Below are 121,896 nucleotides of genomic sequence, written 5' to 3'. Positions count from 1 at the left end.
ACCAGAAAGCATTTTGCAAGAGGCAACTAGAAAAAAAACACAACTTACAATACATTTTGCTGATTATATTTGAACCAGAAGAGACCACACAGCACTGGGTCTTCCTAATTTTACACGAAACTGGTTTCACTGAATTAGTTGGATGAAAAATGCTAATCAGTTCTTTAATGATATTGATTATATCAGCAAGTCAATACACAGAAAATCAATACAAAAATCTTTATTCTCAATATTTGAAGTTTTTTTTTCAAGTTGGGCTGCATTACAAATGTGCACAACTGAAAAAGAGAGAGTGACCTTCCCTGTCACAGAGGAACGTTGAGTTCTCGCAGCAGAGGGCTGGGTCTTGGTCACCGTAGCCTTGGATAATGTGTGACAGCCTATGGAAAAGCCTACTGCTACAGACAGCTCTCTCCCCCACAAATCCTGGCAGCATCGCCACATGTTGACCTTGTGTTTCAATATGAAGAGGGAGGGAGGGAGGGAGGGAGGGAGGGAGGGAGGGAGGGAGAGTGAGAGAGAGAGAGTGAATGTCATGTTAGGGATGTGGTGTGTGTCTGTGTGTTTTTGTTTGAGCAGGGATGTTGTCGGATAGTATACCAAAAAAATGATGCTCCTGCAATACTCAGATTCCCACATTAGTAATAGATGGGAAATCTGGCTACGAGCCTGAGTGTTTCCAGCTGTTGTTAGCACACTGTCGTGTCTCTTTCCAAGATACATTTCTTAGTTATGTTCATTTTGATTGACTGACTGTGAACCACTTGTATCAGTCGGAGCTGCAGTAAAATCCAACATTAATCCAAATCAATCACCTTGAACTATATATGAGTGCAAACTGATTAATGTCTAAAAACTGATTTACATGACAAGCCTAAAACTTAGCTTCTCACATTCGTTTTTGCTCATAAAAGCAGTAACTGGAAGGTACTGGAAAAGAGCATGAAAAATAAAGATTATCACATCATATATAAGGGTAAATATTTGGTAATTTTTGACAAATACTATACACATTTCTCCTCATCTCAGTAAACCACAAGTTGTCGCACCCATATAAGTTATGACATGTACAAACAGAGGCTTTCCAGAAATGCTTAGTGTTGCAGTTGGCACGGCTTGAATGCAAAATGCAAGTAAAATAATAAAAGCATTGTTTGGTATGTGTTTATGTTAGAAAGAAAACCAAAAACGTGACAACTAATTCATGTCGTATACCTTTGCAAAAAAATCTACATCTACCTACAGCAAAGGCCAAAACAATAAAAATTCAACCTGAGAAAACATTAACATTCCATCCAATAATTGCGCTTTAATCTAGGCACAGCACAAACTGTACTGCGAGAAGTCATTTCTGGCCGCAGGTACTGTTCCACTGAGGCTGGCATCTGTGCAGGGGGGGGGTATACAGCGGTACACTCTGTGAGAACACACTGTTCCATAACAGTACTGAGTGAGGAGGGTTTCTCAGCTGGATCCTTTCCAGGTTTCAATGAAGACAATGAGGATATATTATTACAAAGAGCTGTCCAAAGAGCCGCACGCACACTTTGCTCTTCGCATGCTTACATTGATGAGATTGAGCCCACAAAAATCCAAGATTCTCATCGGAGAAAAAAAAAGGAAGAACCCAATAGACATGACATAAGCACTTCATGCAACAACCCTGATGTATTGGGATGCTAGATGTGACGACTCAGGTGTAGGCTTTATTATCCTCACGTGTTTATTATGGCTAAAAGGAGTTCAACACAAGGAACAAAAGACTGAAATTCTACGGCAACTTGACATGCCGTCACAAATGTACACTAGCTTTATAGCAAACCTTTGACTTTGACGCGCTTACCAACAGAAAACTCTAGGGCACATTCAGACAAGTTTCATTCATATCAGTTTGAGACATATTTCAATTTTAAGAGTACAGTCAAATCTAATAAAAGCATGAAATATTTTGCATACAATATTCAAAGTAGAGAGCTGTGCTGATTTAAAAGAGGTAGTGTTGAGAGGAAGTTTGCAACATGTGCATAATTTGCAAATGGGAAACAAATCTGCTGGAGTAGTTCCTCTGATGTTTAAGAGCTCTTGTGAAAGTGCACGGTGTGCTAAGTGTTAACACTGAATTAGCGCACAAAATAAGACAAAACAGAGAGCGACAAAGCACAGAGGCAGCCATCCGCGGCGCCATCTTAGTTAGTCTCTAAGTTGAGTCAAAAAGAGACCCATAGAGGTATACACTCTGAGCTCACAACCGTATTTAACTCTGTATTTACTGTATATGGCTTTAAAAAAATACCTTGGAACAGTGCCGCAAAACAGTTGTTTAAACGGGATTAAGCATTGTTAAATATTAAATAGAATGAGGGCTTGCGGGTAAATAAACACTGGCCTGGATTCATTGAGTCTTTCAGTTAGTCAGGAGTGACAAATAAGAAGCTGCCATGCATGTCAGAATCAGAGATAACTAACAGAAAAACAGGAAGTAACATCTACTGGGGTCATGTTCCACTCATGCATACATATAAACACACACACACACACACACACACACACACACACACACACACACACACACACACACACACACACACACACACACACACACACACACACACACACACACACACACACACACACCACACACACACACACACACACACACAATCATCCACAGCCTCCTCTGTAACAAAGAGCAGGATGTTCAGGCCAGTCTTTTTGGCTCTACTCCTACGCATTGCATGTCCTACCTTCCTGGCCCTAAGACCCTCTCATCCATCACTAGATGCCACATTCAAAGGCTAGTAGAAAGAAAGGCATTTTTTTTAAAGCTAAGGCAGATTTTCATCCTAACTATTTTTCCCTTTCCGCTTCACTCCTGAGAAGGCTACAAACACACAGGCGTGAAGTTGACACGCAACACACAGCACAAATTCATGGTCAGACATTTAGAGATGTTTGTTTTAGAATTAAGCTACATTTAATTAGTCCTCAGATCAGTTACAGTAATGTGTGTCAACCAAGCTAACAAGTTAATTAGTGTGGATTTTATACTTTCAGTTAAATATTGAGTATAGCAAGTTATATCCCATGATGAGAGTGTGTTTGACTGTTGCTATTTTTATTGAAATGTATAGTTAAGTGTATTGTAATTTTGTATTCAATTCCTTATCCACAAAGCTGTTTCCCAGTTCAATATACCAATTAGTATGCACTGTGACCTTTGTTGTTCCAGCTGTGAGTAGCTGTTCAATTGACTTTGTGCACTGGGTTGTGGAACAAAAGGCCTGCAAACATTTATTTTATTAGTTGCTTAAATTAATAATTGAGTCTATAAAATATCAGAAATAGTTAAAAGAAAATGTCGTAATTTTCCAAGAGCCCAAGATGACTTGCAAACAAAGCAAAATTCATTAACCTTACAAATATAAACTTTACTATCACAAAAGACTGAAAAAAAACCCATATATATTCACATTTGAGAAGCTAGAACCTGTGTTTTTTTAAATAAGAAATACGTAAATGATTGAATTGCTGATTGATTTTCTTGATCAATAATTGTACACACTTAAAAAATCAAGTGAATTCATTCTCTTGTCACTTTCCAGTGTTAAGACACTTAACATAAATAATTGAATATACATCGATGGTAAAAATAATAATAATAATAATAATAATAATGCAGAAAAAGAAATGAATTAAGGATAATTGTTAAAAAAATACAATAAAATAAACGCTTCCTGCAGGTGAAACTAAGATATAACAGCTGATGGTTGAGGGCTTTGAGGAGGGAGCCCCACCCCCACCAGAGGGATCAATGCACATAAATGGAAGAGGTCACAGACCTTTGACATCTCCTTTCAGGCAGGGGGAGGGGCCTTTGTGAGATCGGCTTTAATGATCCAATTGTTGACTGTGTCATGCACCTTCTTAAAGTACATACTTTGTGTGACATTGTAATCCTCCCAGTGCACACTCCACCCTCACTGTGTGTCCATTACTAAAACTGTTAAGCCAAAAGTGTACATTTTATATAAAAAAATGCTGCTCTGTGTCTGACTTGCTGTCTGCATCCAGCTGCCTTGCTTCGCTCTTCATCACCCCCACATCTGTTTCAACCTCTTCTCCCATCTCTATTCCTCCTCAGAACTCCCTTTGCTCCTCTGCAGACCTTATCTGCCTTATCCCCCCCCCCCCTTTCCTCTTTCATGCTGCTTTAAAAAGAAAAAGGTTTGATCACTATGCAGAAGAAGACGCCCACATTCTAAGAACCGTTTATGTATTTTGCTCCATGGAAACCATTTAACAAAATAGCAAAAAGCTAAATAAATATATAAATGTGGTATTCTGATTTTGGCTGAGTGAGTGGTTGAAGAGACACATGCAATTTCAGCAAACTATTCGTATAAATGCTTTTAAATCATAGAGTTTTAACCACAAAACATAAAACCATGACACCACCATTGTGAACATTTCTATCTGTTTAACTTTAACTGAAACATTACCAGTGAAAACAGTGTTCCTTGTATACCTGACCCTCAATAAAAAGCACAGCTCTAGTAGCGAGCATCCATGCCGAACACATTTGGCTATGCACATCAGCGCGGAGATGCTCTTTTGATTCTCATTGAAAATGGCCGTAAAACAGTTAATCTGATATCTGATTTACAATCTCAGTTACGTGACCTCACTGTGGTCATTAGCTAATTCCATCTATCCTATTCAGCTTCTGGGTAGCAGCAGGACTTCACTTAATGATATTGACTTACATGACACCCTTGTAATAAAGCAATATAGATACGTAATTAACTGTGCAATATATACTTTCACCTTTAATACTTTCAACTGGCTGCTATATTATTATTATTGTCTTGAACGTCAATTTCCCCTCTGTGGGTTAGTATAAAATATCTTGCTAGTAGTGGAAAACATTTATATGATTATTTTAGAGTGGATTTAACGTAGTACTTACAGAAAACTGAATTTTAAGGTACCTAAGATACTTTACTTGAGTATGTACCGTATGTGATGCTTTGTTAAACTTGAATTCATTTAAATAGGTTATTTGTTACTCCTCTACATTTAGAGCAACATATACTAGTTACTTTACAGTTTAATATTTTACACACCTAATATAGAATGTGTAAAATATGATGCATTAATACAGATTATACACCAAACTGTATTAAGCAGGTAGAATTAGCTTCACCTCCAGCAGCTACAACACTAAGCTGCAGCTTAGACCCTGATGAAACAATGACATCTAAGATAAAATGACATTCAATAATGTTACACTCACATAAACCTGTTTTACATAATAAACACTTTGATAATTGAAGTACATTTCAAAGTTTGACAGCACTTTTTATTTGCTTTATATTATCTACTTTCAGATCACAGATTGTTTTAATTACACAATTGTCTCTCCAAAGGAAATTTACATTTGTTCCTGGCCACTGCGTCAGTAGTTCCGATGAATGGCGGCCATTTAGTGGAACACCTGTTGTCTAAGTCTTGTTGCATCGTGCACAAAAAGTGTAAAACAATAGCCCTGATCTCTTTAGTTGATTCAATCCCTTGTACCATCTGTACTGAGGATCAGAGAAGCCCATCTCAGAAAGGATCAAGCGAAGCATCTGTCTGCACTGCTGACCAGTCCCACTGGTCTTTTCGTGATCTTAATTGATATTGCGAATGATCTTTGAGGGTGTTTCATTTGAAAGATGTTTCATCATTGATCAACATTCAACATTATACAGTGGGGCAAAAAAGTATTTAGTCAGCCACCAATTGTGCAAGTTCTCCCATTTAAAAAGATGAGAGAGGCCTGTAATTTTCATCATAGGTACACTTCAACTATGAGAGACAGAATGAGAAAAAAAAATCCAGGAAATCACATTGTAGGATTTTTAATGAATTCATTGGTAAATTCCTCTGTAAAATAAGTATTTGGTCACCTACAAACAAGCAAGATTTCTGGCTCTCACAGACCTGTAACTTCTTCTTAAAGAGGCTCCTCTGTCCTCCACTCGTTACCTGTATTAATGGCACCTTTTTGAACTCGTTATCAGTATAAAAGACACCTGTCCACAACCTCAAACAGTCATATTCCAAACTCCACTATGGCCAAGCTGTCAAAGGAGACCAGAGACAAAATTGTAGACCTGCACCAGGCTGGGAAAACTGAATCTGCAATAGGTAAGCAGCTTGGTGTGAAGAAATCAACTGTGGGAGCAATTATTAGAAAATGGAAGACATACAAGACCACTGCTAATCTCCCTCGATCTGGGGCTCCACGCAAGATCTCACCCCGTGGGGTCAAAATGATCACAAGAACGGTGAGCAAAAATCCCAGAACCACACGGGGGGACCTAGTGAATGACCTGCAGAGAGCTGGGACCAAAGTAACAGAGGCTACCATCAGTAACACACTACGCCGCCAGGGACTTAAATCCTGCAGTTCCAGACGTGTGTCCCTGCTTAAGCCAGTACATGTCCAGGCCCGTCTGAAGTTTGCTAGAGGGCATTTGGATGATCCAGAAGAGGATTGGGAGAATGTCATATGGTCAGATGAAACCAAAATAGAACTTTTGGGTAAAAACTCAACTCGTCGTGTTTGGAGGAGAAAGAATGCAGAGTTGCATCCAAAGAACACCATACCTACTGTGAAGCATGGGGGTGGAAACATCATGCTTTGGGGCTGTTTTCCTGTAAAGGGACCAGGACGACTGATCCGTGTAAAGGAAAGAATGAATGGGGCCATGTATCGTGAGATTTTGAGTGAAAACCTCCTTCCATCAGCAAGGACACTGAAGATGAAGCGTGGCTGGGTCTTTCAGCATGACAATGATCCCAAACACACTGCCAGGGCAACGAAGGAGTGGCTTCGTAAGAAGCATTTCAAGGTCCTGGAGTGGCCTAGCCAGTCTCCAGATCTCAACCCCATAGAAAATCTTTGGAGGGAGTTGAAAGTCCGTGTTTCCCAGCGACAGCCCCAAAACATCAGTGCTTTAGAGGAGATCTGCATGGAGGAATGGCAGCAAAAATACCAGCAACAGTGTGTGAAAACCTTGTGAAGACTACAGAAAACGTTTGACCTCTGTCATTGCCAACAAAGGGTATATAACAAAGTATTGAGATGAACTTTTGTTATTGACCAAATACTTATTTTCCACAATCATTTGAAAAAAATTCTTTAAAAATCCTACAATGTGATTTCCTGGATTTTTTTTTCTCATTCTGTCTCTCATAGTTGAAGTGTACCTATGATAAAAATTACAGGCCTCTCTCATCTTTTTAAATGGGAGAACTTGCACAATTGGTGGCTGACTAAATACTTTTTTGCCCCACTGTACGTCTCTCGAGCTGACCAAAGCCTCAACAGGAACTGAAACCTATTTGTTACTGACTGGATTGGTAATCAATAGTTATGTACACCTTTTTGTTATGCCAGCAAACACAAATCCGAGTGATCTATGAGACACTTATTTGTCACAACAGAAAGTGATAATAAGAGAACACATTCATTACAATATGTGTCTTTCCAATGAACATGCATCTTCTATTTTTACCACAGAAAAAAAAGAAAAAACTGAGGGCCATCTGAGGAAACACAAAACATGAAAGCAAAAGAGGAGAGCTGATGTTCTCAAAAGTGTATCGAGGGAATAAAGAAGCCAAATAAATAATTGGTTGCCCAGGTGACAATTGCCTTAGATACTAAAAAGATATGAAAGAGTTGTCTATCCAAATGTCGAGATTTAACATTTCAGTTGAGATGTAGTATTTTTAGAAAACCTATTTGCCTGAACAGCATGCTTAAAAGATGAAATAAGGTTTTAAAGAGGGCGTCTTTTGAAGTTGAATAAGGGAATACATCATTTTTAGTTAAGTATATCTCATTTTGGTTGATTAAAATTCCTGAAAGTGCTTTTTTTTTCAAACCAGGGCAGAACCTACATGCGTTCACTCATCAAAGACATATTGTTGAAGTTTGTAATTTCAAAAATAGGACTTTTACAACAAACCTCATGAGAAGGGATATAATGAGGGTCAGACCAATTTGAGTAAAACATTTCTGATAAAAACGTATATACACACTCAGATGCCTTACTCCCAGAGTCAATTTAACACTCATGTTTGAAAATGATCTGCCAAAAATCACACAAAGAAGCTGTCCACCACAAAACCTCAACAGCCCAAGGCCTTCACAAAGCAACTTGGGTAGAGATGTCTCCTTCAAGGCTAAAGAGAGAAACCTGTCCAACGCAGGAGTGGTGTCACAGGGCCTTACTTATCTCCTCCCAGATTAACTCCCAATTGTTCCTGGGGAACAAAGGCAGCCGGGGAGGAAACCAGCCCCCTAAGGGCCAGATGGTCAGCGTTCAGAGCCCCCTGACCCCTGCAGCCCTCGTCCTCTCTGACAGGGCTGCGCGTGCTCTGGGCGAGACGGCCACCCAGTGTATTCTCCACCCTTGTACCTCAGATAAGACTGTACTCCCTGACTGACCTAAATCATGTTTCTTCTAATTAGATTTTTAGAGGATGCATGTTGCAGGAGAGTCTGAAACAACAAATAAAAACAACAGATAATGGCAACAATCAGGCTTTAGGATTGATTTCTGATCACAGATTAAAATGTTTTAAATCTAAAAAAAAAAAAGGAACTTCTGCATCTAGAATGAAATTGTTGAATTCAAAAAAGTTGCTTTTCGGTTGTTTATTCAACATTAAAGTTTCTCCACAATCTAATTACATTAACCCTGCTGTAGTTTTCAGGATCCTGTGTTGTGCATGTAATTGTCATTTGCAAAGTAAAGAAGGGGGGTAGTGGAGACAGGAGGAATGCAACCTTTGGGACATGAATCATGAGGAATGGCAGATTAGATTTGGTAAAGACAGACTGGTTTTTCTGTAATTACAATCACAAACCACCAAAAACATCTCTGGGCCCTGGTTATCTGATATGACTTTATCTCAGCTGCTGAAACCCGTTACAACACTGAGCCTCGGGCAACTGTAACAGTATTTAACAGACAAACATGCAAATGTGTGACCTGGTTCCAGATATACTTGACATGACTGTTAAATATTAATCAGCAGTCACGTTTTCCAAGATGAAAAAGGAATTCTTCTAAATGTTTTCCCGTTGCCAATAAGAAAACATTTCCCAGTTTGGGATGAATAAAGTATTTCTGATTCTGATCTGAACAGATTTAGAATGAACAAAGATTGGCACCGTTACAGAGAAAATGTACTGTACGCTTTATGGCCTATTCCAATGCTGGTATTGGTTTCAAACTGAGTCCCTAGGGAATCATGAGGAAGAATAGAGGTCAGGACAGCTTGTTTATTTCATTTGGATTTTCTTGTTATGTCAAAACTGGGCATCTCATGTAACTTATCGTACTAAATTACGTATACCAGGTGGATGGGGAAAGCAGTATATAGTGTGTGATATTTGTATAATGGGAGCTTTTGGTATTGTTGCCGTGTCGTAATATATTTGACATTGCAATAAAACTGAACCTGTCTCGTCTCATCCTTTCTCGCCACTACAGTAGTAAATTCAGCATTTTAAGGCAGAATAGACTGATTAACACAACTTTACATACAGATAAGACAATGTGTTGAGTTTGAATTGAAAATAAGGTTTCAATTAATTTATTTGCAGCTACAGGTTTAACAAAAGTTAACTGACACTCATATCACACTGCGAGATACACCTAATAGCTCATACACTTTTGGGGGCTTGCCACAGGGTCAAGCACTACTGACAGCCAAAACATTAGGGAATACTCGTTCACTTGAGAAAATAAGGTAGAGCAAATAATCGACAGGTTCAACAGATTAAAAATACATTCATGAAGTATGCCGGGCATGCAAACAGGCTTTACTGACCGACTTTGCTTAAGATGTGATGATATCTTATTTCCTTTAGTTATTCTTCATTTAGGCGACCACTTAAAAAAAAACCATCCTGTAGCTTTAACAAATACAATGTTAATAAAATACTAACTTTAAGCAGCTGTTACAGCCATGTTGACCGACCTGATAACAGGCGACCACCCTCCGGAGGGTCTGGTCGCTTTTATGATCACTAGCATGCTCTCCTGTGACATATGCGTTTTAAGCAAGTTTGGAGTTACGGAAAAGCAACAGCGTGCACGCCTACCTTTATCCACAAGGAGAGTCGGTGCTACACGGTCATGTCCACGTAGATTCGAGTGTTTGGGTTAACTGTTCGTCCGTGGCTTGTTGAACACCGCCGCCACACTGCTATGCTGCTCCGGTCGCTCTGCTGCCACAGCTGATCTGCGCACTGAGAGGGAGCCGCTGAGTGACGTCACGGAGTTACTGTACGTACCGTTTGGTTCAAGAGGAGAAGTTCACATCAGCTTGTGGCTCAAAAGGGAGGAAAAAACAACAAAGGATTACAGTCAGACAAATAACTAATAAGTTACACATTTACTTGCACATTGGTCAATTGTCTTGCACTAGTTTGTTTGTTTTTGCACACATTTTTTAGTGTTTATATGCTGTGTATATTTATGTTGCGTTGTTGAATGTGGGACTAAATATTTGCATTGCCATAACTACACTGTAGCAAATGTGCATGTGCCAATGAAACCTTTGAATCTAATTAAAGGTAAGTATGAATGTTGAGTCAGTAGTAAACAGAAGCAGACGTTATACCAGGCCTAATAATAGTATTTCCCCTCTAATACACGTTTATTGTATTGCAATGCACTGATGTGCACATGCAGCAAATATAAATCAAATAGGAAAGGAAATAGGAAATGAAGAAAGTAAACAGATAAATAGACAAAACAAATCAAACATCCCAAACAATAATTGAACAATTAATTCAGTGATGGATAGCTACTTACAAGCATACATACATACATACATACATACATACATACATACATACATACATACATACATACATACATACATACATACATACATACATACATACATACATACATACATACATACATACATACATACATGCATACATGCATACATGCTGTGTAAGGCAGTTCATAAATGTCTAAATGGACATAATTCATTAAGAAACCTTTGTACCGTATTTCTCGGACCATGGTAGGTATATTTAAGGTGCAAACATCTCCCTCAGGTGGCAGACATACAGAACTTACACATTGAGTTCATGCTATGTTGCAAGGGGCTTCGTACTGTGTAGGTTTAACATAAATCATCTTTACAAAAAATGTAAATGAACCGGTATGAATAAAAATTATACATTTTTTAAGCACCTTTCTTGACGTGTTTTGTTTTAAAACAATGTTAAAATCATTGGCCTTAAGTTTCTTAACACAAGTGAGTTGTGACATTAAAGTTGTACAGCACCGCCCTCTGCTGGCTCACATGCAAAATTAACACACGTGGAGGCTTGTTGCAACGTAGAAGAAGAAAGGGGATGTGTTTTAAAAATAGCTTTATATTGCTATAATTATTGATTCATACTATCATTACATAATTAAAGTACACAGTTAGTATCTAGCAACAATTTCTAATAAAAAGGGAAGCTTTTGCTTCAAACAAATAGACGGATAGTTCATGTGACAAATAAACAGAGATTACATAGACGTTGTTTTGAGATGTTTTGGATGATATTAGGCTATTGCTTTTGAATCTAATCTTATCTACAGCCATGTTTAGAAAATATAACAATAATATACAAGAAATGATAGATGATTAATTCTTCAATCACTACAGTATAACATGTAAATGGTTTACTCATGTTTTGTTTTCTATTTTATTTTACTCTAGTTTTCTATTATTTTATGTGCCCTAGTTTTTTGTTTGTTTGTTTTCTTTCTGTCCTCACAAAATGGAAAGCGGCCTTGGGTACCTAGAAAGGCTCTATATAAATTCAACTTATTATTATTATCATTATTATTATTATTATTATTATTATTATTATTATTATTATTATTATTATTATTATTATTATTATTTATTCAGCACTCAGTACTCGAGTAAAAGTAGAACTAATAGAACAATTACAAGAAGTCCAGTATTAAAACATGTTACTCAAGTAAAAGTAGACAAGTATTAGCATCAAAAAAGTACTCATTATGCAAATTGATCCATCACCCTGGCACAAATGTCCATTCAGCTTTATGTACCTTACTTGAAAGAATATAATTGAAAAGGGCACAACATTTAAAACAGTAAATTGTAAAAACAGCCTTAAAAAAAAAACATTTTAAAAGGGGAAAGGCAAACATTTGAACACTGAAATAAATAGACTACAATAAATTGTTTTTCTCTGCTGGGTTTCAATCATAGACTGTATGGTTTCAGTGAGTTAGCCAACATTGTAACATTTGTGAACAGCAACATCTTACCACCAGTCTGTGAACGCGCCGTCAGGGCGCATGCGCACTGCTTGACATTTTGAAGTTGCTTCTCCGGGGTGTTTGAACAGGAAGGCGGACATGTTGGTCAGGCTGTGGGAGAAAATCGGGCATCGTCTGCTGTTTTTTTCCGAAAACTAACACATATTTAAAGCCGATTTGTATGCCTTGACCTGAGAGATGTATCTGTGTGGACGGGAAACAGTCGATGACAGTGCACGGGATGCCGCGGAATGACTGCCGTTAAACGTTGTAACGACTCCGTGTTCAAACTGATCGAAATTTGGAAGAAGCAGAAGTTTTTTTCCCACCACTTCTACTTTTGAGCTGTCAGAATCTATTGTCGTTTTCTGCAAGGGCCTGGCAAAATATGGGAACGAGTCTGGACTAACATATCCGTAAACTGTGCTTTTCAAAAAGACATTACATCTAACTTTTAATTGCCTTTTGTTTGGATGCACCAACATTTTAAGCCCTTATCCTCAGTGGCATCCTGCGGAGGCTGACTAATCTGTCGCCGACTTTATCTTTTGCCACTGAAGTTGTTTGCAAGGAAAACATCTTTCGACTCTGAAAATGTGGCTTTTGTACATTCAACGCAATCTTAAACGTTTCATCGTCTGTGAAAGCTGCAGGAGAACGATGTATTTTCTTTGAAGTGCCGTGTAAAGTTCACACGAAGAAAGGAACATTTGGCTAGCTAGCTACTGCTGGCTGCTGCTAAAGCTAGCTAGCCAGCCTTCTGCCTCGCCAGTGAGCTGTTTTTGTTCACAACCCAACATCGGAGCTGACTTTAACAGCAAACATGTCTGCTGGGGAAAGCATGGCGGCTCGATTTGAAAAAATCGATGCCATGTTGAAGGACCCAAAGTCAGAAGTAAACACGGATTGTCTTCTGGTAAGTTTGTAGCTTGCTAGCTGCTGGCTAGGCGGCTAGCGAGTCAACCATTCGGGGTCAGTCTACTCCTTGGAGCAGAAATTCTTTCCGAGACCAACAAGTCTTCTCAATTGTCACTGAAGGAATGTGCTGATAATGCCACTGACTGGCCAGTTGTACTCACACACTCAATCCCTACCAAACACCTGTGCCTTTGTGTGATCGTGTATATATTAGAGATTTGGAATTAGAGAATAATCCGCAGTTTGAAACTGTAGTATCCTAAAGTCATAAACTTGCAGCAAAAAGCAATAAAGTTGTAATTACTTGCAGTAGGATTGATGTTAAAAGGCGATGTACTGTCAGTTCTTGGCACACTATCTCTGAAAAAAAAATCAGAAATCAACGGTGACTGAGCAAGACTGACATACCGGAACAGTGCTTTTGTTCTCAACAATACAGAACACTGGCAAGGCCAGGTAAATTATGTCATGTTATTAGATCTAATCAATTGTATTGGTCTCGTTGTCCCCCACTACATTCTGATTAGGCTCTGTAATGGCATTATTTAGCTTTTTTAGATCTCGAGGAAGTAGGTGGTCAGGTGCTGTTAGACTAGAAATACTTATCTAAGCTTCAGTTGGAGTGATTGGGCTGCCTGCATCCTGTTGTAACGTGCAGACCACCAGCTGCATCAGTTCACCTGCTGGAGGTCACTGACTTCTTCCTGCCTACACTTGACAACTCATGAATTGACTCTTCTGTCTGAAGAAAGAAGGCGGCTGCTGCCACGTGCTAAACCCCAAAGCAACACCTTCATTGGTTTGTCTTACAAGAGGCAATCCCAGCAACTGACTCACCATGGAGTGGATGCCAAGGGGGGTGTTGTTGAGTCAAGTGTTTGTTGATATCAGGATCCTTTCAGCTTGGGTGACAGTAGGGTGTTTTCACAAGAAATGTTGCTGTCATGGGAGTTGCACTGATACGTTTAGTGTGATGAAACAGTCATTCATATTGGGAATTAGATTGCTCACTTTGGTTTGAATTTCACCAGATTTGCTTTGGTATATTTTCTGTTTACAAGTTTGACAGTTTTTCCCTAGGGTTCACTGAATAAACAAGGAATGAATGGTACTACTTAATCTGCGTGTACAGTAGTTTTACTGTAACTCAGTCAGGTAGTAGTTTCGTTGGAACTCGAGTGTTGTTCATGTGAGCTCATACTATTTGATTAATGATTGTTGTATCTTCATTGGATGTATTATCCTATGGTCTGACTCAAGCAGTCTGTTTTAGAAAGGGGGCTTGTCCTAAAACGCCACCCACACATCCAACTGGAAGTGTTTGTGTACAGGCTGCTCTGGATAGCTGTATTTTGAAAAGAAAACTTGCTTAGTCTCTGTGACCTCCCATCCTGTTGCAGAAAGAGGCAATTAAACTCACCTAAAAAAGTGCACACGTTCTGCATTTTTAATGGCAAAAAGCTGTGGGGACTGTTCCTGCTGGCAGCCACACACACAAGGGTGTTGTTCCTCTTTTTTCCCTTTTCTGCAATCTTGCCTGATCAATGAATGGAGGCCCTTTGCTGAGGCTCTCTCTGCCATCATGCAACTCCACCCACAGCTTAATAAAATGCCATGCTAATCAAATAACCTCTTGTCTTTGACTGGCCTGGAGTTCCCTGTGTGTCCCAAAGCCATTCTGCACGTCTGGAGAGAGTTGAGCCCAGGCAGGCAGCTCTGAGGTAGCAGGGTGTGGGCTCTTCGCTCTACCCATAAACCAAAATTATGTGGACTGAAGACTCATGTTTCTAAAGACCGTGAATCAGGACATTTAACTCATAAAGCAGCTGACATGCTTTGCTATGAGTAATAGGTTCCATCAGAATACACAATGCAACCTTTTTACTGGCCATGTTTTTGTACCTGGGCCTTGAGCTGGCATTGCTTTCTGTCTGAAGTATAGCACTGTTGGATATAACCGTTTTTTCCAATGGAAGCCTGGTCTGTGTTGTGTGATGCTGACATTTGGCCTGCACCTTACCACTCAGCTCTTGGCCGGCCCATTGAGCACAGTATTCCAACCCTGCAGCCCTTATCTTCACCCCCTAAATAAAGCTTGCTTGGAGAGAATAGCGCCTTATCTGAATGGGCTGCCCCCTCGCCGATAATCGTGCTCTAGGCAGGACTTTTAAGAGCCAATCTAAACGGACAGAATTCCAGACATTGTGATGTGAACGCTCACTGACATTACAGGTCTGATCATTGTCTATATTTATGGTTTCTGTTAAAGACAATCACTATGTTCTATCAATTTTATCAAATGATATGTCTGGATTGAACAACTTAACCTTAGTTCATTGTTAGTTGCTTTTTTGTCATTATTGTGTAAATTAGAACGGTTGCTATGTGTTGATTTTTAGAAACTTATTTTGCGTAGGCTCTGCTTTTTGTTTGAAAAAGATAAAGGCATTTGTTATTGTTCTAACTATTACTTGGGGTGCTATGGCTTCTCTGTGTTTTGATTCCTCTTTTAGCTTGACTCTAAATCTGTAATAAGAGTAGTCTAATTACAGGAAACTGAGGCTAGTAAACCAGAATTGTAGACAATGATTGACTGTGTGAATGCTGCATACATGCTTGTGTGGATGCTCTCATTTGTATTAAGGCTGTCACTTTTTGAAAAAATCACAATCGATTTTTTTAGGCTTCAATTTTCATTGAATCGATTGTAGAATCGATTATCCACGTCTACGTTTCAATTTTCAAAATAAAGGCCAACACAATGCCATTAGGACGGACGTAAAGAGGGCGCAAGAGACGTACAGGTCAGCATTTCTGATTATTTATTGCGTGAAGTTCATGTATAACAAACAGGAGCATTCTCGAAAAACAATAAGCAGTATGGACTGCCATAACATCAATGACGAAAAACATTACTGCAGGCTTCTGGCTGTGTTTTATGCCCCCTCATAGTTGTAGTGCTGCTGTGATATGGGAACTCACGATCGCACAGTTTGCATACCACTTTCTCCTTCTCCATAGTTTTGCCTTCTGCCCAAAATCCGAAGTGCTTCCATATCGAACTCCTCATGTGATTAAGGGTTATCACTCGTCTCTCATGTCACGCAGGTTGATCGTGGTTGCCCTCCATTTTTTGGCAAAACACTAAGCCGCGGCAGCCGATTGACACTATCAGGCTGTTTCCGGTGCGTAAAATTGGTGGGAATTTACTTTTTAGCCCTCGCAATGCCTACTGCACTTTGGGAATTATTTTCTTTTCTGCTTGTTTGTGTTATGTTAATAATAACCATAATGAAATAAAATATTTTTTGTTTGTTTAATTCGTTAAAAAATAAGTTATTTGGTAAAAATCGATTCCCTCTTTTCGTCTTCGATTGTACAATCGGTTCTCGAACGTAAAGTGACAGCCCTAATTTGTATGTGATTTACAATATAGCAGTTGAATGGGCTGAGATATTTATATCAATAACACCACACAGTTGTACGTGTGGTGTGTCGCTAATACCAAAGGGCTAAATAAGCTTTGTACTATCTAAATTAAGAGGAAGAGATTCTGTGTCAAAATCAAGCCTAGACCTATATCAGTTCAAATATATTTTTGCAGGTTAATGTTTGTCATTATTTCCAACTCAAAGTCCAACAAGAATATATATGTTATTACTTGTGTCATTATAACTAGTAAATGGTGCTGTTTGTCAAAAATGAAGTAGAACTTGTCGGTGTAAAACATTACTCTGTTTAATAAGATTTATTTCACCACCAATCTAGCCCAGTCCGAAAGTGGCATGTTTTCCATTTGTAAAAAAATTCACTCCCAATTATTCAAGTTTAAGGATTCAAAAAGGAGCTATCATATAGCAAACACAGGCTCTACAGATTGTTGCCATGAAGGACCTTTGTACAGATGGGGTCATTTTTCAGTCACAACTGCCAACTTTTGAGCCATGAGAATGATTTGTAGAACCATTTTACTAGCGCGCTCCCTAATTGCCTTGCATAGTCAATCTGCTATGGCCCAACTTGAGTAGCAGAGTGAGTACAGTCACTCCTTGTCTTCTTGCCTGTGTGTGTAGAGGGCCTGCCCTTGTTCTACTGACCTTTGCCTTTAATGTACAAACCTTACCTGAAAGGTGTTGTCAGCACTGATAAAGCAGCTATAGTTGCTTCTGAACTTGGTGACAGATCTGCACAGTTTTGAGCAAGATGATTGTCTGTATTAACGCAACATGGCATTACACAACATGACATTTACAGGGTCAACCTTTTACTTGACATACAACTCAAAGATTTTGTGCCATCAAATTGCTCAACTCATTTTCTGAAACATTTCCATCTGGTGTGATGCATGACTGGTTTGTCATACTATTCGCTTATACCTACCATTAGTTGAAACCATTTTAACAAAGAATCCTTTTAGTTGTTGATTTACCATCCAGACAGCTATTGTTTTCCGGTTATGCCAGTACGGTTCAGGTATCCGTTTCTGCTTTTGTTGTGCTTTTGTTTTTATTTATTAAAAAAATGATGCCCCTTAATGGTTAAGCAGTGAATGAGCATACACATAATGTATGCCAACATATGATCATTTTAGGCAGATAATAATAATATTGTTAAATATATAATAATATATTGTGATTAGGGATGCAAATTATCGATTAATTCATTAATCATTAGTTGATTGACCTTATCGATCGATTAACGATTAACTGATATAAACGGCTTTTTTCCTGAGAATGTAAATTTCTCAGTGTATCAATAGTGTCTTTAACATTAAAAGCTAAATATTGCTTATTTACTGAATAAAAATGCATGCTATATTGCACAATTGATGTTTTATTGTACCAGTTAGGATAATGTGCAGATAATGGCATTTATGTAGTTTAACAAAATACATTAAGCACAGAAAATTAAAATACATAACAAAATAATTGTGCACTGGCTCACCTGTCGCATGTGAAACATTAAGCAAAATAAAATTAATTTTAAATAGAAATCTAAACAATATGGGTAGGCCTAGCCTACACAATATTAAGCCTACACATTATAATCTGGTTAACTACATATGTAAAACTTGAAACATTAGCAGCATTTATAATCCCCTTTGGTCTGAGAAAGGTAACAGTAAGATAACTAGCCCTGGAAACTTCAAATATATTCTGAACACAACTTAAATCATCCCTGAGGAAGGTGACAGTAACATTAGAGGGCGACCCTTAGAACAGTCAAATGAAGATATAGGCTACCTCTCCTGAAACAAAAACATTCCTGTCTCAATGTGTTTTGAATAGGCTCCTGACCTAGACCCCTCTATTTTTGTTCAAGAAAATAAGCATATTAACGTGGTCAGGAGTAAGTCGTGTGCGCAGCCTGTTTACAGTCAGGCCAGCTGCTGAGAATACACGTTCTGATGGGACAGACGTGCCCGGTATGCACAGATATCGTCGTGCCACATTTGCCAGCCTCGGAAATCTTCCTTCATTGACTTTCCACCATTCTGTGGGACTGGAATCAAGGAGTGGTGAGGCATCCTTCAGAAACATGTCCACTTCCTCTTTAATGTCATCGTTGCTGCTGGTGGTATAGTTTTCACCCAGTAGAAGAGTCATAGCAGAAGTGTGTCTCTGAAGTGTAGCTCCCTGGACTGGCACATCATCTCCAGTGGTGGCTTCATTTGTTGATGTGGAGTCCACATGTTCTTCCATAGCCAGTTCAAGCAGTTTGGTATTAGCTGAGATCCTGCTTGCTGGGCTTAGAAATCCCAGGTGCTTATGCCGTGGGTCCAGCATCGTTGCTATCATTGGTGTTGTTGATGTGAGGTCTTCAGACTCAACCTGTTAAAATTAAATAAAGGAGAAAGCTAGCATTAGAGTTTTATTTAATAAGGTTTGACATGACAAGGGTACAACTGCATAAAAACGCAGTTTACACTGTGACAATGTGTTGGTGATAAGTGATTCACCCCATAATCTGTTATATAGCTCAAATGTGATCGAAGAGTTTAATTAATTAATGGCCATAGCTTACCTTCATCCGTTCCCCCAACGAAGTGCGCACTTTAGATTTGAATTCCGCCACTCTGTTGCTGTCTCCATTTGCCATCTTGAGATGCGTGTTAATCAGACTAAATGTGATGGGGTACGTGTTGGATATGGATACCTCCGCCTCTGCTGACATTACAGTAGTAGCACATTGGAGAGCCTCTAGTGCTGGCGCTATGTCCTCCATAAGCTGCCAGAAGTCGTCTCTCAACTCCAGCGTCCTCGCATCTGAAAGCTTGGTCTCTGAGCGGTCTGATAGCACAGCACACACGGCCCATCGCTGTTCTACGAGTCTGCCAAACATCGCATGTACAGAGTTCCACCTGGTCTTACAGGACTGAATGAGCCGATGAGCTGGTAGCTGCATTTGTCTTTGTTTTGCTTCTAGCGCTTTCGTTGCTGGTGTGCTGTGATTGAAGTGCTTGACCAGCCTGCCAGCAGCTCCAATTACTCGGTTGACACCAGCAGCAGCGAATCCGTCATTGACGGCCAGATTTAAAGTATGAGCAAAGCAACACACTGACTTCCAACTGACTCGTGCGGGGTTGTTTGCTGAAACAATGTTCCGAGCGTTGTCGTGCACACAGGCTACTACACGGCCGGTGAGTCCCCATGACTCCACAGCCTGGTTCAGTTTGGCAGCTAAATTATCAGCTGTATGTCTCTCGGATAAGCTCTCCGTAAGAAGGACTGCCGACTTTACCTGCCAGTCGTTTTCAATATAGTGGCAAGTAATCGTGATGTAGCTTTCTGTAGTCAGTGCTGTCCAACAATCCGTCGTCAGAGCCACATTAGCCGCGGACAAACATGTTTTTAGCTTAGCCTTCTTAATTTCGTAGCGTGCCTCCAAGTTGGAAGTCACAGTCGCTCGCGAAGGGATGTTATATCCTGGCTCCATGAATTGTATCAGCTCCCGAAATCCCTCGGCCTCGGTGGTGCTAATTGGCATTATATCTCTTTCAATCATCCCGCAAATTCTCTGAGTAATGCCGTCTGCTTTTCTTTGGTCGCATACTCGCCTTCCCAGCACAGCAGCAATTGTAGGTTGTGAAGGCGACGGAATGGCTAACGTTACATGCAAGTTGTTCAGGTGGTATCTTAACGAACTTGTAGAGCTGTTGTATTTAAATGTAGCACCGCAAAGTTTGCATTGTGCGTCTTTTTCATCGTTAATTAATCTAAAATGCTCCCACACTCCACTCCGTTTTGACCGCCTCATCATTGTTTGTTTTAGTTTTTTTGCCGCCTCAAGTTTGTGTCTAGCTCTAGCGGCTCGCGAGAATCTCGGGTCACGTTCAAGAACGTCCTGTGGGAAACGGTCATAGATTACAATGTTCAATTAGTCACAATTAATTTAATTTAATCGAGTAAATTCTTTTCGACAATTAATCGATAGTCGATTAACCGTTAACATCCCTAATTGTGATCTTGATGCCCAGCCTTGTTATTGCCTTGGTGTTGTAGCTTCCAGGAGACACTGATTTGGAAACGAGTACTGGATTAATGGAGTTGACAGCATTCTCGAATGCGCCACAATTTATTTGTTGTTTTTAGTTCCCTGCTCTTAGCTAAATAATACAAAAATGTGTTCACTTTACTCTTTCCATCATGCTATAATTTTCATAGCATTCTGTTTGGTGGCAGCCCAAGCACTTTAATACGTTTTAATTATAAATGACAAATCCTTGAGTTGAAAAGCATGTATTTGTGCGGTTTGATTCATCCCCATTGTCAGAAAGGGTTCATGGCTGTCAGTTGTAAACTGCTCTCCTCAGCTCTTCAGCTATGGGAACAACAATTGGCTGAGCTATTTGTAGCTCTGCATTCCCTCAACTGACTCATTATGTGCAGGAATGCAAACTAAAATGATCCAGTCTTTTCATAATGGAATGCTCTATCCTTTGATTCACCCATTGAACTTTACAGCCTACTACTCTACTTTCATCTTGTATCTTAAGGGCCCCTGGTAGTTTGTCCCACTTACAAAGGACTGTGCGCCCATGTCCTGTGAAGATGTTAAAAAATGAGCTGAGTTGATGTTTAATTAAACAATTATTTATTGGGGCGAGGTCAGAAATTCTGGGCAGAGCCGGCAGGACAGCAGAGTTTTTGCTTGAGAATCCAAAGCCCAGCCATTGGAAACGCGCGAGTGCTCTCCACTGTTGGAATAACTCAATTATATTTTGACATGAAAGCGTTCGTGACAGTGATTCTCGCTCACTGGGACCTCATAAGGAAATGGAATGCCCCGGTTTGCCACCCCTGGGTTCACTGTCACTGCCATTTATCCAGTAGAGTTGTTAGATATGCAGTCTTTCTAGGTAAGTGAGATTTTCTGTCAGTAGAAATTATGTAAAGCAAGATTGTGCAAAAGGAGTTTGGACCAGGAACCTAGTTGAAATATACTAAAGTGAATCTCAATGATGCCAAATCCCAAAGCAGATAGATATGAAATTCCCTTATGTTTCTTTCTGTATCTGATAGTAAACAGTGACGAGGCAACGTAGTGTTTGATGTTTTGAATGGCTTCATTGGTTCGTATGATCATATTTGTGTTTTAGGCTCAGTCTGCAATGGAACTGCCTTTATTTGCTTGGCAAACTGAAGGGCTGTCTGCACAATTGCTCACATGTGGAAAGCATATTGTCTTAAAGAGGTGGCAGAAAAGGAAGTGAGAAGTAGGTCTGGACTTAGACCAGTCCACATGCCTTGTGCTGGCATGCAGAAAGGGATGATGTGGCTGAGTCTCCCATGGAAATTTTAACTCAGACTTTAATGTCTGGAAAAGAGCTTGTGTGTTGTGTGTGTGGATTTCTCTCCCCTAAAGCTTAGATAAATATTTGCCATGTGTAATGTCAACCACTGGCGTGTGCATTTTTAAAAAGCTATACCTATTTTTTATTACCACATTTCATAAAAAGGGTGATGGGATGGTGTTTCATGTTATTATTTAGTAATCCCAAGGATGTGTCACCCTCTGGCTGAAGCAGCAGCATCAGCAGAAACAGGATAACAGAGTCCTGCAAGTTTGGTTTGGTTTCTCAGCAAGTTCTCCAAAGAGTACCGCATAATACAGCATATCCTTTGGACTTCTACCACCAAATGCCTTTTGCAGTTGAGTAACTTTAATGCACACTTTTTTCCTCGATTTATAAAAGGATCGCTTATTGTGTATCCTCTATCCTTACAATACAAATTCTCTCTCTTCTTAAAATTGTTAAAAGCTGTTGCCTGGTGAATTCAGGGCTACGCATGTTCAGTGATAGTGTATTTTTGAGGCTAAACTGTCTGGCTAGACCGTCACATATTTAATAGTTGGTCCCCTTCTCTGTTAATTTGTATCTGCCCTACGACAGCATTTTCTTTTCCATTTTGTCTTGCACATTTGATCATTAATGGGCCTTTTTCCTTCTGTTTGCATGGAACGCTGACAGAACCTCCTAAGCCCTTGGACATTTCAGCTGCTTTAAGTGCTTATCTAGGAACTGTTACCTCTGGAAATGACTCTTGAATTATTAGCTAAGAAAGAGCTGTCAGTGATCCTGGACCGTGAACCTGGTATTTTTCACTATATCCTGGAATCCGATTTTGAGCTGAGCCGTATCTGTGTTGCTCGCTGCTCCATCTAACCCAGCGGCAGAGAGGTCTGAAGGCTAAAGACAGACAGTGACAGATGAGGTTTGGTCTCTGACCCTCAACCTGGATGTTCACAAGTCAGTTAGCAGGGTCTAGATTTGTTTCGTAATTACATATTGGATAGTGTTTTTAAATAAAATGCTGATGATTTTGTAGTTACACATTGGATTCACACTTACAGTTTTGCATCATTGCTTTTGTAACTCTGGGTGGCCATTGTGGGCAGTCTTGCAGTACTACATTATAGACAAAATAGATTTTTCCATAGGTTTCAGGTGTTTAGATATGCTAGAATATCTTAATTCATAACTGGTTTACAGCTTTGATTTACCACTATATCACTGCACCATGAACACAAATGCATACATCTAATATTAGGATTTAATCTTTATGGCCCACTCCAAACACCTCTGTATCTCTCCTTCCATGAAGATAGCTGAAACCACAGCAGAGAAGCACATGCTGAGATTCAATTCTGGATTTCTTGCTGCTCACACACCCAGTGCTACACAGTCTTACTGCTTCAGAAAGCTCATTTGTTGTTTATTCCTTAGATCCAATTACTTCTATTAAGCGATTCAATTATTGGTTATTTTTTATCCTAGTGTCTCACTGACTAAACCCGGGTCTTACGTCACACTGTTGATTGTAGACTCGTAGCACGCCTGTCTTCAGAATTTTCTTTGTTTTTCCCTTCATTTGTTCTATTATTGGGCTAGCCAGGCCCACATGCACCAGCCCTCCCCTTCCTCTTCCTTTCCGTCATAGTGTTAAAACTAGTGCTGATTTGAAAATAAGGCTCTCTGTGTGACTCTGTACTTGGGATGGATTTTTTTCCCTCCCTCCCTTCCTTCACTTTTTGTTGAGAACTTGTTTGGCCACATACCTAAAATAGCTCTCTGACGTGTACAGTCCTGTTAAGGAATGTTACTGTGGCTGTCCAGAGTTCTCTGCGGCAGGAAGTTATGCAAACGTGCATTGCTGAGCACAGAGCCTTGTGATTAGGGTTCTGAAGGACTCGGTTCTTCAGCTTTCTCTCCCCCCCAGTGCAGGCTGGCTGGATGCAGTATGTCCAACAAGGCCCCCTTTTTCTCCCAGCCTTCGGTGTAAATTTGCCTTCCTGAAAGTGGACTGTATGTTTTTTTTCTGCGCAGATGATGGCTCTCCGCTCAGCCATGTGTGTTGATCACAACCTACCCTCTCATTAATTTCCCACATTCTGTCTACGTTGCCTTTGTTCTTCCCACCAGCCATTCCTCACCTCCCATTTGCCTTCTCCCCTGCTCCCACCCATCCCGCAGGGCGCTTGCTTGTTTTATGTCTCAAAGAGTGGAGGGGGGGTATGGCCCTGACCTCCAGTCAGGTTACTTAAGAGGATTCCTCGCCTTGTCTGAGCTGCTGATTCACCATGTGTCATCATTGTTTTGCTCAGAGATGCAAAAAGATATCCTTTGAATATTTAATCGACATCATTCACTTGACAGGAATCACAAGATTCTTTCTATGATGGTGAGTCAGGGAATAATGTAGGTTATGTCATCAAGTAAACAAAGGTGTTTATTTTATGAACTATGGTCAGAACAGCTGTAATGTTTACCTCATACCATTTTGAGGAAGAAAAAAACACCGCAAGCTTGTTGACCCATGGCAAACAGTTGGAAGATGCTCAGTTTCCACATCTGGCTCACACCCGCCAGAGGGAATACATAACAGTATGTCATGCTCAAGTGCTCGAGTGCCAGTCTTCTTTCAGCCATTCTGGATTATGGAAGATTAGATTAATGCCCGCCAGCAGCCTTTATTCTCCTGCCTAGCAAGAGAGAATCTCCTCTGTCTTGTATGTTCTGAGCTCTTAGGGAATAATTCCAATATCTTAGCTGTCATATCATATTTAAAATGGGTATAAATGCACTGTCCTTTTCAATTTTATTTATAGACACAGTCATTGTTAACTCCGATTTTACAACTAACAGGAACCGTGCAGCTCATGAAACGGTTTTTAATGAGGGTGTGTGGGTGTTGCAGTACTCTATTGTGCATTCACACGGTTTGCCTCATCTGTACAGTTAGGACCACGCTGTTGCCATAGTCATCAAAAAGTACCTAGTTGAATTTCTTCAGTAGCTTTTATTCGACACTATGTCACCAGGGTGGGACATGTTGCCTCTGGTCATCCAGCCCAAATCTAATAAGCCACTTCTTATGCAAATACAATGAGTATTTCTACATTGCCGTGAGTGTCTCAGTATGGAGGCCTAGTTTTCCACATGTTTCTGATATGAGTTAAGCATGGAGCTCATAGAAAGCTGGTTATTAATATGTAGTAGTGATGGATTGTAGATTTTTCTGGTTACCTATTGCTATATGTGAAACATACTGGTTCATGGAGTCCATGTTAGCGCTTGGGCTTCAAGGTTTTTTTGCAGTATGGCTCATAAACACATTTCTGTTCAGCAGCTGGCATAAGCCCCAAGTCATCATAACCTTTCAGAATGCATATGCTCTCATGTAGACTTTCAGTAACTTATCCCTGACGCTTATTAAACCAGAGAGTGCTTGAGATACCAGTTCCATTAATTGTTTGAAGTAGCATTTAAGGCACGCCATTCATTTTAAACACTCTTTGCCAGCGTTATATTAATAATTTTGTGCGTTTAAATTGACTTTAGTACTGTGAATTGCAGGCGACATGTAATAAACCAATGCCCCTTCAGTATATCTGTTTCTGTTTCTAACCAAATATTTGCAGCAGCGCTAAAATCCAGCTATTTATAATACATTTAAGTTATCCACACTGAAAGCTCACTGATTTGCATTATGCAGAAGTCTTTTTAAAAACGTTCTTTAGAGACCAACTGCCTGACGTGACTCTGTGTTTGCTTTTTGCATGTTGTGCGTGTGTGATGTCGCTGATGTGCTAGACACAGCAGCATTGTTTGCCTGCTTGTTAACCCTTTCTCCTCTTCCCACAGGATGGCTTGGACGCACTGGTGTATGACCTTGACTTTCCTGCCCTGAGGAAAAACAAGAGCATTGACAACTTTTTGAGTAGATGTAAGTAGCTCACATCATGTCGTCCTCTCTATATGTCTTTCACTTGAGCCATTTTAGTTTGAAGACTGCGTTACATATGGCCAGCCTCAGAAAAGAAGGCTGATTTTGGGTCACCGCCTCTATGTGGGATTGGACACAATAGGTGTCTGCTGCTTAGTGTCCCCAACAAAGGGGCTTTCATAAATGGCTGGTGACCCGCATGATGCCTATCGTGATGGCTTCTCTTTTTCACAGTGCCCTCAGACTGGGGAACCCCATAACTAAAATGCCAATCCAAATACCGATGGTAAATCAACATTTTACCACAGATCTATTATAACTGCATTTAGGTTTATCAGCATTCATTTTTAATCTGTCTTGATTTCTTTTGAATTTTTCACCAGCAAATGCACTTGCAGTGACATCCATTGGAATTCATGTTCAAGTGCAGCATTGATCAAATGTCATGTTGCTCTGTTTACACTATTGTTGTTGTTGCATGTGACCTTCCCTCAATAGCTCTGCAACAGCAATACATTGAATACGTGTTACAATAATTATGTATAACATGTTTTTACATTGTTATGACTTTAGTTAAGTTGGGCAATACACAAGCTGGGACAGCCTGCCTCTATATGACACGAGAAGTTTATTTTTGTCTGTCTGGACTTCTCTTTCACTCTTTAAGTCATCAGTTTGAGAAAATCTAAACGTCAGTGTTTCATATTTGATGATAGAACCAACCTACTGGAAACCCCTGGGCTAAAACTGCCATTAGGCATCTCCTCAATTACTCTTGGTACAGTGCTTCTGTGTATAGCAGCCAAGTATTGGAGTTGCATTGATGGATGTGGACTAATGGACTAGCTGTCTTGTGAGAAACTGGTTCTCAGTAGCATGCAGTGCCTAAAGGGCTTTTTACTCTTGGGTTCTTCCCTCCACGCATTGTGCTTTGCGCCCTGATCACATCAGCTGATTGCTCGACTGTATGTATAAAGGGACCAACTGGAAATAATCCTCCTCCGCCCCAACACGCGTGCAAATAGACACAGTATCTCTGTAACGGCAACTTAAAATCCTATTTGTACCATTTCTAAACATGCTTTAAATGTCATTAAGGTCCTCTGGGACTTTCCTGATCCCAGGAACATAAGCTCACAGTGGAAATGACTCACTGTTAAGTGTTCTTATGTTAATAACTCTTATTTTTAGTTCAATTGAACTTACTTGCCCCCACATCTCCCTTTTCCAGGAGCTCCAGGGCCAGTTCTGATCCATGTGAATTGAAAATGATCCCCTCTTGTTTTAACTATGACCAAATTTGGCTGAACACAGAATATTATCTTCCCTAGGGGAGCTTGCAATTGTTGCATTGGGGAGAGGCCAACTCTCAGTAAGCAACAAATTGTCCCTGAACAGCAGTTCTCTGCTGTGCCGAGGCGCTGTCAGCTGCTTCTGTTTGCCGTCAGGCTGGATGTTTCTATGATAGTCAATGTCTGCTATGTGTTGACAAAACGTGACAGCCAAATGATGTTGGGTATAGTAAAAGTGTCCCTGATCTCCCGTACAAAATGCAACTGATTTGAATATCAAACATGCTCTTAAAGCTATCTCCGGCAACTTTTACTATTCTGACTTGAAGTATAAGACTCCTTTTTAAAGGTCAACAAATGAAAAGCACTGAGCAGGATTTTCCTATTCTTAAACACAACATTCAAAGTTGCCCCTTACTTCCCGAACTAAGCAAGGGATTGGATCCACACTACATTGAAAGACAACCCCATAACAAGAGCTAAGATCCACTTTGTATGCTTGGTGTTCCCTTTGCTCTATTCATGTTTTTTTGGGTGCTGCAATTCCAACCTTCCTCTTGGATGTGTGCCATCCATTCCTTTTTATTGTGGTTGACACACGAAAACATCCTGAACTTGCAAAATGAAAATTGTACTCTATGTGCTTTTAGTCTAAGTTGATACATCTTTTATTCTCTATTTAACCTCGTGTCTTTTCGTTTCTTTTTAGATAAGGAAACCATTAGTAAAATCCGTGATCTACGCATGAAAGCGGTGGACTATGAGGTGGTTAAAGTTATTGGGAGAGGAGCATTTGGAGAGGTGCAACTGGTAAGAATATCATATCTTTGGATTGAAAACATGTTTGGTTATGAGAAATAATTCAACCAAACTAAAAAGGGTTTGCAACTCTTTGTCTTTTCCAGGTGAGACACAAAGCAACACGCAAAGTATACGCCATGAAGCTGCTGAGCAAGTTTGAAATGATCAAGAGGTCGGACTCTGCTTTCTTCTGGGAGGAGAGAGACATCATGGCTTTTGCCAACAGCTCATGGGTGGTGCAGGTGAGATGTGATAGAAACAAGGCATCACAATCCTACTGAACCTGGTGTAGTTTTATTAAATACATTAACAAATTAAAGTCATTTGTTCACTTTTCTCATCATTTTTTCTGTTCTTCAGCTATTTTTTGCATTCCAAGATGACCGCTACCTCTACATGGTGATGGAATACATGCCGGGCGGCGACTTGGTTAACTTGATGAGCAACTATGACGTCCCGGAGAAGTGGGCCCGCTTCTACACAGCTGAGGTTGTCCAGGCTTTGGACGGAATCCACTCCATGGGCTTCATTCACAGGTAACATCAGACCTCCCCCCCCCCTTTCTGTTTGTGAGTTGGGTTTCCGTCTGGCTGCTGTCAAACACATTGCTGTGATTCATTTCTGATGGAAAATGTTTTTTTTTTACACATCTGTAAGGCAGTCCTGAATGTTTCGTAGTCAGTTTGGAATTTTCTCTGAAACCACGTCCAAAGTAAATGTGTAAAATCATTTTATGGTTCTCAACCACTCTGATCAGGAAGCTAAGGCTCAAAGATACTGGTTTCAGCATAAATACTAGTGTTTTAGCTATAGGTGTCATGCTGCTTGCCTTACTGCTTGTTCCCAACATGTCATATTTGTGTTTTTTCAGTATATGTGCAGCTTTTCTATCTGTATCTCAGCTCAATGTGTTGTCTCATTTATGTTGTGACTATGCCTCTGTTCAGCTCATTCCCATGATGCTGGCTCTAGGTTTGTGATATATTTTTGAGCAGTAGGGTGATAAATCTCTGTGCCGGAAAGCAGCACATTTTTATGATTCAATTTCAATACATGACAAAAAAAATATCTTTTCCGTTTATAAAAATGAGTCTTGATGCCGTTCCACACACTAAGCTCTGTGCACAGCTGCGATGGTGGAAAATTCACACCAGGACATTTTTTGATTCAATAGCTGTCTAGTATTTTCACATTAGCTTGCTGGAAGTTAAAGTGTAGGAAAGTTGTGGAAAAAACCTCCATAATTTCTGCTTTCTCGGGTCCCAGCTTCCTTCATACCGCATTACATCTGACCTATCCCTGCTGAGCTCTGCTGCACCTTCAGACACTTCTGAGGAGAGCTTTAACCTTAACTCTTTTCTTAAATGTGTTTCTGGTTATATGCTCGAGTTAGCTGTATTGTTTGTGTGTTGCATGGGTTTGATATCGCTGTATTTCTTCTTCTCAGGGACGTAAAGCCTGATAACATGTTGCTAGACAAAGCAGGCCACCTAAAACTGGCAGACTTCGGGACCTGCATGAAAATGAACAAGGTATCACATTTCATTTTCATCACCCAAATCAATGTTATTACACCACAGGCATGACAAGCCTTTTAAAGTTGTTTGTCAGGTAGTGTATGAAAAATGTAGGGCTCAGACAGAACAGGGATTTATTCATATAAGGATCAAATTGTGATATTTTCTAAAATATTTGTCCTCTTTTAGGATGGTATGGTACGATGTGACACAGCAGTGGGAACTCCAGACTACATTTCGCCGGAGGTACTGAAATCTCAAGGGGGAGATGGCTATTATGGCAGGGAGTGTGACTGGTGGTCAGTGGGAGTGTTCCTGTACGAAATGCTTGTCGGTGAGTTTTTGATAAAGTATTTCCTGTAATAGTTATCTTGACTGTTATTATACCTGTCATAAATCTGAAGTTTGTGTTCAAAAAACGCCAAAATATTTTTCTCTCTTATAAAACAACACAATCAAGCTTTCCGGTGCAATTTTCCTGTGTGTGTTTTATGCAGTTGTTCTTACAGTGGGCACATGTGTAATCCATTGCTCATTTGTTGTTTCTTGTGCACAGGCGACACTCCTTTCTATGCAGACTCCCTGGTGGGGACCTACAGCAAAATTATGAACCACAAGAATGCCCTGACCTTCCCCGACGACAGCGACATCTCCAATGACGCCAAGAATCTCATCTGTGCTTTCCTAACTGACAGGTTAGATAGTGGCATACTAAGCACTTAGTAGTGCCACTTGAAGCGGGCTCTTATCATTATAACCCTTTCCTTGTTTAGGCATTGATTGTTTCCTGGCTTACAGAACACTCTGTGGAAAGAATCTTCTCTGACCTTAACATCATAACATAGAAAATGTGCTTCTTTGCACAGAGATATTAAAGAAAGGACATTGGTGTTATGAAAGAAACGTCTGTTATAATCAAGACTTGAATTAAGTATGTTCCACCTTACCCCCACAGGGAAGTTCGACTTGGCCGTAATGGTGTCGACGAAATCAAGAGGCATCCTTTCTTCAAGAATGACCAGTGGACATGGGAGAACATCAGAGACAGTAGGAGCATTTTTACTGTTAACAATACAGATGACACCTCCCATATTATTTGGCAGTCTGCTCACTGTTACTGCAATCATGAAGACAGCCATCATGTTTTCCATTTGACCTACTACGGACAGTTGCAGGAAATTCTTGTAGACGAGCCATTCATTCATTATCCTCTCCAAGACTAAACGTGATTCCTGCTCGGAGGAATAATTGGCAGCACAGTGTTTTTTGAGGCCAACGGGGGGGAAGCAGTCCAATGTAAATGCAACAGGATTGACGCTGCAGCATGAAGGGATTAGAAATGTAGGGCTAAATCCAGGAGCTATGGTCAGTTCTTTATTGGCTTTATTTTTAATACTTCACTAGGCTGAAGTCAGCACTTTGCTGTGGGCCACCGCTGTCGTTCCACTGGCTGAGCAGCTCTGCTAGCCTGTTGGCTTTCTTTGTTTTAAAGAGATCTGTGATTCAGAAAGACAGGGAAAAAGTGAAACACTTGCTTCCCTTTCTCTTATCTGGAAGGGAAGTTAGTTTAAGATACAGTTATGACATTATAAAAAGGAAATACTGTTAAAAGTAATACAGCGAAATGTAAAAAAATCTAATTCTTATGTGATTTGGGTTAACCTAATACGTTGATGGTTTGATGAGCATAGAAAAAACATGAAGGATCTTATTTTACTGCCATGATATAAACCAAACTGCCTTTTTCTCTGTATTATTACTCTCTGTTTTAAAAGACTTCCTGAAAAGTGTTATTTTTTGTACCATTGACTGTGCCTTTAACACACACTGAATAATTAGCCATGATGAATTGTGGCGGCCCCGTTTATATTCTGTATCATAATTAATATTCCGTCATCTCGTGCCCTGTGTAGCGGCTGCACCAGTAGTGCCTGAGCTGAGCAGCGACGTTGACACCAGTAACTTCGATGACATCGAGGAGGACCGGGGGGAGGAGGAGACTTTCCCCACACCCAAAGCCTTCGTGGGCAACCAGCTGCCCTTCGTAGGCTTCACTTACTACAGCAGTCAGCAGTAAGTGTGCCACATGTTAGCAGAGCTGTTAGGATTCTAGCTTCACATTATTGTCCCAACATGATGCTGTATGTGGATGTAGGATTTTTTTAAAGCTCTGTGTAGTGATTAAGCATTTTTCAGTCAGCACTCCACGTGTTAACATGACTCGTGACTTCAGGAGCAACCCATACGGTGCACTCCCTGCTTTCATGGTGGAAATCAATTCGTCAGAGTCGACATTGTTTGAATACCTTTTGGAGAGAATGTCACAGATGTATTAACTCCTTGCCTCTAAATTCTCCTGTTATTAACAACAATGTTATAGACTCCTATTTCTTCCGTAGGTGTAGCTTTTAGGAGGGATTTAAGTACAATTGTTGTAAATATCTCTTCAATTATAAAATGTGTGTTGTTTCCAGCTTGATGCGCAGCTCTCCTGCCAACGCAAAGACCGCTGACAAACGTAACAGCCTCACAAAAGAAGACAAGAGTCATGTAAGTAGTAGACCACAACTTTTATTGAATATCTACCTATTTCTAAAACTTTTCTTTACTCCAGGTATCTGCAATGTCTGTATGAATTCCATTTTTAAGGTTGTTTATTGTGTGTTGTAGCTGGAGAACCTGCAGAAGAGGATCTTCCAGCTGGAGGAGCAGCTCCACAGTGAGATGCAGCTGAAGGATGAGTTGGAGCAGAAATGCAGGTACAGAACAGGACTTTAATTCATAAAGATAACAATAGCTGCTTAAATAGTCATAGCAAAGACAGGATGTAAATTCTTTGGGCCTATAGATGCGTCGGAAAACAGACCACAGCATTACAGAGGTTATGGGAAAACGCATTCATATTCAGGCAATTTATTGTTTCTAGTTAAATTGGGATGTTAGCGAATGCAAAAAGGGCGATAAGTGACATGAAATATGTGTTCTCAGGCTCTTGGGGGCCTGTGTGTGCATGAAACCATTTTATTAAGTTTTCAATTCTGTTCTCCACAGGACATCAAACACCAAGATCGAGAAGATAATAAAAGAACTGGATGAAGAGGTTAAATTCTGACTTTTCTTTTCTTACACATACATATTATCCATAATTAATTCCATAAAAAGAAGCATGTACAGCTTTTGTCTTGGAACTGCAGAATGTTTGACGAAAGACCTCGACAAAGAAATGAAATACTGTTAAAAATCGGGGGCTAGATTAAGGATGGGTTCTCTTGCACCATCACAGCTGCTCTGTTCCTTGCCACAGGCGAACCAGAGGAAGAGTGCAGAGGCCGGCGTGTCTCAGCTGGAGAAGGACAAGATCATGCTGCAGCACAGATTCACGGAGTACCAAAGAAAAGCTGACCAGGATGCAGAGAAGAGACGCAATCTGGAGAATGAGGGTAAATATAATGAGGTGCTGCTGATGCGTGATTCAGACACCGTGCAATTAAAGTGTAATTGGAGAGTGGAGCGCGGAAGCAGTTGCTATTTGAACATAGTTTTGATGAACGTAAATGCTGTATCTCACTATCACTTGATCTGGTCGAGACATATTCCCCCTAAATAATAATAATAATGGAATCGCTGGTGTCTTGTTCGACTTTCCTATTGCTCATTGCCAACTCAACATATATTTAAATCATTCACATGTCTGTCGGACTTTGTTACTGATAAAAACAGCAATAAGTACATTGTAAGGGACAGGACATTATTTGGGGTTGAAGTAGGAGCTTAAATAAGGCCCTGTCTAATTAATTTCTCATCTGATTTGTTTTTAGTTTCAACTTTGAAGGAGCAGCTTGAGGACATGAGGAAAATCAGCCAGAACTCTCAAGCCTCAAATGACAAGATCATACAGCTGCAGAATCAGGTATTCCACGCACACATGCACGCACAAACAACGTCAGACTAGTGGAGGGCAATGCTTCAAACCTCATTTCCTTCCCCGTCCTCTCTTGACAGATGGAAGAGGCCAATGACCTCCTGCGTGCAGAGTCAGACACCGCTGCGAGGCTGAGGAAGAGCCACACGGAGATGGCCAAGTCCATGAGCCAGCTGGAGAGCTTGAACCGCGAGCTGCAGGAGAGGAGCCATGCAGTGGAAGGGGAGAAGGCCCAGCTGGAGAAGGAGCTCCTGTTGCTTCAAAGCAACCTGGACTCCGAGAGGAGGAACTACAACCTGGGCTCTGAGGAAATGATGGAGCTGCAAGGTGACCTACTGACACACAAAGGATGATGAATGCAGATCCAGCAGAAAAATCTAGAACAGTCCATGAATCCGGTTTGATGTTTATCACAGAGTTAAAAGACAAAGACAGTATGTATCTACGAGCTAGACACAAGAAAAGAAAAGGGCAATTTCAATATATTAAACCATTAAAGTGTGGTTTAAAATAACTTAAGTCTTGTATTCTCTTAGCTGCAGCATTTCAACGTAATAGAAGCTACCCTTCAGTCCCACTGATGAGTTAGACGTGCCCAAGCACTGACAGCGCCCAAAGAAGCCAAAACAAAGGCTATCTTTTAATAGCAACAAGCTTCTGTAAGTCATAGAATCCAATAGATAGGCTCTAAAGTAACTTTGTGAAAGTCAAGACAGCAAAGACCAGCAAGAAAGTGTATTTTGTGGTAAAAGTTCTAGACACTTGAAGGTATTACATATCTGAATAGCTGTTTATAAAAAAAAGTTGTCCACTGTTTTATATTCCACTGCCAGCTTCATATTATAAATACTATGAAAGTGACATCTTGTCTTTATTGTGTGTTCTCAGCGAGGATGGCAGGGCTGCAAGAGGACAACAAAAACTTGAAGCACAGCCTCTCTAAAGTGGAGTCGGATCGCAAACAGGCCCAGGAGAGGAGCAATAACCTGGAGAAGGTAACTACAAGAGGTCCTATTGTGCAAATACATATGTCCTTTCACCCTGTAGAATTTGCTATTATTTTGTGCATTACTAACCAGATACAAAGCTAGTCGTGCGTTTAGCTTGCCTTCATGTTGTTCCACTTCTTCACAGGAAAAGAACAACCTGGAGATCGACCTGAACTACAAACTGAAGACCTTGCAGCAGCGTCTGGAGCAGGAGCAGACTGAGCACAGGGTGACGCGGGCGCAGCTCACTGACAAATATGAGTCTATCGAAGAGGCTAAATCAGCTGCCACGAACGGTATGCCAGCCCTGTGTCGGAGCACGCCCCACTCCACTATTTCCCTCTCTCTTCTTTCTATTTGCCTGTTTTTCTTGAATACTACTTGAACTCCTCCGTCTCTTTAATGGTTATTGCCTCTCCACGTATATTTTAATTAACGTGGTCCCGACCTCCTCTTCCTCTTCCTGTTTCACCACTCTTGTCTGACTCACCTGCAGGGGATGTTTGGGTGGGAGGAATTCAAGGAGTGTTAGCCTTTCAGCATGTCAGGACAGTTCCTTTTTTACAAATTAAAGAAGGACTCCAAGGTTTGAGCAATAAAATGAGTATCTGTCAGTAAAACAGCCCGTTACTTGCACATGCTGGAAAAGGCAAAGGTCTTCTGTGAATTATCTTGCTTATAATTAAGGATCATTTGTCAGTGTTTCAGATTTTCATGAAGGAGAATTTAACAAGTTTTAAAGACATTTGTTAATCTACAAGAGTTTACAGCTCCTAAAACAAGCTGAATTCACTGAAAACAATTCATTTGGAACAGGTACAGATGATATTTTGCCCTTTTCAGTAAACAAAATTAAATCAAAATGGTAATAAAATGATCAAAATCTACCTCAAATCTGATTTTGTGTTAATTCAGTTATGTTTCCTTAGATCTGCTGTTGCTCAGACATGGATAATGGATCACAACACATTATGATATTGCTCTTCCTGCACCTGTTTTCCTCAAAAAGTGTTAGAATTTAGACATACCAGAAAGATGGACTCTCAGTTTGACTTTGATATTATGTCAGAAAAAGAAATGACCCTTTTTTTCTGTCCCCTTGCTCCTCCAGCTGTCCAGCAGAAGATGTCGGAGGAGACTGGATCGAGGATGCGAGCGGAGAGCAGGATAGTGGAGGTTGAGAAACAGTGCTCAATGTTGGAGTTTGACCTCAAGCAGTCTGTGCAGAAGATGGAGCAGCTGATGAAGCAAAAAGAAAGGCTGGAAGATGAGGTAAGGAGTCCCTTTTACTCTGATATTCCCTTTTTTAACAGTGATTTGTATCCGAGATATCTTAACTTCTCTTATGTCGTCCTTCCCCAGGTGAAGAACCTGCGAATACATGGAGAACAGGAGTCGAGCAAGCGTGTGCAGTCTCAGAACGACCTGAAGACTCGCACGCAGGAGGTGGACCGGGTGCGGTGTTCAGAGAAGCAGGTCAAACAGGAGCTCAACACGGCGCTGGAGAGCAAACGCTCGCTGGAGTTCCAACTGGCACAGCTGACCAAGTGAGTTCCTCCTGCATCACAATCTAAAACTCCATTGTTAAAATTGATTAATGATGTTCACTTGGAAGATTTGAGTTAGCTTCCTCGATTGCGCTGGTTCATATTACTCTGAAATAAACTGGCAGTAGTTCCAGCCAGCAGTTCTAATTCTCTATTGCTACAACGGCCTGTAATGCTCTTTGGAAGTCAAGTCGAGAATTGACCTGCAATTGCCTCTATTTGCAAATTAGCGCTATTATTCCAGCTTAGAGTGTGACTACGCCAAATCTGTGCTGCGACAGTGTTTACAATAAAGGATTAGGCCTTTCAGCGCCACGTTCCGTTGCTAATCTTCTGGCTACTGCTGCAGCCAGTGCCTCTGGCTGTGAGGCCGGCTCTGTTTACCTGGGTAAATTGTGCTTGATTGAAGAAAAGTACTGACTGTATTTGGTTGATGTTTTTACAGACAATACAGAGGCAATGAGGGACAGATGAGGGAACTTCAGGACCAGCTTGAGGCCGAACAGTATTTTTCTGTAAGTATAAACGTCTCTGCTCCCAGATGTCTGTGTCCTCTTTATGAAATGCAAAACTAAACTGTCTGTCCTCCATCAGACGCTTTACAAAACTCAGGTAAAGGAACTCAAAGAGGACATTGAGGAAAAGAACCGGCAGGTACAGGACACTCATAAAAAGGTGCAGGATCTGTGCAGTGAAAGGTAAGAGACGCAGTTCTATTCACAGAATGCCTCAAGGCCATTACCTCCCAAATACAAGTTTGACACATTAAGAGTTGTTATCATGGTGTTAGGAGAACCAACAGCTGAAGATAAATGTTTTTATTGTTTTATTTATCAAACTTGTTTCTTTTCCATACAAAGGGACTCCCTGTCTGCCCAGCTGGATCTGACAGTGACCAAGGCCGAGTCAGAGCAGCTCGCCCGGGCTCTTCAGGAGGAGCAGTACTTTGAGCTCAGCCAGGAGAACAAGAAGTCGACAAGTAGACATAAGCAGGAGATAGGGGAGAAGGAGTCTACTATTACACGGGTAAGCAAATCCAACATTTAAGAATTTCCCTGCACAATGCACATTTGTTGCATCTTAATATTTTGTCTCAATCCTTACCTGAACAAGGGATAATATTGACTTTTCTCTGCAGCTTGAGGAATCCAATAAAACTCTGACCAAAGATGTGGAGATCCTCAGCAAAGAGAAGTCGGACTTAAGTGAGAAGCTGAACACTCAGAATGAAGGTACTGTCCCTAACTTTGTTGATCTTCAAACTCTCGTGTTGCATTTTAATAACGTTGAACGAACTGAATCTCTTTTTCTGTACAGAGTATGAAGCTCAGAAGGACGAGATTGCAAATACAATCAGGGCCAACTATGAGAAGGTCCTCAACACAGAGCGCACACTGAAGACTCAGGTAAACATGCAGCCTTTTCAGTCAGTTGTAAACCCCAGTAAAGCAAGTGGGGAATGGTGTCTGATGCTCTCCAATTATCCACCCACTTGAATATAAAGGCGGTGAACAAGCTGGCCGAGATCATGAACCGCAAGGACATGAAGCTGGACCACAAGAAGAAGGGCAGCACTGCCGACCTGCGGAAGAAGGAGAAGGAGAACCGCAAGCTTCAGCTGGATCTGAACCAGGAGAAGGAGAAGTTTAACCACATGGCCATCAAGTACCAGAAGGAGTTGAGCGAGATGCAGGCTGTAAGTCAAGGATTGTCAGAATACAATCAGAACCAGAAATCCTTTTAGTCCCACAGCGGGGAAATTTACATTTGTAAGTAAAGTGGCATAGATGCAAAAGTTGCATAGCAGATAAAAAACAAATATATAATAATACAGAATAAGCTAATACATGAGTTATACTAGAATAAAGTAGGGAAGTTACAGAAGTACTTAGTCCAGTAAAATAAAAAGACACTCTATTATAACCTGAATCTCACGGCTTTGATACCCACAGCAACTGGCAGAGGAGTGCACGTATCGCAACGAGCTGCAAATGCAGCTGGACAGCAAGGAGAGCGACATCGAGCAGCTTCGGGAGAAACTGAACGACCTGCAGCAGCGCATGGATAACTCAAGCGTCACCAGCTTGCTGACTGATGAGACAGACAGCAACCTCGCAGGTAGGGTCACCACAGGGCCTAACTGGAGAATGCTGCTCCCAATTTGACTATTTTTTACGTTAGTCCTAGATGCAGGAATCCTCAGCCGCTATTAAGTCTAATTAAAGTATTTTGTTCCTATTTTTCTAGGCATTGGTATAGTCTGGGAATCGAGTCTTATTGAAAACATCAAAATGATGAAATTAGATTGGAGCTTAAAATGTTGGTGTTTGTTTTACTGTTCTATGTGTAAGTTAGGCTGTTTTGGATTGCAAAAAGTCACCCACCGACTTTGAGTCATTAGAAAGAAAGCAACTTGTTTTTAAACATCTATTTTTGATGAACATCATCCAAGATGTATCGGGTTGATAATTTGCATCCACCATTTCCTTGTGGTGACATGTTTTGCAATTTTTCAGTATTTCAGATATGATAAGATTTCTACAAATCCTGACTTGCCTGGTTTTGGTAACAACAGGTGCTACAAGGTGCCTAAAATAGTGTCATATGAAATCCTGCAAACTGCCTCACAGGAAATTGAAAGAAGCAAAGGGACTAGTCTTTAACTCAAACTTAACGTGGGTATGAATTTGACTGGTTAGGTTAGTATTGAGTCAGATCAGCAGACTGTGGTTTTTGGTTCAGACAGCTGAGGAGGTTTTTCACGTTTTGTTTTTGAAGTTGTGCAACAATACTCACTGCTGTACGAAGATTAACCATCGTTCACAAGTCACTCCTCTAACACATATTTTATTTACAAATATGCGTTGTTATAGGTCTGTTTTCATATACAGTATGTTGGTGCCTGTGGTTAAATCATTCTCTCTTTATTTCCCTCATGTCCAGTCGGTTCTCTACTTATCTTTGTAACGTCTATTCCTTTTTCCTCTGTGAGTAACTGAGTGGACAAGCCTCTGTTGCCTGGCCTGTGCTGCAGCTGTTGTGTCTTTTTGCACCTGATATTTTTTAATTTAAGTATTCTTTTATCAGAGGTGATATTAAGGGGAACTCGCAAGACTTTTGAAAGAATAGAGAGAAAAATATCTTTCCAAATTGTGAAAACAGTCTGACCAACATCTATAAGGTCTATTTCAAGGGGATGTAAAGCATAGATCCTGGCAGTGAGGTTGCTAAATGTCACAATGTCAGCGCAAACGGTAAAGTAACCACATCAGAGGTTACCCTCTTACTAAACTACGCCCCTTGTGAGGTTTACTGCCTTACTCCCAGCATCTTTCAAAACGCGTCTTAAAACGGAAAGGACCTTTTAGCTCATGTGCTTTGAACACTTAACACTTTTTTTTGTGTCAGCATGTTCACCTAGAAGTACTGCTCGTGTGGACACAAAGACCTCCCTCACACAGTGTCACATATATAAGAGAAGCCCCTCTTAGATCACTCTTCCCATTTAACTTGTGTTGTTTCAGCAGCATGCATTTGAAATTATCATTTTAAATGTTTATAAAACCTGCACTGCACATGGTTGTTTCTGTTAAAGGAGTGAGTGATTACGGTGTTAATGAATGCTACTTCCTGCTGCAGACCCCCAAAAGCGTTTAACATAATTTCAATAAGGAAACCTACCATGCTCTGCTAACATGCTGTAGAAAGGGCCTTTTTCTTCCTCCTGCACGGGGAGTGTGTGTTAGCAGCATGGGATATCTAAACTCTAATCATCTACTCCAGTGCAATCACGTTGACACCTGCTGTTCTGAAACAATAATGAAGTTTGTCAGTTAACTTTTCGTTTTTTCTCCAGTTGAGTTTGGATTTAACCACTGCATGGCCTTTTTTTCCAAAGTGCATTTAATCAACTGCATAGATTTTAAAAAGTGTTGTTGCATCTTTTTTTCAGAATCCAGATTGGAGGGTTGGCTGTCTATTCCTAACCGTGCTAATATCAAGCGCTACGGGTGGAAGAAGCAGGTATGTTGTGTTTTATTTGGCGTTTCCACTGCGCACCTGCATTGTGTTGAACTATGTCATGGTGTGTTAAGAATGCTGCAAACCCCTCGAGGGCAATATCCCTCTTCCTCTCATTGTCCTCTTAAATATTTGCAGTATGTGGTGGTGAGCAGCAAGAAGATTCTGTTCTACAACGATGAGCAGGATAAGGAGCAGTCCAATCCCTCAATGGTACTAGATATCGAGTAAGTATTTCTTTTTTTGTCTTTCTTTTTTTGGTGAAACATTTCTGCTGCAAGAAAAGGAATTATCCACAAGAGGTCGTGTTTCAGGTTATAGTTTTTTCTGGTATGTAATTGCTAATTCTGTTACTCTTTGTGCAGCAAACTGTTCCACGTGAGACCAGTCACACAGGGAGACGTGTACCGAGCCGAGACAGAAGAAATTCCAAGAATATTCCAGGTTGGATGCTTCTTCCTGTGCTTGAAATTTCTCTAGAAGCTCACATTTGCAGCCAAACTCTGCCTTAAAATGTTTGTTTTAGTGCAGGTTTTTTGACAGAGGCCCTCCCTATGCCTCAGAAATGTCTTTCTTGTCAGACTCTTTTGACATTCTCTGTTTCTATTCAGATTCTGTATGCCAACGAGGGAGAGTGCAGGAAGGAGGCGGACATGGAGACAGTGCCTCAGGGTGACAAGACCAACTGTCTCCCACACAAAGGCCACGAGTTCATCCCCACACTATATCACTTCCCTTCCAACTGTGAGGCCTGCTCCAAGCCTCTGTGGCACGTTTTCAAGCCGCCTCCGGCCCTGGAGTGCCGCCGCTGCCACGTCAAGTGCCACAAGGACCACCTCGACAAAAAGGAGGATGTTATTGCTCCTTGCAAAAGTAAAATCCTTGGCGCTGTTATGATGAACCAACATATTGTATATTTATTCTTCAAGGAGACAAGCTAACATAAACTGAATGTACTGCACCCCGATAATAGATGAAGTAGTGTGAAACCAAAAGTAGGAGTGTGTATTGTGTCACACTCTTAAATATTAATCCCATCGCACAAGATTAATCAGAATCAGAATACCTTTATTCGTCCCACAGAGGCGAAATTAGTTACAGCAAAAAGAGCCAAAGACAGCTTAATATTACACCCAAGACACAAAAATGACACAATTTCACAAAACAGGACGCATTAACTAAGCTCTTTTGTGCTCCTAGACTCCAAAACCTGCACAAAAAACGTTTAACATTACATAAAATTACCAAATTAAGTTGAAAAAGTGATCTGATAAATAAATGTTATGTATTTGACTTGCTAGTTCGTGTTCTTAATTGTACGTAGCATTTATATGGTTTTAAATAGCAGCGTCTTAACAGTTCTTACAGTAAATACAGAACAATGAAATACCACGAAGAAGAGCTTAAACAAGTAGCCAATCAGTACACTGAATATCTATGGGTTTTTGTACTGGAGTTTAGGGAAAACAAGTCATTTTTGTATGGTTTAAAGACCCTTTTTGAAATGCTTGCTAGTTTTGAAGTCATATTTGTGGGATTGATTCTGCAACACCCTTTGCTCTCCCCTACAGTAAACTATGATGTGACCTCTGCCCGGGACATGCTCCTGCTGGCCCTGACCCAGGATGAGCAGAAGAAATGGATTGGCCACCTTGGAAAGAAGATTCCCAAGACCCCACCATCCACATTTTCAAGAGCCTCACCTCGTTCCATGTCCACTCGCTCTGGACCAAACCAGTCCTTCCGCAAGAACCCTAAAAGCAATACAGGAAAGCTGAGGTAACTTGAATAATTTGTGACCAATGTTTTGGCTTTTGAGATACAATAAGGCACTGTATTGTTGTTGTTGTTGTAGGCAGTAAGTGAGGGTGTGCTGCCGTCAGAATTCTTATTCTATCCCCACCCGTGGGTGGAGATGTGGTCAAGTCAGTCGCGTGACCTGCTGTTTGTCTCCTGTGTTGTAGCAGAGCGCAGTCCAGCCTCCAAGCAGCAGACACAACATCCAGCACTTGTTGACAGGAACTTCTTCACAAAGTGTTGATTTTTAGATTTTTCTCTACAGCTTTAAAACCCGTCTATTTATTAATTGTGTAACTGGGTGTTTCTAACACCAGACACTTCCTGGTTGGTTGCTTGGTTGCTTGGTTGACTCCTGGGCTCTTTCCAGTTGACACTTGGGATATTTCTAATTGGCACTAATGTGTTGTCGGGTTCAGGAACTAACTCATGGACTTACTATAAAACTCTTCCTGAGAATGATCCACATTAAGGATGGTTACATTACCTCTTGAACATGATGCAAAGGTGTTAACGGTGTTGCAGTGTAAGTTGACTTAGATTGGGATACTAACCAAGGCAAAGATAATGTCGCTCTTTTACTGGACACCTGTCTCTGTTTCTTTTGTTTCAGCTAACCATCTGAACCCTTTGGATTTTTTTCTGGACTCTAAACTTTCCCTCATTCCTCATTCTCAAAAAAACAACAACTGGGAAACCTGAATTACATAGAAAATTAATTAAAAAGAAAAAATATATCAATAAATATCCAGCGCTGGAAGATTACAACACAAGCAAGGCATCATGGACAATAAGAGGCCTGATACCCACCTCCATCACCTTTCCACATACAGAAGATAACAGTCATTCAACTCAACCATCTTGCAGCTCTCCATTTCTACCAGAAGATGGCGCACTCGTCTTTGCCTAAAGATGGACGGTGGAGCGATAGAGGGACTCATGTCATGGAGACATACTGTGTTTCATGTTATATGACAGTTGTAATTGAAATGGGAAGGATAATGGGGGTTTTGCTGGGACTCCTGCAAGTATGTGTTCAGTTTAAGGTACCGTCATACAGGGATTGCGGATCTGCAGTGAGTGCTTGTGTCTTAAGGGTGGAAAATGAATATCTATTTTGTAATTTTTTCCCCCCTCACATGACATATTCTCAAGCTAATGCAAGCATACTTCTGTTTTCAGGAACAAACAAAAAAGACAGATGCCTTTATGTCATATCTCTGGCCTTTTTGCCTTTATTCTTATCACTCTGCAAGTCACTTATCAGGTTTTGGACATTGGGACATAAAGTATTAGATGTTTTGAGTATTGAGTGAGGAGCATGCAAGATCATCATTTAAATCTATGCATTATTTTTATTATTATAATTATTTTTATTGCTCCAAGCCATAAGGAATATTCCATTGTAATGGCATATAGGAGTCTTAAAACTTAATTGATTTTTTTCTGTTTATTTGGTACATTGTCATTTTTTTCTTGTATTGTTTTTTTTTTTGTAATGTATTGCCTTACATTGATTCATAGATACATGGTTCAAAAGGAAAACATTAAGTTAACAAATGTAAAACTGCACTGTTTGAATTGTAAATTATTTGTAGACTAAACAGGTGTAGCATTTGGCCCACCTAGTGCCTTAACGTTTGGATATTGATTTTACTGCCATATCTGTTTTTCTTTTCTCCAAAACAAGACAAATCTCAACTCTTCCATCATTTAGTTTTTTAAGAAATTGCCACACACGTGGTTTTATTGGAGCCTATTTTCTCTGGTTTGAGTATATAAAATATATATATTAGATTACCTCTTTAAGAACACTTTGCAATAGAGATTGCGTGTCAAAACAGAGTCCCTAGCATTGGTTCATATCATAAGACAAATTTCGGGATGGTGTACCTAAAGCGAGCCCACGTGTCATTGATTGTCCTTGTTAACAATCACAAGTTGTTTCTCTTAACATGGTAATGTCCCGTTAATGCAAACCCCCTACAGTGTATATAATGAGAGAGACATAAGGATTATGGCATACTTCCGCAATCTTTTTATTTGTAACTTTGTGTTCAGTTAAAAAAAAAAAAAAGCACTGGAACTATGATCTATTCTTGTCTTGGATAATTTGCATGGTTAATTGCATTGAAGTCCGCACTGATGGATATGTCAATAAACATATCTTTATCATTCATTGTATACTAGTTTTCACTACAGATCCCCGCCGCTACACATGAAATGTTAGGAATCAATATGTGCCGACCCATTAAGATTCATCCATCCATGAGGTGAGTTCTTATATGATAAGGACTCAGCAAACCTCAGTAACAACAACCCGCCCATAAAGACTGTTATTAATATGTCTGAGTGATCTGGGTGTGTGTAGTCTGGGAGCGTTGCAAACGGCAGGACTGCTAGTAGATTACAGCACGCGTCGATAAATTCCCAGCGTGTTGTTGCAGCGTCATTCTGTTTGAATGAAGTTCAGACCGAGAACTAGCCAACTCTTCATTCGCGCCCCGGTGGATTGAAACAGGAAAAAACAAAGGGTTGAGGAAGTAAAAGGTTGCCAAATATGCCGGTGTTTTCAGGTAGGATAATGGATTGATATAACATATTCGTTGCCACTCGAAAATACTGGATAAACATGCACTCTTACACGTGTTTTAGTGCAGAAATTACATTTAGCATGCTAACTTTGCTACCGCTAGCATGATATGCAGTTAGCATGCTAACGTTAGCAGGCAGTCTGTCAGTGTTTTTAGGCCACTACTAGAGTTTTTATTATTATTAATAAAGTATTTAAACACAGGAGGACATACAAAGGTGTAACGCTGCTAATGCCCTTTGTTAGTGGAGTTTACAGTATGTGTTTGGTTTAGCCGGGTCTGCTATCTGACATCTAACAAACCAAAAAGCAGCTACTGTTGCTAAGTGCCAGCTAATGCTAGCTATCTTAGCCAGGTGACAGTAAAGTAAGGTAGTTTAAGAACTTATTTAATTGCATTGTATCTCGTCACAGCCCACACCCTAAAGTTTTAAGCTCGTATGTTTACGCAATGTAACTCCCCCTTTTTATTTCACATCACGGGTTATACAATGGAAAGAAACACCCCTTTTATTAGCAAAGGTAGCCCTGCTAACCAAGCTAGCCGAATCATGATTGTACACTTTAGAAAACCTTTACTGCAGTTGTGGCTTCTTGAAGACAAACAAAGCCTGCAGAACAGAGTAGAGTTTGCCATTTTAACATGATATTAATCTTATTTGGATTTCTAAAATGGCTGATCATCTGTTTTGTTTAAGTAGACTGTCAGCCAAGCGGCTTTATATTTATGCTTTCACTTTGTGCTTTAGCTCAGTTGGGCTGTAGCTATCTGGTTTCATGTAGCAGTTTAACCGTTACTGTTGCTAACTAGATGCTGTGTCATACATGACAGCAGTTTGGCAAAGTAATGGTATTAACCTAACAATCACACTGGAATTCTAACGTATGTGTACGTAATGTCCCTCTGTCTTTGTTTAGTAAATGTGAAATGGGGCAAAGAGAAGTTTGATGCAGTAGAGCTGAACACAGAGGAGCCTCCCATGGTCTTCAAGGCGCAGCTCTTTGCCCTGACAGGAGTTCAGCCCGACAGACAGAAGGTCATGGTGAAGGGAGGCACTCTGAAGGTACTGACAACAACAACAACAGTCATCTGGTTCTGAGGTGCATGTGAACAACATGTTGGCTCCAGGCTAACTTTAGTTAATGGATTACAAATGATACCAACTTTGTCCTTGTGTGGAAATGTCACAAAGAATCTACAATTTATCTTTCTTTCAAGTATTTCCTATACAGCCCAAGTGCATTGTAGACTTGCATTGCTTTCCAAAACTATGAATGCACACAAATGATCCTCACCACTGTATGTTGAGAAATGTTCTCAAGACCACCACATTTGTGATAATGGATAGCTGAAAATAGTACCCAACAAATGGCCTCTTTACACCTTTAGGATTATTTACTAAAATGCTCAGCAACATTGTTTTCCCAATAAGGCTGTGTGCCATCAACTGAGTAGCTAAGTTGGAAATTATTGTGAACTGATACGTTATTGTTTTTGTTCTTCCATTGATTTTTTAATTATTTGTTTCACATCAGGGACATTCATAAAACGTTATCCTTTTATTAATGAGCTAACCAGTGTTTTGTTTTTATTCTAGGATGATGATTGGGGAAACATTAAACTTAAAAATGTGAGTATTTGTGCAATTCTAAGTTCACGGAGCTATACTGCTAAATGCATTTTTAACAAATAGGTCATTAATTTCTGTGTACTTCTATTCTTTTTGTAGGGAATGACTCTGCTGATGATGGGCTCAGCAGAAGCCCTGCCTGAGGAGCCTGCCGTCCGGCCCATGTTTGTAGAAGACATGACTGAGGAGCAGCTGGCCTCAGCGGTGAGTCAGCCTGAAAATTACCAGTACGCCTCAAACAAATATGGTGATTGGTGTTTTGCGCACAGACTCTGCCAGTGTCATGCTTACCCATGTGATGTTTACCAAGTAGACCATGTTATAAAATAAATAAACAGTAATATGCACCTATTGGGAGATCAGCTTATTGAAATCTAGAGATGTGTCATGTAAACGTTTTTGTTGATCTGTGAGATGTTAAGCCCCCAACACATTAAGCCTGCTGTCACATCTATGTTTAGACATGGTCAGTTCCATAAGTCCTGTTTGTTAACAGAAGAAGAGTAGCTGATTTGTATTTTTTGTGACAGCTTTCCTTTCTAAACTGTAAAAACAACAGTACTTTTGAATTCAAACTTTTTACACCTAGATGCGTTTGGGGAGTAACAACCTTTTTATAACATGAACACATTTAACACGACTATATTTAACGTTTGAAGGTAAAATCAGCTCATAAGGGTACCATGACGATATTGATGCGATATATTTGAAGTTAGATTAAGCTAATTATAAACAAAGTGAATTGATTGTGATCGTCGTATCCTAGAATCATTAAGTTTGGTGAAAAACTAAATAGAAGACAGATCATTTGTGTATGTTTTGTAAATTGTGTTTTGAACTTATCCCTCTTTGTTATTTTCAGATGGAGTTGCCTTGTGGGCTGACCAACTTGGGCAACACCTGTTACATGAATGCCACAGTGCAGTGCCTGCGCTCCGTGCCAGAGCTCAAAACTGCACTTAGAAGGTGGGCTGAGCCTCTTTTTAGATATAATGAATGTCGGTGATGTGTGTGTGTTTCCTATCCCTCATGGGTGCTGTTGTTTTGTGGCTCTTGCTGAAACCCTCTCTCTCCCTGTAGGTATGCAGGTGCTCTGCGATCTTCAGGAGCAAGTGCACCATCACAATACATCACAGCAGGTATGAGGCGTGGGGAATGTCTAACCCTGTGTAATCATGGCCTCTGATGATTTTACTGTTAACATCTCTTTACTGTTTCATCCTCAGCCCTTCGTGACTTGTATGAGACCATGGAAAAGACCTCCTCCAGCCTGCCACCCATCATTTTGCTGCAGTTCCTCCACATGGCCTTTCCACAGTTTGCTGAGAAGGGGGACCAGGGACAATACCTCCAGCAGGTGAGAAACGTCGCCACAGTAATTGTCACTGACATTCCTTCAGTCCTGTGCCTGCACTGTTTTAATCAACGTCCTTCTGTTTGCGTCCTCTCAGGATGCCAACGAGTGCTGGCTGCAGATGATGAGAGTGCTTCAGCAAAAGTTGGAGCCACTAGAGCCCGAGACTCCCATGGAGGTAGAGTATTTTCCTTTTTTTCTTAACCCTGAGTGACTAAGGCGTCATTTGAATAACAGGTTCCACTTTTGTCTTGTAACATTTAGACCGAGGCTGAGAGCGGAGCTGCCTCTGCCTCCACAAAGAAGAACCTCATTGACCAGTACTTTGGCGTAGAATTCGAAACCTCGTATCCTTGCAGCCGCCTCCGTCGATCACATCTTTTTTACGTTGTTCTTCTTCAGTATAGTTTGACTGAATGTTTTGGTCCTTAAGAGTAATGTCACACTACTCCGCAAGGCTTTTTCTTAACTCCCCTGTTCAGTATGAAGTGCACAGAGGCTGAGGAGGAGGAGCCAATCAAAGGCAAGGAAAACCAGCTCCAGCTCAGCTGCTTCATCAACCAGGAAGTCAAATACCTTGCAACAGGACTAAGACTGGTACGTTTTGGACTCTGAAACAGGCAGCTAAAAACGTCTAAAATGCATGGAAACATGAGCACGGGGTTTTGTTTGAGTTGGCAAGTCATGCACCCATGGGTATCGAAAATGTAACTATTCAGAGTAAAATAAAATGTATGAGTGTTATTATTTTGATTCTAGAGGATTAATTCTGTTTCTGTTCTTTTCTTTTCAGAGACTGCAGGAAGAAATCACAAAAATGTCTCCATCCTTGGAAAGAAATGCCCTGTATATAAAATCTGTAAGTGTTTCTTCTTCCTTTTAAGTTTTCTTGGCCATTAAAATGTCTCCTCTATATCTACAAACTCGACTTTAGTGTATTTTTACATTCTGAAATGTTTCCTACCTCTCCTTCTAGTCAAAACTCAGCCGTCTCCCTGCCTACTTGACTGTTCAAATGGTCCGGTTTTTCTACAAGGAGAAGGAATCCGTGAACGCCAAAGTGCTGAAGGTCTGTGTGGAGCCGTCTCTGTCTCTTATGTAAAGCTATAACTGGATGCAAAGTATACAAAAAGAACCATGTTGTCTTTTTTGAAGGATGTCAAGTTCCCGCTCATGTTGGATGTCTACGAGCTGTGCACCGCCGAGGTCCAGGAGAAAATGCTGCCCATCAGGTCAAAGTTCAAGGAGGTCGAGGACAAGAAGCTAGAGAATCAGCAGAAAAAGGTAGGGGATGTCTATAGCAGCTTTTTTTTGGTTAATTGTCTTTAACTTTCACACTCGGCTTGGTAGCATAAAAGCTCCCACCTGATCATATAATGTAACGACAGTTCACAATTGTATGTATTTCACACTTTGATGTTGTTTTTTGGATTAGATGGTGGTGAAGCCGGATGCACCTGCAGAAAAAGTGAAATACGAGCCTTTCTCCTTCCCTGATGGTATGTCTCTACACTTTAAAGGGGAAATTCCAACCATGAATCTGATCATAATGTTAGGTATTCATTATAACAGTTAAATGAAGATATATGGACAATATAGGCATAAAGGGGAAAGGTACTAGGGTAGCATATCATTAAAACAAAAACACCTGGTTCTACGTAATGGCATGGATGCTAAAGAATAAGAATCCCTTAATCAATATAGGCTTAGGCACTCGTCTGAAAAATCAGGTATCAGGTATTGATGCCAAGAATCAGCAGAAAATATTTTTCTCTTTGATTCTTAATTTACTGAAAGATATTGAACTGGACCAAATGAAATGTCCTCATCTCTAAAAGTGTTCAGGTCCCATCACATAGCCCTGTAAGGTAATCTGAGGGTAGGTCATTCCAGGTCTGCTGTTGGTGTCAATTATTAGCCACGGTTGGGTGAGTTGTAACATGCTGCTGTTTCTCCCGCAGACCTCGGCTCCAACAACAGCGGCTACTACGACCTGCAGGCGGTGCTCACACACCAGGGCCGCTCCAGCTCCTCAGGCCACTACGTGGGCTGGGTCAAGAGGAAAGAAGGTGAGCACAGTTGCACCACATTGTGTATATATGCGCCGCCACTTAGATCAGTCACATCATAAAAGCCTAGAGGAAACTAATCCCGAGGGAACACACATGATGAGCTTAATGTTTCCTGCTCTCTGCCTCAGATGAGTGGGTGAAGTTTGACGACGACAAGGTGAGCCTGGTGACCCCTGAGGACATCCTGCGGCTGTCCGGTGGCGGGGACTGGCATATAGCGTACGTTCTCCTGTACGGCCCCCGGAGGCTGGAAATACTTCAAGAGGATCAGTAGCTGTGGAAGATTTCCCCGAAGACAAAGACAACACGAGTACAACATGCCATTTCCAAGCACTGTCTGCATAGATGTGCAATAAAACTGGTGTCTTTAAAGATTTGATGACCTTAATTTTTTTTTGTTTGTTTTTGTAACCAACACAGATGCTTGTAAAACAAATTCTGTCAAAAGGTGTTAAATATTCAACTATAGTGGGCTTTAAAAATGGAGATATGACGAGAGGCAATCTCTGGACCGGATCCTTGAAAGAGGCTGTCGGGTCTAGCTCTGCAGTTTCATTAAATGTTTTATACACATTGTATATTTTTAAAGCCTTTGATAAGGTGCTCATATCATAACAGCAAATTATTTCTCCTCAGTCATTTAATCAACTTGAAAGAAAATGCCTAGCCGAGCCGCTGTCCTCACAGCCTGGCTTGTTTCTTCTCAGATGTATTATGGAGGTTTTGACATCACTGTAAAGACTCGTTCACCTGTTGACCCGCTGGGAAACTTGGGTTCAATCTCAGGTCTTTTCTTAAGGTCTTGGCTCACATCATCTCCTGGAATTGTTCTAAAATGTATTGACAGATGAGCTTCTTTCTGCCAAATGTTCACTAATGCTTTTTGGGGGGGAAGTGTGTGGGGAACCTGTTTAGAACAGGTTGTCCTTGTGATGAACTGTGTGTTTGAATAAAGACTTGAGATTCAACCGTGATGGTTTACTCCACCAGCCTTGAACACTGATTTCAGACTTCTGATCGACACCCTCTAAAGGCTATGCTTCACTCCTCCTCTCTTCCAGGTCTTCTAAACAGCCTGCCACATGTTTCAGCCCTAACCATACACTCTGTAATAAGTTATTGACTGATTGCTTTTCATAGGTGGTGAAAATAAACTGTTATACCAAAATGTGAGGGTCTTTAATGAGTGCTCTTACAATGATTCATTAGAAAAAGAACATTTATTGGATTCACAGTGAAAAAACAGTACGCTTTAACCTATACTACATACAAAAATGCAAGTCTCCAACTGTTTTTGTTGTAAAAAAGATGCAGTAATATAATGGAGGTACTGATCATTGAAGTAGCATAAACGCTTAAGCCTCATTGAGGCAGTCTGCGATCTGGGAGAACCCTGCAGCGTTCAGAGCTGCGACCAAGCTCTCCACATTAGCTTGTGTTCCCTCTCTGTCTTGCCAGGCGACCAGCAGCAGTTTGGCCTGCATGTCAACATCTTCGCTATCGGTCTCGATCTCTCGCATTTCCGCCGCCTTCATCTCCAGATGAGACGCCAGAGTCTTCCACTGCGCGCCCAGCTTGGCTGCGATGTCATCCATCTGCTGGTTGGACACCATCTTGCTCTGAATGCTCGGACCTGGAACAAAAACACAATAGGGAGGATAAAAATAGACTGTTGATTGTAAATAGAGTGGAAATTAGCTTATAAAGAGGAGGTGATTTAATAACACACACAATAGGACCTCAATAATACAGAGGTCAAGCTAGGGATGGAGAAACAAGTAGATTAAAAGTCAAATAAATCTGAACCTTGTTTTAGAAACTGATATGAACAAACAATGTATGATGAAGGATGGGACCTTAAAGAAGACTCATCACGCTGAATAGTTTTCCAACTCACTGTCATTGCTGTCTTTGAGGAGGTTGTCTCCATTATCGTCGTCATCCTCCTCTCCTGTCTTGATCTCCTCAGAGGGAATATCTTTCTGCAGGCATCAAATAAACAAACAGCAATCAACCTTTGTGGACAGTTTTTGAGAGCAGCACAATGTCTTCTTTAAAGTTAAACTGAAGTCCTCACCGGCAGTTCTTTGGCCAGTTTGCTGACCATGCTGTCGAGGTAGTCTGCCAGGCTCTTGAACTTCTGGTTGGTTGGTTGAAAGAAGTGAGGACTTCTCCTGGACAGCAGCCTCAGAGCCCGCCAGCCGTAGTTTGGGTTTCTCACAACCCTGCAATTACAATAACAAGCAGAGGCGTCACACACACACACACACACACACACACACACACAGAGGAAAACTGGGAATGGAGCCAGTAATGCTCTTTTAAATAGTGGGGATCATTATCGTCTGATAAAACCCGTGAAACGTACTTATACTCGTCCTCCACCATGTTAGCAGGGTCGGCCTGTTCGATAGCCTCTGTAAAGAATTCGTCCAGCGATGGCATGAACTCCCTGAATGAAAGAAATCAGATTCAGAAACCCACGTATTTTCAATATCTACAGAAATTTGGAATGTAAATAAGAACATTAGTGTGGTTTTCTGAACCACTGACCTGCTGTCCGACTTGCAGGCCTCCATGTTGTCATGGTTCAGGTTCCACAGCCGAGTCAACTCATCACTGACAAACACAGAAGAGTGTGAGCTATGACACTATTATACTGTCCTGCTGTAAATTATAACAGTGTTTAAACCTGAGGCATAATATCAAAAAAACTCCACCCCTCCTGGATTAGATCACGTACTTTCCCATGAATATTTTGGAGTCCGGGCCTTTTCCGAGGAAGTCTTCGGGGGCTTGTCTTTTCCTCGTGGGTCTTTTGGGTTTGTCATCGACTGTCCTGTTAAAGAGAAAAACACGTGGAACCAACTGTCATTATGCCAGGCTACATAACACAATATTCTGTTGTAATAATGGACTAATTATTACATTCCTCAGTCAAATAAAAATAAATACCGTTCTTTCACAAAGCTTGGGCAGCCCTCATTCTTCCAGCCGTTCCAGTTCTCTTCTGTGTTGAGGATATGCTGTCAGGGAGAACATTTTTACTGTCAATTACTGAATCCTAACGACACACTTGACAGCATGTGTACAACTCAGACTTATTTAATGTGTAATCATAGTTTTCCAAAAGCGAGGCTTACCTGAACCATGGCAGCGAACTTGTTTCCATCCGGAGGGATCTCTTTCAACAGCTGCAAGAGAACAGCCACAGATCACTATAGGGTGACTTTTCTCTGGACGCCAAAAAACTACATGTAGCCCTCCCAACCACTTAGCTCAGGACAGGTTAAGTAAACCAGGACAGTACTACGAGCATGGGAGGAGCTGTGGTGGGATCTACTATAAGCTCTCCTATCTAGGTTTTCTCACTTTGGTCACTAAAAGCCCTCAGGTAGCACGGCGATAGACCGTAGCTATACTGCGAAATAATAAAGCTCCCATACAACTCCAAATATCAGCTCTAGAGCCCCCACTCTGATTACCATCAGAGAAATATTCCATTAACAGAAATACCCAAACTGTACCTGAAATGATTGTCAATCTGTATACACTTTACTTTAATAACATGTCAACTTAATAACAACAACACTTATTCAACGACTCGGTTCAAAACAAAAGAAATAAAAGTACCCGGGATTTTAGTCAGTGTCGTGTGTAACGTAACTACTTTTTTCGGGTAAAAAGTAGTGTTACCAGGGACAGCCGGGACCGTGACACTGCCTCCTCAGTACTCAGCTGCGCGCTTGCGCATTAGTCACGACTCGCGCGTGCGTGCTCCACATTGTACCGTACGTGACAGAGGCTGGCCGCTGGTGTGGTGGCAAGACTTAAGAGCAACAATGGCAAGCGATAAGCAACCAACGACGCTAACATTTGAGGGATGACAATATTCCCACTACTTCAAACTTGTTGAAACTAAGGGGAAACATGTCAGTGTAAGGTGTACACTGTGCCCTGGCCAGAAACTTTTGTCCACTGCCGTTAACTCAACTGCTAACCTCACCAAGCATTTGAAAGGAAAACATGCTAGCATGAAGCTTGTAGCTCAACACCCCCGGGGAAATGATGCTATGTCGGGTGCGGGTCTAAGCCCAAATAAGCAGCTAAAACTTCAGTTTCTCCAGGTATCTAAACAAGAGTTGGACAAACTTGTAGCTTCGTACATTGTGGAAGAAATGTTGCCCATCAATACTGTCGAATCGCCCACTTTCAGAAATATACTTAGCAAGATACCGATAACAGGAGACCGGCGCCCATGGTCAGATCGTAGAACTTTCACTGGCTATCTGGATGAATGTTACCTAAAAATGGAGAGTGAATTAAAGAAAACTTTCGAGAGTTTTCCATATGTGTCAACCACTGCGGATATATGGAAAAGTCATAACAGAAGCTTTTGGGGAATCACTGGATCAATTCATGCAACTTAAAACGTGAGAAAGCTGCCATCGCACGCAAAAGACTAAATGGCAGGCATACATTTGATGTTATAGGTTTCGAAATGGAACAGATTCACTCAGCGTTTAGCCTTTCACATAGGATCACCACCACCGTTACAGACAACGGGTCTAATTTTGTGAAAGCTTTTAAGATGTTTGCACCATTGACTGTAAAAATAAGTTTGCACCCACTGAGCCTAACGACGAGGAGGCTGAAGAGCGAGATATAGTTTTCACAGATATGGAAGAGTTGCTTGGGACCACAGAAAGACAGTTCTCTCTATGACCCCGCATTTCAGGTGTGCTTCGCATACTCAATTTGATCTCGTGCAATGACATTGACAAATGGCTGTCCTCCAATCTGTGTACAGGAGTGCAACGGCGAAATGCGCTGCTCTTTGGATATAGGCAAGTGGCCTCTGAGATTGTCGATGAAATCTGTGGGAAAAAAATGATAGTGCCTACATCAACAAGGTTGAACTCCTTCCACGATGCCATGTCCCGTATCAGTGACAACCCGGCCCAAGATCTGAATACGCTTTGTGCTAGACTGGATCATCAGAGCCCCATCAGAGCCCCGACAGAGCGCGAACATCTATTCCTAAAGGAATACTGCAGTGTTGTTTTGAAACCTCTGACAGTAGCACTGGATATATTGCAAGGGGAAGATAACTGCTACTATGGTGTTCTTCTACCAACCCTGGAGACCCTGATGTCCAGGACGCTGGCACTCCAAAATGGACTGTCGAGGATGACAGCAACCCTACCGGGTGTAATTGTACAGGAAAGCCAATTCTGGAATAGCCTATCTGTTAGTAGCCTAGGCATATACATAGACATCGTGTGTCTGAAAACTAGGCTATATCATTTCATCCTAGGCTATCAACACGCGATTCGCACCGGTGTTGGAGAGCAGGGAAGCTTTATTTTATTTTTTATGGATAGGGGGAGCGGAGTGGAGAGAAGCGGCGCGTGCGCTGCTCATTGCGGAGTGTCGCACTCTACCCCATGATCAAGAGCCAGTTGAGAATAAAAAAAGAGAAGTTGCCGTACACAGCAGCGTCAATGAGGATGACTTTTTTTATTTTGATGAGGAGGAGGAAGACGCAACGTCCTTTAGCGCAGACTCGGGAGGTACTTGAGTACATGAGATCAGGCTCAGAGTTAGAAGTCCTCAACCATTTCCCCCGAGGGAAAGCTGTGTTCATGAAATACAACACTGCCACACCATCCAGTGCACCGGTGGAAAGGCTGTTCAGCCTGGGAGGTATTGTGCTTACCCCGAGAAGAAACAGACACTCAGATAAACGTTTTGAAAGACTGCTCCTTATGAGGTATAATCACACATTTTGCGCTGATGTGGAATAGGTTGCCTGCCTACCATGCTATAGCTCAAGCCTGCCTGTGCCTAGTATCCTCTTTTCTATCTGACAAACTGTGAAGGGCCAGCATATTCAGTGAACATAACCATTTAATTCTGAGGCCAGTCCTGCTTTAATCATGTTCCTAAAATTTGCACTAGTGTAGTGAATGTAATATACAGAATTCACCTCCTTCTTAAGTGTGGTTCTACACACTGTTGTTTCATGCCTGTAAGTATGACCGTTGGTTTATGCTTGAAAGTACAACTGTAAAAAGGGATCGTGGTCCCTTTAATTAATCTGTGTTTATGATGACGTGGAGCCCCATGCTTGTTGGTTTACAGGACAGCGCCATCTTGTTTTGTTAACTTTGAGTGTGTGATTAAACGAGACACGCATTCGTGTACTGAACTGTAATGAACGTCTCCTGCGTTTCAATACGATCTCCACACTAGCTTGTTTGCACCAATTTTAGGGGTGTGCTGTCTGATATTGTAGTTTAGTGGTGGTGTTTAAGCCTACAACCCAATGTGTACTTGTAAAGTACTCTGTGGCATTTTTTATAATAAAGAGCACAAAGGAAATATCTGTGATGTCCTCCATAGTAGAACTTCCACAAGCCTACACAATTAGGAACAGCGATGGGGTTCCGCCGAGTCGAGCACCATAAAAGTAACGAGTAACGTAAAAAGTTACTTTCCATAGCGGGTAACTAAGTAAAGTAACGGATTACTTTTTTAAGAAGTAACGAGCAAACAATACTTTCCCGCGGTAGTCCTCCTGTTGGCCCGATGTCCTTCTTCTGTCAACCGGCAGCAGGCAGGCACACGAGTCTCTTAAGATGTCGTCTAAACTGTTCAACCCGGGCTCCGACAACGCAGCTAAACACGAGGCTTAGCCGTTGCTACAGTTAGCCTACAGTCTCGCAGTTTTGCAGTCTTGTGAATTTGTCACCAAGTGGGTTCCACGCTCTTCCCCCAGGCACTCGAACACACAACAGTACTTCTAGCTTATTTTTAACATTAGTAACCCCAAATAAATAAAATCTCAAACCCGGTAGGTTAGATCACTGAACTCTTATTTGTTCGCTATACAACTGACACCTCTTCCAACCAATACAAATGTGAAGTTCAAGGACTTCTAAAACATAGGAAATATGACAACTTTACGAATAACTGAGGGAACAAAATGATAGTGCCTACATCAACAAGGTTGAACTCCTTCCACGATGCCATGTCCCGTATCAGTGACAACCCGGCCCAAGATCTGAATACGCTTTGTGCTAGACTGGACCATCAGAGCCCCATCAGAGCCCCGACAGAGCGCGAACATCTATTCCTAAAGGAATACTGCAGTGTTGTTTTGAAACCTCTGACAGTAGCACTGGATATATTGCAAGGGGAAGATAACTGCTACTATGGTGTTCTTCTACCAACCCTGGAGACCCTGATGTCCAGGACGCTGGCACTCCAAAATGGACTGTCGAGGATGACAGCAACCCTACCGGGTGTAATTGTACAGGAAAGCCAATTCTGGAATAGCCTATCTGTTAGTAGCCTAGGCATATACATAGACATCGTGTGTCTGAAAACTAGGCTATATCATTTCATCCTAGGCTATCAACACGCGATTCGCACCGGTGTTGGAGAGCAGGGAAGCTTTATTGGCTGTCTTCAAGTTCGATGGATAGGGGGAGCGGAGTGGAGAGAAGCGGCGCGTGCGCTGCTCATTGCGGAGTGTCGCACTCTACCCCATGATCAAGAGCCAGTTGAGAATAAAAAAAAGAAGTTGCCGTACACAGCAGCGTCAATGAGGATGACTTTTTTTATTTTGATGAGGAGGAGGGAGACGCAACGTCCTTTAGCGCAGATTCAGGAGGTACATGAGTACATGAGATCAGGCTCAGAGTTAGAAGTCCTCAACCATTTCCCCCGAGGGAAAGCTGTGTTCATGAAATACAACACTGCCACACCATCCAGTGCACCGGTGGAAAGGCTGTTCAGCCTGGGAGGTATTGTGCTTACCCCGAGAAGAAACAGACACTCAGATAAACGTTTTGAAAGACTGCTCCTTATGAGGTATAATCACACATTTTGCACTGATGTGGAATAGGTTGCCTGCCTACCATGCTATAGCTCAAGCCTGCCTGTGCCTAGTATCCTCTTTTCTATCTGACAAACTGTGAAGGGCCAGCATATTCAGTGAACATAACCATTTAATTCTGAGGCCAGTCCTGCTTTAATCATGTTCCTAAAATTTGCACTAGTGTAGTGAATGTAATATACAGAATTCACCTCCTTCTTAAGTGTGGTTCTACACACTGTTGTTTCATGCCTGTAAGTATGACCGTTGGTTTATGCTTGAAAGTACAACTGTAAAAAGGGATCGTGGTCCCTTTAATTAATCTGTGTTTATGATGACGTGGAGCCCCATGCTTGTTGGTTTACAGGACAGCGCCATCTTGTTTTGTTAACTTTGAGTGTGTGATTAAACGAGAAACGCATTCGTGTGCTGAACTGTAATGAACGTCTCCTGCGTTTCAATACGATCTCCACACTAGCTTGTTTGCACCAATTTTAGGGGTGTGCTGTCTGATATTGTAGTTTAGTGGTGGTGTTTAAGCCTACAACCCAATGTGTACTTGTAAAGTACTCTGTGGCATTTTTTATAATAAAGAGCACAAAAGAAATATCTGTGATGTCCTCCATAGTAGAACTTCCACAAGCCTACACAATTAGGAACAGCGATGGGGTTCCGCCGAGTCGAGCACCATAAAAGTAACGAGTAACGTAAAAAGTTACTTTCCATAGCGGGTAACTAAGTAAAGTAACGGATTACTTTTTTAAGAAGTAACGAGCAAACAATACTTTCCCGCGGTAGTCCTCCTGTTGGCCCGATGTCCTTCTTCTGTCAACCGGCAGCAGGCAGGCACACGAGTCTCTTAAGATGTCGTCTAAACTGTTCAACCCGGGCTCCGACAACGCAGCTAAACACGAGGCTTAGCCGTTGCTACAGTTAGCCTACAGTCTCGCAGTTTTGCAGTCTTGTGAATTTGTCACCAAGTGGGTTCCACGCTCTTCCCCCAGGCACTCGAACACACAACAGTACTTCTAGCTTATTTTTAACATTAGTAACCCCAAGTAAATAAAATCTCAAACCCGGTAGGTTAGATCACTGAACTCTTATTTGTTCGCTATACAACTGACACCTCTTCCAACCAATACAAATGTGAAGTTCAAGGACTTCTAAAACATAGGAAATATGACAACTTTACGAATAACTGAGGGAAAAAAATGATAGTGCCTACATCAACAAGGTTGAACTCCTTCCACGATGCCATGTCCCGTATCAGTGACAACCCGGCCCAAGATCTGAATACGCTTTGTGCTAGACTGGACCATCAGAGCCCCATCAGAGCCCCGACAGAGCGCGAACATCTATTCCTAAAGGAATACTGCAGTGTTGTTTTGAAACCTCTGACAGTAGCACTGGATATATTGCAAGGGGAAGATAACTGCTACTATGGTGTTCTTCTACCAACCCTGGAGACCCTGATGTCCAGGACGCTGGCACTCCAAAATGGACTGTCGAGGATGACAGCAACCCTACCGGGTGTAATTGTACAGGAAAGCCAATTCTGGAATAGCCTATCTGTTAGTAGCCTAGGCATATACATAGACATCGTGTGTCTGAAAACTAGGCTATATCATTTCATCCTAGGCTATCAACACGCGATTCGCACCGGTGTTGGAGAGCAGGGAAGCTTTATTGGCTGTCTTGAAGTTCGATGGATAGGGGGAGCGGAGTGGAGAGAAGCGGCGCGTGCGCTGCTCATTGCGGAGTGTCGCACTCTACCCCATGATCAAGAGCCAGTTGAGAATAAAAAAAGAGAAGTTGCCGTACACAGCAGCGTCAATGAGGATGACTTTTTTTATTTTGATGAGGAGGAGGAAGACGCAACGTCCTTTAGCGCAGACTCAGGAGGTACTTGAGTACATGAGATCAGGCTCAGAGTTAGAAGTCCTCAACCATTTCCCCCGAGGGAAAGCTGTGTTCATGAAATACAACACTGCCACACCATCCAGTGCACCGGTGGAAAGGCTGTTCAGCCTGGGAGGTATTGTGCTTACCCCGAGAAGAAACAGACACTCAGATAAACGTTTTGAAAGACTGCTCCTTATGAGGTATAATCACGCATTTTGCGCTAATGTGGAATAGGTTGCCTGCCTACCATGCTATAGCTCAAGCCTGCCTGTGCCTAGTATCCTCTTTTCTATCTGACAAACTGTGAAGGGCCAGCATATTCAGTGAACATAACCATTTAATTCTGAGGCCAGTCCTGCTTTAATCATGTTCCTAAAATTTGCACTAGTGTAGTGAATGTAATATACAGAATTCACCTCCTTCTTAAGTGTGGTTCTACACACTGTTGTTTCATGCCTGTAAGTATGACCGTTGGTTTATGCTTGAAAGTACAACTGTAAAAAGAGATCGTGGTCCCTTTAATTAATCTGTGTTTATGATGACGTGGAGCCCCATGCTTGTTGGTTTACAGGACAGCGCCATCTTGTTTTGTTAACTTTGAGTGTGTGATTAAACGAGACACGCATTCGTGTGCTGAACTGTAATGAACGTCTCCTGCGTTTCAATACGATCTCCACACTAGCTTGTTTGCACCAATTTTAGGGGTGTGCTGTCTGATATTGTAGTTTAGTGGTGGTGTTTAAGCCTACAACCCAATGTGTACTTGTAAAGTACTCTGTGGCATTTTTTATAATAAAGAGCACAAAAGAAATATCTGTGATGTCCTCCATAGTAGAACTTCCACAAGCCTACACAATTAGGAACAGCGATGGGGTTCCGCCGAGTCGAGCACCATAAAAGTAACGAGTAACGTAAAAAGTTACTTTCCATAGCGGGTAACTAAGTAAAGTAACTGATTACTTTTTTAAGAAGTAACGAGCAAACAATACTTTCCCGCGGTAGTCCTCCTGTTGGCCCGATGTCCTTCTTCTGTCAACCGGCAGCAGGCAGGCACACGAGTCTCTTAAGATGTCGTCTAAACTGTTCAACCCGGGCTCCGACAACGCAGCTAAACACGAGGCTTAGCCGTTGCTACAGTTAGCATACAGTCTCGCAGTTTAGCAGTCTTGTGAATTTGTCACGCTCTTCCGCCAGGCACTCGAACACACAACAGTACTTCTAGCTTATTTTTAACATTAGTAACCCCAAATAAATAAAATCTCAAACCCGGTAGGTTAGATCACTGAACTCTTATTTGTTCGCTAAACAACTGACACCTCTTCCAACCAATACAAATGTGAAGTTCAAGGACTTCTAAAACATAGGAAATATGACAACTTTACGAATAACTGACACTGAATTCACCCTTCTTGTAACTTAGTAGCAGGGTGCGATTTGACAAAAAAACAGAGGGGGGGATGTTTTTTATTTTTTATTCATAGACAAGAACATTGGACTTTTAACTTGCATAGGGAGAGAAAAACGCAAAAGGTAGGCTATATATATACACCTGTTCACTAAATAATTCACTAAAATAGCAAAACGTGCTGTCAACAATTCAGGGACAGGTCTGGAAAACTAGACTAGGTAAACAGTCGGCTCTGGTGACGAATTTGTGGTGGCTTTTTCGGTTTTCCTGTCGGGGCATTGTCTGCAGCATTTCGGCCCTCTTTTATCCACAATTCTGCAAATGTGTGCGCAGGAAAGGATGCCACCTCTGGACCATTGACACCAATGAACAGTAGGCCATTCAAAGTGGAGACGTGCATTCTGTTTCGTTCTTCCGTGAGGATGTGGTTCATCGCACAAAAGCCACGCTCGCACTCAGCCGTTGACACAGGGAGCGTGGAGACAGCGATGAGCACTTTTTTCAAAGTCTCCCCAGTGACACCATTGCATTTCAGTTCATGAAATTCTTTGAGGAGTGTGGGCATATTTGTGTCTGCTATAGCAAGGCTTTTATGAATGGTCAGAAGTTTGTCATCCCCATAAAGCAACCGTTCATCTTCATCGGAGGGCCAATTTGAGGGGTTCAGCGCAGCCGCCGCAGAAAAAATGCCGTTGTCATCGAGCCTGCTCTGGATGTTATCGGCCAAGGAGATGAAAAAACGCTCACGAAAGGTCTCTGCCTTCCGCTGTTCTCCGTCACTCGGCTGAGACACATTAACCCCCTTAAATGTTTGCTTACTGCCCAATTCCTCCTTCAGACATCGTATGTTCACTCCATCGGCATTCCTCATAGCCCTCAGTGTCCGCACGGCAACGCCCACCTCAGCAGTAGCGGTGATTGCTGTGGCATCTCGTCTCTGAAGAAAGAGGGACAGGGCCTGCATCGTTTCGAGCGCGTCTTTTACGAATGCCATCTCCACCACGAAAAGCCACTGAGTCATCTTAGCATGCATGCCCTTACATTTGGCCCTGTCTTTGGTTGATCGTGATGTGTCTTCGGCCAGTGACGCGAAGAGTTTGACCAGGGCTGGATAGCTTTGCCAAAGAGCCGTCACAGATGTCCAAGACGAGGATAGCCAGCGCACGTCAAACACCCTTCCTATCCTGCGAGCTTGCATCTCCAAATTGGAAGCGACAAGCTCTAGCTCTCGCATGTTCTTTGGACTATGAGAGAAGAAGGCGTACAGGGAGTCAGTGAACATCTGGAAATGACTTGCATCTGTAATTTGTTTGATAGTGTCATGGACGGCAAGTTCTAGTTTGTGATTCATGCAGTGAATGACAATCAGGTTGGGGTTAATCTCCTCACGTAGGAGTGTGGCGACCCCCTTGTATCGGCCCAACATAGCGGCGGCCCCATCCGTCGCGAACCCAATTAGTCGGGAGCGCAACATGTCTTTTGAGATACCCTGCTTCTCAAGGCACTGAAGCACAGTGTCACGGATCGCCGATCCAGTGCACGACTGCAACTCAGCAAGTTGGAAGAAGAAATTGCAACACTCCCCTTCAAATGGAATTCTAATGTAAATGATCAGACATGTTTTATTTGAAACTGTTGTGCTCTCATCAATGAGAATGCTGAACTTGTCGGGTGAGCTTTTAAGGAAGTCCACCAGACGCACTGTCATTTTCTCTGCAATAAACATCAGCATATTCCGACATGCCTTGTCAGAATGCAGCATGTTACCGAGGTTAACATCGTTGAGTTGTTGCAGTTCAACCAGGTGAGGCTGCATTTTGAATGACAGGTCAGTGTAGCAGATCATGTAAGCTGTGCGAATGCAGTACTCTGTGGTTTTTAAACTATGCTCATGATGCTTTCGCCACAGAGCTGCACTGTTCTCATTTGCCTTTTCAATTGCGGCGTCTTGTCTTTTTTGTACAATTTCAATACATTTGATATGGCTTTGACATTTTCCGTGCTTGCTGATTTTGTCATTTAATTTTTTTGCCGTTTTGGCTTTTATGCCTTTAATGAAGGTAGAGTCTATATGAAGCCTTTCCTGTGTGTGTGGGCCTAAATCCCTGACGTCGGAACAAGCTTGGCACTTGACTGACCCGTCTGTGCTGACAGCTAGCCACTCACGACCCTCTCTCCATGTAGCAAAGCGCCCCGGCTCAATGCACCCTCCTACCACATGCGTTTCAGAGTCGCTAGCAACATCGGCGTTTCTTTCATCAAGTGGCTGGGAATCGTCCTGCAGGCCTACACGAACGCCAACCTCCAGCGAATTTCTTGCGCTATCACTCTCAGGTGTTAATTTCGTTGTTTTATTATTTGGTCCCGTAAAGTAGGACGATATGCTGCTCTGAACGCGTTTCATGTTTGCATCAGCGCTGTTTTTCCTGCAAAGTTCCCGCACTAAAATGTTACAATGTTTTTGTTTTCGATGACGTTCCGAAATATGCGCAGTCTGCCAGAAGGCTGCTGAATAGCCTACTCTGACACTGAAGATCGTTAGATTTCAAGAGTTTAAGTAGTCTAGCAGTTAAGTTGCATTCATCGCTATCAAGGGGGGGAAATCCTTGTCCCCACCGGAGATAAAAATAATTTAGCAGAGGTAGGGATAGGAAAACCAGAGGGGGGGAAATCCTCACCATCCCCCCCTACAAATCGCACCCTGCTTAGTAGTGACAAAACAAAACGACATGTCAATACATATATATGTATAACCCTTTTCATTTCTTTATAAATGAAAATGTAAACAGAAATTAGTAAGGCACTACATACAAATCAAAACTGTCTAAATGGCAGATATCTCAGAAGCTTATTAAGTGGAAACATAGATATCGCTGGATAGAATAATGTTTGTCAGCTAGATTTAGGACTGACCTGATAAACCAGTTTACTCGTCTCCTCAATCCACACGCTCTGGTCATCATGCAGAACACAGCTGGAGCTGAATAACACAAAGAAACAACACAATATGAAACCCTATGAAGATTTTTGTTCGGTTAACTTAAGGTCAGAGCAGAGACTTGCTTTACCTTTTGAACTTGACCTGACCCTTCAGGTACTGGAAGAGGATGAGGTACTGCAGGAGGATATGCCGCCTGAAGTTACTGTCGCTGAGCTGCAAGTCCATCAGCTGGAGAGGAAGAGCGAAAACAAGTGAGGTTAGGTCCAACACTGAGTGCATTACCACAAATGAGCATATTCAATACAAAGGCAACCAGTAAAAAATAACATTTCCTCGTTTAACATGGTATGGAAACACTGTGAAGTCACCTTCCTAAATAAGCAAAGTATTAACAATATAGAAAAAATTAAGAGTACTGTGTGAGCCCGTTGTTTACGAAGTGGGACCTGTTAGAGCAGGGGTGTCCAAAGTTTTTCCACCGAGGGCCACACATAAAAAAAACATACAAAGTGCTGGGCCACTCAGTAGAGGTGAGGGGTATTGTTCGTAAGTTAATTGATAAGTAATCAAAATCAATCAAATGCAGGTATCAGAAATCAAAGGTTTACATAGGGTTTCATTGATTTTGTGACAAGTGTTGGCAGCTCATTCCTTAAAACACAAGCCTCAGATTGAAGGGGAAATATGAAAGGTACATTTCACATGTGTTTTACAAATAAGTTATTGGGCTTTTTTTAATCAACCAAGATTTGTTAGAAAAACGTTTTCAAATTTAATTGACTGATTTTATTTGAAAAGTTGGCTTATTGGCTTATAATTCATCACTTATTACTCATGAATACTACTGTGTAATATATGTTTAAATATGTATTTAATAAGTACAATATAAGGAAAGCACAAGTTTCATGTGTGGGCCATATTCCATTATACTTTTTAAATTAGCTGAGGGCCGATTCAAAATGGACAATGGGCCGCATTTGGCGCCCGGGCCGTAGTTTGGACACCCCTGTGTTAGAGCCAGTATTTAGGTTTTATTAAAAAAAAGCCACCTAATTGTTACGTCTGTAGTCAACACCGCATAAAAGAACTACAATTCCCACGGCGCCGTTCGCTTAAGTTCATGAAGGTTATACAAGCCTGTGCTTTAAAGTGAGTAAAACAGATATAAAGGAAGGAAAACGTGTTAGAAATGCCTGTTTAGGCATCTAAGTGGCTTGATGGAAAACAAGGATAGGAAGCCACGACATTGTTAAAACGATCAGAGTATTGATGATTTGGAGAATGTGAAGAAGATGGTGAAAGTCTGAATCTGCAATCCCAGGTTGTGATTGCATCATCCTCTTGACAGCGTAATCCCCTGTGAAGAACGGATCATAGTTCACTGGAACATAAAGTCTGTAGTAGCGTAATGGAAATTGGAAGAGAATTCCCTGCTGTGAATCTGTTAAAATAAACTTTATGTCCAGTGTTCACTGCCTTTAGGAAGTACAGTCTGAGAAAGGCCTCACTTTGGGATACCTTGCAGATAGGTTTGGATGAACCTGAGCATGGTACAGGGATCATAACACAATTACTTCGGGGCCTAAAAGGTTTTCCTCACCTTCTCATTGGTTAGAAACTTTGCAAAGTAGACGTCTTCTCCAGATGCCCTCAGCTCCTCCAGCTTTCTCTTAGAGGCCTGCATGTCATCCAATTTAAAGCTCTTGAACACTGCCAGCGTCTCTTCGGAGAACTGTGCAGGACAAAAAGCAATTTACATGGAAAGTGAGTCATCGCTTTTAAGCTTCTACTTTGGTGATTGGTAAAAACAGTGAGCGAGGGAGCAAAATGTTCTGTGCTTTTGTGGTAAATCGAATTACCTTAAGGAATGTCATCCAGGAGAATTTATCGTAACACTGCACAGGGTTTCTGAAGTAGTCCTGCAGGGTCCAGAACTTTCTGTACAAGTTGTAGTCAATAGGAATGGAGCTACAAATGAATAACAGGGTTAGGGTCACTTTCTCTTAACTTAAAAACCATATCATTTACATATATATATTTAGAAATGTTGCTGCGTATGTGTTAGCATTCTTCGCTTACCATGGAGCAGGAGCATCATCCTCTCCCATTTCTCCTTCTTCCACCTCCATGCCATCTTCCTTTTCTTCTGTGTGCTATGAACAAGGAACCACAAGATCAGTTTAACTACTTACAGATACAATTTAACATTCTATCAGGCTTTAACGCCTTACCTTCTGGCCCAGAGTGCTTTCTTGTTCATTTTTGTTGAACACTGTAATGTTTTCCAGATTAAACTGGCTCTGCAGATTGAGACCTGGGAGACACAAACAGCAGAACATTATACAATCTATTATAATTAACATCCATGAGTAGTAAAGCTGTTTTATTTATTTAAAGATAGCATACACAAAGGCTGTGTTTACCTGATTTTTCAGACAGAGGGAAGAGACGGGCCAGGAAAAGCTGGATTCGCCCACAGAACACAGTATTCTGGGATTTGGACAGCCGTCTTAAAAGATCTACAGAGATTGGGAGGTGTGTTATAGACAGCTATAACATTAAAACATCTTCAACAAGAACGAAAAAAACTATCCTTACCGTTACACATCCTCAACAAGTAGTTCTTCCCAGCAGTGTAAAAGGAGTTCTAGGATAAAAGAATATAGGCTTGTCATTAAATGATCTATGCTGAAGAAATGCTTCACTACGTTGAATGAGAGGCTGTAGCTTTTTACCGACTTCCAGGTGGAAACATTCTTCTCAACAAAAGAGAAGATTTTATCACATTGGTCAAGAGGGAGACAGTCCAGCACATCTCCCAGCAGAAGGAAAGGAGTTGTAGCAGAACAGATGCCTACACGAAGAGAGGGGGGAAGCAAGATCTTGATCAAACATCTTAAGCTTTGAGGGAAGTGACAAAGCTTGCTTCAGAAGACACTTTGGAACAGTTTGTGTGTAGTAAAAAAAAAACACTGTAGCAATATTAAGTCAAGAGTAAAATGGCAGAAGTACAATCCAAACATGCACAGCTATAAAACCGGAGCAGCAGGGCTAGGTAAGGGACATTCACACTGTGGTTTTGGACTTTAAAAAAGTTGACGTTTTTTCCATCTCTCTGTTGTTTTTGAAGGTACATAGTATTTGATGTCTGTTTGAAGGAAAGATGCTGAAAGTCTAGCCAAAACAGTCGGCATTACTTCTTTCTTATGTAACCCCATGCAGTGTTCCTTAATTCATACCTTCTGTAACTGCATCAATACTCAGGTAGATGAGAGACAGGTATTCATCACAGTTTGCCTTCTGCTTAACCTGAAGACAACAACAACAAGTCAGGCATATACACATCCTGGTTTATTGAGGTCTATTAAAACAAAATAGGGTCACATGATGACCTATTTTACTTACAATCTGATCACCAAGAACCCCCCTCAGCGCCTGGTCGAATGTGGTCTTCTTCTCTGCCTCACTATGAAACACAAGGAACATTTAACAGTTATATTAAAAGACGTTTCATTGATGTAGTCACAACATCCACAGAGGTTTAGAGATAAACGTGACTTACTTTCCAGGGAACTGGTTGAAAGCATTTATCAAAGGTTTGCTAGTTTTCCCATCTAGTGCATGTCTGGCAGACGCCTGTTGGTGAAGAGAACGTAGTGTGAAAACATGTATGTTAGATATCGTTTTGTTAGCTTAGCTTAGCATTTGCTATAAACTGTGAGAACATTAGTTAGCAAACAGAACAAGAAGTAACACGCCTGCTACGTAGTTATGGTGTAAATGACGGTATATGTCATAAAAGAAAAGTGTATTTATGAAAGAAACGTGATTCTTCTCACCGTAAATTTGTCTTTAGCGTCCACAAAATTAAATAAGGACGGCGACATCTTCACACCGTTGCAACCGGAAGTGCTGCTCAACATCCGGTAATCTCGGCGGTCTGAATTTTCTCTTTTTTTTGACAGAAATAAAAGTAAAATAGTATTGGAAGAGATTAAGTTTTCTCATTATCTGCTATGAGACATTAGAAATGTAATATAATCTCTGGTAAAATAATAATTGAAAAAACAACTAAAATCCCATAAAAAGCATGTCTTATTATGAACAAGTAAACTGAACTAGATTTTGTAATTTTAAATATTTTCTATTAAATATTTTCTATTAAATATTGTTTGTAACATTAAATACTGCTAATATTGAGTGGGAATACGCATTTTTGATCAAATTATAGCACACTTGAGAAAAAGACATGACAGGACCTGAGGGGTTAGGAAAGTCATAAAATAAAAATATATGATATAGAGGACTCATTAGTCTCTAATGTCTAACATTACAGTTTTTGTCCATTGCTAACACACTAAAATTACACATAAAGCATAATTATTTAAAGTGACACTCAAAGAGCAAAACCTCTGCTCAAGTCTCCAAAACACTAATCACATTCTCAGCTTTGCACTCAATTCTCAATTAATCTTGGCACTTTTTGCAAAACACTGCACAGAGTTTTCACAGAGACATAGAAATCTGTCAGATTCCCTTGTTTGCCATTTTAAAAACACTGCCATTAAAAATGCTACACAAATGAACCAGTTAACAAACACATGCGCCAAATGACCATAAACCGGGAACTGCTTCATTCTTGATACAATAATCAGGATGTAAGCACGAGAAAAAGACTACATGTAATAACTTTTTGTAAACAAGATTTTCAGAACAAAGGTATCTTTTGGCCAGATGGCCTTTATTGGAGATGTTAGAGTAAGAGGGGGTCATTGCCACAATTGACCAGTCGGCTCAGGATTCGAACCAGCCTACCGGGCAAAAGTTTTCTGATTTCAGGTCACCAGCTGTACCAGATGTAGGGACTTTAGATTGAGGTGAAAACTGTGTAGTTGGTTAGACAAAGATCTAGCTTCTTCCCTCCATGTCTGCAGGGAAGATGTTCCTGTTGATGATGAGGCCAGACCCAGCCAGGTGGTCAAATTCAGCCAAAATATTTCTATGTTTATGTTTTTAGCTTCTTTCCTCAAAGTTTTCTTTTCCATTTCTTTCTTTGATATTGAGCACATTTTTGTTCACATAACTGTAACTGTATGTGCTGTGCATGTATGTTGCGCTTATTAGTTGTGTAGAAAAATAAATAAGGTTTGTTTCATCAGAATATTTGTGTTTCTGCACATATTTCTTTGGTGCAGAATTCTCCCCATACAGAAAAAGGCCAAAAAGATGAGTGTGCTTTAGAGTGATCACATCCGTGTAGAGTTGGTTGGACACAGTGCATTGTGATGTGAATGTGTCATTTGGTAAGTGTTTATGTAGTTTTGGGTGCATCGCTTCATTTTGCAAGATATATGAGTTGTTTTGTACTTTGAGTGTGTGGTTTTGTGAATTGTGTTTAGTGTTTTGAGAAAATGAGCCCTTGCTTTGCAACTGAAAAAAAACTGTAATCATCATGCAGACCTTAATACATTTGAGACCAGAGGGTGTCAGTATTGCACACTATTTTTGTCCGTTATGTTAAAGCCTTCAGACATGGGCTGTGTGTGTGTGTGTGTGTGTGTGTGTGTGTGTGTGTGTGTGTGTGTGTGTGTGTGTGTGTGTGTGTGTGTGTGTGTGTGTGTGTGTGTGTGTGTGTGTGTGTGTTTGTGTGTGTGTACGCTTATTGACTATGGCAGGATAAATCAGAAATCCACCCTTTACCTGATGATCCCTGTAGAATTTTACATAACAAGGTGCATTTCTATTTAATGTTGCTCACTCTTTAAAATTATTGTAAAAACTTTGAATGAAATGTTCACTTAATAATTGTTGCTCCCATTATGTTATGTTTTATGTCTTCTCAGTGTTTAGGGACATTGCATGCCTAGTCTTTATGAGCATGGTTCACAGATGTCACAGCTAACATATTAATGTGTTTTTGCTTCTGTGTTCGTGTGTGCACACTGATGTGTTATAGGTGTACAATTAAACTGAGTTTAATAAACTACAGAGCTGCAGGGCCTGCTTTTTTTTTTGTAAAGCTTTACAGTTCAACAATGTCACAAAGCACATATGACCAGCAGAGCATTACACTCGAACGGCAATCATTAAAGGTCCAATCCATCCATCCAGGTGTATAATTCACATACAGAATTGTCTCTTTTTTTTAATAATTTGGAAGGTCAAGTTGGACATGTGTGGGGTTTTTTTGAGAATCAAAGTAAAATTACTATTGAGTCAAGCAAATTGGAGTTACTATCGGTAAAACACATTTCAATGAATTATAGAGCAATAACAGATTTCATTCTCTTTTTTTTTGGTGGTCACGTTAGCCTTTTTACATGGATTCCCAAACTATGCTTTTAACTTTGACAGAACCAATGGGAACACTGTGGCCAGTTTTGATCTGTGTTTGTTTACCCAGCAGTTTCGGGTCAGGGCCTCTGTAGTAGATTGCAGAAGTGGGACCATTCACCTTCTGCACCAACTGACAAGCGTTTATAGTCCTGCCGACACAAACGCTTTTAACTTCACCTCAAAGTTTTGAGCCCACATTAAAAAAAACACCAACGTTCTGAAAACGTACTGTATGTCACTGGAGTCATCTAGAAAGAGCTGAGGGATTATTATCATCACGTCTGTGTGGTCGCAGTGTTCATGAAAAGAAGAAGAGAACTGTTTCCCTGCGGCTTTGTTTGGCACCTTGTTTTTTTAAACGCAGAGTGCTGCACGTAGTTCTACAGATATCTACTAACTGTGCCCCCCCCCCCCGGCCCTCTTTCTGACACATAGCTTTTTGAACTTTTGCCAAAAAAATGATGGAAAGCAGAGAGGGAGTGAGTGTGGCAAGTAGCTTTCAGATAAGGGCCCATCATCAGTAACTATGTTGAGACGGGGGGTTGAGGTTACACATTTTAAGAGATGGTATTTTGTGTTCTGCTTAGCAAGTCAAAGTATGCACCAAAGTATGGTGTCACTCCACAGTTCTTTTTTCTTTTTTTTTTAAGTTCTTTAGAACAGGACACACATTTGTTTTTAAAAAGGCTTGGTGATTCTCAAGCTAAAATAAATAGTATTTGTGCAGGACTATTTTCAATCCTGGTAAATACAAATTTGAACAGCTAGTTATTTTTCACTGCACTAGATAGTGTCTGTGCAATTTGACTGGAAATACACTACGATGACAATGTTCATTGTACTAAAGGAACATGGTGTTTTGGATTGTTTAAATTCTATTGCACAGATTAAGTTATTTCATACTTTGGATGTAGGTTTAATGAATTGATTGGTTGGATCTTTGTTTGTATCAAAGAAGCCTTTGAGAATGTACAGGAAATGTGTTAACAGACCATATTATTGTGTTGAATATAATTCTGTCACTCTGAAATCAGGCTAAGCCTTCAGTCCCAATTGTTTATTCTGTTTAGATAAATATAATGAGAGCACCAGTTCTTCCATGCCAATTTTTGGAATAATCAAGCACAACATGAGTTGTGCCAAAATAATTTGATGAAGGACAGTCTGAGACAAAATGACCGAGGGGCAACAAAAAGAGCATTGTCCATGTTGTTGAGGAGAAACTTCAAAACAAGAGGCTAAACACAATGCCCTGACCTCTGAGGTTATGCAAACAAAGAGAGATTTCTGATTGGCTGCCGTCACATGAGCAGTCGCTGAAATCCCACCATAAAAATCCATGTGGAGTAATGTTGAGTCGTATAAGTAAGATAAACCCATGAGTGCGGTTCTCCTTCATTGATGCATTTAATAGCATTATGCACGTTAGTAGGTTTATGAGGAAGTAAACTGACACAGTTATAATTACCTTCACTGGAGCAGAGAAATATTCCACCTTGAAGGGAGGAAAGCCATGAAACAATGATGTATTTATTGAGGGTAGATCTTCATTCAGATTGTTACACTGCGTACTGAAGTTTTGTGTTCCTTGGTACAGAAAGAAGACATAGATAAGAGCTGCCGCTATGCCTCCAAACATTGGCCCCAGCAGGTACACCTAGATTGAAAGCAGCAATCAGCTACATTTGTCTTTGACAAAATGTAATGGGATTTTAGAGAAAAAAAAGCTTCAAATTGTTTTCCTGATACTAGCCACGGGTCATTCATTTCACTCCTTATCAGAGCTGGTCCAAAGGAGCAGGCAGGATTCATACCGCATCCAGTGAATCTGCATCTGTACATTTTATTCATGTAATAATTCTTACTGGTAATATGTAGCATGCTTATACATGTAAACAATATATTATGCAGCAGATTCCTGCAATCAAAATGTAATATGCAGTACAATCAAATACAGGTTTTTGACAAGCATAATTTTTGAGTTTTAGAACTTTTTCCCCCCTTAGCGTTATATAACACCAAGTATTTGTTTTGTTTTCAGAGTTGTTCATGGTCTTATCATGACCTCTGTTCTTCTTTGTAACAGACCTTTCCTGTGTTAAGGATTTTCACATCCACATTAAATGTATATGTTAGTTTTGGCACCAGAAATATAGCCGGTGACCCCTTTGTACCGCTGCAAGCCTTACGCTGCCAGGAAAATACCTGTACAAAAATGTATACACAACTCAACTAGCCTCTTGTGTAGCTAATGCTGCAACTGATTTGGTGCTCGTTTCCAGAACTGCTGGCACACACACACTGCTAAATTATGTTACATGGCATTGAGGACACATCTTGAATCTTGACAATTCATGCCAAACACAGGAAAAGTATATCAGCAAATTGAAGTGGTCTCAAATAGACCTTCACAAACACTGACTGAGCAGGATATGGACTTCACAACACTGCAAGGCTTCAAATTGTATCAAGCAGTCTTAACAGAAATCCTCAGCAAATTGATACTTGTATTTGCGTAGTGGCTTCAACTTGTCCTTCAATGAAACCAGTTTTCTCTGCCACATACATTTGAATTTCAAGGCAGTCAAAAGGGCAAAGTATTTTATTTCATATAAACAAGCATTAGTAATTGCCATGCCGACATGCTCTCCTAAACATTATGTAATCTCCTCAAGGGTTCGCAGATGTACATTTCTTGTGAGCGACCACAGCAGAAGAGGAGTCGTGTTTTTTTCTCTGAAAGGCTCATCTCTGGGTGCCAGTAGATAATCATAGAGAAGAGCTGCCACCAAACCACCACTCATCGGTCCTGCCCAGTACACCTGAAACACAAAATAACAGGACAGACACAGCTAAATAGATAGGACTCACAAATTCAGCACTGGAATAATATGATTCACAGCTTAATACATACCCCTTGGTCATCAAACGATTCCTGAATAATTGCACGCCCCAAGGATCGAGCTGGGTTAATACCACATCCTGTGAAGCTGATCTGTAAAGCATTTCCGAGGAAAGCACCACATGTCTCTTGGCTGTCATCAGAGCCTCATTCAGAGACAGTTCACCCCATTTCCTTTTTGTCTCATATTATACTTTTGAAGGAACCTGGGACTTAAGAGTTTCATTTCCAGCAACTGTGCTTTAGCTATTGTGCCCATGGCAATAAAGTCTTTGGATCTTGAATCTTTTGAATCCTGTGCCAATCCATTGTATCAGGCCACAGCAAGATATAGAAACCATCTAGCAATTTAATTAAGTGTGGAAATGTTTTGCTATACTCACCCAAGCCAAATGTCCCAGCACTACAGACAAGCCGACCACGAGAGGTGCAAGTCCACCAACGTCACGTCTTTTGTCTGTGACTACTAACGCGCACAGGCACAACTGCAGGGTGAGCAGGAGCTCCACACCAAAACCTTGTAATGGGCTGATTCCATTGAGCTGCAATGAGGAAAAAAAGCCATTTAGCCATCTACCTCTTTTGTTAATAATGATTAAATGGAATAAAAAGCATGCCGCTAAATAGTTGGACCATGCATAATTGGCAAACGGAGTCAGTCCTTAAAATTACTAGAGAGGAGAGCACAGCTTTAATCATAAAGACATCCCTGCATGCATGAGAGGTGCAACCCAGGATTCTGTACAATTTAAATTAAACAATTCAACACCAGCAGATAGATGTTGTGGAGTCTTCATGAGAACAAAAGACAAAAAGTGAATTACTTTTGCAAGTTAAACGGGAACAATCGGTCTGAAGGAAGTTCACCAATTGCCACTCAATCTGCGCAGCACCTGTTCTACATTAAGGGGACTGTTACTCAGGAAAATTGATAACACATGGATGCAACTTACTTTGTTAACACCAAGTGATTCTGTGGCTTCTGGCCTGATACCATACACAATGGCACTACCAGCCACTGCTCCCAAAATATGTACCGTCATGTAGAAAAAGGCCCCGAGCATACTCATCTGGCAGTTGGCTAGGAGGGCTAGGGTGATGGCAGGATTCAGGTGGGCACCGCTAATGTGACCGATACACTGTGCCAATGTCGCAACGGCCAAACCAAAGGCTAAAGCAACCTTTATCTCCTGGTCAGGGTAAGAATTATTTCTGTCCCCTATTCCAGCGGAAAGGCCGATGAAGATAAAGATGATCATTCCAAGAGACTCAGCCAGAACTGCCCTCTAAAATGCCCCCGTTTTAATTTCTGCCATGGCTACTCAGAACACAGTCCACTTCATGCTAACAGACATATTTTGGGCTGTGTTTAAACAGTACACCTTTGCTGTGGCTGATATGTGCTTCAAACAGCCACCCGATTGAAACACCATGAGTGACATTCACCAGTTGTGACAAGTGTGTGGCTTTGGAAAAAATCAGGCCTGATTATAAGCAGCTGAGAGAGGTTAATTTCAACCAATGAGAATGAACTTCTCTTCAGTACTTCAGCAGTGCTGCTTTTACTGTTAATCACTACTCATTAAATCGACTTCTTACTGTTACTTTATGTGAGAAAAAGTGTTAACTGAGTGATTTAGAAATGTTATAAGATGTAAATGACGTTATCTGATCAAAAATAGCAAGTTTATTAGCATTAAAGTGCACATTTTCACATTTAGCAATCAGCAATTTGCAAGCAGAATTAAATACTTATGATTGCTGTAACATTAAATTAAAAAAGGGTTTTGAGATCTTTTAAAAAGGTAAGGTTATTTGGCATAGTCCCAGGCAAATGTAAAATCCAAAGTGTGAACAGCATCCAGATGTGTGAAGGACACTCCCTGCCCATTACTTGTTGCAGCTCTTTGTCAAACAATTGCCTATCTTTCCATCTACTTCTATTCTGAGCATGTGCCATGCAGGGCTGGCTGCATTGAAGTCAACATCACTCATATGCTGCTGTGAAGGAAATGGGATCCTTTGAATTCACAGCAAGGAAACCAGTTTCCCATTCTAATTCTCTGTGCGTCTGTGTGAACAGACCGATGGGTTAAAGGGTCACACTGCTTCTTGTCTTCTTGTCAGCAGAAATAAAGGCAGACCTGTCAAAGCATCACCTTTGACTGTGGTTGCAATGGTCCACCCAAAAGGAAAATCGTTCTTCTGTATAAAATAAACTTTACTAGCACTTCATTGCAAAATCTGTCTTGCTTTTTCAAATTCTGTTATTTCTTTAACTTCTGAAAAATGAATAGTTATTTCTATCTGTCTGAGATTAGTTTCAGACCTTCAGATGCGATATGTTGCAATATGACTATCATGTGCAGTCAAGACAACTGAGATGGGACATGATAACCTGATTGAGAGAGTGAAGGATGTAATACTTCTGAAGGGCAAGCTGGAAGATCTGTGGAGCAATTTAGTGCACATCATAAAGTAAATATGATAGGAGAGTGGAGAGATAATCGTAAAGAACTGACAGGAAGGACAAAGTTTATGCTTTTATAACCTTATGAGTAGGAGTAGCTCTATGGGCCTGACAACTCTTGTCAAACAATATTTAATTTGATAAAACATATTTTTCATACCGTATACTGTGCTGCAGCCTTTCTTAAGCCCCCACATCCATCTCCAGACGCCAAACATCTGCACATATCCTACATTCATATGAGGTATAGTCAATATGAGTCGACTGACTGAAACAGAGCTTTATTATGATTATCAATACATAGCAGTATTTGGTCATTCCTCAGCAGGTTTGATAACAGCTTTAAAAACACATTCATTTTGTTATGCAATGAGGGGGATAAGACAAAAATGTGTTGAATGAAAACGTACATAAATCACGATTCAAATATAAAAAATATCTTTAAATGCTGCAGTTTTGAGAAATTTTACCAAATGATTAAACAAAATGACCTAATATATGAAAGCTGTTTACATAAACGAATATTTCTGTGTGTTAAGGGCTAAGATGTAATACATCATAATTGCATGCAGATAATATATTCATGTTGATCCTAATTTTACAATGCTTATTTAGTTTATTATTGAAAGGTTGTTTGAAAAATCAGTTTAAAAAGTGCCTTGAATAAAATATAAACATTTGCTGAAACAGATGTGATTTGAAATTATCAAGCAAATACAATTCATTTCCTCCCAGTTGATTTGTCAGAGAGAAAGATGTAAAACTCTGTCTTGATGTGGACAGCATTACAGCCTTCTCCTGTGTCAGTGGGAACACCTCATCACTTGTGCGCTTCATTCACCCATGGTTTTCACATCCCTGGCTTTCAGATGTAAATAAGACTAAAATATGACCCATCCCCCCAAAATATAGTCTTTCAGATGAATATATCACATCAACATGCAGGTTTTCTGAAGAACCCCTTAGAGGATCTATCTATGTGGTCTGTCATGAGAGTTGAACCTCGCCTAAGATTATAGGAGACACACAGAAAATGTAATCATGCGGAAGTAGAAGCAAGTCAAGTATATAATCAATATATATGCTGGTCTGTTAAGCAGGGGAAATGTAACTTACAACTTCAATAATACCCCTCCAAGTTGTTAGAAATAAGTGAAAACATGAAATCATAAATGATAAACAGCAAAAGTTGAAAGAAAAACCCATTTATTTGAGATTGTTTGAAAGATGATAACATTTTTCTTATGTTCAGTAGGTCCAGTTTGGATTTGTCTGTTAATCTCCAGCAGTTTATCCAGAGTCCAAGACCAAAGCTTTAAATCTTGGGGTCAGTTTTCCTCCCGGTAGGTTGTGAGACAAATCTTATAAGCCTTTGGGGATATCCTTAAACCACATTTTATTCCCCCAGCACCAAAGATAATGTATGACCTTGTGTTGCAGTCCAGCAAAACATTTAGCTAGGTTCAACATTTCTTTGCAGAGAGGTTTGCTCAATGAAATCCCCAGCATGCGCTGTCAGGCAGACAGTTGCACCAACCTTGCAACCTGTTATTGGTACTGTTGAACACACGAGTAGCTACTATCAATCAGCAACAACAGCTGGATGGTAAGAAAACACTTTGATATTGGAAGGAAAGCTCAGTATCTGTTGCCAAAATGTAAGCCAATATTTCCCACAAAGGATTCATATTGTTTTGATGGCTTAGAGATCATATTTTCTGTCTCAACTTAAAATCACCACGAGGAGAATCTCAATTAAATGGATGCTGATTAGTCCATGATCCTATTAATCAAAGTTGTTTACACATACAATTGACACACACACACACACACACACACACACACACACACACACACACACACACACACACACACACACACACACACACACCACCAATGAATTAAATTAACCTTTGATAGCGCTAATCTCCCAGATTATGCTCTTTTTCTTATCTTTTACATGTATTTAAAAACCAATCAATCTTTTAAAGTGGTTTCATCTTTTGTTTGGTTCTTCTGCTTTACTCATCTGTCTGACTTGCCTTTGAGAAAGTCTGCGCTTTCACTTCTTTTCTGATTAGCATGCGTCTTTAATAGTATTCATCAAATGGATTGTTAAATTGTGATGGCAGTCAATGAGAAATACAGAAGCTGAAACATGTTTGATAAGGAATAATAAATGACATAATTTGGCTTTAGTTCTTCAGGAATGCAGACACTCATTTCTTATCAGTTAAATCCAAGTCTGGATTACCAACGGACCATCATCAGGGGCCTCACACTTCTAGGGGTCCTAAACCCTAAGAGGTCCACAGGAAGAGGCCCAACAGCAAGTGTGTACCCCCGGGCCCCTAAAAGGTTAATCTGACCATGGATGAATCTGTTTTCATCCGGAAAAAAATATGGAAAACACACTCAGTAGTATCTCAATCCCAATATACTGCACTCTAATCTGATTTGGCTGATATAACTTTATGATATAATGGAATATTTTCCCTTTAAAATAAGAGAATAGTTATCTAATATAGTGTTTTTTTTCATGTTTCATAATTGTAAAAGAAGAAAAAATGTCATCTATAAAATCAGATGCCACTTTTTCTTTAGTAACCAGAAAGCACACAACATATTTTTTTAACAACAAGTGTTTTATTTACTTAAAAAAGTGAAACATTTCAAGAGTGCACAGATAATACATCATCCATTAGAAAAAAAAACTACAGGCACATAGAGTATACAAAAAGTGTCTCTTCATAGAATACTGATATGGGAGAATATTTCAGCACACTTCCTCCTTGACTTGTATGCTTGAGCATCTTATGTGTGAGAGGCAAACAAACTAGTGAATTTGAAAGTGACACTACTGACCCGTAACCACAATCCTCATTGGTATTTCACATTAGCACAAAAAATAACCTACATTATATATTTTTTACAGGAGCATATACAAATTGAAATGAAATGATTGTGACTTTAAGGGGCTATTTCGTCGTCATCTCCACAGTAGCGTCGTTGCTTCCGTTAACATCATAATCACCAGCTGGGCCACTGACCAGGACCTTCATGCGATCAGGAAAGTCATCACTTTTCGGGGACAGCAGGAAGTCGTAGATGAGAGCGGCTGCTACACCGCCACACATTGGCCCCACCCAGTACACCTGCAATGAAACATTCTGATCAGTCCCTACATTGGCATTGGTTAACACCTGTCATGCCCAAAACTGCCATTATCTATGGAAGATAGTCAAGTTCAAAAGGTTTACTTTTATCAATATCTGGCAGGGCTAATTGTGAAACAATAGGAATACCATAACTGATTAACTAGTGAAAACCGGTTCACAGGTAAGGGAGTCATCAGTCTGTTTGGCATTCATTAAGTTATTTCAGCTTGACATGTAATATGCATGCAGAAAAATGTGAGGCACGCGTAAAGAGTTTTTGTGCTTCCATCTATGACTTACCCAGTGGTCCGTGAAATCATTCAGGATCAAAGCAGGACCAAAGGAGCGGGCGGGATTGATGCCACAGCCTGTGTAGCTGATCTGTACTCAACAACAAAGAGACAGCATGAGAGGATATCTTCAGCTTCATGGTCTGGTGGTATTATAGAGTAGGGAGTGAGGGGTATTAGCTTTAACAATAGCAATGGAGGATATTTCATTTACTCATGTCTGTTACTTGTTTACATACTGTGACTAATTCTAGATAAACTGCTTCGGATGTGGTTGTGAGGTGCTACTTACAGCTGCCAAGTGTCCCAGGCATACTGAGAGGCCAATGGCCAGGGGTGCTGAGCCGGTGACATCACGCCGCCTTTTATCAGTGACTGCAATGACACACAGCACAAGCTGGAAGGTTGCCAGGAGCTCAATGCCCACGCCTTGACTGGGAGTGATATCGTTGAGCTATAGAGGATCCAAAACAAAAACAGTTTGTCAGTCTATGTCAGTTAGATAGATTGTTTCCCATCAGAATAACTTTCCATTTAGTAGCTGCTGGCATTGCCCTGCAAGTCTGACTGCAATTTGGCACAGGCTCTCTAGTGCTACATGGAAAACCTGATCAGTGTTATTCAGCTGTGGCACACCGTGTATGGGGCAGAACAGTTTCTCCTAAGTGAGCAGATATCATGCCTTTGCACTCACAAGCTTTTTGGCAAGGAGACAGCTGATGTTACACATTACAGATATCAGGGAGAGGAGTGTAGCGGCCATCCCCAAAACCCCACATTTTCAAAAACAGCTGAGAAGAAGCTTTTGCAGTCAGGCATGCTTAAATTATGTGTCAGCACTATTAAATGTTAAGCAATGACAGAATGCAAAAAAAAAACAGGGTCAAATTAAGTGCCTACATTATCAGTTTTCCCTGGGTGGTTCACATCAGAAATTTGAAGGCACTTCAAACATATCCTGTTGCATCACATCGCAGTGCATCACATTCTTTGGAAGTTTTGGAGGTTTGACTTCCCAAATTTGACATATTATCACATGTTCTGTCAACAGCATTTACATGATATGTACTTACAGAGTTGAGCCCCAGTGCTACAGTTGTATTTGGACGTGCTCCATACACAATGCCACTGGCAAGAGCAGAACCCAGCATCTGAGCCACAATGTACATGACGGCCTTCAACACGCTGATCTGGCAGCTGGCGAGCATCCCGAGGGTGACTGCAGGATTCAGGTGGGCCCCACTGATGTGGCCCAAACTCTGAGCCAGCGTGGCAATTGCCAGTCCGAAGGCCAGCGACACCTTCACCTCCTGGTCTGGGTTGGAGTTGTTCTTGTTCCCAATAGCTGTTGAGATGCTGAGGAAAATGAAAAGGGTCATGCCAACCAGTTCAGCCAGCACGGCCCTCCAGAAATCCTTGCTCTTCAGTTCTCTCATGGTGGTGCAGTGTGGGTGTCTGGCTGTGGGTTCGAACTCTGAAAAGTGTACTCACAAACAACAGCGGCAGGCTGCATATATAAGGCCTGGGCTGATTATGGTCAGTGGGAGGGCTTTAAAAAAAAAACTGAAAGAGAGGGTCACACTGAATTAATGAGAAATCCAAAAGACTGGTCTCTCACTTCCCTCCCTCTGCTCACTCACCCTCCCTCCTCCTCTCCCTGTCCTCCAACCCCTCTCCCAGTTCCTCCCTGCACCACTCTCTGGTCTTTGGACTTTTGTAAGTAATAGAATTTGGTCCTGAAATAGCTGAATCCAAAGGTAGAGTTTACTACAGAAACTGTGATTGTGAGATTTCAGTTTGTATTTTTTTTGTGCTTTTAATCATAATTAATTTAAATCATTTTAAGAATAATTTGTCCAATTTGTGGTTCTGTTCAAAAAAGTTGTATCAACGTTGTTTAACCGTATCTTGTACTCCAGAAGTCTTAATAACACCACGGGTCAGTGACAGTACATAAGGGAGAGCCAGAGAAAAGCCAGGCAACTCCCAAAAAGTTACTTCAGGTCTCACCCTTCCTTTCACTGACAAACTTTTACAAAACCACCCCAAAAACATTTTACATGCCAGCTCTGAGACACGCTTTGAGACAAAGATAAAGAATGAAAATAAAATTCAGAGAATAAATAGTAATACACAAAATAACAGAAACAAGCCTCTGCTATTTTATTTTTTTCAATATATTGTATGTATAGCTTAAGAGAGGAGACACATTTCCCCAAATAAACAAAAATAAATGATAACAGAGCACATTTCTAGTGTATGGAGCAACTACAACTGTAAGAAAAAAAGAGAGAATAAGTTCAAGCAGGGTAAAATATCAACTTTGAGAAATAAGCCGTCTGTTGCACCTGGCACCCAACTATAGGGGGCGTGACGACAAAAAGCAGCTAGGCCACTGTTCGCTCCGTCATGAAATTTACCTGCTACTATCCTGTGGGTGTCTCTGTAAGAGTAATGTTGTTATCAGACATTTGACATGTCTGATAACAACATTATTGATTAAACTGAGAACATTGTTCTGTGAAAAAATGACATAATGTACATTTAAGGGTTGACATTTCTGATTGAATTAAAACAAATATATTTAACTGTGTCACAAGAACCACATACATTATGATGCTTATGAGTGATTTACCTTAAATATGACATATCATACTTGAGGAGTGATACATTCCAGGACTGGTGAACAAAATTAAGAAATAGTGTCATCATAAAAACACTGAATAAATTAAGTGTATGCAGGGGAGGTGAACGTTTGTTCATGTGGGATTTGCAACCATGCAGTTTATGTCTCATTTTGTCATGGAAACCTGTCAGTCCCTTTAACAGCATGTGCTCCAGCTGACGTGACAAAGAAGGTTGAAAAGCAATGACTAACCAACATTTAAAAGAGAAAACTTGATGGCTGATAAAAGAGCTAATAAATGATTTATTATTCAGCATTTGTCACATTTGAGTGGTCATGTTTGGTGAATATTTCATATGCATGTCTAACCCTACTTCCGTTGCTTTTTTAAATATTAATTTAGGTATGAAATTCATGGTGAGCTATCCAAAAGCAATCAGGGACTTGTTGGACATCCAAATTCATGTCAAAAACGTCAGATAATAAGGTATCTCAGTATTTCAGACGGAAAATGCAAAAAACCCATGGAAGATGGATTAGTATAATATAGTATGCAATGTTTAACTGTGAGACGTAACCTACAGTTCTGTATTTGTGCACATTGTAATATTTCTGGTTTTACATCTGCGAAAGAGCTAATGTAGGAGTCTGCAGTTTTGTCATTAACTTGGTTATGGAGACTCAGTTAACATTTTAAGCTTCTCAAAACTGAGGTAACCAAGATGATCTTCCCTGATAAGAAATGTGCATGATCATCAAGATAACCTCCATCGAGCCAAAAAAAAAAATCCTGTTACCTTTGATTAATTGAGGCACCTGAATGTTCTGTCCTCAAAGAACAAGTACATGTTTGTTCATTTACAAAAGAAGCATGAGTCAGCTTAATCTTACGCAATTAAAATGCCTAAGGAAATGTGTTACAGCCCTGTACACAGAGAAGTATTCTAAAACCCCACTTGTTATTGATAATTAACATACAGTAAAGTCATCTGTTCCCGACAAAACAAACAGTGCCGTAAGGATGTTGGATTAAGGGAGGTGCAGAACTTTAACTTTGCACAACATGTATCGGAAGTGATTGCGCAAATATTTCACATTTTACCGTACAATAGATATCTCATCTTCTTATCAGACCCTCAGAGCACTCCGGACAGTTCTCTGCTTACTTGTTCTCTTATACAAACCTATGCTGGAGATGCGGAGGGATGTCACTTGTGAGGTGTTCAGTCCAGGATAGAGGAATGTAGAGAATGCTGGAAAAAACCCGATGTATAAATATAGCGAGAAGCCCCGTTTGAGTAATTTATGTAAGAGGTGTCAATGTTCTGAAAAGCTTTAAAATGTCGAGCTAATGGAACCAGATGGCCATAACAGTAAAAATGTCAAGGGGAGGTCAAGGTCATGGTGGGCTTGATTATCACATGAGTTTGTTTAGTATTTAGGTTCAAAGGTGATACATACCATACACAGAGTTTGCTGCTGTTGTGCCATAATAATCCAAGCATGCATGCAAATTGTGTATACAGCCATAAATAATGGTCAAACTACAAACAAACCTGGAGATTGATTTAATGTAGTAGTAAAATACTGCAAAGTGCAACCCTCTTTGGCTTGTCAGAATATAATAAATGTTTGGTTTTAGAAACGTGTCGTAGATTAAAGTGGAACTGTTTCTTATTCATAAGGAAAATGTTTGATGGACATGGTTTTCTAGAACATTGCTGTTTGCTTTAACATTATCACATTTTAATCTTTAGTAAGCTAGTAGGTGCAATTATTTAGTGTTGGAAGAGTGCACCAGTTATTTTACAACTGCTAAAATGTCTGTATTGTTACAGTATCATTATCGATGCTGTAAAAGAAAAGCAGAAAGACAAAAAAAATTAAACAGTGCAAAATAAAATGTGCTAAATGTGCAAAAGAGGGGTGAAAAGTTATAAGTTGTGATTGAGAGGAGAACAGGATTGATGAATTGTAATTTGGTAAATTACATTCAAAATATTGGATCTGCTTCAAGCCATTTTTCATAGTTGTAATTGTCTGACCACAATGAATAACAAAACAAATTCAGTGAGCGCTTGACAGCAAAGAGTCATCATGGTTTGGCCCACTTTGTCACTTTCTGATTTTAATCATCCTTTCTTTCATACCATTTCCTCCAGAGCAATTCAAAGTTTTACAATGAGCTTCAGACAGGAAAAAATTGAGTGAAAGCTTGCACATTTTTTGAGTGTTGTTCTGGAAAGCTGTGGGTTTGGTGGTTGAACAAACAGACCGAGGGGTTAAAGGTTAGGGGGCAAGACAAAACAGAAAATCCAGTGACCCGCAAAACTTCCTGTGACAGTTAGAAACTAATTTTACTAATTGTTCAAACTCATCTAATTACAGTTTGGTCACAAGGTATTTGTTGTCCAAAGGAGAAAAAAAAACACAGCAAAACCAAAATAACACATTGTTGCTTCCAATATTATTTCTTCCTTTTGTTGAGGATTAAAAGAGAAATCATTTAACGATAAGGAAGAATATTTTGATAAATAAAGGTAATTCTTCACAGTGTCACCCACTGACAAGAAGAGGAATAAAGCTACAAGCGTGTGAAAAGACAAAAGAGATAAACACAATTCCTGCCAGGGCTCTGATTTCTAACCAAGTGTTTGACTTTCATGATGCATTGCTCAGATGTAAACCCACTACACACTCTCGCACCCCTGCACACTCTCAAATCATCACCGGTGAACTGCTTCTAAGCAAATCACAGTCATGAGACTGCTGCTGCTTAGGGAGTTCGGGTCAGTGCGCCGGTGAGCTGCGCCAAACTTGACTGTCAGTTATACAACCAACATGACCCATCTCAAAATAAAGATGCATCGCCAAAATTAGCCTAGTATTCTCCCGTTGTTGTTCAAACGTCAGATCCATCAGGTAAAAGATACATAGATTCCTTCAGATTCCAGGAATGTTGCATTCATGGGTATTTGTAAGCGCTTGCGTTTGTTTGCTTCCTGTCTGCTCTCAACATTGACGCAGGATAATATTTCTTCCAGATATTTTCAGGGGAATTATGTCATGCCAGGAATGTACTGCATCGTTTCTGTTTCAGCTCAGCCAACTTCTCCATCACTTTTATTTGTTTATAAAATGTCTAAGGTCTAATGTTTGGTGTGGTTGCTCAGGACAGGAAGCATTAGCATGTCTAATGTCCCTTTAATAGTTTATGGCTTATCTGACTTCCACAGTGGGAACATAATTAGGGAGTTATAAGGTGAAAGTGTTTATTTTTGCAACAACCATCATAGGATATCCTCTTATTCTGCATGTGTCTATGACAGGAGAAAACTAGCACCTTTGTATAACCCTCAACACCATTGATCAGCGATTTTGACAGGACCTCAGCATGTGAATTCCTTCAGGAAAAACGTGCAGATCTGTGGGAAAGATAAATATAAATTCTCTCCTAACAGCGATTGAGTATTCAGCTACTTTATCTCTGTAAAGGAAAGGTGTCAACAGCTCTTCAGTGCAACAAATGGTAGTGATGGCACCCTCATATTGTTTTACAATAGTTGCAACAGAATCTTATCGGTGGTGGGTTCATATAACTTTAAACATTAACCAGTTAGTCTTTGAAGGAATTTTGAACTGGGTTAGATGAAATGCAACTTAATCGGGTCTTTAAATGTGGCAACTGTGATAAATAGCCAAGTTTTCTTTCAGCTGTAAACCAACAATTTGGTTTGGTACACGTTTCTATTCTTTCACAAGATTAAGTGCGTCCAACCAGCCTCTGCAATTTGGTCCTGGACTCACGCTTGCCTGTGTCTATCTCCAGAGAGATTTATATTTCCACTCTATCTGTTCTCTTGAGACCGGCAGCCTCACAAACACATAGGGGGGCCTTTTATTAGGGGGATCTGTTCAGCTCAATTGTTGCGTGTGGCTCCTGGCTCTTTGCCTATTTATTACCATTGTAAAGACTCTTGCCTGTGTCTCCCCCAACTCTACAGCTCTTACACAAAAACATTTTTGAAAGGCTTAGTCTAGGGTCTGGGATGCCATGACAACAGCTCCAACATTATAGACTTCTTCCCGCTTCGGAGACCGTATCATGTTTTACGCATCTCTGTGGTGAGATCACCCAGGAGACCTTTATGAGTAACTGCTTTGGATTTAGGCACAGCTCTGTGGCTCATTGCTCAAGATTACTGTGAATGGCTAATATTATGCCATTAAACCGATGACTGGATTCGTAAAATGAAAGCTGGCACATTTAAAATTCAATCTATTGATGAATTGATGCGACAAATTTTGCAATATTTGCTTTTTTTATGGCTTCAGGAATAACAATGGCTAGCTGTCTGTCAATAAAATACTTTTTTTCTCACAGACAACACCAGACTTTATTGCAAGCGGCCATCCTGGTTGGATATACTTGACTTATCTGGCAGGAAAAGAAGTTTATAAAATAATAAAATGTAGGTGTGCCAACAGATAATGATTGGTTTCGTATACTGTGGGCGAGCTCATGTCTGGTTTTAATCCAACAGGGTTAACGAGACAGAATTAACACTTGACTCCTCCATGATGCTGGTTTGACTTTATGTGTGTTATTTACATTCTCTCTCAGATAACATCTGGAACACAAAGTGCTCAGGGGGAGAAGGATTTGTTTTCATGGATTCATAAGCATCCGTCCAAATATCTCTGCAGTCCAAAGACCACACTCAAGTACACACTACATGTGCACAGGAATCTTTTGCTTGGTAATAATAACGTTTTTTGAAATGTTTGCTGTTTTGCTGATATTTTTTCACTTTTTAATTTGTAATGGTGAACACCTCAGCAAACCTTGGGTTCAGCAGGCCTGCATGTGAACAGCAGTAGTGTTAAAGCAGCTGGAAGCAACAGCTTGCGGGAGATTTAGGGGGCGAACAGAGTGGTAACATATCTTCTTTTGTTTTTACAGCGGTTAACCAAACGTACTGCCCTTTACCCCTGACTGTCTTTCTTTGAGTAATTATGAAAACGCTGATTGGTGCAGCTTTAAAGAAACCATTTTCAGAATTATTTAATCATGTTATATTTGACTTGTGTGGACAAAATTAACTCTCCTAAAGCAAACAATGTGTCATCACATGCTAAGCTGTTTTGGTAACAGATGAACCCTGTCACGTGTTGAGGTTTTCTTGCTAAGAAAGAGGTGCCAGGGTTATCTTTTCCACTGTAAACAGAGCAGAACCTCATGTTATTTATGACAACCAGCATATGTGTATACAGTTGGTTATCTACATGTATAAATTGTGGAAAAGCCTCCCTCTAGTCAAAAAGGGATTCTCCATATACCATGATAGGTAAATCTTAGTAGTGATATATATCAACATTGATTCATTAAATGAATCTCGGCAAGTCTAAAGTGCTTGAGATAAGATGCAGAGGTAAACAGTGGTACCACTTTCTCTGAGCTGTTCAGGCAGAACTAATCAACTTATCAGATTTTACACATCAGCCTGGTTTTTACAAGCATACCCACCTGAGATAAAAGTGTAACAAGATACTAGCACTGATGTGTTCTTCAGCAGAGTCTGCAGGAATATGAAATTTGATTATAGCAACAGAACCTGATGCATCTAGATCAATATGGTTTCACTGAATGCCTGTGCAAGATGTAAATTAATTAAACACTTATGCTAAACAAAGAAGCCAGTGATGTTGTTACAAGATAATCCTCAGATACCAGAGACATCATTAGTATTCTGTTGATATACTGGTGGTATACAAGATGTTTACTGAAGGACCTAACGCACACTGGCCTTTGCTTAAAAAAAACCAAACATTTATCTTTATTTCATTCCAGGCAACAGTTCTTTATAATATGCACTCATCAGATGCTGCCCTTGGGAGGTTGTTATATTGTTATATCAGACATAGCATGAACTATAAATGTTAGTGCTAATTGCAGTTGGATTTGGACTGCTCAGTTCTTTTAATAAAGCATAGTAGGAAATGACAAGGTCTACAAACAGAAGGGAGGTAGGTAACAATACTGACCTGACTGTTTAGAGTCAGTTGGAGTTTCTGGAAAGGAGTATGAGTCGGCAGCTGAGTTTCAGAGCAGTGGAACTTCTTCCAGGAGAATGAAAAGACATTACCAGGCAGCGTCATCACTCTGAGATTTACTGTCACTGAGGAAATGCAAAAACTAAGTGGCTTGTTAATTGTTATATTGTTGGTATTTGCAGTTGGTAGTTGGTAAATTTAGTTTGGTACATAGTGGTACATCAAGTTATAAGTAATTTAGATTTGTGCTTTTATGAAAACCACATGAATGGCGTAATTGTTCCACTTTCTTTGCCCCTGCCCACATAGCAGTCAAAGACTTGTGTCTGCAACACAGCAACGTGTTATGTAAGTGTTGGCGACTCCATGTGACTGAGGATACTTGCCGTCATGTTTGACTCACTGGGCTTTGCGGCAGAGATTCCTGTTCATACTTCTCAGAGATATTTCTTAATAAGTCCAACATTATACTGTATGAGCAATTCATCTGTTTAGCGTGTGTACACGAGCAAGAGAGTGAGTGTAGTTGTGTGTATGCGTGTGTAAGGCCATCTGTTTTCATACTGAGAAGGGAAACAATGAAACTAAATTAGACTATGTCCTAGGAGACAATCAATTGGAGGCCAGAGATGATGACAACAAACCTGACTTCCTTATCATATAGTGAGTTTTATTATATTACGCATACACACATTGTGCTTACATACACCTCTGTGTTTACATAACCAACAAGGAACACATATGACGGTCCCTGTTTACATGTACTGGTCATGTACAGCTCAAGGTTACATAGGAGAGATGTCGGAAAACAATGGTTGTAATGTGTCCAGCAACCATAACTCCAACATTTCTAATTTCACAGCGACAAATGTTTATTTTGGATCCCACCAACACAAATGGGACATAAATGTTCCCTCCTTCTGCCTCCCAAGTTGAAGACAAAATGTCCCCACGCAGCAGTAAGTGTGTGATGAAACTGAAATTGATGAAAAAGCAACAAAATACCACCAAACTGTTGCTGCTCCTCTGTCTTTCTCGCTTCAAATTGGCGGATAGAGTGTAATAAAAACCCCTGTTAATTTTTCTGTTGCTTAAGATTCGATAGGGATCCTTCCATTTTTAATATGCTCATTATATGTCATTTTATTAATATGTGGCTTTTTAAGGCCCTTTATGGGTTCAAATATTCTTCAAAGTATGACTCCACACTTATAATTTGACATTTAGATTCAACATGACATTTGCACCCTAACTGAGGTTAACTCACATCTAAGACTGGAGTTCATCTTTGGTAAACACTGATAGTAAGAAAACATCACAAGTATCCCACTGGGTATAACACTGGTCTAGCTTTTAACCATCATAAAAGAAAAACTTTAGCTGCCATTTCCCCCAGTTTATTTAAATCTGAAGTGTTCAGTGAAAAGCTGGTAAAGACCAAGTCTGTGTCTTAGGATTGTACAATAACTTCAAATGATTGACTTTGACTGAGTGTGTTTGCCTGTTGTTGATTTCACACATATGTATTAAACAGTAGGGAAAAGACTCCCTGCATTTGACTCGATGATAGCATTAACCTGATGTTTGAGTTAGCCCTCACGTCTGCCTCAGTGTCTGGATTTCTTATCACCAATTTTCCCGAAAACTACATTTCCACGTCTACCGGGGGTGATGTCTCTAACATGACTGGCTCTGTATAGGTGGTATTGATTTACAGATCTGCTGGTGTCTGTGAGAAAGTGCAGTCAAGTAATTATCATACATGTAAGCTCATTGAAGTGGGTCAACAAGGTTAATCGGCTGGACTCACTTTCTCTTTTCTTTTGGATAATGACTTCAGGACCTAATCAAAAGGGGTCAGATACAGAGAAAGTCACTCTGAACTCAAAATGGTTACAGTGCATGTTGTCATGTCCTGGGTTTGACTCTGGTCTTTGATCCCCCCTCCTTTGTTGTTGCCCCCCGCCCCAATTCTACACTATGTCGTCTGTCAAATAAATTATGTATTCTCTATTTATATCTTTAAACACATACACGTAGAGGTGAGGCCAAAGTAGGCAATGTGCTTACACTGGAAACATGTTTTTCTCACAACATTGAACCCCAGAAAAACTTCATCAATAAAGTCAACATTTCTTACACAGTATATCTATACATCACACTTATTGGACGACTTGATTGGATAAGGGGAAAGTATTTACTAAACCAGCACAGAAACCTGGGTTAGGTCTGCTGCTGGTATGGCATCATGTACTCCCAAAATGTATAGCTCTTAGGGTTTTTATGTCTGCTTTTAAAAGTAGATCATTTTTGGGGAATTGGTTTAATTGATTAGCTAAAGTAGCAAAGGTGACAATCTTTTGAGTTGAACCCATTTTAATGCAATAGTCAACCTTGGATAGATCGATTTTTTTTGATACGCTTAAAATGTACTTCATGCAGTATTCAAATTCATTAAGATATTTCAATAAAGTCACATGACTTCATTGCGGTCCTAAAGTGTAGGCTAGGAGGCACGCTTAGAAAGAGGTTGACACATGTTAAAAATATCCAGGTATGACTTACAAACATTGATATTTACAGTCATTTGAATAATTTCAAAACACACAAATATAAACCCAGTGCTTCTTCAGTGATTCTGCAGGTATTTTGTCTGGGTCAGACCAGGTAGCCACAGTCAGACCAACACAGACTCTTAGAAACATGGCTGTATTCTCTGGACAGAAGACTGATGGTCTGCACAGGGTGAATGTTGACAATACCACAAGGCCCAATGGCTGCTAAACTAAGAGTCAGACCCTTCACTTTGGACCAGAGTTTTAACACAAAAGGCACCTTTAACCATCCTGTCAAGCAACCTTTGAATATCTCAGTAAAAATCATGAACATATGATGGACATTTGATGGGCAACAACAATTCAGTAATGATTCAAATCAATTGGATCGATTGTTAAAACAACAAGATTCAAAGCAAGGACTGAACTTGATCACTGACATATTTTTGACCTGAAGCCAAACTAGTTGCTGGGATCAGTGCACAGAGAACTGGATAGAGAACTGTATTCTGAATGTTTAAGATCACTATAGAATGTGATGGTAAAGACAGGTTTGGATGCAGAGAAAGACCAAACTGAGCATGAAACTGTGAGAGAAATACAGTGAAGGCAATAGAAAAGGCAAATGTTTATAGCTTCTGTGACACCAAAAGATCCAAACTCCAGTTTATAGGTTGGTACTTAGCCACATGTTCCAACTACATAAGGAGATATATGACAAGGAGGACCACCTTGATACGCTCTGGCAGGATGTAAAAAGGCTTACACCTATCAACAAGTGCTGGATACAAGAAAACATCAACAAGAGGAACGGCTATCAGTAGTGACCACGCAGAAGATCTGGTTACAACAAAAGAAAAAGGAAGCAGTGAACAAACGACGTGGTAAGACCAGTGACAGAGTCTACACAAGAAGAATATAAAAGCCCAGAGAGATGTGAAATTCTGAGAAGAATGGCGACAAAAGACATGTCCTTGAGTGTCGGGTCACGGAAGCAAAGGAAGCTGGAGTACTTGGAAACTTGCAGGAAAATAATTCCAGACTATGAAAGGTTAAGAATAAATAACAATAGATCTTCACAGATCACAGAGCTTCAACTAACTCGACAGAGTATAGCATATAATAGTTGAATAAATTATTGAAACATCATTTTCACAAGAGTATAAACATCAAAGCTGAGCTTTACTGGCCTATGTTAAGGTTTTCTTTTTCACAGGCAATAAAGGCCGACAATTTAATTTGTTTTTTACAGTTACTAGGCATTCACTGTTATTCTTTATTGAATCACTGAATTGATGTCTCTTGAATGGTTTATTATTTATCTTTTGCATACATTTTGTTGTTCGGCTCATAATTGCAACATGTATTATCTCTATTTTTCAGGCACACATTAAACAAGAGCTAACAAATAAATGAATTTTGGGGGTTAGAATGTAGTTTGAACAATTTATTGGCAGATTTAAGGTCTCCAACCTTAGTTGATCTTGGCAAACAATACAACGAATTTGGAGAGGAAGATTATCTCCAATGAGATCTTTGTAGCAGAAAGAGATCATGACAATAGAAAGATACGTCAGAGTTTCATTCCATTATCGGTTTCTCTTGATCCTATTTGTGGAAAATGCATCAGATTTCTTTGTAATAAGGAAGAGTGTTGGAAAACCCCCGGCTTAGCCTCACCCAAGGCAAGAGAATACTATCTAAAAACTGCTCAGCATATCACCAGGACGGAGCTGCCATCCATGGAGGACCTCTACACCCAGCGGTGTAGGAAGAAGGCCGGTAGGATAATAAAAGACCGCCATCACCCCAGCAACAATCTGTTCTGTCTGCTGCAGTCTGGCAGACGGTACTGCAGCATCCGGACCAAGACCACCAGACTCAGGGACAGTTTTCATTCAACAGTGTAAAGTATTTAAATTACCGTACAGTGTATTTAAATACTTTAAATGTATTCCACATATGTATATATTTCACATCCTTAAATCTTTGTTGTTGTTATTGTAAATATTCTTCTCTCTTTTTGCACTATTTTATTTCTCTCATTTGCACCATGTATGTTGAGTTGTTGGAGGAGCATGGGATATAAGATTTTCATTGCCAACATATACGTTGTATGTGCTGTGCATGTGACAAATAAAACCTTGAAACCTTGGGAAAGGATTAACAGAAATGTCAGCCAGGATGCAGATTAAACCAAGCAGACTGTTGATGTTCGGACAGGGCTGTGGTTTCCCTTTTGCACTCACTTGTGTGACATTTTGTCAATCTCTGATAGAATATGTTCAATGACTATGATCATGTTTGGTAAGGTACTATGAGGAGAATTGACTGAGAATGCTGAGACTGACGGCAATTGACATTTGTGGATGTTGCTTTCTGTCTTTAATTTGACATTTTAGATTATACATTTTTGTGTGAGCTATTTTAAATTCAATTTCTGTTATGTGATACAATTCGTTGTTTGAAGGACAAACTACAAAGAGGTAATTCTGCATACTGGAAAGTGAGAAAGCACCCCTCTTTCCCTTCCCATGTCCACCAGCTTCTCCAAGGATTCCTGTCTCTGTGAGAGTCATTGGTGATGGACGTCAATGTCTTTGATGTGATAAAAAATCTGTGGCAAGAACAATGAGTGGCCATTTTGGGCAAGGCAAGTTGGACCACATCCCATTTCTGTGAACGAGTTCTGTGGTAATGATCAATGACAGTATTCTGAGAAGCAGCTCTAGGGTGAGGGAGAGACTAACACGGGGGATTAAGGTTTCTCTAAGTGGCCTTGTGGTCAGGGGAACTGTCCTTGAACTACACAAGGAAAGTGGCCGGAGCATATGTGTTTATAAGCTCAAGTGGCTTTAAACAAGGCTCCACATCCCTGCCAGCTCATGGGCTGACGTAAGCGCAAGTAAAAGTCCCCTTAAGGGACCGAAAACATCCACAGTTAGCTATTCTTTACAGCGTCTCTATTGTCTTTATTGATTGTAAAAACATTGACTCGTGTGCCTCCTTACTGCGCTTAAGTTCCGGCGGAAGAAGCATAGTTAGGCATGTTTTGACGAGGACGCGTGCAACAAACTAAGCATGGTAAAAGACCGGAGAGAAGGAGTTTGAAGAGACTTCAGTTCCTCTTAAGATTCATACTGAGCCATCTCTCTGAGGGTGGATGTGTTCCTTGCTTGATGGAAAATGTGAAAAATGGCAACCAACATTTATTTAAAAAAGTGACAAGCTAAACAATGTAGACCACATGACTCTTCCTGGTAGTCCTAAATGTGTTTTCCAATTATGAGACCTGGGCGCTTACCAAACAAACATTCTCATTCTGCTTAAAAAAACAAAGCTATTATGTACTCCTCCCAAAACCACAGACAGACAATTATATCACATTACAAGCATTTCCTAGATGCCTGAGTGTCAGCTTTAAATCTTCCAATGCATTGTGTGTGCACCAGTGGAAATCAGCAGGATCATAATCAGTGGGAAGTAGACTGGGAACTGAAGCGGGAGTTCACGGGTGGCAACAGGACAGGTGTTGGCTCCAAAGGCACAGGATCTTCTCACACTGTGCCGGTCCCTCAGGGTGCAAAATTGACTCGTCTGTCTTCTATCCTGTAGTAGCCACTGCCGTATCAAGGGAAGGAAATAATCTGGGAGCTGCTTCCCTGCATTGTGTGTTATTATTCCCCCTACTGAGAGGAGGCTGCATTTGTCAGCAGGAGGAAGATAATTTTTGGGGTTGGCTCAACGTAAGATTGTTTGTGCTTTCGAGGACTATCAGTTGTTACTCATAAGAAACAAACAGAGGAATGTGCATGATTATTAAGGAACTGACATGGAGGAGTGATAAAAAACTGAATTTGTTAATATGAAAAACAGCATTCATTGGAAAATAAGAAGTTCAGTCCTCGGTTTCACACAAGTCTTCCTACACTCGTCAGAACAAATCTGCCAAGTGCTCTCACAAATCCCTGGGTGAGCTTTTATCCTCCAACTATAAGTAACTGTCCCTTAACCTGAAATGCATTCAGCAGCCGAGTTGTGCAGCTGCATAGTAAGAGGGCTGTCCATTCACGTCCACTGGCACATAACCCTGCCAAAAAACACAGTATGCCAACTTGGTGGACGAACAGAGGATGTCCTTTTTTAATGTCTTGGAAGGAAAGCAGCACCGTAGGCGTCCACATTATCACAACATTGACACTTTTAACCAGCACTTATCTCAAAATATCTGCTAGCATTGCTCGATGTTATGTCGCTACATTTTTAAAAGCAAGTGCGAGTACAGACGGATGACTCAATATCAGATTGTTCACAGCAATACTGCACTTAACTTTGCTAGGATGTCAGGATGGCTGTTGAAAGGTTGTGCAGAAAGCTGTATTAATGTTCTCGGCCCAATAAAACCTGGGCTGCTGTTCAACTGACCAGACCAATGCCTTGTTACACAACAGACTTGTAACCTGACCAACACTTCCTCTGAATGTTAGATTGTTCAAGTTTGGTTCAACTGCCATCAGGGGTGTAGGTGATTCATTTCTTGAGAACTTTATAAGACGTATCTTTCAGCAGACTCCAAACCTTCCTTATTCCCAGGGATTGCACAATTTTGTTACTTATTTAAAACTATCATAGAGCTATTGCTGATATATTTTTCACCTAAACAGCACCTGATTCTCCCTGCCATTATTCTAGTAATCAGTTAGCGACTAAATCAATGTCAAACTATGTCATTGTTTGCAAAACCCCTTTCACAGCTGCACTTCCCCACATATTATGGCAGTATGCATATACAGTATGACTGCAACAAGAGCAGCTACAGAGAAGGGATGTTATTCAATGTAATATGAGAAGCCTAATTATGCTAACTGAAATGCAAGATCATTCATTAAAAAAGAACTACTAAGAAATCTGAGTGGTTAATCTGCCACCATTATTTTTGCAAACTGCATATGTGAAATGCTGGAATGGTACAGTGTGCTTGGCAGGCTCATCAACGATGACTAAGGCAGGCTTAAAGGGAACAGTTAATCACAGCACACTTTCCCACCAACAAACTAACGAACATAGCAGCAAGAGAGTCTCCCGCATGTAAATAAATATAGTCACAGCTTTGTCTCTGCCCACCAACTTAATGGGGTTAGAGGGGTGCCGTTTTCAAGCCATTATTTTGAATGTCACATAATTTGATGCAGATCAACCCCCACACATGTACAGCCTCTCGAGTAATCACAGCACTCATTTGAGGAAATTATACGTGCTCATTTCAAGTTGCATAAAATGAGGTTACGAAACTGCAACTGCCATAGACCTGACGACATAAAATACCCTGGCTGCTTCAAGACAACCTTTGCGCTTCACGTCTTTGAATGAGAGCAGGTCAGAATATAAATATCACAAAGTCTAATTACAAAAACCCTGGTATTTGCAAAGGTCACTCCTACTTTTTTTTATAGAAACCACTGAAGGGATGCTGGCTGTTTCTCTTGAGCTACACAGCATTGAAAGGATCTGCTACCATTTTTTATGCAGTTTCCTACAAAACCCCCCATAGTGATGAATAAAAGCTATTGAGGCAGCTCTGGTGTTAGGCCCCTTAGTTGAAAAGGGATCAAATGTGTGAGCACCAGGCTGTTTCAGACCTATATGTTAATGAGAGAGCACTGCCAAAAGGCTGCTGCTGCTGTTGCTTTGACTCAGGATAGGAATCAGAATGTAGCCCTAACCCAGTAAACATTTGTCACTAAGCTCTGAAAAAAGTCAGCAAAACAACCATTCCTGGATTGTCGTTTCACGCGTCACCAATGCATGAGCTCAGTAAAAAAAGTCATTCATTAGCTATTCTGCATTGACGCCGCAATAGTAATCACACATGACGATTGCAGAATGACTCTTCTTTCTGGGCAGATTGAATATTTCACAATTTTCTTGTAATATTTCACTATCTCTGCCAAAATGCCAAACTCACTAACAAATTGGATTCATTTAGACTCAGAGCATGCAGAGAGGAATTTGACATGTACCCTATACACACAGAATAAATTGGAACTCTTTGATACAGCAACACATACAAGTCAATCAGTCCACTAAAGGTTGGCTCAGCTTACTTCCTGTTAAACAAAAGGCCAGTAGATCAAGCAGTAGGATGGGAAAATGTTTTCTAAATGGCCAAACCTGACTCCAAAAAAAGTTTTTGCAAAATTATGCATACCTGTGGAAAGATTTTCTGAAAAAATGTCTTTTGAATGTAGATCTTTGCAAAAAAGGTTAAAGTATAAAAACAGCAAATGTTGTCTATAAAACACAGCCTATCAGGCATAGGGCCAGTCATTGTGACAGACTTTTGCCAAGTTGAAAAAATGCCTCTCAGACTGGACTGTCTGCCGTGTTTTCTTTGAGGAAGTCTGATATGTGCAATGCATCCTGTCTCAGTAAGTAGCTGGTAAACTCCATCCACTAGAGCACATGTTTATTTGTAACTTGCGTATTTTACCGAAAAGCTTTTTTTCTGCGCAGATTCCACAGCTTGTTTCAGCCATTTTTGCAAGAGATAAATCAACTGATTTGATATCGCTCACTTCAATTGAAATCTTAGTGGCGATTTGAATGCTGATCACATTTAGGCCTGTAAAACAGAGATGCATTATGAAAAAGTCTGTTACTATAAGCATGGGGAACTGATTTCATTCTTTTGTATCCAGGCGACAGATTAAACATTATCATGTTTTTTTACACAACACCATTGCACCAGGCCAACCCAAACAGACCTAAAACAATTCCTTCACATCAGATAACATTGCCATTTTCACATAAAGGAACTCTACCCATAATGCACTGTTCCTGATTATTCTGCTTTCTATGAACACACAGAAGCTTGTGTAATCAGACCAACCAGTGCAGATGATTTGTACTTAAATTATGTTTCTGTAAGTGCCCAAAGTATTTTTAATTGAGTTAGATGGAATAATCTAAAATCACTCTCCATGTCTTACAGGGTTCATTTTAGGCCACCTTATATTTCTTTTTGTCAATTAAAGTGCTATACATTTCATACACTGTACACTGCTGCTTATGAGTCCACATCCTCTTTGTCTACTTTTTCTTTAAGACATTAACTGTAGTTTTTTGCACTGTCTATTAAAGTGAGTGGCTCCGACTGGAACATGGTGGGTCAGATGGTTAAAAAATTCTCATGAAGATTATTTGGGGAAATTAAAATGGGAAGACAGGAAACATCACAACTGACAAAGCACTTGTACAAATATTGCTATAACATTTTGCTGAACTCAAAATAAGGAAGGTATGGGCTGCATGTTATTTCAACTCAGTATCCTGCCATTGTAAAATAGGATAGGATGAGAAATAAGCACCATCGCAAATCTTTATTCAAATACTATTTCTGATTAAATATTGGTTTACTAGATTTTTATTTGACTACAGCACATACATTAGGGACAGAAACACAGAGGTTTGTGGTTTTTGGTAAACCTGTGATTATTTGAGGGGAGAGAGGCATTCTTGCGATCACTGAGAGCTTAATGTATATCCAGGCTCCGGCCCCCAGTATCGGCTTTAATGATCTCTAGAGTCATTATGTGTAAATATACACCATTACATTTCAACTATGACATTCTGGAGAGCCTCAGAGGTCAGGGTATCCATATGGATGTCACTTAATCTAAGCTAGTATCAGGGCATACCTTGCATCCACCAGAGGCCCAACAGGCCACCCGTGAATTTCACATTACTGGAAATGTGTGTTTTCGCAAATGAGCAAGCAGTTGTATCGCATGAGTGACAGTAATTATTTATCACTGTATAAGGTATATAAGGAATGCTCAATCATTAGACTCTTGTTATTTCCAAGCTATGATAAGCTTTGGTGTTGCATCTAAAAGCAGATACTAGTTTTTAAAAACAAAAACAAAGACAATGTTCTGGAAGTTATCTGCAACTGAGGTGAGCTTATTTTTTACGAGGCTCTTAACATGTCTGCAGTGATATATTACATCTTTGACGACTGATAAAGGATGAAAACAACCAACATATTTCATTTTTACAGATAACAGTTAGACCACACGGAAAAGGATGTGGGGGAGGGGGGGAGTTTTAAATTAATAAAAAAATGTTTTACAATTGCAAGCTTGCATAAATCTCCCTTGAGTATCATTTTGAACAATGATTAGCACATGTATTTACAGTGTTTTCAAAACTTAGTGGACCTCCTTAATTCCACACATTGCTGTGTATGGGGTATTACATGATAGGGTCTATTGGGAGAGCGTACGACCACACACCAGTGAAAGAAGTCAATGTTGTTTATTTATGCCTCTATAGAGTCTAACACAAAATGGGTTTTCCCGACTCTGAATATCTTTCTAGGGTGGTCAGACCAACCTGGCAAACCAGTCGTATTCCTAAATACAGCTCGGGGAGAAGTTTCATTTATATCTAGTGGACATTCCTTAAGCTAACAACATCATCATTTGTAATTGCAGGAAAAAAACAAGCTGTAAAAAACTTCACACTGTGCTCTTTTGCTATCTTGTGGGAGTTGATGTGTGCAGTTTATTCTGTCCTGACTTTCATCTCCCACTGCCCACATATCGGTCCACCGTTTGGTTAGAAGAAAGGGCAAAGTAAGTCAAATTATTAGGGAGTGATTCATAAAATACTGTTTTCATTTGTTTCTTTTCTCAGCCTGGGGGAAATGTACAGTTCCTTGACCTGCTGAAATGGCTCACTGGGGAATAAGCAGGAGGGATTTGTCCCCCGACTCCACCAGATGGTGTTGCCATTGGAGTGCATGGAGGAATTTTTAGCAACAAGGTGTGGCCTTATGTGCGACTGAGGCGAAAGTCTGTAGGGATACAATACTCCTGAGGTCACAAACTCATTCCTCGTGACACAGGTCAGATTGACTACCATCACAACTGAAATCAACATAATGCCCTTAACAATTTCCTCTGAATAGATCGCATTGTTTACTGTGGTAGACACACTTTAAATAGCAAAGTGCTTGAACTTCCTCTGCATTATGCTTTGTGATTGCATCCGACTTGAAAACATGTCTATAGATATTTCCCTGATAGGCTTTTCTTCAATATGGATGACATAGCAGTCGCAAGACTCCCTGATATCCGTCTGAATTCCACTCATTCCAGATGTAGTCTGAGGTACAAAACATACACTTTGTTCCTGCAACATGAGATAAAGGCTCAGCACTTGAACTTCTGGCTCACTGTGCTGAATCTCATCTCCTAACCTCAGCATTGCCCTCTAGTGAAAGCTATATGAGAAGTTTGAAGTGTTGTAGACTGTCAAGTTGCTGGTCACTTTTAAGCTCACCCAACACATTCACCTTAGTGCTTTAGCAATGCATAGTTTTCTGGTTATGTTCTTATTTGATAAAACATTGACTACATTTATCAGAAAACAAGAAAAACACCAATTGACAAATGCAGTCAAACTTCCTTGATAAAATCATTTCGTAGGTAAGCCATTGGTTTCCTGGCATTTGAGAATAATGTAACAACCTCAATATGTGTGCCTGCATGGGGAATGTACAATCAGTAACATGCTCAAGTAGTTTAGTAGCAAAAACTGAATCTTTGCAACCATGCTGAAGAGCTGATGTGGCAATTCTTCTACCACAAATATTGCCATTCTAGCTTATGTGGCTAATGTTCAATGAAAGGTATTGGCCAACAATCATGCCAACTCATTATCCATTTAAACAAGCTGCCAGAGACTTGCTAACAACATGCTCAGCAATTGAAGAAATGCCCTTCCTGATACTGATGGTTTGACATATTTATCTAAGGCTCAAACTTTCCAATTAGTTTTTCTTGCAAGTGTGTCTGGAACAACATGCTCCCAGTCTGACCATTTTCCTGACATTTTTGACTTATTCAGTTTAAATTCAACTGCTGTTAGGATCTAAGCATCCACATTTCATAAACACCAGTTTCTAAACAATAGCATAAATAACCACAGCAGCAGGGGGAATTGACTATCTCCTCACCCATTTCTGCGCAGCTCTCAATTTCAGTTTATTTCACTGCAACAAATTGAGCTGAGTCCTTCCAACAGTTTCATTTTGTAACGGCTCACTGTGAAATTGATTTTGCTTGACTTTAGTCTTTCTGCTTAGATTGTCAGTGACTGTGCTTTCAAGTCCCAGAGAAGTGTAATGAGACAGAAGACTATGTGGAAGCTTGAAACAGAAATAGGAAATAAACAATCAACATGAGAACAATTGACACAAAATGCAGTGGTATAGAATATGAGGATTTTAGTATCGTTTTTACAAAAGCCCAACGCGTCAGGGGACATAATAGGCTACACACCAAACAAGATTTGGAGTTGTTATTAACTTGTGTAAATAATGTGTGTGTTGGGATTCAATTATTTTTTTAAATGTCAGGTATTTGAGGGTAAATCATTAAAACCTAATACTCAGGATGTTGTCTTGTGACATGTTAATGAAATGACTGAGCCTGAACTGACCAGTGTCCAGCAGAGGGCAACAATGGATCAACATTTTCTCTTTACAGTTTTCCAATTGCTTATTGTTTTTGAAAGGCTCATTTTCTCAAAACACTCAACACAATTCACAATTCAGGTGCGAAACACCTCATATTTTGCAAAATGAAGGACCGCACTCCAAACTATAGACACCCTTTTTCCAAACCAAATTTTTCAACAAATGGCCAACACTACATTCATATTTCCCGGCAACTGCACATCGTTTCGCCCAATCAAAAACACTAACGGGCTTTGCTCTGTAGGGAGATAATTCTGCTAAACAGAAATCCAAATATACTCTTGAAACAAACTTTTTTCTGTTGTCAACAGTAAAATAACACCATGCATAATTATTTAAACTCACTCAAAGAGCAAAACCTCAGTTTAGTTAGATAAATAATGTTGTTGCTATAAATGCCTTTTGGTGCAAAAGTGTTAATGTAGTTTTGAGTGCAGTTACTCAATCTGTTTATTTAATAATTGTGTTAAAGGTTTTGAGAAAATTATTTTTCAAAAACGTGTGTAAGCAATTGAAATTTACAAAGTGATCTTGTTAGTTGTGAATCGTTTGCTTTCTCTGTGTCCCCTGATGACTCCTGCCTGCTGCTTTCTATCCTGTCTTGTCTTTCTGCTCTGGCTACTGTTCCCCCTGATCCAGGTAGCCCTTCTGCAACTACAGCGTGAACACTATTTTATTTTTTAATTAAGCTTTCTGCTTGAAATAGAGGTACGATAAAGCCTTTCCTCTCCTCTTGGGGAAGTACTTAAGAACTTGATATAATACGTGTGTGTGTGTGTGTGTGAGGGGAACTTCAGAAGACACACAGGTAAAACTATTAATCCAAATCCCATTGAGAATTCACTTGAATTTATAGAGAAGCATTTATTCTTCTGTGTGTGTGTGTGTGTGTGTGTGTGTGTGTGTGTGTGTGTGTGTGTGTGTGTGTGTGTGTGTGTGTGTGTGTGCGTGTGTGTGTGTGTGTGTGTGTGCGCGCAGGCATATCATATCATATTAAAGCACCCTCTCCTGCCCTCCAGGCAAATGGAAAATGCGCTGCAGTCCCATTTTATTTTATCCTCTTGATCAGCTGTATCACCGACGTCTCCACTATAACACTCCAGGAATGTAAAAGAGAAAAAGATCCAGTTCAGAGACCTGTGAAAAGCATCTGAATATCCAAAGGCAGGATGTAGCAGCCCGCTTGCTTGCTTTTTAAAATGCTGTTCAATCTGACTATCAAAAATTGAAATGATGCAAAGGGCTGCAATTCCCATGTTTGTGATGTTTCAGGTTTTAAAATATTTCAAATTGAAGTTATGTTTATTCCAAAGACTGCCTGGGATTAGTCTCCCACTGCGACTGTGTGAACTCAGTGTGACAGAGTGTGTGCTGAAAACTACAAAGCATAAAATATGAATTTTGTGTAAACAAAGCACTTTTTAACCTGTCATTCAGTACAGTATAAGCACTTCTAGTTTTCTGTGCATGAGCCTGTGAGTTTGGATTGTGCTTTAATATCTAAACCTAAGCCCTTTGTTGACTTCCAGTTTATTCCAGCAGGCAAACTGCATGAAACACTTCCATTGTGATGGCAGGGTAATCTGCAGCATATGCTAATTCTACTTCCTCTCACTTCTACCCTTTTGGTGTCTCTGGGTCTTAGCTAAGCTTTAAAGTTCAAATCCCAGCCTGAGCCTGTAATTTATTGCAGTTCAGCTCCGGTTTATGCACTCCTAATCATTTTGAAATACGTCTGACTCCATCAAAAAACCCTGTCAGGCTCTCGGTCTGTGTGTCTACCACTTACACGCCAAACTGCCTTCATTGATGACTGGATAATCTGTATCATATGCTAATCCAATTTGTTGCCATGGCTAAAAATGTGTTAAGCACAGTCGAACATATTAATTTCTTCCACACTTGGCTGACCACTGTAATATGGCTCACTGTTTCATGCACGCAGTAGAAGTCGAATCTTTTCCGAAGGGCAGAGTCGATGTTCTCTCCAGTCCCTGCAGGAAATGGGGGATTATACATAAACAACAATTAATTTAATGAAACTACATGGGATCATCCATATTTATTTTTGATATACTGTATATACTCTCTTTTAGGACCCCGAATCAAAATCCAGTCATTTACCCTGATCACAATTAGAGACAAATCAGACGTTGGTACAATTAAAGACATTTTAGTCGTTTCAGCAGAGTTGTTCTTTGTCCCAGATGTACAATGCATTTTGTTTGTACAAAACATGTCAAATATTGTTTTCCTTTCACACATAGTGAAGTCATATCACTAGAAATGATGATAACAATCTCTCCTTGGACATTGTTTGTAATGCATTCAGAAGCACTCAAAAGGCACTTCACAGACAGCAGGGATGGATCCAGTGGCTTTAAACAGATGCATGAGAGGTTCTTCACTTAAAATAACGGGGAAATGGCATCAGGAAACACAAGTGGCAAGTATGATTAATGAAAATGTCACACATTTAATAATCACTCAGTGTTAGTCCACAATGTGGCGGGAAGGATAGTGTTATTGTGTTATAGCCACTGTTAATTGGGCTTGTAAAGAAAAAAGTCAAACATACAGATGCAAAATGATGTGGGTATGGACAAGTTGACAACTACTGAGACCGGAAACACCACACTTCATGACCTTTATCACCAACATACACAGATCTGTTCAGGTTTACAGTCAGGAAAGATCCCATATTGAGCCAAAGCTTGAATATTTTATAGGTACTGTGGAAAAGGGCTTCCAAGCACCACCTTACATTTTGCGAAATCACACAGACTGTATTAATGGACAATTACAGCAAAAACATACAGATAAACACATTGTCTTGCCTGTTCATACTTAATTTCACAGAACGATTCAAGGACTTTGCAGCCCCTTCTGCTTGGAATAATGTACAGAAGGAGCTGAACAGATTTTATAACTATGGGGGAGTTCAAGTGAATTTGAAAGGAAAAGGAACAAAATACTCTTGGTGGTTGTGGTTGCTCTTTTATCCCTTAAATGAAGTAGTCTTTGTGCCAGTTTTTATGCTTTTAACAGTATCTTTTATTTCCATACTGACAGGTTTTTACCATTTCTTCAGTTTTCTGTGTTGTATTCGTCTGCCTGTATCGTTTGTTGTAACACTGTTGTTGCTGCTTTTCTTGGCCAGGTCTCTTTTGGAAAAGAGATTTTAATCTCAATGAGACTGCCCTGGTTAAATAAAGGATATAAAATAAAAAGGACAAGTATGAGGAACACTTAATTTTCAGTGAATTGATCAATATTGGCAGCAGGGATTTTAAACTCAGCAGAGAGAATTGAAGTGAATGTGGCTTAATTTTGGCCTAGCTGTGGCTTTGCACAAAAACCTAGATGAACTGGATTATAAAATCTAATCTTTACTAATGTACAGGTTATCAACAAATCAGTATATTTAAAAGTTTATTCAAATCTGTTTTCTGTTGATTGGTTAGTTATTGTGCGTGTTTCTTTAAAGGCTTGGTTTTCTCTTCTTAGTGTTTGTTTTTCTCCTTCAGTAGAGGCCTATTGTACAAGCCTTGCACTTGACCTTTTCTGTCACAGTTGTGATCTTCTTTTTTAAGGCCTGAATGTTCTGCAGTCCTATGTGTATGCAAGAAACAGTTATATAATAATAAAGATAATTTGACCTTTGAACAAAAAAATGAATTGTGCACCCTGCTCATAGAACAACGCACACTTGATGCTTGCTGTTTTAAGTATTTCTCATGCCTGTGATTTTTATAGTCCTCCTCTCCTAAATGTGAAAAACAAAGATAATTTTTTCCTTGAAAATTAGTAGGAATTACTTTATTGGAAACCTAAAGAGGCACTGGTTGGATTTTATCTCCCGCATGTCTTCTCCGTCCGTGTTTATTGAATGGTCTACAGTATTTATACCAAATAAAAATGATCATCTAAATAGGTTGTAATGGTCTTTTGGTGTTCAATACCAAATCACATACCCACAGGGATAAATACAGCAGTTAACAGCCTATTGAGGCTTGTGAAGCAACTCTGTGATTATTAGATATTTTTTCTCCACAGCTCCATTACTGAAAATAGTCTCTGTGAAAAGTAATAGTAGTACTTTACGAATCCCCTGGGCTAAAAAAAGGCCAATTCAGACACACCGTGACAACAGCACCAATGCATCTTGAAACCCATCATCTTCAACCACTTGCACGATTGGAGAGCCATGCTTTGTCAGGTCGCCTTGAGCTACATGCTAATGTCAGCAGGCTCACAATAACAATGCTGATGTTTAACAGTACAAATGTTAACAGCATTTACTAAGTTTAAGGTTAGGGTTGGGGTTTGGGCTTAGCGCTAGGGTCTATGTCTACAAATTGTCATATCAATCCATAGTTGGCGAGATATTTCACAAAAAAAAAGTCAAATGGTGGCACGACAAGAAAAGCCATGAGAACAAGAAAGTTAGGATAATTCATCCTCTTTGGACTATGCATTTCTGAGAAGATTTTATATCAATCTGTACAAGTATTAGGAGCAAGGACTGACTGACTGAGCAGCCAACCAACCAACCTTCTCGTTTTGTACAAATTGGAAACACATTCTATCAATATTACGTCACAATTCATTTATCTGAGAAACCCTGTTGAGATTCCAAGCCTTTGAGAATATTTTTCCAATCAATGTAAACTAGAACATCATCAAACTTCTCCTGTACTCACATTTTATGCCCTTGTTGTATCTCAAGTGGAATTCATTTGGTCACAAAGCAGAGCTAATCATCTCATTGTCCCCTTAAGAGCATCTCATACGTTGTCCCCTGCCCAAGCCTGCGATTTCTGCTCCTAATCAAACAAAGGCCTTTCTTTGTGGATACATTCAGAATATAAAATGTGTGAGATGAGTGACTGAACTACAGATGATGCATTAGCTATTGCACTTTACAATGCAACAAACAAAGCAGTAATAAATGACAGATGAAAGCAAATTAGGGTTGATGTTCCAGAGTTCGACGCCACATGCCCTCATTGGTTTTGTAGACAAAACGCGAGTCTTTGGCTGATTGATCATTTGTCAAACTGTTGATTGCTCAACATGAGTGGTGGTTATCACAGGATGGAAACATGCAGATTGATTATGTGGTCAGAGGTGATGTTCCCCCACTGATCTCATTTCCAAAGGAAGATGATTAAATGGATTGTAAACCAGTGTCTTGTAAAAGATTCATTCTGCCCAGGAATTATTATAACAATGGTTTTGTAATTGCTTTACAGCAGCTAATTTTTCATTTATAAATCCACAAATGCCTTTTCAACTACTGCAGGTTTTAAACACTGAAAGGGTTATCAGCATCATAGGTTGATATAATGCAAGGCTGGAAACGAGATGGAAGAAAAGCACTTTTCCCTCAAATGAAAAATGCAAGAATTAGATAAAACACAATATTGATAAACCTCTCCCACTGGGAAACTCAGCTAACTTCTTCTTCCGACTACAGGGATTATGAAGACTAACTTCAGGTTAAGATTGATAGCATGATTCCCTAGCAAAAATGTGTGATAAGTTCTTCCAGCACTGTGAATAGGTAAAGGGATGAGGTTAGATTGATCCTATCTTTAGTTCACTACCTGTTCTTTGTTTTCACATCATCTATTCATACATTGTTAATACAGAAATATATTTTTTATAACTGCTTCAAGTTTGATTGGTTGTAGATTGAGTGTCGTTGTTGTGTTCATCAAAAAAAGCTACATACATGATAGATGTTTAAGATCCCAAGGTTAGGCTTGTTGGTTTTGTGTGTGATGTTTGTTTGTCATTTTTAGGTTTGTATGTTTCTGTATGAACTGTAAAGTGCTGATGAAAACAAGTACACGTTGGGACATCAAAAATTAACTTCTACATGAGACATGATTAAATTGTGTTCATGGATAGTCAGGAGGATAATAAGAAACGAGTCTCTCTCAATTGTTTCCTTGTATTAGCTTTATCTTGATTTCACATCTGAAGTTCTTCTTTACAGGATGGAACTATAAGGTGCCTACACCAACTCTTTTTTTTATAGTATTTGCTCTGTGCACGTGCCGTGTAACAAAGTGGATACTAAGGATAACCTGTCATCTCATTATTGCTACCCCTGTGGAGCAGTGCATATGAGCAGCTTAAATGACCTAAAACATTCTGTTTCTGGATCATTACCACTATCACTGCAACCTATAAAGGGAACAGTCTTTTTAGCATATTCATTAGAAATATTACTGATAGGTAGGTGCGATGCACAGTTTTTGAGCTCTTTCCCCGTAGGGTTTGAAAGCACTTCACTTTGGATGGGATATCTCTAAAATACCTCCTTGGATAAAATCTTTCCTTCAAACGACTCGAGCGGGTATGATACGTGTTCTCACACACCAAGTAAAGATTGGAAAGAAAGAAATTATGCTAATCCTCTGATATCTGTTTTTTTTAACCTATGACCATGGAAGAGTGGTGATGAGCTGGTTGCGTAATACAATCAGATAGAAAAACACAGGGTTGAAAAAGTTACAACAGTTGCCTGCAGCAAAACGTCTCAGCGTCTGCTTTTTTATTTACAAATCTGCATTATAAGTGCTGCTGTACTCTTTGTTTGAAAACTACCTCTATTTAAATGTTGGCACTGCTGAATGGCATGCTGGCCTCTTTGTGACTTAAAACCTGAAAAAGGCTGGACAATTTAATCAATAACCAAGTATATTTCCACAAGAGGTGAAATGCTCACCTCTGTGGTGGTACCTCTTTCTCAATCCATTGTGGGGTCACTAAACATTCACATAAGGAGTAAAGGAAAAGTTTTAGAGGGAGAAATTATAACAAGTTGTGCTTGAGAGGTATATTCAAGCCTATGCATTTTTATCCTCTTCTTTTTCCTTTGGCCAGCAGCAGAGGATAAATGCCAATCAAAGTCGACTGTGCACAAAAGAACTTCACCAAGTTATCTGGGTTTCAGTTCCCACACTCCTAAAATGTTGCGTTACAGGTGCGAGAAGTATGTCTCTTTCATGCCAGAATGAAGGATTACCAACAAGAAAAGCTACTTAATTTCTACTTACTGAGTCTCTGCGATTACATTGGGCTTGAAACTTTAAATGTGAACTCAAACTCTAATGCAAATGAAAAGTAAACTATAATTTACAGTTTATTTTCTGTGTTTCAAATCAAAGAATCACCTCCTCTCTCTGGCATTTGAGAGGCTTCAAGTTTGTTTACTGTATGATGAAAATGATAAGACAAAAACCTTCCGGCTGATATACAAAGTATAGTGCATACAAATTTAGTAGTGGAGTGATATCCTCTGTGTACCTCAGCTTTACGGAGCAGAACTCACTTCTACGTAATTTAATTTAGAAAATGAACCTGATTGACATGTTGTCTCTGGAAGGCACAAAAGCTGATTAGCAAGTCACGTCTGGCTGCTGTATGCCACAATTATAGATTTAGCATAAGTATACACTCCTAATTGAATTGCGTTGCAAGGTGCATCTTTGCATACAAAACATGGTCTGAGAAATTCAAGGACAATTCTCATGAATGCATCAATAGAATGCAGATTATTTATGCTCTTGGACATATGGCCAAAGATGTTTTTTTAAATGTCAACAGAGCCATATGAGGCCAAGCAATGGTGCCGTTAAAGCTGCATGGTGCAAAATGTCATAGTTGATGTCTCTATTCTGAATTTTACTTCAGCATGAGAGATCTTCTAAACTGGCAACATGGCAGGGTGTGCAGTCATCCCTTCATGGCGGCCATAGAGGTAATCTTCAAAACATCAGAGCAGCCTGTTGTTAGGAAATGGCAGCGGGAGTTATCCGTTTCCCGCTCAACAGGATAAATATTGCAGCTTTATCTTCATCTTTACCCTGAACACAAGGCCGGCCCTGGGCATAGGCAGTGTAGGCAAATGTTTCAAAGGCTGCATGCCAGGCAGAATGATAAATGTAAATAACCTATGCAAATCAAGCCCATTGTCCATCGAGAACCGACACACAAATAACTGTCAATTCAACATTAAAGAAAGCTTCTCATTTTTCATAGAATATTTTAAATTTAAGCTTGCTTTGTATAGTTTTCAGGTAAACAGTTTTCCCAGTAAACGTTGCATGATCTGTCTGGACAATAGCAAGAAGGATATTTAATGACCCAAAGGAAATACCATCTTGTATTCAGGCAGTTTTCATTCAGTGATGTTTCAAAATGATTGCAGGACCATTTTATTTTTTGGTAAGGTAAAATACATTAGATGATCGCATCAATACTGGAGTTTCAGCAGTGTGTCTTTTCTCCCACTAGTTGCATCCTTACAGGATATCACAGAAATCTAGCGAGGGAACGGATGTAAACAGAATTGGAACAATTGGTTGCCGAAATTACTGTAATTATTGCCTGGAGTATGCTGCCTGAAGAATGCCACTTTTCAAACCCCTGGGGCATTTTTATCAGCATGTGGGTCATAATATAGGGTAGGAAAGAATGACCCAGGTGGTCTTATGGGTTGGAAGAAATGTGGGTTTTGAGTAAACCGTCCTTGCCATTTCTACATTAAATATTACATATAAAAAAAATGTAAGTGCAAATAAATACAAACAACGTCCACAACAAGCTCAGATGAAATGTCTCATTTTTCTTTTAATCAATTCTCATATTTCAATCACTTTTTAGGTCATTTTGTTTTGCTTTGTTTCGTTTCCTATTTTTATAATATATTCATACATTTGGTACATGTGTTCCTCATCCATATGCCACTGGAATTATTTTTGATTCTCTTGTCCATACATGTATTCTGTGTCCTACACTACCAAAAGCTATAGAAATCCCTACCCAGAACATATATAAAAAGCATTATTACTCTAAATGTGTTAATCCAGTTATTGAATGCGCATCAATTCATTTTTTTCCTCCATAAATGCTGTAGGTGATATACACATAGTGCCATCCTTATATCATACACGTGGAATTTTTCTGCCCCTATTAAAATAGGAATACACACGTCTCTGAGGCAAATAATAAAATGGATGCAACGGGTAGGAGGAGGTATACTAATTGGAAGAAAGGACAAGAGATCATTAGAATTACCGATCGCCCCCGCTGTGTGTGTGTGTGTGTGTGTGTGTATATGTGCATGCATGTTTGAGTTGCAGGGGCAGGGATTTTTTTAGTGAGGCATACAGTAATATCCAGATTAATGTCAGCACCTCTAAGGCATTTGTTGTCACAGCTGCATGCCAGGGATTAATGCTGGATATTAGTGGAAGTGGACTGCTGAAAAATACTTTTGATAAATGAGAGAAGGTGGCAGTGTAAGGTCATGAATGACAAACATTAGGGATTCAGAATAAAGAAGATTAGCTCAAAGACAACCATTTCACAGTCAGGGACACAAGTCTATCAGAATTCTGACAAAAAGGAATTAGAAAACTTGCTTTGATACAATTTCAATTAAAAAAGTTTCTGTTCTTCTTTTGGTCTCAACATATTTTCAAAAAAGATGTACATTAACTGGCTAAAGTGAGACTCTGGCTACAAATTGAACAGCTTTCTTATCAGCGCTCCCCCTCAGATATCACAAGGGATTTAAATTTTCTATCGGAGAAAAACTACAGAAGGCACAACATTTTTGCATATCCCTCCAAGTGTACTTACAAAATATCAGACAACAGTTCAACTCCTAAACTGGCAAGTGTCACTGGTGATTGACCCATTTAAATCTCTTCTTCTAACTAAAGGAGAAGTGGCATCTGAAACAGGTGCTATGTTAGATTAAGTGGATGATGGCTGAGTGTTAATGGACCGGGGCTCTGTCTCAGATCTAACGGTAAGGGGACAAGGACAAGCAGATGGACAGGTTCGAGTATGAGAATGACATACAATTGAGGTTTAATGAAAAGAGAAGAACTCCATGGATGTCATGTCTTTATTAAAACAAGGGTGCAGCGTCTAATACTTGTAGGGGAGTGGAGTTGACTCAATTGTAGATAGAGTAAGTGACCCCTGTGAGGTGAATGACTCTGTAGTTTGTAGTATACTACAATGTATACACAGTAGTAATATTCGTTATGGGGCTGTGTCACGCATTGACTACATTTTAATCAAGGTATTTAGATTTTTTATATTTTACATGTTTGGTGTGAATGCCCATGGGGTAAAATAACCCAAATAAAATGATAAATCAAATTTAAGTGGTGACATTCCTGATTAAGTGCTGCTAAATGGCTCATTCGTCCATTTAACCAGCATTCCAAGCCACTTCCTATGTTTACTGATTGTTTCTAACATAATCGACTCTTCAAATTTGTAATATTTGCAATTTAAATTAAGCTGCTATTCCAACTTTGTTCCTCCTTATCTACTTTACTTCATGAATTCACAAAAAAGGAACAGATTTCAAGCCTGAGAGGCATTTTACAGTAATCTCTTTGTGACTCAAACCTGAATTGGCAGGGAGTTCTATTTATGGCATATGGCGGATTCTCAGATCCACTCGCAGGTTCATGATATCATGGAGATTAATCCCTTTAAAAAAGAGTCCATTACACAAATTGAACATGTCAATTACAATTATAACGCAGTATACACTAGCAAACACACTAGCTTTCAAACAAATGTATTGCCATATAATTATATCACAAACACTTTTTAAATGTAAACATTATCAGACAGCTTTTCCTGTTGGCTGAATATTAATAGAGTCAGATTACAGATTAAGTGTCTGAATAAAACATGAATTCACAGTAAGAGGACGGTACAACTGCAGGTTAATGCAGGATTTGCTGCAAATAACGTGGCAGGTCATAGGTTAGGTGATAGCCGGGGAGATTACCTATTTTCTCTCTGCAGTATAGGGAGAACGATTATGAAATGATTCAAATGTGCATGTTCTCATGTTACACAACATAATTCTATTGTAATCTCACTGAACTGAACACTATGTCCTTGATTATCTGTGTTCCCACCTCTCTTTGTTATGTAGTCTAGAAATGTCAACGTTTTGCACACTGCATACTGCATGGATACACTTGAGATAGGAGCTCTAAAAGCTAAAATTCAGCTACAGCGACATCCTAAATCAGATAAGTAAAGGAGCACTGGAAATTGAAAACAACACTATCTGTCTAATTGAATGAGTCTTGCTAACAAATGCTGGTAATTTCATTGATTTATGTAATTGGCTGCTTGTTTTAAGTTTGCTTTCCCCCCCCTAACCCCCCCTCTTGAGTTGACTTGCAAAAAATAAAATGAATCACTTTTCTATTGCACTGGTTTCTCACTGGGGCAGTGACTAGTTGCTAAATTGTTCAATTACATTTTAGAGCAGAGGTCCCAAAGGTGTCTTTCATGTCTTGGAGATGATTCAATGACCATGAGAGGAGGAAGAAGAAGAAGAAGAGCATCCTGGGTTGTATCAATCATGCAATGTAATGTTTCCCCTGGTCAGCTAGATAGGGCTCTGCCTGTAATGTGTCAGACGACAAACTCATCTTGGGGTTAAATCTGTAAGCCTCTTATCATGTTTTTATTAATGCAGAGACAGCTTTTTAACTTTTAATTAAGATGTATTCATTGAATGCGACTTTTATAATGATTTGAACGGGAAATAAGCTTTTAGGCCACATAAAACTGTTCTAATAGATTGGTGGAGTTTTGCATTCTGTTGTCTGTACTAAAGAAATAGCAACAATTAGAGAAAAATCACAGCAGCTGCTAAATTCCTGCCTATTTAACCATTGTCAATTTTTCTTTGTACACTTTACATCACCTGTCTGTTACAACAATGTATTATGTATTTACTGTTCAGAGATTGTTTAGTTTTTACTGGCAGATAAAAAAAATAGATTGCCGATTAGTTGTTGTGGATAAGCAAGACAAATATGAAGCTGGAGCTACAACGGCTAGCTAAGCTTAGCCTATAACCTGGAAACAGGTGGAAGCTGATAGCCTGCTCTGTCAAACATGATACCTACCAGCACTACACCAGATCATTTAACAAATGAAATCTTATATGTTTAAACTGATCAAAAGATAACATAATATATGTCTTGTTTCCCCATTGTTCCCAGTCTTTATTCCAGGCTAAGCTAACCGTCTTGTGATTGTAGCTTCATATTGACAAACAAATATGTGATTTAAAGGCCTATTGATCTCTTTCATCAAACTCGCAGCAACAAAATAGACAATGTCTCCCAATGTGTCAAGAATCCTATAGGCCACTCTTAAAATAATTGAAACACCGTTGTTCCCCGCCTTGAAACCATGGATTTGACACACCTCTGTAACACAAATCTTTCCATATAGTCATGTGTCACTGTTTTCTGCAAGGAAATATAATTGGATTTGAAATGAACTTTTCCTTACTCCAGCATTTGACGTGCCATTGCATAGCCTATAGATTTTCAAGTCAGATTTACCAAATGGGTTACTGTACATAGCATTATACGTGTATCCCCCAATGCAAAGATCATGATAGAGGCAGCTGTTTCAATACATAAATGAAAAGCCCAAAGAAATTCAAATGCACAAAGAACTGCTTTTCATTTAGATCTTTATCATAGTTGTTACTGCTTCAATCAGATGTCTACACATTTTTTCCCTAGAAATTAAATATGCTTATGCATATATTCAATACCTTGGATTCATGAGCAGAAAGAAGAAAGGCATTCTCCTTTCTTGTTGTGTCACGTCTTATTTTGGTATGTCCTAGATTGTATGCCAAAGGACAGTAATGTTCAGTAATACAATATGACACACAGACATGATACAGTATATATGGAGAACTGAATGTAAATGTGCTCTATATCTATTCTTGATGTGAAACAACAATGCTAACAGTGGGAAATCCTGGTGTAATGATGCTCTCTTGGTTACATTTGAATACGATGCAACATTTGACTTGAATGGAATCAGCAATAGTAACTACTGCATGAACTGAAGAAAATCAGGAGGAAAGTGTTATTAGCTGCATTTAGTTTGTGACTGTTACTAGAATGGGAACAGACACATTTATTTTTGGCTGATTATTAACGAACTTATCAGCCCTGTTTGTTAATCATGAACCATACAAGATTGTAAAGCTTGTCGTCTGTGAGTGTTATCCCCAATAACTGTTTATTGAACAAAACGGAATGGGATGTAAACACAACAGTAGAGCGGAAATAAAGAAAAGCACCAGGAGGCTCCTTAGCGATAATGTCAAATGATTTTGGCTGTACCTTGACTTTTTTCTACAGCTTCACTAGCAGGTCAAAATCCTGGTCATCTGCATAAAGCAAAATGCCACTCAAAAACACTGTTTTCACTGTAATTCTTCAATCTTTAGAAGATGAAATACGATTTTCATCTGGGCTTTGAATAAAAGAATACCCGGACCCTGTTCACAAAAAGAAAAAGACTACATATCCCCTACTGACAGGCTCTTATTTCTTTCTTGGTAACTATCCGTGTGCCTTATTGCAAATACTTCATTTAATTTGCATTTTGCTACAAAACATCAAACTGCCTTATTTATTATGCAAGAATTCCATCAATAGTTCATGTTAAAAAAAAAGCAACAAACGTTCAAAAGTACACTGGAGACCTACGATTAACTGCAGTAGAAAACCCTTCTGTGTTGAGCATTTTACACTTCCTGAGGGAAGCATTTCAGAACTATGTGTCCTGCTTTCTGTTTACAGAGCTTCTCTCCCAGACATAAGCCATCTCTGCGGAGGCTGAAGCCTGAAGGCAGAGAGTTTTTTGTTCTTGTGGTACCTACAGTACATTAGAAACAGCAGGGGGCATATGACAAAGAATCACATCTAATATACTGCACATCAGGGTCAAAATTGTGTTGAGCTTCCTGTCATTATATGTTGAACTGAACTGAATAGCAAAGACAATGTTTTATAGCCACAAATAGAACCAACAATGGCTTTGTAATCTTGTAAGGACATATTTGTATAACTTGAAATTTGTGCCGATGAATCTTTGCATCCCTGGATACAAGCTGGAAATGAGTAAAATGAACTGCAGCTATCACTATTGTGTAAGGGATCAGAGACTTCACTGAAATGCCATCTTGATATGTTAAACCAAACAATCTAAAGATGGTGTTTGAGGTTATTTTAAAAAAGTATAAAAAGTGCACTACATGTTTGATCTATAAAACAGTATGCAGTGAAACATGGCAATCAATTGACCGTAGTATGATTTAAAGATATATACAAATGGAAACCGGGCCAGATTTAATAATATTGATTATTAAAACATATTATTGAACATCTTGAACTGAATTGGATTATAACTTCTCCATCAAATTCCTGCAATCATTAAGCTTTGTAAATGAAACATGCAAAGGACATCTGAGTCTATACAAATACATATTGATTAAAGCCTTATTATTATAGTGCTCTGCAATCAGACACTGAGCAACGCGCAAGAAAGAACAAAAGCACTTAGGGGAAAAGATGTTTACTAAGAACAATGCAAATCACTTGTGAGCATATCAAATCAGATGTCACATTTCTGGTGATAAATAAAATAGTGAGCAGCAATTGCATCTTCAACTCTACTCAGACGGCACTGCTACATTTTTAACATTTCTTCCACGCAGAGAAGAGCTTCTATCAGAAATCTTATTCAAACTCCCTGGCCTGCATATTTTCAATCTGGAGACAAGGGAGGGTAGAAATCTCCGGAATAATGACATCTGGTCAAAGGTTTAGAGAAGACAGAATTGCTTTGCCAATCATGTGACAGCTTGTGGCAAAGGTATCACCTCTTTTATCCAGGATTTAAATGATGAGAACCTTCATCAAATCGGAAATGCAGACGATGATGCTAAATATGACTGCTATGAGAAGTACGGAGAAATACGAGAAGTTATGACATTTTTATTTATTTTTTACTTTCTGGAATGCAAATACCATGCTGGCTAGTCCGGCAAGACCAATTATTAGAAACATATTTATAGAGTTAAGTTCATTCTTCATTTTAAGTACACTATCAATCACATATTGGTTCTGTTAAAGATACTAATTGAAGGTACTTTTTACAGTTCTAATACATCAAAGCTCCTGTTTGCACAAAAGCACTCACCCAAAAATGTAAATGGTGTGTCCTTGAGGTTTAACAAATGTTTTGAAGTCATTTTTCAACATATCACGCCTTTGCAAAGCTCCAACATGTCTGTTGTTTCTGTAGGCAGAAAAGTGTTTGCTTGCACAGTTGACATATCAGCTTATAGGTTAGGAAATGATGATGTTGCATGGCTTATTTATAAAGGAAGAGCTGCAATACATTAATATGGATTTATTTTTCATAATCAGCTCCGGTGTTTCAGATTATTTCGACTTTCTAGCAATTACAAATACACAAATGTTTTATGTAATGAAATGGAAATGGAGAATTGTAATCCTCTTCTTCATCGTCACAGCAGACATTGAAATTGAGACAATGCTTTTGAACAATTAGTGGCAGTGGGCTGCTGTTATTCATCCGATGTTATTGTGGGGTTCAGGGCTTTGCTCAATGGCCCCTTGGCAATGTCCAGGAGGTCAGCCGTTATGTACTCCGACACGGCAGATTTGGCTACTGCCTCCAGGGGAAGGAATAAACACTAAGAGTGGTCTAATCCTCAAGGTAGCTGATGTTTAAAATTCACTCAACACTGATGAAGCGTACATAGTCATCTGTGCAAATATGCCTCCAGAGTAAAGCACTGTGTTGAAAAAAGTCCTCTAAACAAGGACAAACGCAAGAGTGGAAATCTGTAATTATCAAGTGTTTAAATAAAGCACTTATACTGGATGTCTGGCAACCACAGCCATCATCTCAATTTGTATTCATATTTATTTTATTTTTTAAAGTTTTTTTTTGGGGGCTTTTTGCCTTTAATCGGATAGGATAGTGGAGAGTGACAGGAAAGTGGGAGAGAGAGTCGGGGTGGGATCCAGAAAGGACCACCGCCCGGCGTGTGGTGCAGGTGCCCAAGCCAGTTGTGCCACGGCCGGGGCCGTTCATATTTATTTCTGTCACTGTGATGCTGTTTGGGGAGATTCTCCGATATGAACAGATTCTCATATTTCTCAATTACATTTGCAATACTTTTCCTCTCAAATAGGAACACACCACATGGCCAACATTTCCATACAGAGATGAGCTCCAATGAAATGACATGATTACATAATTTCACCTCAAACTGAGGGATGGGGATCAGCAGATGTCTGAAGTCTCCAAAGGTTTGAATGAGAGCTCTGACAGCATTATGGTGCAGCTTAATCTTCTCAGTTTCATGGACCACAAGGCAGAATGTGGCATCATTACCGCTGAGCTGAATCTTAATTATGTAATAATATGTGTCTTTGCTATTACTCTGAGTTGGCTTTGAGAATACAGGATAATTGTCTTGAACAGACATGTTTTGTAACACCTCAGATGTGTCGTATGTTGCACTCAGTTTTACAGAGCCTGAGAACTAATACCATTTCACACAAGGTTAATCTGAGGCAGTGGGAGTGTCATCCCAATAGACAGTGTCAGGCTATTTCACAATGGCTCTCAGGGATCCTCAGTCAAGCAAACTATAATATGATGAAGCGCATGGAATTAATCAGCCTCTGGGAATGAAGTGGCCGGGATCAACATATTTCTTCATCATGAGTAAGTAGATGCAGTGTCTGGCATGCCAGCTCAGACAAGCAGCCTCAAAGAGTGGCACTTTTCTTAATATACAGTATGACCATTTCTCAACAAAACAGTGTCCTCTCCAGCCTGGGAGGTGTTGTTTACTGAGTTACATACCTTTAGATTATTGAAGAAAAAATATTGGCCCTGCCTTTCTTCGCAGAACACTACGCCTCGTCTGCACTTGGAAAATAAAAATTGAGAAGTCTATGAAATAGCTCAAAATTGGTGATCACTATGAAATTGGAAAGCATAGCGTATCACTCTGTACTTGAGACACTGCTTAATTTGTGCCTCCAGCAATGCTTTTAAACTGCATTTGAATAATAACTCCATGAACAAAATGAAGTTTGTTTTCCCTTCACGGTAAATAAATCTCAGGACAGTGTTTATATCTCAGTCTTCATCTTATTGAGTGCTTTTTTGTGGTTGCAGAAAGCATCAACAAAGAGGTGACAATTATCACAAGGATGAAAGTCCAACTGAGGCCAATTGTGAGGAAGTGAAGTCAGATAGACCATTTAAAAATAAGGACTAGAGCATGGCATGTAACAAGCAGGCATCATTGTACATGTAAAATGTTTCTATCAGCAGAACCTTTGCATCGTGGAATACAAACAAAGTCATAATACAATTATTAAAAAAAATAAACACAATTAAAAAACTATTTAATTACAGTTATTTATTTCAAATCAAGAGAAAATTTTGCACATGTTGTTTTGGAGTAGCCAAACAACAGGTGAGTAGGCAAGTGTAATTAAAATATATGAATGAATTCCCCTAATTAATTAGCAGGACATAAATACACAGGCATATTCATGGGCAGCTCTTCGTGCATGGGATCTTATTACTTCCTGGTTAGCGTCGAACGTTAATTTAATACGCGTGACAGGTATGTGTACGTTTTTAAAAAACTTTACTACTTACTGTATGGAAACTGTGCCGTCCCTGTTTTCCGTTGACCTGTCACTTTTCAGATTAATGGCGGGCGCTGACATTAAAGCCTGCGTCAGAAACCACACCGGGAGACCGACGGTGTCAGACCGTCTGCTGAACCACATTGCCAAAGGGTCCCGCGGACACATTCATTGGGAGTCGGTTATTCTGGTTTCGGTACTTTATCTTTGGCATTGTATTTACTAAATATAAGATGTTGATATCGTAACTTCTCGTATGTATTTGACTGCACACTACACTATATTATGTATTGTAGTATACACACCATCAGTGGTGTAATGTAGTGAGTACATTTGTACTTAAGTACGATTAGTGGTTACTTGTAGCCTACTTATAGAGTATTTTTATTTTATGCTTCTACTCTAGTTAAATTTCCTTCACTCAGTTAGTTACTAGTTAATTTAAAGATTCAGCTTACTGGCTAAAACGAAATATAGATAAACAAATAATTAGGCTAACTATAATTATAGGATAATATGTCCAGCAGTATACTAAGTAATTAAAAGTGGATCCACCTTTTACAGCTGTGATGAACACATTAATGCATCAAGAAAATCCACTAATATAAATTATTCAAAAATTGCATTAGGAGCATTATTGCCAAAGTGACGTTTTGGAGGGTAATCGCAATCTTATCTAATATCAGAGTCTGCAAAAGGCTGTCGACACAGGTTAGTTGGCTGCTGTTGTGGTTTTGATGTTGTTTTCGGTTTTATTATCCCAAAACACTTAAGGCTGTTAACCAATGAGTAATTGATTAGAATGTCAGGATTTACTAACACCTTAATGTAAGATTTGTTTGATGGTTATTATTCAGGCTGCTTAGCTAATTCATATTTTTATTAAACTAATGATTTACATTTGCTTATAATATTGAATATTTACATCTTTTCCCAGTTCAATTAATGACTGAACCCAATATAATTGTTAAGAACCTGTTCAATAAAAATAGTCTACTGCTGTCCAACCTAGTGTCTTTATTTATGGTCTTTTGATTTAATGACATTCACTCAAAACAAGTACTGCTGCAGAGTCTAGCATAGAACCCTGCAGAGGAATGCTACATACAGATAAATAGCAGAATACCAAAAAGCATTTAATAATTATTCGCAAAACATTTATATTTTATTTACCTCCAAAGGTTTCAAATACCTCAGAGGTGGTCTTATATTATGACTCACCAATCACGGTTTCATCCGAAACAGCTGTCCATCGCTTCAAGAGAGCTCCTCAGCCTGTCTATTTTTTTGCTCTTCAACCACTTCCAGACTCCCAGGAGATATGTCTTCAAAGCTAAAAGTGTGACTAGCCCCCTAAAAGGTAAATGTCAGGTGTTGTGAATGTTGAAACGTTTTCGTATATATGCAACAACATCTATGTGCACAATGTCAAAAAAATCCATCGTAACTTGTTCAATTCCTCCTGATTTAAATATTTTTGGTATTCTTGACTTGCTCAGTTTTCTTTTCCAAACACAGGTAGTGAAAGCATGCTTAGCGCTGTGCTTTTGAAAGGAGTTCAAAGCTGCTTTATTTGATGCAGCGCTATAATCATAAACATTGCTCTCACATAGACATAGAATATAAATACAATTTCTTGTGTCATTTAAAACAATGAAACGTATGTTAATATGCAAATGCTCCTTCAAACATGTTTGAAATATATGACTATCCAAGCAGAAAACTATTTAGCCGCTGAGGGGCAAATTCAGGGAGTTCCTTCAGACATGTTAAATCCATAGTAAATATGCACAGTCCAAGTTGTAGGTTAATCCAGTTCATTGATTCCCCTTGAAGATTGTACAAGGTTGTAAGTATCGTTATTGTTAAGAGTAAGTCCGCCTACTATCTCCTGAAGAACATATCTAGGATTAAAGGACTAATGTCAGGATCTACAAAAAACTTGTCCATGCTTTTATCTTCAGTAGACTGGAATACTGTAATGGTGTCTTTACAGGTCTCACTAAGAAATCCATTAGAAAGCTGCAGGTGATTCAGAACCCTCACCAACACTCAGAGAGTGGCTCACATCACTCAAGTTCTGAGGTCTTTACACTGGCTTCCTGTCTGTCAAAGAATTGATTTCAACATTCTGCTGCTGGTTTATAAAGCATTGAATGGTTTGGGCCCAAAATACAATTCTGATCCCTTGCTACATTATGAACCATCCAGAACTCTCAGGTCTTCTGGGACGGGTTAGCTTTCTGTCCCCAGAGTTGGAACTAAACAAGGAGAAGCAGGTTCAGTTGTTTTGCTCCAAATATCTGGAACAAACTCCCAGAACCCTGCAGGGCCGCTGCTACTCTCACTGCTTTTAAATCCTGGCTGAAAACATTTATTTTTGCTGCTGCCTTTAATTGAACTGTTCTTATCTAACATTGCACTGTGACTTTTATTCTGCATTATAACTTGTATTCATGTATGTTGTACCTGTTGTGTTTATTTTATTATCTTTGCTTTTAAATGACTGTTTTTAAATGCCATTTTATAATGTGTTTATGCTGCACTATTTCTAAATGCTCTTAAATGTCTTTCATTTTTGTAAAGCGCTTTGAATTGTGCAATATAAATGAACTTGCCTTGCCTAAGATGAGTTTTAATGCAGTTTAAAGAGCTGTGTTCTGCGGTTCGTGAGGTCAACAGAAATTAACGCTCCCTGAACTCTCCCCCTCTCTGTGACAAACAAAACTTGAAATCAGCAGGTGCACCGGTGATCTTAATCACCCCGCAACAATGACACACCTTCGCCAGGCCCACGCACACACCCACAATTACCGACAGTACGCAGCAAAAAACACAAAACTCATTCCTTGCCTCTACACTTCTGCTGTTGTGTGAGACCAGACCAAATGGCAATCTCTGTTGTCTGCACTTACATCTCTAATAGCACTGATTTGAGAGTTTATTCTAGGAATAAAACTGTGACAGACAAAATAGATGTATTCAGGTGTGTTGTATACTCTCCGTCCTACTTAAAGATTTTTTTTTAAATGCACTCAGACAAAGGATATGAAAAACAAAGTCTGTAGCTGACAAGTCTCTTCTCATTTCCCCCTTAATAACTCACACTTCAGAGTCCCAAGAGTCCTGGCAACAACACAAACAACTAAAAGTCATTCCAAATCTTCCGCTTGAACCCCACATTGCGAAAACAACCACTTGGATTAGTCTCAAATGGGCAGAGAAACAAAATGCATGCAAATACACAAACACACTCACTCCTGTGGGCAGCCATGCACATACATAGACACAACTGACATGAAGAGTAAAAGCCTGAGCTCAACTTAGGAGTACATGTCTTTGGTGAAAGGTGGAGGGAATGGGTGAATGTTTCCTCTCCACCCTCAGAGTTAGACCGGTCTCCTTACAGACTCCTTCCTGTACCCACAGACGGTTATCACTTTTCATTCCCCTGAACATGTGTTTTTCTTTTCTTTGCGTATGTTCATGCTTATAGCTGAAACACATCAGGCTGGTTTTAAGGGACTCCACAAAATCCACAAAAAGAACAACTTGGTAAAATAATAATTTTCAGCAGGGATATACGTATGTACTATAACCAGCATCATCAGCATTCAATGGTGTTCTTACTCACACTGGGCCAGGTGAGAATTCTGTAGAAAAACAGGCTTAGATATGCGAGACATAAAGCC

General features: G+C 40.0%; 5 protein-coding genes and 2 long non-coding RNA genes across 8 annotated transcripts; 2 read left to right on the top strand and 5 right to left on the bottom strand.

Annotated features, from left to right (window-relative positions):
• Positions 1 to 204: 204 nt before the first annotated feature.
• Positions 205 to 13,952, bottom strand: LOC134866070 (uncharacterized). The gene is made up of 2 exons (XR_010166015.1): positions 10,169 to 13,952; positions 205 to 450 (listed from the first exon to the last, which is right to left on the bottom strand). It is a non-coding gene; the product is annotated as an uncharacterized LOC134866070 (long non-coding RNA).
• rock1 (Rho-associated, coiled-coil containing protein kinase 1) lies at positions 12,438 to 44,073 on the top strand. 2 transcript variants are annotated; one of them, XM_063885990.1, is made up of 33 exons: positions 12,438 to 13,281; positions 25,930 to 26,011; positions 28,013 to 28,113; positions 28,209 to 28,346; positions 28,465 to 28,640; positions 29,552 to 29,636; positions 29,811 to 29,955; positions 30,178 to 30,316; positions 30,577 to 30,668; positions 31,535 to 31,694; positions 32,096 to 32,171; positions 32,292 to 32,380; positions 32,673 to 32,721; positions 32,926 to 33,061; positions 33,440 to 33,531; positions 33,624 to 33,870; positions 34,432 to 34,538; positions 34,678 to 34,828; positions 35,644 to 35,804; positions 35,895 to 36,079; positions 36,525 to 36,594; positions 36,674 to 36,777; positions 36,940 to 37,105; positions 37,218 to 37,311; positions 37,397 to 37,485; positions 37,584 to 37,775; positions 38,032 to 38,197; positions 40,032 to 40,102; positions 40,238 to 40,326; positions 40,465 to 40,543; positions 40,711 to 40,972; positions 41,671 to 41,878; positions 42,510 to 44,073. In XM_063885990.1, the coding sequence occupies exons 1-33, from the start codon at positions 13,189 to 13,191 to the stop codon at positions 42,511 to 42,513; spliced, it is 4,098 nt and encodes a 1,365-aa protein (XP_063742060.1). In that variant the 5' UTR covers positions 12,438 to 13,188; the 3' UTR covers positions 42,514 to 44,073. The 2 variants fall into 2 exon arrangements, with proteins under 2 accessions (XP_063742060.1, XP_063742058.1); XM_063885988.1 differs by having other exon boundaries at positions 42,064 to 44,073.
• Positions 18,097 to 20,737, bottom strand: LOC134865395 (uncharacterized). Its single transcript, XR_010165964.1, has 2 exons — positions 19,308 to 20,737; positions 18,097 to 19,114 (listed from the first exon to the last, which is right to left on the bottom strand). It is a non-coding gene; the product is annotated as an uncharacterized LOC134865395 (long non-coding RNA).
• Positions 44,074 to 44,259: 186 nt separating the features above from the next.
• usp14 (ubiquitin specific peptidase 14 (tRNA-guanine transglycosylase)) lies at positions 44,260 to 50,514 on the top strand. Its single transcript, XM_063885991.1, has 16 exons — positions 44,260 to 44,472; positions 45,408 to 45,553; positions 46,088 to 46,120; positions 46,220 to 46,324; positions 46,983 to 47,086; positions 47,201 to 47,259; positions 47,347 to 47,477; positions 47,572 to 47,652; positions 47,739 to 47,821; positions 47,957 to 48,071; positions 48,268 to 48,333; positions 48,451 to 48,543; positions 48,630 to 48,758; positions 48,910 to 48,973; positions 49,436 to 49,543; positions 49,675 to 50,514. The coding sequence occupies exons 1-16, from the start codon at positions 44,457 to 44,459 to the stop codon at positions 49,818 to 49,820; spliced, it is 1,479 nt and encodes a 492-aa protein (XP_063742061.1). The 5' UTR covers positions 44,260 to 44,456; the 3' UTR covers positions 49,821 to 50,514.
• A 233-nt stretch (positions 50,515 to 50,747) lies between these two features.
• thoc1 (THO complex 1) lies at positions 50,748 to 67,634 on the bottom strand. The gene is made up of 21 exons (XM_063885987.1): positions 67,519 to 67,634; positions 67,242 to 67,315; positions 67,085 to 67,145; positions 66,919 to 66,988; positions 66,415 to 66,533; positions 66,278 to 66,326; positions 66,103 to 66,198; positions 65,911 to 65,993; positions 65,759 to 65,832; positions 65,539 to 65,647; positions 65,280 to 65,411; positions 63,807 to 63,907; positions 63,652 to 63,718; positions 52,690 to 52,740; positions 52,502 to 52,572; positions 52,290 to 52,385; positions 52,100 to 52,165; positions 51,915 to 51,998; positions 51,624 to 51,771; positions 51,444 to 51,528; positions 50,748 to 51,179 (listed from the first exon to the last, which is right to left on the bottom strand). Exons 1-21 carry the CDS (start codon positions 67,600 to 67,602, stop codon positions 50,902 to 50,904), a joined length of 1,998 nt encoding a protein of 665 aa, XP_063742057.1. The 5' UTR covers positions 67,603 to 67,634; the 3' UTR covers positions 50,748 to 50,901.
• A 4,968-nt stretch (positions 67,635 to 72,602) lies between these two features.
• LOC134866161 (aquaporin-1-like) lies at positions 72,603 to 74,363 on the bottom strand. The gene is given in 5 exon segments (XM_063886154.1): positions 72,603 to 72,746; positions 72,748 to 72,837; positions 72,930 to 73,010; positions 73,301 to 73,459; positions 73,871 to 74,363. Coding segments are annotated over 5 exon segments (717 nt in total). The 5' UTR covers positions 74,177 to 74,363; the 3' UTR covers positions 72,603 to 72,665.
• Positions 74,364 to 78,011: 3,648 nt separating this feature from the next.
• Positions 78,012 to 80,363, bottom strand: LOC134866315 (aquaporin-1-like). Its single transcript, XM_063886420.1, is given in 5 exon segments — positions 78,012 to 78,542; positions 78,846 to 78,926; positions 79,128 to 79,289; positions 79,909 to 80,315; positions 80,318 to 80,363. Coding segments are annotated over 5 exon segments (858 nt in total). The 5' UTR covers positions 80,349 to 80,363; the 3' UTR covers positions 78,012 to 78,365.
• Positions 80,364 to 121,896: the final 41,533 nt, after the last annotated feature.

Source organism: Eleginops maclovinus, chromosome 6 (assembly GCF_036324505.1).
Source record: "Eleginops maclovinus isolate JMC-PN-2008 ecotype Puerto Natales chromosome 6, JC_Emac_rtc_rv5, whole genome shotgun sequence".
Taxonomy (NCBI): domain Eukaryota; kingdom Metazoa; phylum Chordata; class Actinopteri; order Perciformes; family Eleginopidae; genus Eleginops; species Eleginops maclovinus.
The sequence above is the reverse complement of the archived record's forward strand: the minus strand, read 5'-3'. Positions and strand labels throughout refer to the sequence as shown.

What these genes read in the sequence shown, in the direction of transcription:
- usp14 (XM_063885991.1), top strand. An exon ending in TTGCAACAGGACTAAGACTG is followed by an intron (nt 48,072 to 48,267) that starts GTACGTTTTGGA and finishes TTTTCTTTTCAG; the next exon opens with AGACTGCAGGAAGAAATCAC. An exon ending in GCCTTTCTCCTTCCCTGATG is followed by an intron (nt 48,974 to 49,435) that starts GTATGTCTCTAC and finishes TTTCTCCCGCAG; the next exon opens with ACCTCGGCTCCAACAACAGC.
- thoc1 (XM_063885987.1), bottom strand. Translation starts at nt 67,602, where the DNA reads ATGTTGAGCAGCACTTCCGGTTGCAACGGTGTGAAGATGTCGCCGTCC. An exon ending in TATTGATGCAGTTACAGAAG is followed by an intron (nt 66,534 to 66,918) that starts GTATGAATTAAG and finishes CTCTTCGTGTAG; the next exon opens with GCATCTGTTCTGCTACAACT. An exon ending in CCCTCTGTCTGAAAAATCAG is followed by an intron (nt 65,994 to 66,102) that starts GTAAACACAGCC and finishes TGTGTCTCCCAG; the next exon opens with GTCTCAATCTGCAGAGCCAG.
- rock1 (XM_063885988.1), top strand. Translation starts at nt 13,189, where the DNA reads ATGTCTGCTGGGGAAAGCATGGCGGCTCGATTTGAAAAAATCGATGCC. An exon ending in GGAAATGATGGAGCTGCAAG is followed by an intron (nt 33,871 to 34,431) that starts GTGACCTACTGA and finishes GTGTGTTCTCAG; the next exon opens with CGAGGATGGCAGGGCTGCAA. An exon ending in AAATTCCAAGAATATTCCAG is followed by an intron (nt 40,544 to 40,710) that starts GTTGGATGCTTC and finishes GTTTCTATTCAG; the next exon opens with ATTCTGTATGCCAACGAGGG.